Source organism: Melanotaenia boesemani, chromosome 5, assembly GCF_017639745.1.
Source record: "Melanotaenia boesemani isolate fMelBoe1 chromosome 5, fMelBoe1.pri, whole genome shotgun sequence".
In the NCBI taxonomy this organism is placed as follows: domain Eukaryota; kingdom Metazoa; phylum Chordata; class Actinopteri; order Atheriniformes; family Melanotaeniidae; genus Melanotaenia; species Melanotaenia boesemani.
In genome coordinates, this window is record NC_055686.1 from 6,903,285 (window position 1) to 7,047,463 (window position 144,179).

The window sequence follows — 144,179 nt, forward strand, 5'->3', positions numbered from 1 at the left end:
TGGTCATTTGCCCGCCCCTCGCCGGGCTCGGATTTGTACAGCTAGTGCCCTGACGACAGTTATGGATCTGATCATTTGTTGGAGGCTGCGGCTATACCGATTCAGTAAAGTTTGCAAAAATGAATGTTAGTTTTTTAGCCGGTTTCACGGATGTAGATAGGCTATAAGTGTTAGAAATGATTAATGCTCTAGGTTCTGTATGGTTATTCATAGTTGGTGAACCTCCGGGTTAATCATTGTGGTGTCTGTGGCGTAAATGAAATGGTCTTTGACCTGAAAACTGATTAGAAAACAACACCATTTAGAGAACTGGCCCGTTTTGATGGTACTGCTGACTGTTACGGACCCCTTCTGGTCTAGGGGTGGAAGGGGTAGAGTAACACAACAAGCTGGTTTTGATATCAAAATAAACACTAATTTATTGACAAAAGGTTTACTATTTACAAAACTTAAAAGTCCTTGTCGGGTGAAATATAACAATAATAAACAAAAGGTGTCCTATAAAAGGAAAACGCACGCTAACCGGCGGCAAATTATAACTCGCTTACACAAAAATGCAAAGGAAACTTAACCAACAAGAATTCTATAGAGTCACGGTTTCTGGGTTTTGGTGGGTGTTTTGATCATGGTTTAGGATTTTGGTTTTTGTCATGTTTAGTTTGGTCTTGTTCTTGGTTTATAGTTCATGCTTTAGGTTTCAGTTTTGTCATGTTTGGTTTTCCCTCTTGTGTTCCTGTGATTTCTGTTCTGCCTCATTAGATCACCTGGCCTGATTAGTCATCCACTTCACCTGTGTCTTGTTACTCCCTCTGTGTATAAGTACTCCTGGTTTTCAGTCACTCATTGTCAGATCCTCATTTGGTCATGTGTGGTTTTTGTTCACTGGAGTTATCCCTGTCGTGTGCGGTTCCTTGTCTCAAGTTTTGGGAAATAAACCTATCACCTGCACCAATTCTGCCTCCTGTCTGACTGCCTGCAATTGGGTCCTCACCTCCGCCCGCTACACATGATATATAGAGTCAAAGCAAAACCAAAAACACTAAACAAACAACCCTAAACAACAAAAGATGGGAAGTTTCTCCTAATGAGAACTCCATAACAAACAATCAATATTATCACTGAATTTGCAATCCGCCTGTTGAACAGTCCAGTCAGAATACCAAAAGTACTAAGAACAACCAAGTGTCCTCAGACACATAAATTATACACAAAGTCAGCAAAACCGCTCAAAGAACCACACAATTGTTAAGCACTTCACAAACCACTCAGAGAACCAAATATGGGGCGAACTGTGTCCTAGTGACACAGCTGCCATGAATAATGACAGGTCCTCCTATTTAAGGGCAAAGCATCACACAATGATTTCCAGCTGGGATGAGCGGGAGCAGTAGCAACCAATCAGTGAGGCGGAGGGGAGGAACTGCAGCTTAAATACGAGACTGCAAAGTATACATAAAGTTCATATAAACATAAATAATGTTTTTTTTTTATGAATTGCCAATATGTGTTCACCGCAGGTCACTGGCATGAAACTACCGAGCCAGCAGTGGCACTGAGGCATTTACCACTCGGGGCTAGGATGCTACTGTGGAGAAGAGGAGGAGGCAAGAGGGAAATGTTTCAATAAAATTTTTCAGTAAAAAGGTTTTCAGCATCCCTGTGTTTTAGCCTCTTCCTTACTGCATTTCATATTTCAAACCATGATATCTAAGTAGGATGGCTGCCAGAGGCGGGGACCCTGGTGGTCTGATCCTCTGCTGCAAAAGCTAGCTCTAGGGACGTGGAATGTCACCTCTCTGGCGGGGAAGGAGCCTGAGCTGCTGCGCGAGGTTGAGCGGTTCCGGCTAGATATAGTTGGACTCACCTCGACGCATAGCTTGGGCTCTGGAACCACTGTCCTTGAGAGGGGCTGGACCCTCTTCCATTCTGGAGTTGCTCCCGGTGAGAGGCGCCGAGCAGGCGTGGGCATGCTCATTGCCCCCGGACTTGGCGCTTGTATGTTGGGGTTTACCCCGGTGGATGAAAGGGTAGCCTCCCTCCGCCTTCAGGTGGGGGGACGGGTCCTGACTTTTGTTTGTGCTTATGCACCAAATAGCAGTTCAGAGTACCCACCCTTTTTGGAGTCCTTGGAGGGGGTGTTGGAGAGCACTCCTTCCGGGGACTCCCTTGTTCTGCTGGGGGACTTCAATGCTCACGTGGGCAATGACAGCAAGACCTGGAGGGGCGTGATTGGGAGGAACGGCCCCCCTAATCTAAATCCGAGTGGTGTTTTGTTGTTGGACTTCTGTGCTCATCATGGACTGTCCATAACTAACACCTTGTTCAGACATAAGAGTGTCCACATGTGCACTTGGCACCCCGACACTCTAGGCCGCAGTTCGATGATCGACTTTCTAGTCGTGTCGTCGGACTTGCAGCTGCATGTTTTGGACACTTGGATGAAGAGAGGGGCGGAGCTGTCAACTGATCACCCCAGGCGTGTTATTAGTGTCCACCCCCGAACTCGTTGGTGGACACCAGCAGTAAGGGATGCGGTCAAGTTGAAGGAGACCTATTGGGCATTTTTGGCCTGTGGGACTCCAGAGGCAGCTGATGGGTATCGACGGGCTAAGCGGAGCGCAGCTTCGGTGGTCGCTAAGGCAAAAACTCGGGCATGGGAGGAGTTTGGAGAGGCCATGGAGAATGACTTCCGGACGGCTTCGAGGAGATTCTGGTCCACCATCCGGCGGCTCAGGAGGGGAAAGCAGTGCTCCGTCAACACTGTGTACAGTGGGGATGGGGGGCTGCTGACCTCAACTCGGGACGTTGTGAGGCGGTGGAGGGAATACTTCGAAGACCTTCTCAATCTCACTAACACTTCTTCCGATGAGGAAGCAGAGTCTGCTGGTGCTGGCTCTCCTATCTCTGGGGCTGAGGTTGCTGAGGTGGTTAAAAAGCTCGTTGGTGGCAAGGCCCCGGGGGTGGATGAGGTCTGCCCAGAGTTCCTTAAGGCTCTGGATGCTGTAGGGCTGTCTTGGCTGACACGCCTCTGTGACATCGCGTGGACATCGGGGACAGTTCCCCTGGACTGGTGGACTGGGGTGGTGGTCCCCCTCTTCAAAAAGGGGGACCGGAGGGTGTTCTCCAACTACAGGGGGATCAAGCTCCTCAGCCTCCCTAGTAAGGTCTGTTCAGGGGTACTGGAGAGGAGGGTCCGTTGGATAGTCGAACCTCGGATTGAGGTGACAGTGACGTGTGACTTTTGCACCACATAACAAAACAAAACCCGTGAAAAATGAGAATACAAAACAACATCACCAAGCTAATATGGAGAACGAAGCGATCACTGTGTTCATCTTCTGCTTGACAGAGATGTTACCGATGGACGATAAAATCAGGTGTCTATTTTTCAGGCTGGAAATGCACATAGAGAGAGCCCAGAGATGAGGAATCCAGCGGCAGGTAATATTTCTTTGGTTCATGGAGCAAGAAAGGCGAGCAGAGCGCCGCAGACAGAGGAGACGACATGTAAGTTTAACTTATAAAACATGCGGCGATTGTATACGTGTCGTATGAGTAAACATTTCAGACGGTTTTCTACTGTCTGTGTTGAGCATAAGTGAATATATCAGGCGGCAAGTTTCTTGTAACTCGTGTTCTGCGTTTCAGACATTGCTGCAGCTCATTGAGCAACATTCCTCACCGTTCGGCTGGTCCGGAGCAAAGCTGATGATGGTGGGAAAAGGTTGTTCCCAGTTTTACAATGAGTAGTGGATAGAGAATTTCTGTATGTCCAGAGAGACATTTCAGTCCATCTGTGGCCACCTGAAGCTGCTCTGGAGAGGATGAACACAACCACCTGCTGTAGATACTGAAGGAGATGGAGAACAGCCTGGATGTTTTACCTTGTGCCTTCCAACAAATCACTACACACCTTTTCATAATGAGCATCATGCTGTGGAAGTTCAACAGACAGAACATGCATGTATACATGATGTACACATTTAAAGAGAAAATGTTCTATAGAAAATGCATTATTTGTTCATTTTTTGTTATGTGCAAAATAAAGATCTCATCACCTGCTTTTAAGCTTTGTATGCTTTATGGAATCTGTCAGTAGAAAGGTGAAGGAGTAATTCGTCACTGGAGAGTTGGTTGTTACTGACTTATGGTCTAGAATTATGAGGAGATACAGTCACACAGAATTATCAGTATATGAGGGTTAAAATGTGGTAAAGGATGGTGAAATGTTTACAGGTGTGTACTTTTCTACAATTATTTAGCAGACACTTTTTTTTATCAAAAGCGACTTTTATAAGTGTCCACAAGTATTTGATGCTGGATCTTCGTTAAACATGAACTTCATCCTGTGCTGCATTTTAAAAGTTAATAAACTGTAATGTAATGCACACCCCAGGATAAGACTTAAAATGTAGTGAGCAAATATGGATTATTTAATATTTCATAGCTATTAATGGTTAATAATTAATAATAATAGCTAACATTTTCAGAGATGTTGCCAAACCACATCTGAAAACTGAATGCCTCTTTACAAAGTCATTTATTTTTATAGTGAATACAGCAGTGGAAAAAATAACTATTTACATGATGATCATATCACCCAGAGACCCTCCATTACAGATCTCCGCTGGCTTCAGTTCTGCCCGTACAGACGCTCACTCTGTTCCTGGAAGACCTGCAGCATGTTGAAGCTGCATCGCTTTGCCTCTGCTGTTCAACATATAACAGCTGGTCCTGCACAGCAGCCAGAAGAATGTCGGCCCTTTTTGTATTTCATGGAAAAACAGGGAGGGTGGAGACAGATACTTAACACACAGCAACTTTAATAAAACATTTTAAATTGTAATATAAAAACTTAACAAGATGCCTGTACAATTCAATAGAATGTTTTTTTTTTTTTTTTTTTTTTTACCAGGTCTAGGATGGCAGAGGGTGCTGACAGCTGGCTGGTGCTGCTGATGGTGGTTGACACTGGTTCTGGTTTACTTGAATAGAGAAGCATTTTAGAAAAAAAAAAAAAAAAAAAACATCTTAGAAAAAAAAAAAAAAACATGTTATAAACAAGAAGGATGCTACTAAAATTATAATATATGGTGTAAAATTCTTAATTGTCCAGGAGTGCACAAGTTAATAGCAATAATTTCAAATGAAATTAAGAAATAAAGTTTAAGTTCCACTGAATGACTTAGCCTGCTATTAAAATCAGTTCTGTGTGGCTCTTTCAGATTGCCCTTTTTCATTTAAACCAGTATCTGTATATAAGCACATATGCCCTGTTTATATTTGACTTTTGTTATCTCTATTAAATCAAGAACATTTTTATGTGCATTAAAGCTGTTTTATTTCCCTTATGGATGCAGCAAGGGCTGCTGGTGGCAGCAGGAGCAGGATGCTGTTTGACTCCGTCTCTGATGAAGTAAACATGGATCAGAACCATATTATATACAAAAAGATGGAAAACACGTGAAGTACATCAGCGCAGGTATTTGGGTGGTATCTGAGAACAACTCTTAAGCTTTAATGCTTCTTGTTCTTTTTACTAGCCTTAAAACTCCTCTCTGTGCGGTGTTTTCACTGCGGATGATCGCCTCCAGAAACCGCACGCAGGGTCATTTGCTGCAGCGATGCCTGAGTAAACATGTCGGTGGTCCAAGGTGTCGAATCATTTACTCGTTTTTCGGTTCTTCCCGCTCCGCTTGTTGTGGTTCTTAAGTTATTTGTTGTCTTGTGTGAGTTTCCTCTATGCGCCGCTTCGCGTTATGATAAATCTCCACGTTCTCTGACTGAGAAATGATCATCGCAAATATTTTATATCCCGCTGCGAACCTTCAAAACCTCTCTGAAAATCCTCTGTGGTGTAGACGTTTAGAAGAACTTTGACTTCCTTGTCGGTCCATTTATCACAAGCTGTGTTTTTGTTCCTCCCAACCTTTCTGATCTCCTCCATGTCTCCATACCAGTCCGTTCCCTCAGATCCACCTCCTCCATCTATTTAAACTGGCATACTCACTGTAATATTTCACACTGCTTTTATTATTGTTTCATGCATCCTTTAATTTATGAGTGTATTTCTTGATTTGTTCTATTCTTGTAGAACTTCACGTAAGTGCGCTGATTGAGACACAGTCATGGATGAAGGAATGGATGAGGACGTGGACGCATTAGAAAGTTTTCTGACTGACATCTCTGGTCATGATTCAGGGGGAGGACACAACCAACCCAAATAGACACACACATGGATTCATGGATGGATGAATAGTAGAGAGAGAGAAGGATGGATGAATGGATGAGAAAGGGGAGGATTTAATAGCTAATTATGCATGAAATGAACTTATTTCTTAATTTGGTGTTGTGTTGGAAACTAAGTTCTTGATAGGTTGGAGAGAGAACTCCTCCTCCACTTGTCTGCTCATTAAAGGACATTTAGGCTGAGGAAGAGACTGAGTAGGGTAGATGTCTGAGAGACGTCTTGGAGACTCTTAGACCTAAACCTGTTTTAGTTTTACCACGCTCCTCAACAGAATCCGGTTCGTTTGACTGAATCAAAAGAACCTTCTCCTGCTTCCTGCCTGCTTCAGGTAAAAAACATTTATTTTCTAACATGTCAAATTAAATTAAGTTTGTTTCCATTTCTAATGTGGGTTTCAGTTTCAAATGTGACGGGACTTTGGACAAAATGTTTGACATAATTCAAAGTTGGAATCAAGTTACTTGTATTGTAGACACACGTTTAGGAATGAAACATTAGATTTGATCATGTTTTTCTATCTTCATTGTCAGGAACAAGTTCATTAGACGCAGTGTTTGTTATAACTATTTAGGATGTAAGTAACTGTCACGCACCCGGAGGTTGGACGCATGAAATATCAGACACCCAGGGATAGGTGAAGAAGTTTTATTGAACAGAATGAACTAAATGGAAGTGAACTCAGGTAACTGGCAGAGATCAGAGAGTCAAGCAGCAGCAGACGCTTCCGCGTTTCTCCGTCAGAGAAGTAAACCGAGTCCGTGATCTAGAGACAGAATCCTGAGAGCATTCCAGAGGTCAGTAATCCAGGGAATCCGATAATTAATCATGGCAAAGTTACCAGTAAGGCAAAGGCGAATATCCAGGTACCAGAATCAAGGGTAGACGACAGGCAGGCAGACAGGTGTGGCGAGTGGATAGTGCCACGGATTACCTGCCTTTTTAGATAAAGATTTTAACAATATATTGTGCGCATATGTGTGTTTTATTTCTGTGTTTTTATGTTTTTATATGACACTGTAATTTTCTAAACCTTTGCAACATGATTAAACAGCTAAATTACAGTCTCACTTTGTGATCTTCTCATATCATCAGATTTTACTTTAAAAATTACCTTTTAAAGTTCGACTACAAATACAGTTCATTAGATATTAAAATCTTTATTTTGCTCAATCATCCGTTTCTCTTTAATAGTGTTTACCCGTTTTTTTTTTTTTTTTTTTTTTTTGGAAGTCCGTGAACAAAATCAGGAGAGGATCTGTACAAAATCATTAGAAGTTTATTCAAAGTTCAGGCCACAGGTAAAGCAAATGCAGCGCTGGGCTCAGGATGACGCATCATCTCCATCCATCATCTCCGTCGGCCTGAGCCCCGAAAAATGATGTAGATATTTTATCTTCTTAGGCCGGGGGACTGCCTCATACAAGAACCGACTTTATATGCAACTGGCTGTAATTGGCCAGTTATCACCATCGTAGGCAGGTCAGCCTCTGCCCACGCGATAGATTGAAATGTGCTGTTCAGTGTTAGTGTGTTGAACTGAGGCGAAAGTATTGCGTGGAAACGCAAAAGTATCCATTCAGTCATAAAGGATGGAAATATGAATGGATACATCATTAATAAACCATATCAATTAAACCTACTGTTTAAAGACAAGCAGCCACAGCAGTAAAACAGAAACATGCCTGTGTGTGTGTGTTATGTTGACTTGATGCTGAGAGAGAGAGAGAGAAACGCAGACCAGGAACACATAAAGAAACGAAGCAAATGTGTGTTAACGGGCTGTGCGCGCTCTTGTAGCCACGTATCTGTCAAATGATCCCTTATCATGTAACACAAGAGGAAAAAAAATACTCCATGTCTCCGGGGGGTTCCGTACTAAACAAATATCAAAGGAATGTTTCTTTTCAGAGATACTCTGTCAGTAACTTTCTCATACTAAGCCACTTCTTCCAGAATGTGATGCACTGCTGAAAGAAAAATCCAGGCAAACATAAAAGAACTGTAGACTAAAAAGAGGATGATTTTTACTGTTTTATTACTCTTTCACCTGCTTTTACCACTTGATCACATGTTTTATATATATATTATAATCTTGATGTAAAGCACTTTGTTTATAAAATGCCATATAAATAAGTGGGGTTGGAGTTTAAAACAGAAAACATGTGTGATCTGACTGCAACACAATGCATTTCATAATCATCTCTTCCAAGCAAAATTAGTTTGTGGTCATTCTTATAAAAGTTCTGGACTAATCTTTTTCAATCAAGAACAGAAGACATGTCCGACCACAGACTGTGAAACCTGGAATTGTGTGTGTTCCCAAGTTGTCCACAGTTATCTGTCAAATTGCGCTGTGAACTTATAAAATGGCAAGTTAAGGGCGAGGCACTCCGGTATCTTGGTGTCATTTATCTGTGGCTGTAGGACAGGATCTTAAACATGTATTTTAATATCTTATTTACGGACATTTATGTTTAAGCACAGTTCAATTTTAGTGGCAGATTTCTGAGGACAAAAAGAAGACTTAATTTTTGGACACTGCGTTAAGGACACAGTGTTTGTGGTTTCAAGGTCATTTCAGTACAACTGAATCTGTAACCGGGTGGTTGTTTGAGGAACAATTGATGTGGTTTACAGTAACTTCCACCACACAACCTCACTTATAGATTGTTTTTACAAGATGAAGGCATTTCTCCTTGCAGTTTGTCAGAATTGTGCAAAAACTTGTTTTTAATATTGGAGCGTAAACTAAGGCGTCTTAGACTGGAACTTTATCATAAATGCCTGTTTGTTTATTTCTCCTTGTATCATATCAAACATGTAACATCTACACAAGCTTGTATTTCTCTGAAACATTTCAGCCATTTTTTATGTGCAAAAGCTATGCAAAAGAAAGCAACTCATGAGGTAGACGAAAACAAGCATTTGCAATATCTATTATAAATAATAAGACACATACAACAGTAAACAATTTTATTACAACTGTATAAAATAACTAACACAGTTACTATACCCGTTGCACAAACACTCTTTCCCTCATGCCTTCCCACTGAGTAACTACTATCATTACAGATTGGTTTACTTCAGTTACACCACAATTCTGTTACCTAAACAAATGTTACCTAATACCCCTCCTTGTTATTTATATGAACAACAGAAAATAAATATTCACTCGGATGGTAGATTACGTATCGTTTATTGAACACGTATTCCAAGTTGAGATGGGGATGACAGATGTGAGGTGTCAACGCTGTCCTTCTGATACATCAGACTCCCACAGCCAGTAGATGGAGCTCTTTGGTTTGGTCAAATGATTCAGAACAGGAAGCCATTTTCAAGCATTTGGGTCAAAGTTGGCTCGATGGTTCATGAGGCCTCGGTTTCACCATCCCTACAGACAGGTAATACTGGGAAACAGACACGAAACAGAGGCTGGATACGTGCAGGGAGACGATCTGGCGGGGAAGAGTTGTCACACACACGTAAAGGGTGCAGCCCAGCTGGAGCGCATCAGCAATCAAGCCGAACAAACTGGAGATGCGTTCGGGAGCGGCTGGGAAAATGACCCATATCAGCGGAGACATGACAGTAACTTCAATAATTATTAATGTTATTGCCCAAAAAATTATAATAGGTTTCTTAGCAAGAATTAAAAAGAAAACTTTGGTATCATGAATCAATGTGATTACATAAATATGGAACTTTTTGTCTAATAACAAATCATGAACATGTTTAAAGCTCCATGCTGTCATTAACTGTAGACTGTAAATTATTTATTTGTGGGATTTTGAACTTTAATTACACTGCATGGTGTTTAGTTTTATATTAGTAAGTAAATCATGTTCACATTATTAATATAATAATTAATATAATAATTAATATGAAAAGCTTGGCCAACTACAGGATGTGAGTGATATTCACACTAATTCAGTAAAGAACATGTAATATTACAGATAATCAGTCATTACCCTCCAGAACAAGCTTATCTTCCCACTGATTAGTAATGTTTTTGTTTAACATTTCAATTTCCCTCCATGATTAATAAAATATTTTTCATTTAATTTCTTTATTAACTTCTACTTTTTCCATTGAAGGTAGTTTTCTGATGAAAGTATGTGTGTGTGTCCGTTGCAGAAAGTCTTTTCTACATCGTGTCACATGTTTAACGCCTGTTGTTTGTTGTTTGTGGTTTTCAGTTCAACCAGGTAGAAGCTTGATTACTAGCAGAAACAGACTTGTTGTAAATTCATAAATTGCTTTAAACATATTTTTAATTAACATCAAAAGCTGCATCAAAAGCTGCAACCTTATTTATCAATGACCTGGAGCTGTCCATCCACTAGAGAGCTGAATGAGAAGCATCTCTACACAACAGGACAAACGGCTCAGCTGGAAGGTAGAATTTAAGTTATTCTGTTCTTTTTCTCTTTTCTCTTCTACTTTACAGAGCTCTGTTGGCTTTACTGATGATGAAGTGGTTCCTGTTCCTCGCTGCTTTCCTTCCCATCACTCCCACTATGACTGAGGTGGTGGCCTCAGTGTCTGATTGCTCTGAGTTTCTTCTTGGGGGACGTCCTCCAAAGATCCCAGGTATCATAGAGAACGGTGCCATTCAGAACCAGAATCGATACAAACCCATCTGCCAGACTTTCAACAACAAGAGAAGGTTTTTGACTGTCTACGACACCACGAACAAGATTCCAGTGTTTTCTGCATACAAGTTTAAAAAGGTAACAGCTGAGGAAAGACCGAACATACCTTGGATGGTCGAGCCACAGGTATGTCTTACTTTCTCTGATTTATTAAGACACCATCAGCAGTAAACTACAGATGTTTAAAGGAATAACTACATCTAAACCTTTTTATTGTGTCAGTGAATAGTTGTTCATGTCTTCAGGAACTGATAGTAAAAATAAAAATGACTGAAAGGTCTATCAGTAGTTCTCTGATGAGGTTTCTCTTCACACTGTCAGAGTGATGCATTATTCCAGTTAATACTAAAATCTATTGTTTTTTCCTGCAGAAAGGTTTATGTTAGAATTAATTTTTGTCTTGAATAACTCCCACTAACACACTTTGAACTGTTCCATTAAAAATGTCCCAAATTTTCCAGCCTTGAGATTTCTAGTGTTAACCAGCTGATGTGTGTCAGCTTTAGTTTGTGTGTCCAAAAATGTAGACAAAAAGTTCTCAGAATATTTTCAATTTTCTGTTTTTGATCATGTATCTGTGCCACTGACTCAGACTTCTGAATTTCACAGCTTTCAGGGGATACAGACAAAAACATGAAGAACTACACACCAAAGAAATATGACAAGCAAGCCATTGACGGTGTTCCACAAGTAAAAAACTTTAACAGAGGCAGATGGAGAGTCGTGGAGGACCGTGTTAAAAGTCTGATGGAAAAAGTCTGTATCAATAATGGTGTCATTGAAGGATTTGTAGTGGTTGGAGCACATCCCAGTACTAACAAGGTTCTAAATAACAGGGTAAATATTCCTAAAATGCTCTGGTCAGCATTTTACTGTTATAATTCCACCGAGAATAAATGGCTTGCAAGTGCTTACTGGGGCAACAACACTGATGAAAAAGAACCTCTCTCCATAAAGACTGTGGACCAACTGAACACAGAACTGAACAAAGAACTGAAAACGACGTCCGTTAATGTGTTTCCTGGATAAAACGAGTGTCTCGAATCAACTGTTACTGAGTTTTACTAAGAGTTAGATAAAACATTTTGAAAAAGACCAAAAGAAATAAAGAAAAAATAAAATAAAGGAGAAAAGAGAAGATAGATAGATAGATAGATAGATAGATAGATAGATAGATAGATAGATAGATAGATAGATAGATAGATAGATAGATAGATAGATAGATAGATAGAACAGTTCAGTGAGAGGTTGCTGCAGAGCTGGAAATTCATCCTCATGGTGACATCATTTCATTCTGCATCTGCTTAGAAATAAATACATTTGAACTGCTTCCACTTTTGTTCTCTTTTTTTAAACAAACACACACTGAGCAATATTTCTTCTCAAACACATAGTTTTTATGTAACAACATATTAATTCTGTAATGCTTGTTAATTGCAGATATATACAATGATTTACAACTGATACCAATACTTCCAGCTGCAGAAGCTACTGGGGGATAAAACGGTAGATCTCTGATCCTGTTCCAGAAATATGGTGTTCCATGAACAGATTGGTGATACTGGAAAATCCAAGCTGCCTTCAAAAGTTTAATTTAAATTAAAATGAATTAAATAAATTCATCTTTTGGGTTCATTCACTTTTCAGTTTCTTTTCTTGATATCCAAGTTTTATTCTGTTAGTAGCTGCATTTGGATTTATTATATCCTGTAATGTTTTAAAGCATGTTCCCTTAAAACCCACATTTTAACTGCTTACTGTAAAAATGTGTCATGTAAAAAGCTAGCAGTAAATCATCAGGAGTTTAGCTGGAAATCCAGCAGCTGCACAGACTTTCAGGAGATAAAACTGTTGCTGTTGATTATGCAGCGCCCCCCTGTGGCTCAAGGATGCAATTGCAACAATAAAGCAAAAATAAGCTATTCAGGGTGTTCACTGGACAAAAAGTCCTAAGGTCTGGAGAGATCCAAGAGGATACAAGTCGCCGTATCCTCGGCATATCCTAACTGTTTCCCGGGATACACAGGAAGATCTGGTTTGTAACTGATCCTATTATGGGGTACCTATCTACATACAGATCTATAGCAAATCCTTGAATAGGATATTCTCCAGATACACATCTGTAATCGATCCTAGTGTCGGATACCCTCTGTATACACACCTTTAAGAAATCCTAATGTATGATATTCTCCGTATAACCATCTGTTGCAGATCCTACGTCATATCCTCTGCATCCGTATCTGTGACAGATCCTATGGGATATCCTCCATACTTCTGGAACTAATCCCATAACCCAACTCGTACATTGTAATTACAGTTTAAAACATTATTTAATGTCAACATTTCATTTGCAACAAAGGTTGTGAAATTTGACTTTTTTAATTTTTCACCAAATTCAGCTGTTAAACCATTGTAGGCAGATGCAGGAAATCCTGGTGTTTTTGACAGTTATGTTATGGCATCATAGACCCACCAGGGGGTGCTAATAGTGATGTCTTTGGTTGTGTTTGAAATTATTTCTGATTATCAACATGTTGATTTATTTGTAGATTACAAATTTGTTTCAGACATACACAAAATAAAAATCTTGGTGTTCCCATGTGGTCCCAAAGCTCCATAATATAACTCTCCATGACAAGGTCACAAAAAGAAGCATCTATTACAACATAAAAATACTAAATACATCAATTTAGTTTTTTTTTTTTTTCTCCTTTTTTTGCTAATCTTCAGCATACCCCAAACCTTAATCACCACCAAAGCCCCATCCCGTCATATTTATGTTTTGGGAATTATTTAATTGTATAAGTTTTTAAAATACATAACAAATCTTTTAAATAATCAAAGAAACGCCTACCACCTGCGCTGCACCCGGCCATCATGTCATGTCACGGTTTCTGGGTTTTGGTGGGTGTTTTGATCATGCTTTGGGTTTTGGTTTTTGTCATGTCTAGTTCGGTGTTCTTGGTTTATAGTTATGTTCATGCTTTAGCTTTCAGTTTTGTCATGTTTGGTTTTCCCTCTTGTGTTCCTGTGATTTCTGTTCTGCCTCATTAGATCACCTGGCCTGATTGCTCATCCACTTCACCTGTTCCCCGTTACTCCCTCTGTGTATAAGTACTCCTGGTTTTCAGTCACTCATTGTCAGATCCTCATTTGGTCATGTGTAGTTTTTGTTCACTGGAGTTTATCCCTGTTGTGTGTGGTTCCTGGTCTCAAGTCTGGAAAATAAACCTATCACCTGCACCAATTCTGCCTCCTGCCTGACTGCCTGCATTTGGGTCCTCACCTCTGCCCGCTACACGTGACAGAAGGATCTGACCACAACCAGACCCAGCAGGTCTGATGGCTTGGCATCAGTATTACGATCCGGGGGTTGCCGACTGGTTCCCTACGGTGGAGGAGCCAGACCTGTGGTTTCCTGATCCTCCTCCCACAAGGTCCAGGAGGAGGAGGATGTCCACGCACCAGGGGCGGCGGCCCCTCGAGATCATGACATCAAGTGAACTGGTGGGAATGCTCCTGGGACTGGAGACGGAGTGGGAGCCGCAGGATTATCCAGAGCGGTCACCATTCTGGGGAACCAGACTGGCGATTAGCCCCAAACCACTGGGGCGGTCTGCATCTCGGAGGTCAACACCAGCTCCACCGTCCACGTCTCGGGTGACGCCATCAGCTGTACTGTCACGGTTGCCGCCACCAGCTCCCAGGCCTACGTCTCCAGTTTCGCCTCCAGCTCCAGTGCCTCAGAATCCCACGCCTGCTCCAAGGTCCTGCCCTGCTCCGCAGCGTCCCACGCCGGCTCCGAGGTCCTGCCCTGCGCCGCAGCGTCCGCCGCCTGCTCCGAGGTCCTGCCCTGCGCCGCAGCGTCCGCCGCCGGTTCCGAGGTCCTGCCCTGCGCCGCAGGGCCCCACGCCTGCTCCAAGGTCCTGCCCTGCACCGCAGGGCCCCACGCCTGCTCCAAGGTCCTGCCCAGCTCTTCAGCGTCCCACGATGGTGTCCAGGTCTTCTTTCTCTGTGTCGGTACCATGGTTGTCCACAGCTCTAGTTCCTGTTCCCGAGGGGGTCTCAGGTCGAGACGCTCCTCACCCTGCTCTAGTTCCTGTTCCCGAGGGGGTCCCAGGTCGGGACGCTCCTTACCTGCTACTGGTACCCGACCCAGAGATCCAGTCTGCCCGTCCGCCGCCAGAGATCCAGTCTGCCCGTCCGCCGCCAGAGATCCAGTCTGCCCGTCCGCCGCCAGAGATCCAGTCTGCCCGTCCGCCGCCAGAGATCCAGTCTGCCCGTCCTCCAGTACGCCGGTCCAAGCCTGCCCGTCCGCCTGAGAACCTCCTGTCTTTGCTTCCTTCTGGTCGTCCTCCTGAACTGATCCCGCTGTCTGCTCAGCCTCCGGGCCGTCCGACGGAGGTTCTGCCCCGGTCCGTCCGGCCCCCTGCCGGCCTCCTGACCTGATCCTGTCGTCTGTTCAGCCTCCAGGCGCCCTCCCCCCATGAACTTTGTCGGTGGGCCTGTCTTGTTTTGTACTGGTTATCCCTGTTGTGTGTGGTTCCTGGTCTCAAGTCTGGAAAATAAACCTATCACCTGCACCAATTCTGCCTCCTGCCTGACTGCCTGCATTTGGGTCCTCACCTCCGCCCGCTACACGTGACATGTCATGGTCCATGTGATTTCTACATACAGGCAGAAACTCAAAGCATCTTATGAGGCTCCTTAACAGCTGAAAGGAGTCCATAACAATGGCTTGTACCCTGACACCACAGTAACTGCAATATTGTTTTCTTCTTATGTGTCTTATTAATAGATATTGCACATGCATCTTACTGTCTACCTCACAACAGTTTTCTTTTGCACAGCTGATCAGTCATTGTTGAATGTTGCACAAAACCTTATGTAGCACATTCATGTACATAGGATAAAAAAACTGAGTAAATCTATCTTTATGTTTATATTTCACATTCAGACGCAGACACCCCTTCCAAAATGCCTCTAAATACGTGGCTAAAATATTTTTAAAATCTATCTTTCCTGTCATTAGGTTGGAAAACAGGGACTTTTTTTTTCTTTTACTTTACATCATGTTACACAAATATCTACATCCTTTAGAAGAAAGTCTGTCTATCCTCTTTTTATAAAGGTTTTATGTGTTTCCTTTATTTTAAAACCTATAAACGGAAATAAAAATGTGGTTTGTCAGAAATAACAAATATCCTATGGTGGCTCTTTGTTATATATTAGGTTGCCTTTTTGAAAAGTCTTGTAACATTTGTGTCTCTAAAGGACTTTCATTTAGTTGGCTAAGGGAAAAATAGCTGTTTGGATTGGAAAGGTTGCAGATCCCTATAAACATATAAACACATTTCGCAGCAGTTTTCTCTTTAAACAGCAACAGTAGAAATTTTTCTTTATATATATTTATAAAATTAAATATTTATGAGAAAGAAGGATGAAATGTTCAGGATTTACTAACTAAAAGGTAAAAAGTCAGCAGGATGAATTTAAAGCTGTGAAGCTGCTTCCTTCTAAACACAGAAGGAACAATATGTGATGAATATCAGCATCAGGTGAACAGACAGAAAGCAGGATGAGAATCTCACAGCTTCTAGATGGTGAGGAGAGAGAAATATTCACAATATGTACAATAACTTCCATCCATGCACCTTCACTGCTTCATTATCCAGATTTCTGGCCTATAAATTCTCTAAATCTGCATTCTTAGCTTGACTGTATTGGGTTCATCTGCATCATCAAAAGTTTCTTGATGTCTTTTGGGAGCAGTTTCCCATCCAAAAATCACAATGTTTTGCCATCTGCATGGGTTTAGACAGACAAAGAGTAAGTCGGTACTTCTTCTTCTTTCATAGGTTCCAGACAGAAAACGTCTCTTCATTTTAATAAATCTGCTCTCTCCTGATTACATCAGATGCACCGCTGCAGCAGGGAAGAGAGACAGGGACGCCATGTTTCTGTCCTCAAAGCTAGCGGCCAGCAAAAAAAAAAACAAAGAAAACATTAACATTAACATGCCATTAAAAATATTAACGCCGTTAATTAAGAGTTGCATTAACGCATGATTAATGTGTTAACGTGCCCAGCACAAATTTTTTGTTTTTCCCTTATTTCTAATATCATATTGTAGAAAGTGGGTGCCAGCATTGTCCAGAATTCTTTGTAGAATTTTGCTCGGTAACCATCTGGACCTGGAGCTTTATTCTTGGGCATATGCTGGAGAGCTTCTTGGAGTTCGCCAACTGAAAGGGGGAATCCAAGACCATTTTATTTTCATGTTTTAATTTTGGAAGATTGATGTTACTAAGAAATTTATCAATATTGTCATCCGTTGTAGTTAGTTGTGATGTATATAATGTTTTATAGAATTCTTTGAAAGTTTTATTTATCTTGTCAGGGTCGTGGCTGATGTTTCCTTCTGGATGTCTGAGGAGATGGTTGTTTTCTCCATGTTTGTTTTTAATTGATTAGCCAGGAACCTTCCAGATTTGTTGCCATGCTCAAAGTTCTCCAAGTGAAGTCTTTGCACCAAGAATTGTGTCTTTTTATCTATTATTTCTGTTAAAAGTCTGTGGACTAACAGGGACTACGTTACCCAGAATGCCCCTGTCCTATTGCAGTTTGGCTCAATTATAGTGACTTAAGTTTGGTTTTATGGTCTGACAGTCTCTACAGGATAAGCACAACATCTACCGAGCAAAGATCGCCATCTGGGCCCTTCCTAAGCTACTCCTGTGTGTTTTGAGTTCTGTGTGTGTTCCTACTCATGTGAGTACAGGTTTACAGGAGAAAAATGTGTGTTTATTCTTTAGTTGTTACCACAATCTGTGTAGCCACTCGTTTTTGCTGCACTACATGTGCACTTGTAAATGAGTATTTAATGTGATGTCAAGCATTGCCCTATGTTTGTAAAGGTAATCCAACTGTTAACTTTTTTGTTTGGTGTATTCAACCTGTGGTGGTTTTTCACGGCATTTCGTTTGTGGCGTTAGAGCTCTCTCTAGGTTATTCAGTGTTACTGCAGGTCAAATCCTTTGTATTGATGTGGTACTGCTTTTTATTGAGGTACCTACTTGTTTCTCTGTTACAGATAACCACACACACACACACACACACACAAACCTACTGAATCTTCTGCATTAAATGCAAATGAACCATACTGGAGTTTGACTATCCTTCTGAACGAGGAAGAGTCAGCTGACGCACAATCCAGAAATCAGCCAACATATATAATAAATAACAATTTCATTAAGTTCAAGTTTAGCTTTCCTTATAGAATTTAGTGTGTGTTCTTCAGGGGAGACACGGTTATCATCCTCTAAGGATTTAATTCTGAGTTCTAACTCTGAGATTCTCAAAGTTTTCTTCTTTTTCTTATAAGAAGAGAAGGAAATTATTTTCCCTCTCATTACTGCTTTTCCTGCTTCCCAAAGAACACACGCTGAAGTTTCTGGCACGTTGTTGTTTTCTAGATATAAGGACCATTCTCTTTTAAAGTAGCTGATAAACTCAGGATCTTAAAGTAATGATGTATTAAATCTCCAGTTTCTAGTTGCTGGTTTATTGCTCTTACTTCTCAGCGTGAAAGATACTGGTGCACTCTGGACATGATACCATCTGACTTTTTAATAACAGTTTTTACCTCATTAGAAAGTGATCTCCTACTGATAGTTAACAGCTCACTGGCATCAGGCATTTTTCCCAAGTCACTAAAGATAGCTGCTATTAAGCCTCCTAAAGAAAAGGACTCTGGATGCCTCTATAATGAACAACTATAGACCTGTCTCTAACCTCTCTTTTATTTCCAAGATTATTGAAAAAGTTTTATTTCACCACCTTAATGACTTTTTAAATGAAAGTGGAAATCTTGATAAATTTCAGTCCGGCTTCCGACCTCATCACAGCACTGAAACAGCTCTGGTCAAAGTGTTAAATGACATTAGGTTGAATACTGATTCTGGTCAAGTATCAGTCCTGGTTCTGTTTGATCTCAGTGCTGCGTTTGATACTGTAGATTACAGAATCCTGTTGCACAGGCTGGAAAACTGGGTTGGACTTTCTGGAGCGGTCCTTAACTGGTTCAGGTCCTATTTAGAAGGCCAGAGTTATTTTGTTACGATCGGCAGCTATGAATCCGAGCGAGTGGCCATGACTTGTGGAGTCCCCCAGGGGTCAGTCCTTGGACCTCTTCTGTTCAACTTGTATATGCTCCCTTTGGGTCAAATATTACAGAACTATAGCATTAATTATCACAGTTATGCAGATGATACACAACTTTATGTGTCTCTGTCACCAGATGACTGCAGTCCAATAGACTTAATGTGTCAGTGTCTGGAGCAAATAAACACCTGGATGAGGGAGAATTTTCTACAATTAAATGAAGACAAAACTGAGATTATTCTGTTTGGTAGCAAAGAGAAGAGGGTCAGCATTGGCAAACACCTGGATACTCGGGTTTTTAAAATCACCAACCAAGTTCGTAACCTTGGAGTGTTGATAGACTCAGATCTGACTTTAAGCAGCCACATCAAAGCTTCACTAAGAAGCTTTTTACCAGCTCAGAAACATCAACAGAATTAAAAGTTTAGTTTCCCAGAAAGACCAAGAGAAACTCATCCATGCATTCATCTCCAGTAGGCTGGATTACTGTAATGGTCTTTTAACAGGACTTCCTAAAAAGAGCATTAAACATCTGCAGCTCATCCAGAACGCTGCTGCTAGAGTTTTAACCAGGACTAAGAGATCTGAACACATCACACCAGTTTTAAAATCTTTACACTGGCTTCCAGTCAGTCACAGAATAGATTTTAAAACCCTTCTGATCATTTACAAATCCCAGAATGGTTTAGGCCCAGAATACATCTGTGATATGTTCAGAGAATATAAACCTAGCAGAGCTCTTAGGTCCAAAGACTCTGGTCAACTAGGCCAGAGTCCAGACTAAACATGGAGAAGCAGCATTTAGCTGTTATGCTGCAAACAAATGGAACAAACTGCCAGTGGAGATTAAACTTTCACCAAATGTAGACATTTTTAAATCCAGGTTAAAAACATTTCTTTTCTCATGTGCCTATGCATGAAATCTGCACGGTAACTTTTTTTTTTTTTTAACTTATCTTGCTTTTAATCATTTTAATGTAATTTATTATTTTATTGTGATTATGTGTTGATTATGTGTTGATGCCTTTTACTATTTCTAAATATCTGTAATATCATTGTTTTATGTAAAGCACTTTGAATTGTCCTGTACATGAAATGTGCTATACAAATAAACTGCCTTGCCTTGCCTTGGTGCGTGATCACTAATGCTAATGGGATGGATTCTGATTTCTGACATGTTATTCATCAGCGTTGATACTTTTAATAAAAACAGCAGGTTGTGCAGGTTCAGAGAGACTAAATTTTTCAAGACCTATGACTGATCAGAAGCTGTACCCTCATCAATATCTTACAAGATATGAGAAGAAACAACTCACAAGCGTGTTGGAGTTGATGCCAATGGGCCTCTTTCATAGCTGAAAAAAGCAAATATTGCATCATTAACAGTTTTAAAAGCAGCAGTATTTTATCACTGAAAACAAAAAAACAAACAAAAAAAAAAACTTATTTTGATTTGTGGAGTCAGTCTGCCAAAACTTACTGACTTAGAAGGAAATGGTAAAGACCACGCTTTACAATATGAGGCCCAGCAGCTATTGTATGATGGTAGGCCTGAGGACAACAAATGAAGACAAATGTGCAATTACAGATTAATATTACATTGGCAACATTTCCTTCTCTGAGCAACAGCTTTTTTAAGCAACCCCACAGTTTTTTACATAACATTCAGATTTCATAGTTACTTAGCTTAGCAGTTAGCGATGACTTTCACCCACTCTCAGTCTCTGCTCATTAGAGAACCGCTGGTTAGAGAACCGCTGGTTAGAGAACCCCCCCGTTTCAAAGGTACCGCTGACTAAGCTGTAGCTGATTTTACTTCACTTTAGATAAGAGTCTGCAAAGTACCCATAAAGTACATATAAACATAAATAATGTTTGCTTTCATATAAACTGCCAATGTTTGTTCACTGTAGGTCATTTGCCGCCTGAGGGCTAGGACGCTGGAGGAGTTGGCAAGAGAGAAATGTTTTATTAAAATTTTTAGGTAAAAAGTTTTCTGCATCCCCCTTTAAGCCTCTTCATTGCTGCATTTCATATTTTAAATAATGATTTCTAGTATAATCGGTTTCCTGTTGCCAGATGTGAACGGTATCAGTGTAAACACCAATAAAAACAGATGTATAATGTAAAGTACTTTAATTCAGTGAAGATATCTTTGCTTATTTAAAAGCTGTTTTATTAGTGTTTTAAATTGTACTTTATAGTAACAGGTATGGGGGAGACATGCAAAGACACATGAATGTGTGCTGATGGTTTCTATTGTTATCTACTGAGTTAGATAGTGGAGGCCACGGTACTTTGTTTCACAAATGAGGCCTTTTAAAAGGCATTTAATAGCATAAAAGTATGATGACATGCAAACATGCAGGTGAATGTTATTTTGGATTTGGGTTTTGGAAGAACTTGGATGGATTATCCTAAATGAATATGTTAACGGAGCAGCGCTCCCATCAGGCCGTATGTAGGAAGGTCATCTACCTAAAATAAATAAATAAACATACGTTCATGTGCAGTCAGAGGAGGATCCTGCGTTGGATGCAACAAAGTTTACTGGTGAGGTTAAATAAGGAGTAAACAAAAGAAAGTAAAATCAAGAGCTGGAAATTCATTCTGTAAATAAAACCGGGCAGAAGAATCACCATCAAAAGCTGGTACGTCACTACTGGTAAGTGCAAAACGTTAGTGCTCAATTTGGATTAAGATTTACCCACGATAGTGTTCACTACCGAAAGTGGTGTTTAGTGTGCACTACGCACTACCCTCCAGTGCACTCACATAAGTGTACGGTTTGAGACACACTAACATCTGACCCATTGTTGGTCAAGCTCTGACAATTAATCCATGCCATGATTGTGACATTACATTGAATTGAATGGACGTTGCAACATGTGCCTAACTTTACTGAAAACAAACATTTGACTCCATGTTGTTACTTGCCTGTCCAGGAGAAGAAGAGCTAGCTCAGAGTTAAACTGGAGTTCCTTTAGCTCCAGCAGTGCTCTTACCCTTGAAAATGCAAGGCCAGCGTTAATCTGTGTTTTGTCTCTTTCCTTAACGGACAACTTATCTGCCAAAGACTGTTGTTTCTTTGAAAGTACTGTTGGATCCTGGTCATCTTCAGGTGGAGTCCAAGAGCAGAGAGGAGGCGAGGAATTACATGCACGTACATGCACGCATTGCCGGACCGGCTGACAATAACAAGAGGCTGGTTTTCAATACAGAGATGCTGTGTGACATTATGCTTTATGCCAGATGAAATTACACGTCTAGGTCTGTGCATGACATTTCTTAAATTCTTTCTATCTGAAATAAGTAATAATCACTCACTGCTCCTTTAAACTGTTTTAAACTACTTTTAAATACTAAAAGTATAGTTGTTCTGAATCATCATGTCACTTCAAACAGCAACTTTTCAACTTAACTTGTGCTGGTGTTCTTTTATGAGACAGTGATGAGTTTAATCAAGATGTCCTAGTTTGAAAATTGCTCAAAATCAGTGATTTTTATTATTTTCTGTATAGTACTATGACAACAATTGGAAAACTATCCAAATGAAACATACCTTATATGTCCTTCAGTGACAGAACTGTTACAGGAACTATCCTTAGGCTTTTATGCTTGGTGAACTGGTTTGTATAAACACAGTTATTAAACTGGAATAATGTGGATTTCTTTTCATTGTTTCACAGTGAATTGGCTTAAATTAATTATGTCTGTAATGTGACTTTGTTGGTAATTGTTGCTTTACAAATAAAGTTGAATTAAAAAGAATTTTATTCAGATAATTTTCATTATAATTACTTTCTACTTTCAAAAGTGTTGGTGGGAATCATCCATTAACTAACTGCTCATTAACCTGTCCTAAAGTAAGAGCTTTTTTAGTAAACTTTGTGAAAATGTTAGTAGAAATCAAAGTCTTCACAATGTTATCTTGAAGAATTTGAATAATTTCTGCAATTGTTTAAAAGATTTAAAAGAAGAATGCAGAAAAAGTGAAACGTTACATTTTGATGTCAAAAACACAAAATGTCTTCTAACCTCAACACGAAGAGTAAAAGTACTAAATTAATCATGTAGCTAATCTGTAATCACTATTTTGGAAATTTCAGGACCAATATCTTTAAACAGAACCCTTTAGAGGATGAGATGTAGCCATTGCAACAACCAGCCCTGTGCGTCTATGCAGCCATGATCGCTTGTGTCCTGTAATTTCCATCAACAAGTAAAGAAAAAGGTGGTTATTTAATGTCAGCTATATAAGATATTGTATGTAGGCAATCATACCAATTAAATATATATATATATATATATGTATGTATATATATATAATGGATTTAAAGGACCAGCTCAGGCAGGGAGGGTAAAAAGATCTATAACTTGGACAACATTCAGTTCCAGCACATTAACCTTAATTGCGTCTGTCATGGAAAATATAAGCTTTACTTGAGTAAAAACTCAGTTATACTTCTCTTCCATTAATTAACAGACATATAAAGCACACTGACTACAAGCAGAAAGTTAAGACCAGAGTCGGCATCAAGGTCAATGTCTGGATCATAGTCGAGGGGATAGTCTGAGGGGCCATCTCCACGGAGCCGAATTGCAGCAAAACCACAAAAGTATTTTAGCAAAACTGATCGTGTTTGAAACCAGGTACCAAAGTGGATAGGTTTGAGACCTCTACCGTCTGTGGTAATGTGAGGACAGCATAACCACAGCACTTATGGTAACACACAGCAATTATCATCTGACACAACACACATTCACACACACACGCACACACACACACACACATAGAGCCATCATCAAGCACACATAAACAATGACACAACCACTTTGAGACCAGAACTAAAGGGTTAGTTTTTGTACACATACACTACTAATGATAGTCTCTCATCCCACTCATGGATATTCTGGAAAAAAACTGCTGTTCAGTTTTATTACTACATGATCCACACTGAAACATTTTCCTGCAGTACAGCCTGATGACCACTTAGTGTCACAGTAGTCACAGTTCTGATAAACTACTAATCTTTACATGATCCTGACAATCTTACTCTAAACAGAGTTTCTCACTTCACCTGCAAGCATGCAGTTACAGAGACAAACACAAAAACAAAGTTTACATGTTTAAACAAATTTAGACTGGCATTGTCTTATACATTCACCTAAATGTCTCTAATACAGTCAAAAACATGAATGGATAACAAACAAACAAATAAATAAATGAAATAGACAAAATAATATTTTTTGCAGTGGTTTTACTCACAGAGGTATGAAAGGCAGTGTTACATGGATAACAATTATCTCCCTGTCAGGTTCGGCAATTACATATAAAGACTAAAGAAAATAAGATTACAATAAAAATAATTTTATTTTTATAGCACATTTCATGTACAGGACAATTCAAAGTGCTTTACATAAAACAAAGGCATTACAGATATTTAGAATAGTAAAAGGCATCAACACATAATCACAATAAAATAATAAATTACATTAAAATGATTAAAAGCAAGATAAGTTAAAAAAAGTTACCGTGCAGATTTCATGCATAGGTGCATGAGAAAAGAAATGTTTTTAACCTGGATTTAAAAATGTCTACATTTGGGGAAAGTTTAATCTCCACTGGCAGTTTGTTCCACTTGTTTGCAGCATAACAGCTAAATGCTGCTTCTCCATGTTTAGTCTGGACTCTGGTCTGGACTAGTTGGCCAGAGTCTTTGGATCTAAGAGCTCTGCTAGGTTTATATTCTCTGAACATATCACAGATATATTCTGGGCCTAAACCATTCTGGGATTTGTAAACAATCAGAAGGGTTTTAAAATCTATTCTGTGACTGACTGGAAGCAAGTGTAAAGATTTCAAAACTGGTGTGATGTGTTCAGATCTCTTAGTCCTGGTTAAAACTCTAGCAGCAGCGTTCTGGATGAGCTGCAGATGTTTAATGCTCTTTTTAGGAAGTCCTGTTAAAAGACCATTACAGTAATCCAGCCTACTGGAGATGAATGCATGGATGAGTTTCTCTTGGTCTTTCTGGGCGACTAAACTGTTAATTCTGTTGATGTTTCTGAGCTGGTAAAAAGCTTCTTAGTGAAGCTTTGATGTGGCTGCTGAAAGTCAGGTCTGAGTCTATCAACACTCCCAGGTTACGAACTTGGGAGTGTTGAAGGACCAAACTGCAACAATTAGCCAACACTTGGCAGTAATTTGAAGAAGTGGAAACTTTGAAACAGAACTTATTTTGAGGTGTGGTTTTATTATTAACACATTGCTTTTTCTGTGTATGAACAGTGTGAAGTGCTCAATCATCCCCCTATGCTGCCTTTTAGTTTCTAACTAGATCTTTGTTGCAGCAGCAGTGTCTCAATGTGCTGAATCATTTCACTATGCAATCTAGCACTGATAAATAAAGGATCTGCATATTTCTTCTTTTTTTTTTTTTAACTTGTCCTGCATGGATTAGAGGTTCTGATCTGAACAAGGCATATAAGATCGTATTTCTATTAAAAGCCATTTAAAAAAAAAAAAAAAAAAAAAAAAAAAAAATTCAAATATTTTCTTCTCTGATCTGTCCTATAAGGTTTCTGGTCTTGGACTGGTGGTAAACAAAATTTGTTTCAAAAGCTGCTGCCCTGGAGACCCCAGTGACAGTGGGCAGCATTGCTTGCAAATACATTATTCAGGTAAAACACAATTCTAATGATTGACTAGAGATTTACAGGATGTTCATTTCATTTTTACACAGCTGCTATTGTCTGGATATAAAATGAGTTTTCATACAGTCATGAGATCATCCTGAAGTTTTGGTTTATGCAGCATTGAGTGACTGTGTTTTTGGTACTTATAAGCAAAAGGTGCTGGGATGATACATGGTGTCACGTTAAACTTCCATCTGTCTGCACCAAGAAAGTCTGAAAACTCCTGGACTGATTCAGGGACACGATGAAGCTTCCAGCGTTACAACACTGGTGGATCAGTGTTTCTGTTCATCCTGATCAACCACATGTGTAACTTTCACTCATTATCACTCTCCATCTTTAATTTTTCTCTATTGTTGTAACTTTACATGAGGAATGAAGCAACCAGGAACATAATAAACGGGCTTCCCAAACAGCACCAAGGGGTCCACAAAGTTGTAACTACAACAGAGGGGGTGTGACATCCATACAGAGACGAGTTGAGGGGTATCTGCTTACTTTTTTATTATTCGAATGTTTTGTTCACATGGATTCAATGTTTTAGGATCCTGAAAAAACTTTAGGACCCAGTCCAGGTCTTTAAGTGAGTAAACGGAGTCATTAAAGTCTGCTGTACAATATGTTAAAACACATCCTCAGTCAAAAAATTTAAAAAAAGCTATATTGTATTTCACACCTTGTGCATCAGACCTATTTTCATCCATGTATTGTGGTTTATTGAGGTCAGTTAGCTGGTGGAGCTAAAGTAGTGGAATGGTTCATGTCTATTCTGGTAACTGTAATTTTTTTCCTGAACTATTTCATTAATAAAACTTATCTGAGAAATACTACAGAACAGATGATTTGATCCTATTAAAAGAAAAGTAAACCTATGAGAGTTGTCTTTACTTTGTTTTTTTAAGGCAAGGACTCAGCCAGAATGCATCATTTATGGTTAGAAGCTAGCTAGTGAAAACATCCAAGCATTTCAAGTCACGTTTATTTCTAAGTAGATTCAAAACAACAGATGTTGACCAACAGTTATTGACAAATACCAGTCAAATATCCTAAATGTCTAATACTCATGTCAAAAAAGTTTTATATATATATATATATATATATATATATATTTGTTGAGATTTTATGTGATAGACCAATACAAAGTAGTACATAATTGTGCAGTGGAAGGAAAGCGATGCATGGTTTTCAAAATTTTAAATGATTACAAATCTGAAAAGTGTGGTGTGCATTTGTATGTAGCCCCTTGTATTATAATACCCCTGAATACAATGCTGTGCAATCAACTGCCTTCAGAAGTCACCAAATTAGTAAATTGAGTCCACCTGTGTTTAATTTACTCACAGTATAAATACACCTGTTCGGTGAAGGCCTTGGAGGTTTGTTAGAAAACAACGGCATCATGAAGACCAAGGAACTCACCAGATAGGACAGGGATAAAGTTGTTTAAAGCAGTGTTAGGTTATAAAAAATATCCTAGCTTTGAACATCTCAAGGAGCACCGTTCAGTCCATCATCCAAAAATGGAAAATGTATGGCACAACTGCAAACCTATGAAGACATGGCCGTCACTTAAACTAACAGAGCGAGCAAGTAGAGCACTGTTCAGAGAAGCAGTTAAAAGGCCCATGGTCACTCTGGAGAAACTGCAGAAACTTATGGCTCAGACGGGCGAATCTGTCCATGGGACAACTATAAGTCATGCACTCCATAAATCTAGCCTTTATGGAAGAGTGGCAAGAAGAAAGTCATTGTTGAAAGAAAGGCATAAGAAGTCCCGTTTGCAGTTTGCCACAAGCCATGTAGGGGATCCCACAAACATGTGGAAGAAGGTGAAAATTGAACTCACCCTAAGCACACCATCCCCACTGTGAAACATGGTGGTGGCAGCATCATGCTGTGGGATGCTGTGGGGACAGGAAATCTGGTCAGAGTTGATGGGAAGATGGATGGAGCTAAATACAGGGCAATCCTGGCAGAAAATCTGTTCGAGGCTGCAAAAGACTTGAGACTTGGAAGTAGATTCATCTTCCAGCAAGACAATGACCATAAACACAAAGCCTGAGTTACAATGGAATGATTTAGATTAAAGAATAACCATGTGTTAGTATGTTAGTATGTTGTGTTAGTAGCCAAGTCAATGTCCAGACCGAAATCCCATTGACTTGAAAACTGCTGCTCACAGATGCTCTCATTCCAATCTGGCTGAGCTTGACCTATTTTGCAAAGAAAAATGGGCAAAAATATCACTTTCTAGCAGTGTTGTGCTAGTTACTGAAAAAAAGTATCTAGTTACAGTTACTAGTTACCTAATTCAAAAAGTAACTCAGTTATTTTGCTGATTACTTACACCAAACAGTAATGAGTTACTGATAAAAGTAAGTTTTTAGTTCCTATTTTAAAGAACTTTGTTAAATGCTCCTCTCAAAGAGAGACACAGTCTTGCACAAAACAAAAGAAAAAGAGATCTGCAATAACCCCCAATAGGTAAACATAGAGAAAATGTAAATCAATTTCTCTCAGAAATTCACAATTTTCTTAAAATCTGAAATGAAATTAGCACGGCAACTTAACTTAGGAAGGATACACCTTCCTACTAAATAAATTAGACTGTGAAAAACCATACTGAAATTAAATAAAGTTGCATGCCAGCAACTTATTTAAAGTAATTATCCTGTATCCTGTCAAGTGTAAAAATAAAACTGACTTAAACACCATACACATTAAGCAGGTGCTTTCCATTAAAAGTTTTAAATAAATCAGACTTATGTGCAGCAAAACAAATCAATGTATTCTATATAAGTCTTCTAAAATGTAACAGAAATGTGTCACTGTGACTTGTAAGATAACTAGTGTTTTTGTTACACAGAAAAGTATGTTATAAAACAACAAAAAATGCTTACAAGCAAGGACCTGAATGAGTGTGAGTTGAGGTTTACCCTTTGAACCAGTGGTTGTACAGCACAAGAAGAAACCTCTCAAACCTTTGGTCAGTTAGTCTGTTTCCCTTTGGAGAAAACACCACACTTCCCAATTGAAAAGTCTCTCGACTCATGCACTGGATGGATTAGCAACATTTTCCTTAAGAGAAATTTCCTTTATTGTGGGAAATTGTTAGAGAATCTCTATCCCTGTTTCAGGTGTTCTCAAGTATGTCAGTACCTCAGTTTCAACGGCGCTCAAGGCATCACTGTCCTACTCAAAGCAGAAGAAGTCCTGTACATTGGAGAAGCTTGAATCTGGTGTTGACAGAGTCGCAGGCATCTTGGCTGCTTGCTGCACAGGAACATGTTGAGGGATGAGCTTGTGGCACTCAGCTGCCAGCATTTCTTTGATTCTCTCTTTCTTCTTGACCAGAATCAGTATTCAACCTAAAGTCATTTAACACTTTGACCAGAGCTGTTTTCAGTGCTGTGATGAGGTCGGAAGCCGGACTGAAATTTATCAAAATTTCCACTTTCATTTAAAAAGTCATTAAGCTGGTGAAATACAACTTTCTCAATAATCTTGGAAATAAAAGAGAGGTTAGAGACAGGTCTGTAGTTGTTCATTATAGAGGCGTCTAGAGTCCTTTTCTTTAGGAGTGGCTTAATAGCAGCTATCTTTAGTGACTTGGGAAAAATGCCTGATGCCAGTGAGCTGTTAACTATCAGTAGGACATCACTTTCTACTGAGGTAAAAACTGTTTTTAAAAAGTCGGATGGTATCATGTCCAGAGTGCATGTTGTTGATTTCAGATGCCAAACTGTTTCTTGTAGGATTTTTAAATCAACCATTTTAAATTGAGACAGAATTATTTCCGGGCTTTAGACACAGACTGGTTTTCTTGTTTGACTGTGTGGAATTAATATTTTGCCTAATTGTTTTAACTTTTTGTCAAAATTTTTTGTTGGCAAATTGGTTGCATTTCTCAGTGGAAAGGAGCTCTGGGCTTATCTGTATAGGAGGATTTGTAAGTTTTTCAATTATAGCAAACAGAGAGAATTGTTGACATTCCTGTTAATCATTCCAGATAAATGCAGCTCTCTGGCCTTGCACAACTCATTGTTATAGTTACGCAGGCTTTGTTTGTACAGCTCATAGTGAATTTGAAGTTTATTTTTCCGCCATTTCCGCTCAGTTTGTCTGCATTCTCTTTTTAGGCTGGTAACCACAGTGGTGTTTCTCCATGGTGTTTTCTGTTTGATCAAAGTGCTCTTGATTCTTATCGGTGCAACAGCATCCATTACATTCAAGACTTTCAGATTGAAATGATCCAGGAGTCCATCAACTGACTCTGCACTTATTAAGAAGCAGATACTTTATTCATCAATGCTAGATAAAATGATTCAGCACGTTGAGACACTGGTGCTGCTACAAAAGTCTGGTTATAAAAGAAAAAGGCAGCATAGAGGGATGACTGAGCACTTCACACTGTTCATACACAAAAAAGCAAGGTGTTAATGATAAAACCACACCTCAAAATAAGTTCTGTTTTAAAGTTTCCACTTCTTCAAAATACTGCCAAACGTTGGCTAATTGTTACAGTTGGGTCCTTCTCTGTCTTCAGGGCGTCAACTGGTGTCAAATTTTGAGGTTGTAGACCTAATGCTGCATGAAAATTGAACTGGTATTTGTTGTGTTCCCTCAGTTTTCATGGCCTGTTGCTGCTATCACCCTATATGAGCAGTAAGCCATAGTGTCTCTTGTTTGTCATGTGATTGTTATACTTAGCAGGCTGCAAATATAGTGCTAACAAAAAGGGATTATAAGCATTGCTTGTTTGTTCTCTGTTTAACCTTTGTAACTGTGTTGCGACAATATGAGGTTCACAGCTTAATGAGGTCTTACAGCCTTGCAGACAAGCCCTCATTGTGGTACATCCCTAAAATTTTAGTAGTTTTACATTAGTTTTGGTAAGAACACTTCTGGAGTCAGATTGCTGTTTGTATACTATTAGATGCAGATTTATTCCAGCATTCACTCACATCAAACTCCCAGAAATGGGACATGAAGGTAGGTGGACATGTAGAAGGGTGAGGAGAAGGCTGTCTGTGTGAGTGGTCTAAAAAAGGGGGAAAGAAATAATATCCTACTTAATAAATTAAGTATAAATAATACAAATAAAGCAAACCCCTTGCACATGCTTACATGCATCAAACATAAAGTAAACTAGCATTTAGCCTAAAACGGTTCTCCTAAAGGCATTAGTAGAACTCTTGCTGGCTTCTACTGGCCAACTAAAGTCAAATGGCTAGGTTAGCAAAGCCTTAATCTAATTTTTAAAATGATCAACAACCTTTGTTTGAATGTACATTGGTGTAGGCATTAATACATACAACAATCAGGCATAACACTTCAGCTTTCAGTCATTTTATTAGCAACATGCTTCAACTATAAACAGATATTGTGGGTTCACTGCAACACAAGCTACATGATAATCAAAATGGCTAACACAGAAAGTTACATGAAAAAGACTTGCCACCAACAAGAGATGATAAACTTGCATTTAATCCTCAGTTAAAGTCGTAACTTAATGGCATCCGCATGTGCACAGAGAGAGGAAACGTTTCAGTCCTGGTACTACTAGATCTCAGTGCTGCAATTGACATGGTCAGTCATAACATCTTACTACACTGGCTGAAAAGCTGGGTAGGACCTTCTGGCACTGCAATTACTTGGTCCAAGTTAAAAGACAGGGAATACTTTGTGTCTTTTGGTAACTATAACTCTGAGCGAACTAAAATAACATGTGGAGTTCCCCAAGACTACATCCTGGGGCCACTGCTGTTCAACATCTACATGCTGCCCCTCACTCAGATTATGAAAACAACAAAATATGTTAACACAGTTATGCTGATGACATTCAAATCTATATAACCATCTCACGAGGTGACTGCAATCCAATCCAAAGTGATGAACTGCAGCGATCAAACTAGATGTGCCAGAACTTTCTTCAGTTAAATGAAAACAACACTGAAATAATAGTTTTTGAAGCCAAGGAAGAAAGATTAAAAGTCAGTAATCAGTCTCACACAGGTAAGTTCAAAACTAACAACCAAGCCAGAAATCTAGGAATAGTCATGGACTTAGACCTGAATTTGAGCAGTTATATTAAGACAGTTGTAAAGTCAGCCTATTATCACTTCAAGAACATATCAAGGATTAAAGGCTCAGCAGGATTTAGGAAAAACTTGTCCATGCATTTATCTTTAGTACTGTAGAATGAACTACTGTAATGCTGTCCTCACAGATCTCCCTAACAAGTCCACCAGACAGCTGCAGTTAGTCCAGAATGCTGCAGATTGATCCCTCACTAAAACCAAGGAAGTAGATCATATACCTCCAATCCTCAGATCTTTACCATAGACTGTATATAAAAGATGGACAGAGCCTCTGTCATGTCACCCAGAGGTTTCTGAATTGAAGCTCATTGGGTGGTTCTCACCTTCGATATCTTGGCAGCGATACACGTGTCGTTATTCCCGGAAAATCCAAAAATGGGCAAAGAGGTGGAGCTGAGAGGGGGACTGTGAAGGTGGGGGTGGATAATTGACACCCATTAAACTCCGAGCTGCCGTTAGATAAGAGCTAACTGAGCTAACCCGGAGTTAACAATAGCTAACCAGCTAACAGAGGTAGGCGGGCTAAAGCTAGGTGCACTGTTAGCTGGCTAAAATCTGCAGTTGTGCTGCTCTCTTCCTTTTTGCCGCGGACATTGGATACATGTCAATCAAAAGGACACACCCCTAATGAGCCTGAATTTCAAGATTTAATAACATCCAAATGGATAAGTTAGAATAAAATTTACACCTCCTTTCAGTTGTCATGAAGGTAAACTTGACCTATTAATCCTAAAACGGATTTTTGTACCAGGTTTTAAACATGTTTATTTCTACTGTGAAGTTGGTCTTTTTAACATGGGAGTCTATGAGGATTGACTGTTTTGGAGCCAGCCCCTAGCAGATGAGGGGTGAACTGCAATTTTTCGCACTTTCACATAGGCTTGACATTTTACTGGCGGAGGTTTGCAGCTTGATCTTTACACTGGCTTCCTGTCTGTCAAAGAATTGACTTCAAAATCCTGCTGTGAGTTTACAAACCACTAAAAGGTTTAGGACCAAAATACATTCAGGATCTTCTGGTTTTTTATGAACCAACCAGATCCCTCAGGTCATCAGGGTCGAATCTACTTTAGTTAGAATTAAATTCAGCTTTAGGCTCCTCAAATGTGGAACAAACTCCACAAAAACTGCAGGTCTGCTAAAACTCTCAGGAGTTTTAATTCAGAGTTAAAAACTTTTCTATTTGCTGCCTTTTATCAAAACAACTGTTAATTCCTCACACTGGAACTTTATTTCTTGTATTTTTTTTTCTATTTTGTTTTAGCTTTCTTCTTTCTCTTTTAATTTAATCTAATTTTTTTATTTCAAAGTTTGGTTTTAATGCACCGGTTATTGCTTCCTGTACCCAGCTGCAATGCTTTTAACTGTTTTTTGTAAAGCACTTTGAATTTTCTTGTACATGAAATGTGCAACGCAAATAAAGTTGCCTTGCCTTCATCAGTGACACATTTTTAAACAGTGTGTAAGGCTGTTTAGTGCCCCAGAGTTAACCAACAAACTTTTAATAAGCAGACTGTTGCTGCAGCTTCTCATGCTGCCTCTGGACCAACGCTCTCTTCTCTCCTAGGAGCATGCAGCAGATCGGGTGTGCGGTTGCAGATTCCTCCGCCCAGATAAATAGAGCCATTCGTTTGGATTATTGGTCTTTCTAACAGCGGCTTTCGGGCTCTTGGGGCCCTGCATTCTGCCTGACCTGGATGGATGGGCCCACTGGGGTTTGTGCCCGTGGCTACGGGAGGCTCTTGTTTGGGCCTTCCTCCACCGTACTCATCTCTGATCACACCTCATTCCTCATACCCTCCATGCTGAAACAGTCGCTGAGTTGTGCAGTGGATTTATACACTAAGAGCTACTTTTGTTTAGGTTTTTTGTGTGTTTCTGATGCTTAGGTTTTCTGAAAAAGTCGCTGACTGATTCTGATTCTTGGTTTTTGTGATACACAATTGTTTTTTTTTTTTGTTTTTTTTGCATGTTGTTTTTCCTTTATTTATGTTTTTTGTTTGTTTTTCTTCTGCAGCTTTTTGTGTCTAATAAGTGCTCGTGATGATTGTCAGCTTTGTTTTGCTGCAAAAGCCGCAGGAAATTCTCTGTTGTTTTGTGTTTATAGATGTAACAGCTGGTTGTCTGGTGTTTGTTTTGACTGAAGGGTCCTTGCCTTTTGTTTTGGTATATTTGTCTCCGTTTTCTCTTCTCTACCCTCCTTTTTAGTGCCGGACAAAACAAGTTCAAATAAAAAATTAAAAAAAACAACATTCCTCTGCCTCCGAAATGAAATGTGCTGCTACAAAAGTCTTGTAAAACAAGAAGGCAGCATAGGGTGATTGTGACTGAGCACTTGTGGACGATAAAACCACACCTTAAAATAACTTCTCATTTTCAAAGTTTTTATCTCTTCAAAATACACCCAACTGTTGGCTAATTTTTATAATCCTTAACAAGCGTTCCTTAATAAGCGTTAACGGGTGTCAAATTTTGAGCTTGTAGACTTAATGATGCATATGTTGCAATTGAACTGTTTTTTGTTTTTTTGTGTGTGTGTGTGTGTGTGTGTTCTCTGAATTTTCATTACCTGTTGCTGATGGCAGCTTTGACCTGATGTGAGCAGTAAGCCACAGTGCCTCTTGTTTGTCATGTGATTATTATAGGCAACCATACTGCCTACATGAGAGAATATAAACTGAACCTGGGGCAGGTTTTGCTTGTGTGTTCTCTATCTAATGTTTGTAACCATGCTGAGGCTATGAGGCTCACAGCTTAATGGGGTCTTACAGCCTTCAATTAAATTCTTTTTTTAAAAATGCTTTTCAGCAGAAGTACTGTCTTTTAAAGACTTCAATTACAGATGTAGACAAAATTGTTGGTACCCTTCAGTTAATGAAAGAAAAACTTATAATGGTCACAGAAATAACTTGAAGCTGACAAAAGTAATAAAAAAGATTCTTTGAAATTTAATCAATGAAAGTCAGACATTGCTTTTCAACCATGCTTCAACAGAATAATTAAAAAAAATAAACTCATGAAACAGGCCTGGACAAAAATGATTTACCCTAGAAAAGACTGAAAATAATGTGACCAAAAAGACATGTTAATCCAAGGTGTGTCCACTAATTAGCATCACAGGTGTCTACAATCTTGTAACCAGTCAGTGGGCCTATATATGGGGCTACAGGTAGTCACCTTGCTGTTTGGTGACATGGACCAGAGGAAGCAAAGGAAAGAGTTGTTTCAGGAGATTAGAAAATTATAGACAAGTGTGCCACATGCTCGACACGTTATCGTTTCAAGCATGTGACACGGAAGTGTTACAAGCATTGTTTCTGAGCATTGATTCAGCATGCCAAAAGTCACGTGATAGACCAACCGAGGCCTCGTTATGTCATCAGCGTGTATCAAGCAGCACACAGGATCTTCGAAGGAACCGGGCTTGTCAATCTCTCAATGAGAGATTCCAAACGCTGAGGAGATTGCGGGTTTTTGAAAGGAGATTCTGTAGAGATTGTGCGACATTACATTTTCACAACAAAATATAGGAGAAGCATCACATCAGCATTAACTTATATTGGATCACATTTAGCTTTTAGAGATTTTGGGCAAGACGCCGTTGCCATGGTAACTGCTGAAGGAGCTCCAATAATGGAGCGGACAGTGCCTTCAACATCACAGGTAGGCTTTATATCCCTTTCTTACTTTATATAGATGTTTTTTAATAGCCTTGCAAAAAGCAGACTTTAAAGTTAATCATGAGCTTCATCCAGAAGCATCAGAGGATAAGTCTCAGTCTGCAGCTGCAGAGGAAAACTACAACCTGCAGGACCTTAGACAGTCGAGCTGGTTTCTGACCACCATCAGCAGAGAATTTTAATGATTTTAAACTTGGTTAATTACAATTTTATTCTTTTGTTTCTTTCAGGTGCAAAGCTGGATAGGTAGTGTGCCAGAAGAGGAGCAGACTAAAGCCTAACATTATTGGGAAAATACATTTTTAAATAAAAATCTATGACACGTCACAAAGTTGCCAAAGCAATTTTGTCATAATACATTTCAAGATTCAAAGTGTTTATTGTCATTTGCCCAGTGAGGTAAGGAAACAAGTTTCCCTGAACTATGAAAATCTGACTTTGCCATCCACCCTGAATGCCATAAAACATAAAATAAAAAAATAAACAATTAAAAGAAATAAGATAAGTAAATGAGTAAATAATCTATGTACATAAATGTGCAGTGTGCTATAAACTGTTGTGCCATATTCAACCACGAGCAGTTATGCAAAAGTAAACAACTCATGAGGTAGACATTTGCAATATCTATTATAAATAATAAGACACATAAAACAGTAAACAATTTTACTACAACGGTATAAAATCACTAACAATCACTATCCACGTTGCACAAGCACCCTTCCCTCATGCCTTCCCACTGTAAGTAGACTACTATCATTACAGATTGGTTTACTTGAGTTACACCACAATTCTGTTGCCTTAACTAATCTTACCTAATAACCCCGCTTTATCATTTTTATGAACAACAGGAAATAAAAATTCACTCAAGGTAGAAAATGTATCCTTTAATGAACAGATGAGGCAAAAGTTGAAGTTTTTGCCAAGACACATCAGCTCTATGTTTACAGATGGAAAAATGAAGCATACGAAGAAAAGAACACCGTCCCTACTTTGAAACATGGAGGAGACTCTGTTATGTTCTGGGGCTGCTTTGCTGCATCTGGCACAGAGTGTCATGAATCTGTGCAGGTACAATGAAATCTCAAGACTATCAAGGGATTCTAGAGAGAAATGTGCTGGCCAGTGTCAGAAAGCTTGGTCTCAGTCACAGGTCATGGGTTTGGCAACAGGACAATGACCCAAAACACAGCTAAAAACACCCAAGAATGGCTAAGAGGAAAACATTGGACTATTCTGAAGTGGCCTTTTATGAGCCCTGACCTAAATCCTATTGAGCATCTTTGGAAGGAACTGAAACATGCTGTCTGGAAATGTCTCAAACGTGAGACAACGGGAGCAGTTTGCTTATGAGGAGTGGCCCAAGTACCTGCTGAGAGATGCAGAAGTCTCATTGACAGTCACTGGAATTGTTTGATTGCAGCGATTTCCTCAAAAGGTTGTGCAGCAAAATATTAAATTAAGGGTACCATCATTTTTGTCCAGGCCTGTTTCATGAGTTTATTGAGTCTGTATATACCTGCTTCAGATCAGAGTCTCCAATCCATGTTTCCTCCTTGTTACGAGTGAAGGACCATATCAGGCAGCTCGGAGCTTGTTATCATTAAAGCAAGGCAAAAGACAAATCACTGAGTATATAATTTATTTCCACACTCTCTCTGCAGAAAGCCATGGAGATGATGAGGCATTATGTGACATGTATTTACCAAGGACTCAATGAGGGGATTAAAGACAAGTTTACTACCCAAGCATCTGGCCCAGTTGGAGACTCTCCCCTCTAGGATCGATCAGAGACTTCATGAACAGAAAAGAGGAAAGGAGAGGTGTCATACCTTTCAAGGTCCTAGCTCTGAAACCAGACCGTATGGCACCACAGGAATAATATATCCCTCGCCATGCCCTGTCAGAGTAGGGTTCTTCATAGACAAGAAGGACGGAAACCTAAGACCTTACAGAGGATTAAATGATGTAACATTTAAAACCGCTTCTCTTCCCCTCGCAAACACTGCGTTTGATCAAGTCAAGTCAAGTCAAAGAGGTTTATTTGTCACATGCACAGTTATACATAGTACAATTGTACAGTGAAATGTGTATTCTGTACGTGCATCCTTTAAGAATAGAAAGAATGAGCTAAATATTTATAAAATAAAAATAGAATAGAATAAAAAAGATAAATCTTGAGTTTTAAATAAGATAAAAGAATAGCAGCATACTTATGTATATTTACATACAATTCCCCATCCACGTGGTGATGCTCCCACACAGGATGCTCTCAATGGTGCAGGTGAAAAAGTTCTTGAGCACCCTGAGAGGGAGCTTAAAGTCTCTCAGTCGTCTGAGGAGGTACAGACGCTGTCTGGCCTTCTTCACAGTTGTTGTGATGTGTTGAGTCCAGGTCAGGTCTTGTGATATGGTCACTCCCAGGTACCCGAAAGTGTCCACACGTTCCACCTCAGAGCCACTGATGAGGAGTGGATGGAGGCTCCTCTGCTGTTTCCTGAAGTCCACTATCAGCTCTTTTGTTTTGCTGACATTTAACAGGAGATGGTTCTCCTGGCACCAGACCTCCAGGTGGGAGACCTCCCTCCTGTAGGCAGTCTTGTCGTTGTGGGAGATCAGCCCTACAACGGCTGTGTCGTCAGCAAACTTTATGATGACATTTGAGTCTGAAGTGGCCTCACAGTCATGAGTGTATAGTGAGTACAGCAGGGGGCTGAGCACACAGCCCTGGGGGGATCCTGTGTTGAGGGTGAGGGGAGATGAGGAGTGGTGTCCCAGCCTAACCACCTGTGGTCGTCCAGTCAGGAAGCTGTGGACCCACCTGCATAGTGAAGGATTCACTCTTAGGTCATACAGCTTTGACACTAGTCTGGAGGGGACTATGGTATTAAATGCTGAGCTGTAATCAATTAACAGCACTCTCACATACTTCCCCTTACCAGTGTCCACATGGGAGAGGGTCTTGTGGAGGAGGAGGGCTATGGCGTCGTCCGTGGATCTGTTTGGCCTGTAAGCGAACTGTAGTGGGTCCAGGGTGGAGGGCAGTGTGGAGGTGATGAAAGTCTTTATCAGTCTCTCAAAACATTTCATCACCACAGGTGTGAGGGCTATGGGCCTGTAGTCAGTGGGACTGCTGGGACTTTGGTTTCTTAGGGACCGGGACTATCACAGACTTTTTAAAGCAGGTGGGGATCACACACAGTTTCAGGGAGAGGTTGAATATCTGTGTAAACAGAGGCGCCAGCTGATCAGCACAGGCTTTGAGGACACGTCCGCTGATGCCGTCTGGTCCGGCCGCTTTCCTGGTGTTTACACTTTTAAACACCTTCCTCACGTCACGTTCCGTCACGGTGAATGTCTCCTCCTCTCCAGCTGGGAGCACAACGGGTGGTCGGTCTCCCAACTCGAAGCGTGCGAAGAAGACATTCAGTTCGTTAGCCAGAGAAGCGTCGGCACTCACCGGATGTGTGTGTGTTGCTTTATAGTCTGTGATGGCACGAAGTCCCTGCCAGAGTCCCCTGGAGTCAGACTGTTCCATCTGATGCTCCAGTCTACGTCCGTAGCGTTGTTTGGCCTCCTTCACCGCCCTCCGGACGTTGTATGAAGCAGCCTTGTGTTCCTCCATGTTCCCAGTGGCAAGGCCGGAGCTATAGGCAGCTGTGCGGGAGCGCAGAACGTCGCGGATAGATTTGTCCACCCACGGCTTCTGGTTTGGAAAGGAGGCGTTGTATCTTCCACAAGCTTTCCAATAAATCCCACAACAGCTTCCGTAAACTCCTCGATGTCTCCACCCGTGCTGCTGCGGAACATGTCCCAGTCGGCTGATTCCAACGCACCCTGTAGAGCGGTCTCTGATTGATCAGTCCACCGCGTTACTTGTCTCACCACAGGTAGCTCCTGCTTGAGCTTCTGTTTATATTTTGGCATGAGGAGAACAGTGGTGTGGTCTGACTTCCCAAAGGGGGGAAGGGGCTTGGCTTTGTAGCCCTCCTTGAAGGGAGAGTAGCAGTGGCCTAAAGTCCTCTCTCCTCTGGTGGGGCAGTTGATGTGTTGGGTAAACTCCGGCATCACCTTTGTCATGTTGGCACTATTAAAGTCTCTGGCTACAATGAGAGCCGCTTCACGCTGACTAGCCTGAAGGGTGGAGATAGCCTCATGTAGCTCAGATAGTGCAGCATTCGTGTCCGCCTGGGGTGGAATATAGACAGCACTGATGATAACCGAAGTAAACTCATGGGGCAGGTAATGGGGACGACACTTAAGCGTCAGGAGCTCCAGGTTAGGCGAATAGGGCTGCTTCAGTGTGACGATGTTCTTACTATCACACCATTTATTATTGATCATCAAGCACACCCCTCCGCCTCTCTTTTTCCCCGACTCACTCGTTCTGTCCATGCGATGAACTGATAGGAACTCCGCTGGTTGTACGGCGTGATCAGGTATGAGAGGAGACAGCCATGTCTCGGTGAGACAAATAATGTTGCAGTCCCGTATGTCCCTCTGGTACTTTAGCCGGGCTCTGAGCTCGTCCAGCTTGTTCTCCAGTGACTGGACATTTGCCAGTAAGATGCTAGGCAGTGGCGTGTGGTGTGCTCTACGCCTCAACCTCTCTCTTATGCCGGCTCTTTTCCCCCGAGGCCTACTCCGTGACCTGGGCCACCCACATCCTCCTTTGTTTGTGTTGGCCCTCTGGCACAAGATGTCTTGAGGCCAAGCCGGGTCAACATAAAAGGGTCTTAGAATACAGTTTGAGTACTGTAATGCAAGGTTAAGCAGTGTCTGCCTGTCATAAGTGGTATGACAGAGTGCAGGAGAGCTTAGAAAGTTAAAAATAAGGGAAAAGAGTACTATGTACAAAAAAAGTGTAGGAGCAGGTATGACAGCTGCTAACAATAGCTGCGCCATCTTGATCTTGACCAGGATGATGTCTTCCAGGTTGCCACCGTTTACACAAAGCTTGATCTCAGGAATGCCTACCACCTTGTCCGTGTCAAATAGAGAGATGAATGGAAGACTGCTTTCAACACCCCCACAGAGCATTACGAGTACCTTGTGATGCCTTTTGGCCTGACTAATGCTCCTGCTGTCTTTAAGGAGCTTGTAAACGATGTTCTCAGGGATATGGTCAGACTGTTTGTTTATGTTTATCTGGAAGACATCCTGATCTTTTCTAAGGACCTCCCCACATGCCGGAGAGGGAGACATATTTGTTTGCAAAATAATCTGTTTGTTAAAGCTGAGAGGTCAGAATTTCACAGAAATACCATATCATTTCTAGATTATGTCCTATCACTAAACAATATATCCATTGAGTCCAGCAAGGTTTCAGCGGTGAAGGAATGGGCCAGTTCCTCAGTCTTGCGAACAGCTTCAGAGATTCCTACGTTTTGCCAGTTTCTATCACAAATTCATTAGAAATGAGTACCCTGAGGTACTATTGTCGCGCCGGGCAGATTCCCAGCAGCTCGATCCGAAGCTGGGGCCCAACCCGATGCAGTTCAAAGATCCCCTCAGGCAATGGTCAACGCAGAGATGGCGTAAAGGTATAACACTTTTAATTAACACCATCTCATAGGGCCAGCAGGAATTAAGGCAGATCTTGTGCGCCCCCAGAGGGTGCTAGCTCCCTCCTAACTACCCCTGCCCTGTAAAACAAAACCCTTTTAAAAGCACACTCCACCCTGGATGAAACATGCAATGAAATAAAGTCCACTCCACTGCAAAACGAAAACCTATATAACATAACAACTGAAACCAAAACCCTGTTAAAATACCCCTCGCTACAGGTGGGCAGATTTTATTGCCGGCTGAGGCAGTCAAGAGTGGCTTCCCCTCCAGCGGGTGCCAAACTCCAGGTGGCGGGTTAAAACAAATAAACAAAACAAACAAAAAGAAAACAATAAACTTGTGATGGTCGGACTGCCCCCGACCAGTACAGTGGATGATTATCATTCATTTCTCTAGCTAGAAGTACACCTCAGCACTGGTAGCTTACTGGTTTAATCAAAGACATGTCTCAATCTGCGCACGTCTATACTTTGAACACTATATTTAAGTGCACAGTGTGCTGACACTGAAATTTCAGCAAAAACTCAGTGCAATGAAGTACCCAGATGCCGCCTTAACCCATAAGAGCCCAACGTGACATATTTGTTACATACAGCTTCTGAGACATTTTGCTTCAATTGATGGTATAAACTTCACTCAAAATCCTGTTGAACACAATCTGATACTTGTCTTCTGTCCGCTAATAGATACTGAGAAACAGAAAACCACATTATAATAAAATTTAAAATATCACATGATAATAAATGGTAGATATCCCCCCAAAAAATGTAAATTTTTGTTATATTTTGTTAAAGGGCCAAATGAAGACCTCACGTTAAAAAAAAAAAAAAAAAAAAAAAGACTTTTCTTACCATTTCTTCATGAGTGGGTCCTTAGAGGGTTAAACTCAGCCAAAAATCTAGTGTGAAACGATGGACGCTACGTGCACTGAACAGACGCCATCTTGCTGACGTAGCAGAAGGGGAGGGATTTTCGACCAGTTTTCCAGACCTAAATAATGGCGACCAACGACTCAGTGGTACCTGTGCAGATGGGGCTATTTTGTACAGGTGTATGTATGAAGTTATTCTATCATAGTTCTAATGTATACGGCAGCATGCTACCTATCTCATCTATCCCTGACGACAGTCATGGATCTGATCATTTGTTGGAGGCTGCGGCTATACTGGTTCAGTAAAGTTAGCAAAATTAAATGTTAGCAGTTTTTCTAGCCAGTTTCACGGACTTAGATAGGCTATAAGTGTTAGAAATAATTGGTAAATGGTCCGTATTTATATAGCGCTTTACTGTACCTGGGATGATACCCAAAGCGCTTTACATCATACATTACATTCACCCATTCACACACAGATGGTGGAAGCTGTCATGCAAGGCGCTCAACCATGACCCAACATTAGCAATTAGGGGTTCGGTGTCTTGCCCAAGGACACTTCGACATGAACTCGACCTGTCTGAGGATCGAACCGGCAACCCTTGGGTTACAAGACGACTGCTCTACCTTGCTGAGCCACGCCGCCCCTAATTAATTAATTCATGCCCTAGGTTCTGTATGGTTATTCATAGTTGATGAACCTCCGGATTAAGCACTGTGGTGTCTGTGGCGAAAATGAAATGGTCCTTGACCTGAAAATTGATTAAAAAAACAAGACCATTTAGAGAACGGACCCGTTTTGATGGTACTGCTGACTAAGCCGTTGCTGATTGTACATCAGTTTAGATACAATACTGCAAAGTATACATAAAGTTCATATAAACATAAATAATGTTTGTTTTTTATCCCTTTGTTTTTGTCTCTTCCTTACTGCATTTCATATTTCAAACCATGTTATCTAAGTATAATCGGTTTCCTATTGCCGAATGTGAGCTGCATCACTTCTAAACACCAATTAAAACAGACAATGCAAAGTACATTAATTCCATGAAGATATCTGCATATTTAAAAGCTGTTTTAAATTGCATTTTATACTTATAGGTATGGGGCAGACATGCAAAGACACATGAACATGTGTGCTGATGGTTTCTATTGTTATCAACTGAGGTAGACTAATACAGTGTAGGCCACGGTACTTTTTTGTTTCACAAATGAGGCATTTTAAAGGCATTTATTAGCATAAAAATATGATGACATGCAAAAACGTAGGTGAACGTTATTTTGGAAGAACTTAGTCGAAAGGACTGTCCCTGAAAAAGTATTAACGGAGCAGCGCCGCCATTAGGCAGCATGTAGCGGGGTTATATAACTTAAAATAAATAAATAAGCTGCGTTCCAATTCATGTCCAGCCAAAGATCCTGCGTCAGCTTTGGATGCAACATAGTTTACATGTGGATAAAAGTAAGGAATAAACAAAAGAAAGTTATATAGAAATTCATTCTGTGAATTAAAGCGGGCTGAAGAATCTCCGTCAAATGCTGATACGTCACTTCCGGTAAGTACAAAACGTCAGTGTTCCATCTGGGTCAACACTTACACACGATACTGTGTATTACAGAAGGTAGTGCTTAGTGCGGACTACACACTACCTTCCGCACTTCACGTAAGTGCGCTGATTGAAACACGGTCATGGATGAAGGAATGGATGAGGTCATGGACACATTAGAAAGTTTTCTGACTGACATCTCTGGTCATGGTTCAGAGGGAGGAATGCCCTATCCCCATCCCCTTCTCCTAAATGCCAATCTGACTGTAGACCATCTCTTACACGCACAAATACATCACATAGACACAACCACCTCATCCATATTGCTCCACCCCACCAACCCAAATAGACACACACATGGATTCATGGATGGATGAACAGTAGAGAGAGAGAAGGATGGATGAATGGATGAGAAAGGGGAGGATTTAGAAGATAATTATGCATGAAATGAACTTATTTCTTAATTTGGTGTTGTGTTGGAAACTAAGTTCTTGATAGGTTGGAGAGAGAACTCCTCCTCCACTTGTCTGCTCATTAAAGGACATTTAAGCTGAGGAAGAGACTGAGTAGGGTAGATGTCCGAGAGACGTTTTGGAGACTCTTAGACCTAAACCTGTTTTAGTTTTACCACGCTCCTCAACAGAATCCGGTTCGTTTGACTGAATCAAAAGAACCTTCTCCTGCTTCCTGCCTGCTTCAGGTAAAAAACATTTATTTTCTAACATGTCAAATTAAATTAAGTTTGTTTCTTTCAATGCTTATTATTGTTAGTGCCCAAAAAATTATAATAGGTTTCTTAGAAAGAAATAAAAATCAAACTTTGGTATCATGAATCAATGTGATTACATAAATATGGAACTTTTTGTCTAATAACAAATCATGAACATGTTTAAAGCTCCATGCTGTCATTAACTGTAGACTGTAAATTATTTATTTGTGGGATTTTGAACTTTAATTACACTGCATGGTGTTTAGTTTTATATTAGTAAGTAAATCATGTTCACATTATTAATATAATAATTAATATAATATTTAATATGAAAAGCTTGGCCAACTACAGGATGTGAGTGATATTCACATTAATTCAGTAAATAACATGTAATATTACAGATAATCAGTCATTACCCTCCAGAACAAGCTTATCTTCCCACTGATTAGTAATGTTTTTGTTTAACATTTCAATTTCCCTCCACGATTAATAAAATATTTTTCATTTAATTTCTTTAATAACTTCTACTTTTTCCATTGAAGGTAGTTTTCTGATGAAAGTATGTGTGTGTGTTCGTTGCAGAAAGTCTTTTCTACATCGTGTCACATGTTTAACGCCTGTTGTTTGTTGTTTGTGTTTTCAGTTCAACCAGGTAGAAGCTTGATTACTAGCAGAAACAGACTTGTTGTAAATTCATAAACTGTTTTAAACATATTTTTAATTAACATCAAAAGCTGCAAAAGCTGCAAACTTATTTATAAATGACCTGGAGCTGTCCATCCACTAGAGAGCTGAATGAGAAGCATCTCTACACAATAGGACAAACGGCTCAGCTGGAAGGTGGAATTTAAGTTATTCTGTTCTTTTTCTCTTTTCTCTTCTACTTTACAGAGCTCTGCTGGCTTTGCTGATGATGAAGTGGTTCCTGTTCCTCGCTGCTTTCCTTCCCATCACTCCCACTATGGCTGAGGTGGTGAACTCGGTGTCTAATTGCTCTGAGTTTCTTCTTGAGGGAAGTCCTCCTCAGATCCCAGGTATCATAGAGAACGGTGTCATTAAGGACCAGAACCGATACAAACTCATCTGCCAGACTTTCAACAACAAGAGAAGGTTTTTGACTGTCTACGACACCACAAACAAGATTCCAGTGTTTTCTGCATACAAGTTTAAAAAGATAACAGCTGAGGAAAGACCGAACATACCTTGGATGATCAAGTCACAGGTATGTCTTACTTTCTCTGATTTATTAAGACACCATCAGCAGTAAACTACAGATGTTAAAAGGAATAACTACAGTTAAACTATTTATTGTGTCATAGTGAATAGTTGTTCATGTCTTCAGGAACTGCTAGTAAAAATAAAAAGACTGAAAGGTCTATCAGTAGTTCTCTGATGAGGTTTCTCTTCACACTGTCAGAGTGATGCATTATTCCAGTTAATACTAAAATCTATTGTTTTTTCCTGCAGAAAGGTTTATGTTAGAATTAATTAAACACGTCTAATCTAACAACTAAGGTCTCCCTGTTATATTGAATTCTGCACATGTAATGTCTATTGTAGATGTTTTAACCATATCCAGGTCCTTAGAAGATGCATTCACATACTGAGGTGGTGGACTTGGTGTCTGATTGCTCTGAGTATCTTCTTAAGGAAAGTCCTCCACAGATCCCAGGCATCATAGAGAAAGGTGCCATTAAGAACCAGAATCGATACAAACCCACCTGCCAGACTTTCAACAACAAGAGAAAGTAATTTACTGTCGACAACATCAAGGAGAAGATTCCACGGTTTTCTGCACACAAGTTTGGTAAAATAACAGCTAAAGGAAGCCCAAAGATACCTTGGATGATCGAGCCACAGGTATGTCTTACTTTCTCTGATTTATTAAGACACCATCAACAGTAAACTACAGAAATTTAAAGGAATAACTACAGTTAAACTATTTATTGTGTCAGAGTGAATAGTTGTTCATGTCTTCAGGAACTGCTTGTAAAAATAAAAAGACTGAAAGGTCTATCAGTAGTTCTCTGATGAGGTTTCTCTCCACACTGTCAGAGTGATGCATTATTCCAGTTAATATTAAAATCTGTTGTTTTTCCTGCTGAAAGTTTTATGTTAGAATTAGTTTTTATCTTGAATAACTACCACTAACACACTTTGAACTGTTCCATTAAAAAATGTCCCAAATTTTCCAGCTGTGGGATTTCTAGTGTTAACCAGCTGGTGTGTGTCAGCTTTAGTTTGTGTGTCCAAAAATGTAGACAAAAAGTTTTCAGAATATTTTCTTTTTTTTTATTCTTTTTGTCTTGATCATGTATCTGTGCCACCGACTCAGACTTCTGAATTTCACAGCTTTCAGGGGACGCAGAGATAAACATGAAGAACTACAAACCAACGAAAGATGACAAGCAAGCCACTGACGGTTGTTATAAACAAAACAACCAAGGCTATGATAGGGGTCATTTATATCCAGTTTTTCATGGACCTGAGGTTGATGACAAAAAATCAACATACACCCTGACTAATGTTGTTCCACAAGCAAAGAACTTTAACAGAGGCAGATGGAGAGTCATGGAGGCCCGTGTTAAAAATCTGATGGAAAAATACTGTATCAATAACAGTGTCATTGAAGGATTTGTAGTGGTTGGAGCACTGCCCAGTGCTGACAAGTTTCTTCTCAGAGGAAAGGTAAATATTCCTGACAAGCTCTGGTCAGCATTTTGCTGTTATAGTTCCACCAAGAATAAGTGGCTTGCAGGTGCTCACTGGGACAAGAACACTAATGAATCTGAAGGATGTCTCCCCATAAAGAGGGGGGAACTGAGTTCAGTGAGGGAACTGAACCAAGAACTGAACAAAGAACTGAAAACGACGTCCGTTAATGTGTTTCCTGGACAAAACGAATGTCTCAACAACGATGAGTTAGTTAAAACATTTGGGAAAAGACCAAAAGAAATAAAGAAAGAAGAAAATAAAGGAGGCAAGAGAAGAAAGATAGGTAGATAGATAGATAGATAGATAGGTAGGTAGGTAGGTAGGTAGGTAGGTAGGTAGGTAGATAGATAGATAGATAGATAGATAGATAGATAGATAGATAGATAGATAGATAGATAGATAGATAGATAGATGCTGAGTGGTTGGAAAGCAGCACAGCTTCATGGTTTCTGAGATGTTCAGCTCTAACGAGCTTTCAGCAAAGGTTTGGACAAGATGTGGACATCCTGCTGAGACTGTCTCACTGGTTGGGGATCAGTTAGATGAGCTACTAGGTCCATGTTATCAACATATTTATAAAGATTCACTCCTTCACTGCTGCAAGGGATGCCGTTAGTAGGAGACAGAGCAAAGCCCTGGGTAGCCAGTCTCTAAATTACTGGATATCAGTTCCTGGATATCAATATCCTTACAGGAAGTAAACATTAGCAACTCAAGATCTGCTATCATGCAACTTTTAGATGCATCCCTTCTTACACACCTGAATAAAATAAATGTTGTTACCAGGCCTCTGCAGAGCGAATGACATGTGGATGAGGGAATTCCTACATTTGATTCAGGTGTATAGAAGAAAGGATGCATGTAAAAGTAGCAGGTTAGTACTGTAGCTCTTCAGGACTGGACTTGGGCATCGCTGCTATAAAAGATTTTATTCCTTTTGTTTCATCATACACACCACCTCAAAAACATCACTGAGCTGTAATACTCAAGATTACAACCTCCTTAAAAAAAGTTTGATGATATTTTGATATGAAATAATTAAAGCTAAAGAATCACATCATCCTTCTAATGTCAGAAACCATGTCTAATCTAACAACTAAGGTCTCCTTGTTATAGTGAATTCTGCACATTTAATGTCTATTGTAGAGGCTTTTAACCATATCCAGGTCCTTACAAGATGCATTCACGTACAGCCATGCTTATTGAAGACATATCCATAAAGGTTCAGCTTCTTTCCAAAGGACACCTCAGAAGCTGGAGATCTGATTGTTAGATGGAGATGACGGCTCCACCACCTCTAACACATGTACACCCATCATGAAACATGATGCATGAAATGAAAACATTTCCTGTAACTAGAGAGATGAATTAGCTTGTATCCTCTGAACATTATTCTGATGTAGCGCCATGATGCCGTTCCTTGATGTAATGAACAAATTAGCTGTGCGGTAATTAATATGAACATGTTATCTGCTTTGGTTCTTTTAGTTTTATACAACCTTTACTGTAACAGAGACTTTGCATCTATTATATGTATGATCACTGCTTTGAGATGCTTGATTGTAAAACATATTTTCTTCATTCTGAAACTTGTGAGTGAACTTTAGAGAACAGATGATGAAATCATAGAGCTGGAAATTCATCCTCATGGTGACATCTTGTCATTCTGCATCTGTTTAGAAATAAATACTTTTTGAACTGCAGACTCCCACTTTTCTTGGTACCAAACACACACTGAGAAAGATTTCTTCTTAAACACAGTGTTGAGTTTAAGATCTTTTACATAACAACACGTATTAATTACGTAATGCTTGTTAATTGCAGAAATATACAATATTATATAACAGATAGCAGTACTACCAGCTGCAGAAGCTACTGGGGATAAAACTGTAGATGTCTGATTATCTGGGTCCTGTTCCAGAAAGATTGTGTTGCATGAACAAATTGGTGATACTGGAAAATCCAAGCTGCCTTCAAATGTTTTATTTAAATTAAAATAAATAAATAAATAAATGTATTCATCTTTTGGGTGCATTCACTTTTAAAGCTTTTTCACCTGAAAACGTCATTTTCAACTGTTTGAAAAACACGTCATGTAAAATGCTAGCAGTATTTTATCAGGAGTTTAGCAGGAAATCCAGCAGCTGTACAGACTTTCAGGAGATAAAACTGTTTCTGTTGATCATGCAGCGCCTCCTGGTGGCAGATGGATCCAAGTGCAACTATAAAGCAAAAATAAACCATTCAGGGTGTTTCTACTGCCTGGGCAGGTGTACTACACAGCATGGTTTTATAAATGTTAAAATGTCTTTTTGATGGTTTTTTTTTATTTTTATTTTTATCTTAAACATGAAAATCATTAATATAATTATTACATTACCGACATTTTTCCAATTTAACATTGTTTGTAAAGTTACGACATGGAGGCATTTAGGGAAAGCAGCGATTAATAAGTGTGTTAAATGAACTGATTTCAGTCTTTGAAAATAAAATGAATGAAACCAGCATAAATAGAAAGACACATAAAGTGAATAATATTGATTATTATGTTTAAATCTAATATTCTTCTAAGAAATTTTGGGCCCTCCTCTAAGTATGGATGGCATCTAGACACAGGCCACTCGCCTAAACATTGATAGAGAATAAATACACTACAACACATCTCCTTGACAAACACCAATGTGCCCCCAAAATTCTGCAAATAACTACTTAGGAATATCTTGGGGAAGGGCCAAGTCGTTCTTCATTACAACTGTGGGTTAAATATTGGTGGAAACAAGTAATCTTAGCTTTATATGTAAATTTCTACTAGTGAAAAACACATGTAGGCAACTGATGATGAAGTTTAAGACATATTTTAGTAATATACTAGAACATGATTGTACTTTGTTGTTAATGTCTGTTTCACAAATTTGTTAAAGGGGTAGTGCACCCAAAAAGGTTTTTTGAGCTGTAAACAACAGTTTCACTTAATTGTGTTGAAAACCACATACTGTTGTTAAAATTAGCATTTTATTTATTTATTTAAAAAAATGTATCTTGTGTGTAAAAAAAATGTCCATAACGTCCTCTACAGCATATAACCAAGTTATGTTTATCATGTTGTAGAGTCATACTTGATGCTTCTTTACATCAAGAGAAAATATTAAAAACCCCAGAGCCCCTCCCTCCATATGCAGAAAGACGGGTCCTCCCCTTGCAGGCATAGAAAACCACGCCCACCAACACATATGATGGGATGTGAACTTATCTGGTGCAGAGTTGCTAGTTTCAGACTTTTATTCTTTCACGGTTTCTGAGGAAATATTCCTGCAATGGGACGGCTTTGTGCTTTTGAGGGGTGTAAAAGTAACACCAGACTTTATTCTTTACCTTCTGATCTTCATCTGGAGACAGACAGCAGCTCAAATCGTAGAGGCAGCAATTTACAGCAGTACTTCCTGCAGCTGTCACAACCTGCCGCAAGGCTCCACAGCTTTCCAGAGCTGCTGACAGGCCAGCTAACAGCGCTAACGCTAAGAGATTTAGATAAAAAGAACAAGTGAACGTGTTGTAGTAGGATCTGATACCACGAATATGAAGGAAAATGAATCAGCAGCAACTATAAAAGAGGATAATGGATCAAACAGGATAGATGAGTAAGTATTTGATGCGGCTGATTCCAGACTTGTGGCTTTAGAGCCGGTCTCTGGCTTCACCTTTAGCTGACTGCTGGTATCCCTGGTTGGTAATATTCTTGGCCGCCCTGATCGCAGACTTCATAGCGGTCTCAATCCAAGCGTGAGGAAAGGCTGTGTGCTCCCCAGCAAAGTGTACCCTTCCTTCATTCCTGAAGAGCTCCGCAGCATACTGCTGGTGCTGATATGGTGAGAAGAGAGCGAAGGCACCCATGCTGTATGGGTCCAGACTCCACTTCTTCACCTTTACCCCGGTGGAGAGATTCCTGACCTGGTCGCCGTGGATCAGGGCCAAATCCTTCAGAACCACCTGTGCCAGGTCTTCATCATTCAAGGCTAAGAAGAGGTCAGAGTCTTCAGCGGTTGTCTGGGAAACTGTGGCTGGGGTAGTAAATGAAACGAGATGGACGGTCTGTGATGCCCATTCCTCCTTCCCAGAACTTTTCACTGAAGGTAAGAATGATTTTAGTGGAGCTTCCATAGTGGACTGACCTCAGAGCCTCCATCTTTTTAGTGGAGAGAGGTGGATGATTGTCAATCAACAGAGCTGCTTTAGCAGAGGCCGTTACCAGGACATAGTCAGCTTCAAGCATCTGATAACGTTGGTCTTTCTGATACCCCAACATTATGGATTTATCTGATTGGATAATATGTAGAACCTTTCCGTTTAATTGGATTTGATTCTCAAGGAGTTTATGAAAAGCATCAGTGATAGGGAGAATCACTCTAGGGAGAATTTAGAATAATTAATTAACCTAACATGCATGTCTCTGGATGGTGGGAGGAAGCCAGAGAACCCGGAGAGAACCCGGAGAGAACCCACACATACACGGGGAGAACATGCATCATGTCTTTTTCAAGATACTTAAATCTCCGCACTTGTTCCACCATCTCACACTGGATGCTGAGCAGTTGGACCACAGCACAGTTTCTTGGTTTCTGAGATATTCCGCTGTAATGAGCTTTCAGCAAAGGTTCAAATCAGTCAGATAAGGTACCAGGTCCATGTCATCAACATATTAAAAAATTATGCTGATAGTGAGAGACAGAGTTAAGCCCTGGGTAGCCAGTATCCAAATTATTATCAGTTCTTGGTTATCTGTGACCATACATGACGTTAGCATTAGCAAATCAAGATCTACCATCCTGCAAGTTTTAGATGCATCTCTTTTCCTACACACCTGAATCAAATGAATGTCTCGTTACCAGGTCTCTGCAGCGCAGAATAGAAAGGATGCATCTAAAAGTAGCAGGATAGTACTGTAGCTCTCCAGGACCGGACTCTCCAGGATCCCTGCAAAACAGATTGCATATTCCACAAGAGACTTGTCGAAAATATGTAACATTTTGGTTTAGACACAATTCACCCCATTCACACACACCTTCTCCCTAGTCTCCTGACCTCATCCGTAAATTGTGAGAATTGAGGTGTTAGCTGAAATATTTTCATTTTGTGTTCTTATCTCATTTTTTTTTTCATAAACATGTAAATATTCTCTGCAAAGTGTGTCCCACCATATCACACTCTGCAGGTACTGATCATATACTCTGTCAGAGCTTTAGACAATGAGCAGCAGGCTGGCTCTGGAACTCATCTTTGATTAAGGCAGTGACATAGAGCAGGATGTGGCAGAAGAAGACCATCACTGTCCAATAACCAAGGGTTTGGTGATTCAAATCCCGCTTTGTCCACTCTGTCGTGGTCTTGCCTCCAACACAGGCAGTACTGATGTTTGAATGTTGGGCGGTGGTCAGAGAGGCTGTTGCGATGGAGCTGCCACATTTCTATCAGTCTGCTCCACCTGTGGTCACATATGTACTTTACCACCAGTGCTATAAAAATCAACAATTCTCATTATCTCAAAGCCAAGTCTGAGTTTAAGGATATTGATTATAAACCAAACGTGGAAACTGGCATATGTAATCCTCCCAACAAGACATTCACAGCCACAAAAGGTGAAATACACTGTTCTTCATCCACAAATATATGCCAGGCAATAAAGTCTGCAGAAAACATTATAAAGACAGTGAAAGGATCTGTTAGAATGGATGAGAAAGGGGAGGATTTAGGAGCTAATTATGCATGAAATGAACTTATTTCTTAATTTGGTGTTGTGTTGGAAACTAAGTTCTTGATAGGTTGTAGAGAGAACTCCTCCTCCACTTGTCTGCTCATTAAAGGACATTTAAGCTGAGGAAGAGACTGAGAAGGGTAGATGTCCGAGAGACGTTTTGGTGACACTTTTACCACGCTCCTCAACAGAATCAGGCTCCTTTGACTGGATCAAAACAACCTTTTCGTCTCTTGCTTCCTGCCTGCGTCAGGTAAAAGACACTGGACAAAATGTTTGACATAACTCAAAGTTATTATGAAGTTACTTGTACTCCAACTAGTTTTACTGTTAGCAAAGACATGCTATTTAAGATTGAAACATTAGATTTGATCATGTTTTAAGTTTTTCTGTATTCATTGTCAGGAACAAATTCATTACATGCAGTGTTTGTAATAACCATATAGAATGTAAGTAACTTTTATAATTATTAATGTTATTGCAAAAAATTAGAATAGGTTGCTTAGCAACAGTTAAAATAGAACTTTAGTATCATGGATCTATGTATTACATACATTTGAAACATTTTCTCTAACATCATAGGCGGCTGTAGCTCAGGAGGAAGAGCAGTCGTCTTTCGACCGGAAGGTATGTGGATCGATTCCAGGCTTCCGCTGACTACATGCCGAAGTGTCCTTGGGCAAGATACTTAACCACATGTTGCCTCCCGATGTGCCTATCGGGGTGTGAATGTATGGGTGAATGTGATAAGTAGTGTAAAGTGCTTTGAGTGGTCAATCTGACTGGAAAAGCGCTATATAAGTACAAGTCCATTTACCATAACAACATACTATGAATCAGCTTATAGCTCCATTGTCATTCACTATGGGAGAATTAGAATATTGACTGTAAATAATTTCTTTTTGATTTTGAACTTTAATTACACTGCATGGTGTTTAGTTTTAAATTAGTAAGAAAATCATGTTCAAATTGTTAATATAATTATTAGTATAATAACTAATATGAAAAAAAAGCTTGGCCAGCAGAAAGATGTGAGTGATTTTCACACACTAATTCAGTAAATAACATAATATTACAGATAATGAATGATACAACTTTCAGATGACTTTCGTATCCCAGTTGCAGTAATCTTTTTCTTGCACTTATTACCCTTCAGAACAAGCTTATCTTATTTTTGTTTATTATTTCAATTTCCCTCCATGATTAATAAAATATTTTTCAATTTCTTTAACAACTTCTAGTTTTTTCCATTTAAGGGTGGTTTTTCTGATTAAAGTGTCTGTAGTGCTAGACGCAGTGCAATTTTTTTTTTTTTTTTTTTTTAGAGATTTTTTTTGTAAGTAATTTAGTTTAAATACAATCTCATCTTGGGCATAAGTGCACACAACTTATTCAGTACTTCGTTGAGCCAAAGAGCTGGACAAACCTTTCTAACTCATTCTGTTGAGTAGAAGAGTTAAGCTAAGTGCGGAAATACTCCTTAAACAACTGAGTCTTTAGCTTGCTATTAAAAGTGGATAAGGACTCTGTGGATCAGACTGAGTTTGGTAGATCGTTCCATCGCCGGGGAACAACAGAGGAGAAGAGTCTAGCTACTGATTTTGCGCTACGTTGTGGTGGGAGCACTAGGCGTCTTTCACTGGTAGAGCGTAACTTTCGAGAGGGAGTGTAGCTCTGGATTAAGGAGTGAAGGTAGACCGGAGCCGTTTGGGTTATTGTTTCGTAAGCGAGAAGCAGAGCTTTGAATATGATGCGTCCTGCAACTGGAAGCCAGCGAAGAGCGATTAGCAGCGGAGTGACATGAGCTCTTTTGGGCTGGTTGAAGACCAGACGTGCTGCTGCGTTCTGGATCATCTGCAGAGGTTTAACTGAGCATGCAGGCAGGCCAGCCAGTAAGGAGTTGCAGTAGTCAATGCGTGAAATGACCAGAGCCTGGACCAGGAGCTGGGTCGTCTGTTCAGTCAGGTAGGGTCTGATCCTCCTGATTTTGTAGAGAGCAAATTGGCAAGATTGAGCAACCGAGGCAACATGGTCCTTAAAGGTCAGCTGGTTGCTACCATGACACCAAGATTCCTGGTAGAAGACACAGGAAGGCACAAGCATAAGCTGCGTGCTTATCTGTGGCGGTAAAGAAGGACTGGCTGGAAAGACAATAAGCTCAGTCTTGGACAGATTTAGCTGAAGGTGGCAATCCTTCATCCATGTGGAGATATCAGCAAGGCATGCTGATATTCGCATTGAGACGGTTGTGTCATCAGGTGGAAAAGAAAGGAAAAGCTGAGAGTCATCTGCATAGCAGTGGTAGGAGAAACCATGAGAGCTAATGACTGCACCGAGTGAGGAGGTGTATAGTGAAAAGAGAAAAGGGCCAAGCACTGAGCCCCGATGCACCCCTGTTGTCAGCCCATGTGATCTGGACATTCCCCCTTGCCAAGATACTTTGAAGGATCTTCCTGTGAGGTAGGACATAAACCACGAGAGGACAGATCCTGAGATGCCAAGCTCCTAGAGTGTGGAGAACAGTATATGATGGTTGATTGTGTCGAAGGCAGCAGATGGGTCCAGCAGTATAAGGACTGAGGATTGACCAGCGGATCTGCCAACCCATAGGGAATCAGTAACTGATAGGAAAGCAGTTTCAGTAGAGCGGCCTTGCCTATAGCCAGACTGATATGGATCAAACAGGTTGTTGTTTTGGAGGAACTGTGAGACCAGACTGAAGACGGCACACTCAAGTAGTTTACACATCAATGCAAACAGTGAGACCGGCCGGTAGTTTTCAACCTGGGCTGGTTGAGTGTGGGTTTCTTCAGTAGCGGGGTAACCCGAGCTTGCTTGAAGGCAGAGAGAAAGACACCGGATTTAAGAGAGGAGTTGATAATATGGGTTACTGCAGTTATGATTGTAGGTAAAATGCTCTGCAGGATGTCAGAGGGAACAGGATGAAGAGGACAGGTCATGGTTTTTAAGTTGACTAGAAGTTTAGAGACTTCGTCCTCAGTTAGAGAGCAGAAAGAGCAGAGTGAGGCACCAGTAGCTGGTTTGGTAAGACTGAGCTGGTCAAGCTCAGTGAATTGGTTACTGATGGTAGCAACCTTTTCAGTGAAGTAGGAAGCAGGTGGTGAGCAGGCTGAGCAGATGGTGTTGATAGAAGTGAGTTAAACGCCATGAACAGTTGTCATGTGTTGGGAGCATTGAGGATCTTGTTCTGATAAAAGGCTATCTTGGCGGCCTTTAGGCTGGATGTGAAAATTTCATCATGTTACATGTTTAACGCCTGTTGTCCTGTGGTTTGTGGTTTTCAGTTCAGCCAAGCAGAAGCTTGATTACTACCAGAAACAGACTTTTTGTCACTGATAAATTTGATAAAAGTAAAAGGTGCTGAAAAAATTAACTAAATTGTTTTAAAAATATCTTTAATTAACGTCAAAAATTGGCGAGAGACTGGAGCTGTCCATCCACTAGAGAGCTGAATGAGAAGCATCTCTACACAATGAGCCAAACGGCTCAGCTGGAAGGTGGAATTTAAGTTATTCTGTTCTTTTTCTCTTTTCTCTTCTACTTTACAGAGCTCTGCTGGCTTTGCTGATGATGAAGTGGTTCCTGTTCCTCGCTGCTTTCCTTCCCATCACTCCCACTATGGATGAGGTGGTGAACTCGGTGTCTGTTTGCTCTGAGTTTCTTCTTAGGGGACGTCCTCCACAGATCCCAGGCATCATAGAGAATGGTGCCATTAAGAAACAGAACCAATACAAACCCATTTGCCAGACTTTTAACAACAAGAGAAGGTTTTTGACTGTCTACGACACCAAGAACAAGATTCCAGTGTTTTCTGCATACAAGTTTAAAAAGATAACAGCTGAGAAAAGACTGGAAATACCTTGGATGATCGAGCCACAGGTATATCTTACTTTCTCTGATTTATTAAGACACTATCAGCAGTAAACTACAGATATTTAAAGGAATAACTACATCTAAACATATTTATTGTGTCAGAGTGAATAGTTGTTCATGTCTTTAGGAACTGCTTGTAAAAGTAAAAATGACTGAAAGGTCTATCAGTAGTTCTCTGATGAGGTTTCTCTTCACACTGTCAGAGTGATGCATTATTCCAGTTAATATTAAAATCTATTGTTTTTCCTGCAGAAAGGTTTATGTTAGAATTCATTTTTGTCTTGAATAACTACCACTAACACACTTTGAACTGTTCCATTAAAAAAATGTCCCAAATTTCCAACTGTGGGACTTCAAGTTCATTCAGCTGATATGTGTCAGCTTTAGTTTGTGTGTCCAAAAATGTGGACAAAAGTTCTTTTACTTTTGTCTTGATCATGTATATGTGCCACTGACTCAAACTTCTGAATTTCACAGCTTTCAGGGGATACAGACAAAGACATGAAGAACTACAAACCAACAAATGATGACAAGCAAGCCATTGTCGATGACTATGAAAAAATCAGCCAGTGCTGTGATAGGGGTCATTTATATCCAGCTTCTCGTGGACCTATAGGTTGATGACAAAAAAATCAACATTCACCCTGACTAACGCTGTTCCACAAGTATTGAACTTTAACAGAGGGAGATGGAAAAGCGTGGAGGACCGTGTTAAAAATCTGATGGAAAAAGACTGTATCAATAACGGTGTCCTTGAAGGATTTGTAGTGGTTGGAGCACATCCCAGTACTAACAAGGTTCTAAATAACAGGGTAAATATTCCTGACAAGCTCTGGTCAGCATTTTGCTGTTATAGTTCTGACAAGAAGAAGTGGCTTGCAGGTGCTCACTGGGGCAAGAACACTAATGAACCAGAAAAAGAACCTCTCCCCACAAAGACTGTGGAGGAACTGAACCAAGAACTGAATAAAGAAGTGAAAACGACGTCCGTTAATGTGTTTCCTGGACAAATAGATAGATAGATAGATAGATAGAGAGATAGATAGATAGATAGATAGATAGATAGATAGATAGACAGACAGACAGACAGACAGACAGACAGACAGAAAGATAGATAGATAGATAGATAGATAGATAGATAGATAGATAGATAGATAGATAGATAGATAGATAGATAGATAGATAGATAGAAGTTCAGTGAGAGGTTGCTGCAGAGCTGGAAATTCATCCTCATGGTGACATCTTTTCATCTGCTTAGAAATAAATACATTTGAACTGCTTCCACTTTTGTTCTCTTTTTTTAAACAAACACACACTGAGCAATATTTCTTCTTAAACACATAGTTTTTATGTAACAACATATTAATTCTGTAATGCTTGTTAAGTGCAGATATATACAATGATTTACAACTGATACCAATACTTCCAGCAGCAGAAGCTACTGGGGGATAAAACGGTAGATCTCTGATTATCTGGGTCCTGTTCAAAAAATATGGTGTTCCATGAACAAATTGGTACTTGGAAATCCAAGCTGCCTTCAAAAGTTTCATTTAAATTAATTTAAAATGAGTTAAATAAATTCATCGTTTGGGTGCATTCACCTTTCAATTTCCTTTTTTGATATCCAAGTTTTATTCTGTTGGTAGCTGCATTTGAATTTATTATATCCTGTAATGTTTTAAAGCATGTTCCCTTAAAACCAACATTTTAACTGTTTACTGTAAAAATGTGTCATGTAAAAAACTAGCAGTAAACCATCAGGAGTTTAGCTGGAAATCCAGCAGCTGTACAGACTTTCAGGAGATAAAACTGTTGCTTTTGATTATGCAGCGCCTCCCTGTGGCTCAAGGATGCAATTCCAACAATAAAGTTATGTTATGGCATCATAGACCCACCAGGGGGCGCTAATAGTGATGTCTTTGGTTGTGTTTGAAATTATTTCTGATTATCAACATGTTGATTTATTTGTAGATTACAAATTTGTTTCAGACATACACAAAATAAAAATCTTGGTGTTCCCATGTGGTCCCAAAGCTCCATAATATAACTCTCCATGACAAGGTCACAAACAAGAAGAAGCATCTGTTACAACATAAAAATACTAAGTACATCAATTTAGTTTTTTTTGTTAGGTTTTTTTTTCTCTCCTTTTTTCGCTAATCTTCGGCATACCCCAAACCTTAATCACCACCAAAGCCCCATCCCCATCATATTTATGTTTTGGGAATTATAAGTTTTTAAAATACATAACAAATCTTTTAAATAATCAAAGAAACGCCTACCACCCGCGCTTCACCCGGCCACTCAGATCATGTCATGGTCCATGTGATTTCTACATACAGTCAGAAACTCAAAGCATCTTATGAGGCTCCTTAACAGCTGATAGGAGTCCATAACAATGGCTTGTACCCTGACTTTATATTGTCAACCACAGTAACTGCAATATTGTTTTCTTCTTATGTGTCTTATTAATAGATATTGCACATGCATCTTACTGTCTACCTCACAACAGTTTTCTTTTGCACAGCCGATCATTTATTGTTGAATGTTGCACCTTATGTAGCACACTGCACATTTATGTACATAGATTATTTACTCAGTTTTTTATCCTATCTTTATGTTTATCTTTCTCATTCAGACACAGCCTTGGTGTAGGCACAACGGCCAATGATTCTTTTCAGTGGAAGGTATGTTGCACAGGAAAATTGTTTAAAACCTACTTCCCAACAGAGCACGACTGACTTTGACTGTAATAATATCTATCTCTATGTTGTTTGAACCATTTTACCTCAGCCACAGTATGCTCAGTTTTAACTGTCCCACCATCTTTTTTCAGAAAGACTATGAACCTAAACATTCTGGAAATCAACGGTGGTCGAGCTTCAGCTTTCAGATCAATAACAGGTTCTCCAGTCTTCTCATCATTTTTAAGCCACCTTGCAAATATACATGACTTTGCATCAGCTCTGTAGTCTCCTGTGTGCATCTGTCGAACCAGATGGCATTAAAAGATACCCTGTGTACACAGTCATTTTTGTACAAAGTCTTAAACATTAAAAGGAGTACTTCACTTCGGTGGAAAGGTGGAAGCAGAGTCTCTAAAGTATCATCAAATGTGAAGTCACTGCTAACGGTGTAAGCTGACAGTTTGGTTTGTAACTTATACAGCGGCAGTAACTAGCTTTCCTGCAACTACAGTCTAAGTTAGCCACTAATACCTGGTAATCTGGAGTGGATATGGTATCATTACCTGAAATAGTCTAAATCAAAATAAGGTTTTGCCTGTACACTTTAATATAGAATATTAGAAAGTGAATAATTGTATATTATGCCTTTTATAATGTACAATTATTCACTCTCTAATATTTGCTAAAATCACTGAAAATCTGACCACACCAAGACATACATCTATCTGTGATCTGTGTTCTGTTAGTATAATGTAATCCTCAGCTAAGTACTGCAAAGTTTTTTTTCTATTTATAAATGTATATAATCAAATCCAGCTACATTTGACATTAAACAGATTTAGCAGCAGTTTTTTTCTTTAAACAGCAACAGTTGAAATGTTTCTTCATATATATTTAAAAAATCCAATATTAATAATAAAGAAGGACGAAATGTTCAGGATTTACTAATTAAAAGGTAAAAAGTCAGCAGGATGAATTTAAAGCTGTGAAGCTGCTTCCTTCTAAACACAGAAGGAACAATATGTGATGAATATCAGCATCAGGTGAACAGACAGAAAGCAGGATGAGAATCTCACAGCTTCTAGAAGGTGAGGAGAGAGAAATATTCACAATATGTACAATAACTTCCATCCATGCAGCTTCACTGCTTCATTATCCAGGTTTCTGACCTATAAATTCTCTAAATCTGCATTCTTAGCTTGACTGTATTGGCTTCATCTGCATCATAAAAAGTTTCTTGATGTCTTTTGGGAGCAGTTTCCCGTCCAAAAATTACAATGTTTTGCCATCTGCATGGGCTTAGACAGACAAAGAGAAAGTCGGGACTTCTTCTTCCTTCTTAAGTTCCAGACAGAAAACGTCTCTTCATTTTAATAAACCCAATCTCTCGTGATTACATCAGATGCACCGCTGCAGCAGGGAAGAGAGACAGGGACGCCATGTTTCTGTCATCAAAACCAGCGGCCAGCAAAGTGAAAAAAAAAAAAAAACATTAACATGCCATTAAAAATATTAACAGCATTAATTAAGAGTTGCATTAACGCACAATTAACGCGTTAACGTGCCCAGCACTAATTTTTAGTTTTTCCTTTATTTCTAATATCATATTGTAGAAAGTGGGTGCCAGCATTGTCCAGAATTCTTTGTAGAATTCTGCTGGGTAACCATCTGGACCTGGAGCTTTATTCTTGGGCATATGCTGGAGAGCTTCATGGAGTTCGCAGACTGAAAGGGGGGAATCCAAGACCATTTTATTTTCATGTTTTAATTGTGGAAGATTGATGTTACTAAGAAATTTATCAATATTATCATCTGTTGTAGTTAGTTGTGATGTATATAATGTTTATAGAATTCTTTGAAAGTGTTATTTATCTTGTCAGGGTCGTGGCTGATGTTTCCTTCTGGATCTCTGAGGAGATGGTTGTTTTGTCCTTATTTGTTTTTAACTGATTAACCTTCCAGATTTGTTGCCATGCTCAAAGTTCTCCAAGCGAAGTCTTTACACCAAGAACTGCGTCTTTTTATCTATTATTTCATTAATTTCAAGTTTAGCTTTCCTTATAGCATTTAGTGTGTGTTCTTCTGGGGAAACATGGTTATCGTCCTCTAAGGATTTAATTCTGAGTTCTAACTCTGAAATTCTCTAAGTTTCCTTCTTTTTCTTATAAGAAGAGAAGGAAATTATTTTCCCTCTCTTTACTGCTTTTCCTGCTTCCCAAAGAACACAAGTTTCTGGCAAGTTGTTGTTTTCTAGATATAAGGACCATTCTCTTTTAAAGTAGCTGATAAACTCAGGATCTTTAAGTAATGACGTATTAAATCTCCAGTTTCTAGTTGCTGGTTTATTGCTCTTACTTCTCAGAGTGAGTGATACTGGTGCGTGATCACTGATGCTAATGGGATGGATTCTGATTTCTGACATGTCATCCATCAGCGTTGATACTTTTAATAAAAACAGCAGGTTGTGCAGGTTCAGAGAGACTAGATTTTTCAAGACCTCTGACTGATCAGAAGCTGTACCCTCATCAATATCTTACAACATATGAGAAGAAACAACTCACAAGCGTGTTGTTTTTAGTGGAGTTGATGCCAATGGGCCTCTTTCATAGCTGAAAAAAGCAAATATTGCATCATTAACAGTTTTAAAAGCAGCAGTATTTTTTTACTGGAAAAAAAAAACAAACAAAAAAAAAACTTATTTTGATTTGTGGAGTCAGTCTGCCAAAACCTACTGACTTAGAAGGAAATGGTAAAAACCACGCTTTACAATATGAGGCCCAGCAGCTATTGTATGATGGTAGGCCTGAGGACAACAAATGAAGACGAATGTGCAATTACAGATTAATATTACATTGGCAACATTTCCTTCTCTGAGCAACAGCTTTTTTAAGCAACCCCACAGTTTTTTACATAATATTCAGATTTCATAGTTACTTAGCTTAGCAGTTAGCGATGACTTTCACCCACTCTCAGTCTCTGCTCATTAGAGAACCGCTGGTTAGAGAACCGCTGGTTAGAGAACCGCTGGTTAGAGAACCGCCCCGGTTCGATGGTACCGCTGACTAAGCTATAGTTGATTGTACTTCACTTTAGATAAGAGTCTGCAAAGTACCCATAAAGTACATATAAACATAAATAATGTTTGCTTTCATATAAACTGCCAATGTTTGTTCACTGTAGGTCATTTGCCACCTGGGGCTGGGACGCTGCTGTGGAGAAGAGGAGGTAGCAAGAGAGAAATGTAAATGTAAAAAGTTTTCTGCATCCCTCATTTAAGCCTCTTCATTGCTGCATTCCATATTTTAAATAATGATTTCTTGTATAATCGGTTTCCTGTTGCCAGATGTGAACGGTATCAGTGTAAACACCAATGAAAACACATGTATAATGTAACGTACTTTAATTCAGTGAAGATATCTTTGCTTATTTAAAAGCTGTTTTACTAGTGTTTTAAATTGCACTTTATAGTAACAGGTATGGGGGAGACATGCAAAGACACATGAATGTGTGCTGATGGTTTCTATTGTTATCAACTGAGTTAGATAGTGGAGGCCACGGTACTTTGTTTCACAAATGAGGCCTTTTAAAAGGCATTTAATAGCATAAAAGTATGATGACATGCAAACATGCAGGTGAATGTTATTTTGGATTTGGGTTTTGGAAGAACTTGGATGGATTATCCTAAATGAATATGTTAACGGAGCAGCGCTCCCATCAGGCCGTATGTAGGAAGGTCATCTACCTAAAATAAATAAATAAACATACGTTCATGTGCAGTCCGAGGAGGATCCTGCGTTGGATGCAACAAAGTTTACTGGTGGGGTTAAGTAAGGAGTAAACAAAAGAAAGTAAAATCAAGAGCTGGAAATTCATTCTGTAAAGTAAACCGGGCAGAAGAATCACCGTCAAAAGCTGGTACGTCACTACTGGTAAATGCAAAACGTTAGTGCTCAATTTGGATTAAGATTTACCCACGATAGTGTTCACTACCGAAAGTGGTGTTTAGTGTGCACTACGCACTACCCTCCAGTGCACTCACATAAGTGTACGGTTTGAGACACACTAACATCTGACCCATTGTTGGTCAAGCTCTGACAATTAATCCATGCCATGATTGTGACATTGCATTGAATTGAATGGACGTTGCAACATGTGCCTAACTTTACTGAAAACAAACATTTGACTCCATGTTGTTACTTGCCTGTCCAGGAGAAGAAGAGCTAGCTCAGAGTTAAACTGGAGTTCCTTTAGCTCCAGCAGTGCTCTTACCCTTGAAAATGCAAGGCCAACGCTAATCTGTGTTTTGTCTCTTTCCTTAACGGACAACTTATCTGCCAAAGACTGTTGTTTCTTTGAAGGTACTGTTGGATCCTGGTCATCTTCAGGTGGAGTCCAAGAGCAGAGAGGAGGCGAGGACTTACATGCACGTACATGCACGCATTGCCGGACTGGCTGACAATAACAAGAGGCTGGTTATCAATACAGAGATGCTGTGTGACATTATGCTTTATGCCAGATGAAATTACACGTCTAGGTCTGTGCATGACATTTCTTAAATTCTTTCTATCTGAAATAAGTAATAATCACTCACTGCTCCTTTAAACTGTTTTAAACTACTTTTAAATACTAAAAGTATAGTTGTTCTGAATCATCATGTCACTTCAAACAGCAACTTTTCAACTTAACTTGTGCTGGTGTTCTTTTATGAGACAGTGATGAGTTTAATCAAGATGTCCTAGTTTAGAAATTGCTCAAAATTAGTGATTTTTATTATTTTCTGTATAGTACTATGACAACAATTGGAAACTATCCAAATGAAACATACCTTATATGTCCTTCAGTGACAGAACTGTTACAGGAACTTTTATGCTTGGTGAACTGGCTTGTATAAACACAGTTATTTTCATTGTTTCACAGTGAATTGGCTGAAATTAATTGTGTCTGTAATGTGACTTTGTTGTGAATTGGTGCTATACAAATAAAGCTGAGTTAAAAAGAATTTAATCATTCAGATCATTTTCACTATAATCACTTTCTACTTTCAAAAGTGTTGGTGGGAATCATCCATTAACTAACTGCTCATTAACCTGTCCTAAAGTAAGAGCTTTTTTAGTAAACTTTGTGAAAATGTTAGTAGAAATCAAAGTCTTCACAATGTTATCTTGAAGAATTTGAATAATTTCTGCAATTGTTTAAAAGATTTAAAAGAAGAATGCAGAAAAGGTGAAAAGTTACATTTTGATGTCAAAAACACAAAATGTCTTCTAACCTCAACGCGAAGAGTAAAAGTACTAAATTAATCATGTAGCTAATCTGTAACCACTATTTTGGAACTTTCAGGACGAATATCTTTAAACAGAACCCTTTAGAGGATGAGATGTAGCCATTGCAACAACCAGCCCTGTTCGCCTATGCAGCCATGATGGCTTGTGTCCTGTAATTTCCATCAACAAGTAAAGAAAAATGTGGTTATTTAATTTCAGCTATATAAGATATTATGTGTAGGCAATCACACCAATTAAATATATATATTTCATGGATTTAAAAGACCAGCTCAGGCAGTGAGGGTAAAAAGATCTGTAACTTAGACAACAATATTCAGTTCGAGCACATTAACCTTAATTGTGCCTGTCATGGAAAATATAAGCTTTACTTTAGTAAAAACTCAGTTATACATCTCTTCCATTAATTAACAGACATAAAAAGCACACTGACTACAAGCAGAAAGTCAGGACCAGAGTCGGCATCAAGGTCAATGTCTGGATCATAGTCGAGTACTACATGATCCACACTGAAACATCTTCCTGCAGTACAGCCTGATCACCACTTGGTGTCACTGTAGTCACACTTATGATAAACTATTAATCTTTACATGATCCTGACAATCTTGCTCTAAACAGAGTTTCTCACTTCGCCTGCAAGCATCCAGTTACAGAGACAAACACAAAGACAAAATTTACATGTTTAAACAAATTTAGACTGGCATTGTCTTATAAATTCAGCTAAATGTCAACACTGTTAAAAACATGAATAGATCACAAACAAATAAATAAATAATGTTTTTTTTGCAGTGGTTTCACTCACAGAGGTATGAAAGGCAGTGTTACGTGAATAACAATTCCTTGAATAACGATTATCTCCCTGTCAGGTTCGGCAATTATAAAGACTAAAGAAAATAAGATTACAATAAAAATAATAAAAATATTAAGGGCAGCCATGTATATATCATGTCCCCATTGGTAGAGCAAATCTGTCAAGCAAAATATGGCACAGAGGCCACCGTTCTGTATGTTAGGATGCTGGACAGGACAGGGTTAAAAAAAACAAAAAAAAGAGAAGAAAAGAAAAGAAAAATAACAACTCCTGTCAAAAATAGCATATTTCTTTATTTTAGAGACCCATATTGCACATATTTGCAAATTGTCTAGTTATTTATTTAGCAAATTTCATTCATTATGATATCAAAAGATACTGACTGTGATGTGATATTTCCATGTAAATATACTGGACCAAACACATCTGCAGGTAAGGAAAACACTTTAAAACAAGCAGGTTCGGTAATGGGTGATTGAGGTTTATTTATGCCATTTAGGAAAAATAGAGGGACATATAACCATCAATATTTTGCAGGTTCAGAGACATCCTGGAATAAAACACATTCAGCTGAGTCAGTGATTTATCCATCATTTAATAACTTATTTGGCATCTAAAGAAACTGTACTGTTAGTATCAACCGTATGATGAAGAAGTGTATAGAGTAGTAATATATGGTGAGTTCTGTCTACTTTGGGACCATAAATCAAGCCTCCTGATGTGTTTATATAAGCTTTAACAGGAGAATGGCTTACCTGTTGCTCATGATGGCAGCTGCCAGTCATGATTAGGAGCCAATCGTTTGTTAATTCTTAGCTGTGCATTTTCCATTATTCATTTTCATTGAGAAGTTGGAGGTAATTACCTGAGAAAGGAGCCAAATTTGTTGCATGTCAACCAACAGATTGCATCCTTTCCCTGCTGGGATTCTGCACTGTCTAACATTGGTTGTCTCTTAACAACATCATTACTTATTTGTGGTCAGTACTGATGCATTGGTTCTTAGATCCCATATAACAGTTAGTTCTTTGTTTTTGGTTGCTGAGTTTTGCAGCTTAGTCTGTTTCCAGAAACACTTTTGTACAGTATTATATACAGTTTACAACATCTGTGCACAAACCTGCCTCTCGTTCTCTCCACACATGAACTTTTTAAGTAAAACTCTACAAACCAAAGTCGTCCTTTCAGCCACACTGACTGTGAGACTTTAAATTTCCCTTTTACCATCAAAACTTTCAACTTTTTCTGCCCTCTAGCATGCATCCCGTCATCGTGCATGTCTTAAAATGCCTTTATCTGAAGGTAATCGTCATCTTTAACCTGCATTCGGTCCATCATGAAGATCCAGACTCTCCCTTTACTTCTGTGTGCTGTGATGACTCTGACTGGAGCTACTACTGAGTATTAGCTGTCCATCCAGCTTTTTCTCAGACAAAATATACTTTATGTTTTCTAAAGAACCTACAATTACATCACATTCATTTAGCAGATACATGTGCAAATGAACTTAGAAGACAGGAGCACATTGGGAAAAACGTGTCCTTCAGTATTTTGTCCAAACACATTTTCACATGGAAACTGAAAACTGCTGCTCTCGATTCTTTTGGTGATTCTTGATTCAGGAAAATGGGCCCCAACTTGTCCTGATAACTGGACTAAAATCAACGGTCGCTGTTTCGGCTACGTTCTGACACCTATGAGCTGGAGTGAAGCTGAGGTGAGACAGATGAAGAATGATGAATCCTGCTAGAAACATGAAGTTGTTTTGTATTTGTTCTCAGTGACTCCACTCCTTTATGTTTCTATCATACTGTAAACCATTTGATAAAATATTCAAACATTTCTCTTCTCTGATCTGTCCTTTAGGAAGGTGTCTGTACTGATGGTACACAATTTTCCTTCAAAAGCTGACTAAAATTAAATTTTTTAAATTAATATAATATTGGCCCTGATCCAGAGGAAATAATGTAAGACATATAAAATATTAAGGTTGTACCAAAATGAGGGCTTGCCTGTAAGGCTGTAAGACCTCATTAAGCTGTAAACCTCATAGTCGCTGGTTACAAACATTAAATAAAGAACACACAAGCAAAGGCTGCACCAGGCTCAGCTTATAATCTGTCATGTAGGCAGTGTGGTTGTAGCCTGTTAATTATAACATTAACATGACAAACAAGAGGCACTGTGGTTTACTGCTCACATCAGGTCAAAGGTGCCACCAGCAATAGGTGATGCAAACTGAGGGAACACAACAAATACCAGTTCAATTTCAATGCAGCATTAAGTGTACAAGTTTAAAATTTGACACCTGTTAACACCCTGAAAACAGAGAAGGACCCAACTGCAACAATTAGCCAACACCTGGCAGTATTTTGAAGAAGTGGAAACTTTGAAACTGAGAACTTATTTTGAGGTGTGGTTTTATCATCAACACCTTGCTTTTCTGTGTATGAACAGCGTGAAGTGCTCAGTCATCAGTCATCCTTCTATGCTGCCTTTTAGTTTCTAACTAGACTTTTGTTGCTGCAGCAGTGTCTCAATGTGCTGAATCATTTCACTATGTAATCTAGCACTGACAAATAAAGGATCTGCATATTTCTTCTTTTTTTTTTTTTTACTTGTCCTGCATGGATTAACGGTTCTGATCTGAAGCAGGCATATAATTCAAATCAAAGATCTTATTTCTACTGAAAGCCATTAAAAAAATATATACTGTATATATTCAAATATTTTCTTCTCTGATCTGTCCTATAAGGTTTCTGGTCTTGGACTGGTGGTAAACAAAATTTGGTTCAAAAGCTGCTGCCCTGGAGAGCCCAGTGACAGTGGGCAGCATTGCTTGCAAATAAATTATTCAGGTAAAACACAGTTTTAATGATTGACTAGAGATTTACAGGATGTTCATTTCATTTTTACACAGCTGCTATTGTCTGGATATAAAATGAGTTTTCATACAGTCATAAGATCATCCTGAAGTTTTGGTTTATACAGCATTGAGTGACTCTGTGTTTTTGGTACTTACAGTAAATAGCTGCTGGGATGACTTTTATTGTGAAAATAAATATCCATCCGTCTGCACCAAGAACGTTTGATGACTCCTGGACTGATTCAGGGACACAATGAAGCTTCCAGCGTTACAACACTGGTGGATCTGTGTTTCTGTTCATCATGTTCAACCACATGTATAACCGTCATTCATTATCACTCTCCATTTTTAATTTTTCTCTATTATTGTAACTTTACATGAGGAATGAAGCAACCAGGAACATAATAAACGGGCTTCCCAAACAGCACCAAGGGGTCCACAAAGTTGTAACTACAACAGAGTGGGTGTGACATCCATACAGAGACGAGTTGAGGGGTATCTGCTTACTTTTTTATTATTCGAATGTTTTGTTCACATGGATTCAATGTTTTAGGTTCCTGAAAAAACTTTAGAACAAAGTCCAGGTCTTTAAGTGAATAAATGGAGTCATTAAAATCTGCTGTACAATATGTTAAAACACATCCTCAGTCAAAAATTTAAAAAAAGCTATATTGTATTTCACACCTTGTGCATCAGACCTATTTTCATCCATGTACTGTGGTTTATTGAGGTCAGTTAGCTGGTGGAGCTAAAGTAGTGGAATGGTTCATGTCTATTCTGGTAACTGTAATTTTTTTCCTGAACTATTTCATTAATAAAACTTATCTGAGAAATACTAGAACAGATGATTTGATTCTATTAAAAGAAAAGTAAACGTATGAGCTGAGAGTTATCTTTACTTTGTTTTTTTAAGGCAAGGACTCAGCCAGAATGCATTATTTATGGTGAGAAGCAAGCTAGTGAAAACATCCAAGCATTTCAAGTCAAGTTTATTTCTAAGTAGATTCAAAACAACAGATGTTGACCAACAGTTATTGACAAATACCAGTCAAATATCCTAAATGTCTAATACTCAAGTCAAAAAAGTTAAAAGTGGATATTTAAATGTGATCTATACAGGGCCTTGAAAAAGTATTCATACCCATTCAACTTTTTCCACATTTTGTGAACTTACAATCACAAACTTGAATATATTTGTTGAGATTTTATGTGATAGACCAACCCAAAGTAGCACATAATTGTGAAGTGGAAGGAAAGCGATGCATGGTTTTCAAAATGTTAAATGATTATAAATCTGAAAAGTGTGGTGTGCATTTGTATGTAGCCCCTTTTTTAGTCTCCCAGAAAGACCAAGAGAAACTCATCCATGCGTTCATCTCCAGTAGGCTGGATTACTGTAATGGTCTTTTAACAGGACTTCCTAAAAAGAGCATTAAACATCTGCAGCTCATCCAAAATGCTGCTGCTAGAGTTTTAACCAGGACTAAGAGATCTGAACACATCACACCAGTTTTGAAATCTTTACACTGGCTTCCAGTCAGTCACAGAATAGATTTTAAAACCCCTCTGATTGTTTACAAATCCCAGAATGGTTTAGGTCCAGAATACATCTGTGATATGTTCAGAGAATATAAACCTAGCAGAGCTCTTAGATCCAAAGCCTCTGGTCAACTAGTCCAGGCCAGAGTCCAGACTAAACATGGAGAAGCAGCATTTAGCTGTTATGCTGCAAACAAGTGGAACAAACTGTCAGTGGAGATTAAACTTTCACCGAATGTAGACATTTTTAAATCCAGGTTAAAAACATTTCTTTTCTCATGCGCCTATGCATGAAATCTGCACGGTGACTTTTTTTTTTTTTAACTTATCTTGCTTTTAATCATTTTAATGTAATTTATTATTTTATTGTGATTATGTGTTGATTATGTGTTGATGCCTTTTACTATTCTAAATATCTGTAATGTCTTTGTTTTATGTAAAGCACTGTGAATTGTCCTGTACATGAAATGTGCTATACAAATAAACTGCCTTGCCCTTGCCTTGCCCTTGTATTTTAATATCCCTGAATACAATGCTGTGCAATCAACTGCCTTCAGAAGTCACTAAATTAGTAAATTGAGTTCACCTGTGTGTAATTTACTCACAGTATAAATACACCTGTTCTGTGAAGGTCTTGGAGGTTTGTTAGAAAACAACAGCATCATGAAGACCAAGGAACTCACCAGATAGGACAGGGATAAAGTTGTTTAAAGCAGTGTTAGGTTATAAAAAATATCCTAGCTTTGAACATCTCAAGGAGCACCGTTCAGTCCATCATCCAAAAATGGAAAATGTATGGCACAACTGCAAACCTATGAAGACATGGCCGTCACTTAAACTAACAGAGCGAGCAAGTAGAGCACTGTTCAGAGAAGCAGTTAAAAGGCCCATGGTCACTCTGGAGAAACTGCAGAAACTTATGGCACAGATGGGCGAATCTGTCCATGGGACAACTATAAGTCATGCATTCCATAAATCTAGCCTTTATGGAAGAGTGGCAAGAAGAAAGTCATTGTTGAAAGAAAGGCATAAGAAGTCCCGTTTGCAGTTTGCCACAAGCCATGTAGGGGATCCCGCAAACATGTGGAAGAAGGTGAAAATTGAACTCACCCTAAGCACACCATCCCCACTGTGAAACATGGTGGTGGCAGCATCATGCTGTGGGGATGCTGTGGGGACAGGAAATCTGGTCAGAGTTGATGGGAAGATGGATGGAGCTAAATAAAGGGCAATCCTGGCAGAAAACCTGTTCGAGGCTGCAAAAGACTTGAGACTTGGAAGTAGATTCATCTTCCAGCAAGACAATGACCATAAACACAAAGCCTGAGTTACAATGGAATGATTTAGATTTAAGAATAACCATGTATTAGTATGGCCAAGTCAATGTCCAGACGAAATCCCATGGACTTGAAAACTGCTGCTTACAGATGCTCTCATTCCAATCTGGCTGAGCTTGACCTATTTTGCAAAGAAAAATGGGCAAAAATGTCACTTTCTAGCAGTGTTGTGCTAGTTACTGAAAAATAGTAACTAGTTACAGTTACTAGTTACCTCATTCAAAAAGTAACTCAGTTACTTTGCTGATTACTTACACCAAAAAGTAATTAATTACTATTTTAAAGAACTTTGTTAAAAATGCTCCAATGAATGTTCATATAAATCAATTTCACTGTTGTATAAAATACAACACAAACACAAAATAATTTAGTTTATTTAAGGCAGGCTAGCGAATTATTTGAAATTAATAAATATAAATAAAGTGCAAGATCATACTCATTAAGCAACTGCTGATTTATATGTCCACAACATTTTCTTAAAAAATAATATTAAACAGCCTATTCTGAGAAACACATTGCATTTTAAATAAAATAAATGTTGTGAAATGAAATGTAACAGAAAATTGTCATTATGACTACTAAAGCCTAGTTCACACATAACGATATTTGGGCTGTTTTTGCCCTGATTTTGCCTCTTCCTGAACACGCAAACGCCCAATCATTGTGAGATATCCCTGTTCAATCCTCATTTGGTCTGTGGTGTGTTACGAGCCGATTTGTCCCGATAATCCGCTCCGAAACGGGTCATAGCCAACAATTGGGAACATTAAACATGTTTAATATTTTAGTACAGATTCGATGAAGAACGCCGACGACTCGTGCATTGTGACTGTGTGGGTGGTGATGTGGCACGGAATGTAGCCAATCAGAGAGCGAGCTGGCTGGGGAGCAAGGAACAAGTAAATAATGTCCGTGTTCACGCCGTCTCCAGTCTGTTATTGTTTTCAGTTCTGGCTTTTTTTTTTTACAATAGTCCCAAGACCACCATCATTCCCTCATCCTATATATCCTCTTCCATCCTGTGTGTTGTGTTCTTCGATTGTTTGTTTTTTGCCGGTTGTTACTATGTTTCTTCTTCTTTGTTGTTTGCCGGTTGTTACTATGTTTCTTCTTCTTTGTTTTTTGCTGGTTGTTGATATGGTTCTTCTTCTACGTTTCAATGTTTGTCCGGCTCGGAGGACTAGATTGTATTTGAGTTACTAGACAGCATCGTCATGTGTGTGTTGTTCTGTGATTACATTTTCAGAGCACACCACACACAGTACGATCATAACTGATTTTTTTTATCTTCACGTGTGGGGTCTTGACCAGATAAAAAATCTCACAAGATTAAAACAATTGTTATGTGTGTACCAGGCTTAAGCGAAAAAAAAAAAAAATGTTTTTTTTTTTATATTTATATATTTATTTGAGTGGGACAGTGCATGCCAATGAACAGACAGGCTTATATAGCATGAATGTAAACATACCAGATTACAGCAAAATGCTATTTTCCATCCATTGTCCGGGGATTTGGGGGAAATGGGAGAACAATATATACAATATATATATATATATATATATATATATATATATATATATATATATATATATATATAAAGACAAGAAAAAAAAAACACTTAATATTTACACATCACTTATAAAAATATACAAAAATATACACATTCTTTTATCTAAAACAATAGACTCACATATACAATTACCAACCTCCTACTTATCAAGGCTCAATGAACACTACATACTTATAAAACCATCTAGAGTTTTATTTATCGTAAATTAAAGTTCATTTTACTTGTGGGTGCACTCCTGATTCGACCAAAGCCAGCTTTTTAATTGGGTTTTAAATGAGTTATATGTTGGACACTGTCTTATGGTTTGTGGCAGACTATTCCATAGCTTTCCACCTTTGACAGATAACACACCCTGGCCAAATGAGGTACGTCTGTGTGGGATTATCACATCTCCTCTAGTAGTGGCTCTCGTTGTCCTCTGTTCACTAATGCCACAGTTAATGAAATCTCCCAGTGGTGGGGGTGCTAGAGAGTGTAGCACCTTATAAATCAGACAAGCATTTTTTAAGTGTATCATATTTTGAAAATTTTAAAACTTGAGTTTTCTTAAAATGTTGCAATAATGATGTGATTTTGGTTTTTCATCAAGTATTTTCAGTGATCTTTTATATAGAGTTTCCAGAGTTTTAATAGTTGTAGGACAGGCAAGTGACCAACTGGTTATACAATAGTCCATGTGAGAAATGATCATAGAATAAAAAAACATCTTGGCTGCATTTAAGTTCAAGATGTTTCTGATGTGTCGGAAATTTTGGATATTAAATTTGATTACTTGTGCTACTTTTTTTTACATGACTTTTAAATGTTAATGTGGGATCCAAAGTTACTCCAAGGTATTTAAATTCCTTTACCAAATCAAGTTCTGTACCATTTAAAAATACATGAGACTGAGGTATCTGCAAGTTACGTTTTGAGAAGTACATACAAACAGCCTTCTTGGTATTTAGGGAGGGGCAAGAGTCGGTAATCCATTTGTTTACAGAGGACAATGCAGCTGTATTAGCGGCTTGTTGAACATTTGGAGCCTGAGTAATAATAATAGCATTGTCCGCATACATCTGGGAAAATACATTTGGACATGCTTTCGGTAAGTTATTGATAAAAAATGAGAATAAAACAGGTCCAAGGATCGACCCCCGCGGGATTCTGAAATATTACAGTCCAGGCAGGGGGATTTGACACCATTCACTACTACATACTGTTTTCTATGTGTTAAATATGAGGTAATCCATGCCAATGCTTGATCAGATATACTGTATTGAATTGCGTCTTTCTTCATATCTAGAAAGCTGGCTTCGACACAGAAATTCTTATCAAGTAAGTTTTTTATGTTCTCAATTAACATGCACATTGCAGTGTCCGTGGAGTAGTGACGTCGGAAACCACATTGTAATGGGTGAAGTGAGGGGTGTATATTCTCTAGATGTTCTGTTAAGAGTTTAACCACCCACTTCTTAGCTATTTTGGATATGATGGGTAAAATACCTATTGGTCGATAGTTAGTTATGTCTTTTTTGGACCCTGCTTTGAAAACTGGTGTTATGGCCGCTATCTTCCATACCACTGGTACAACTGATCCCCTGAAAGACATATTTAATAGATGAGTAATTGGACATACTAAAGAATCTTTGTGCTCTTTCAATATACAGGTATTAAATCCAAAAACATCAAGTGCTTTTGATTTTTTTATGCCAGTAATGATTTTAGCTACTTCATATTCAGATATATCAGTGATTCTAAAGACTTGCTGGTCAGAATCAATGATGTTGTCAATACAAACCGATGGTCTAAAGTGCTTCGTGAGTTCCTGCACAGAATTTATAAAGAAGTTGTTCAAATTTATTGCTATGGTAAAAGGGTCCCTAATTATGGAGTTATTTATTTGAATTTCCATTGCCTTACTGGTGTTATTTTTTGGCTTATTACCAATTAGTTTATGTAGAGTTTGCCATATTAGTTTACCATTCCCTTTAGCATTCTCTATAACCGTCATGAAAAAGGTAGCTTTAGCCTGTCTTAGAGTCTGCGTTACTTTATTTCTCATATGTGTAAATCTTTGCCGATCTATGGTTAGACCTGTTTTCAGGTACTGTTTCAGTAACTGATCACTACATTTCATAAGATCTTTCCATTTTTTGTTAACCCATGGCAAGTGGCATCTTTTGTTATGTTTGTGCCTCCCTCTGGTGGTATAGGATGATATGACATCTTTAACAGCACTGAGGAACTCTCTAGAACTGACTTCTAGATCATCATTTGATAATATTGGGTCCCAATTTAATGATGGGCTGTAGTTACATTTTGTCTTTGATTTTTGTGTATGAATTTGTATGAGGAACTGTTATTTATAGAATTAAATAATCGTGATTTGGTGAGTTTCCTAGAGAAGAGTATTATATTATGGTCAGAAAGGCCAGTTAAGAGGTTGTACAATTTCAGTATCCATTCAGGTCTATTGGTGAATATTAAATCTATAATTGTTTTAGAATGTTTAGTGATTTTAGTGTTTAGTGTTTTTCTGTCCTTCTTGGAGTCTCAGTTGACATTGAAATCACCGATCACGATTATTTCATTCGTTTTATTGTGTATTGTATGGTGTTTAAGCATTGTCTTTAGTTGTTCATAGAAGTTGGCTTTGGCCGAAGGGGGGCGATATAGACAGGCAAATAGAATAGACATATCAGGAGAAAGAGAGATTTTTACTGAGACGTTTTCAATTTATACCTCACTTGGTACACTAAGTTGTGTACATTTCAAATGGTCTTTTACATATAACAAGACCCCCCCCCCCCCCTCCCATTCCTTTAACTCTGTCCTTTCTAAATACCTTATACTTTGAAAAGTGAAAACTAGCTTCTGGCGAAGAACTGGACAACCATGTTTCACTTAGACCTAATATGTCAATATTTGAATTACTAAGTATATGATCCAGTTGCTCATGTTTTGATAATAGACTCCTAATGTTTATATGACCGCAAAGTAATCCTTTCAGTTTATTCCGGGTATCCCAGATTAACTTAGCCTGGTCTAGTGTCTTAAAAATCTTTGTGTCCCGGTGTCTCCTCATTACTGGATTTCTCAAGGTTTTTACATTTTGGTGTTGATGAGAGGGATTTACTGTAGATAGAGGAACAGTTTGTGGGGCAGACCCACCATCCAGTAGACGTAGTCTTACCGCTCTCGGGCCCACCGATGTAGTTAGCATCCCGGTTACTGCCGCTGTGGGCTCACCGGAGTCCACAGATGGAGTTAGCATCCTGGCCGCTGCTGCCGTCGACCCGCCGGGGCCCGCCGAAGGAGTTAGTATCCCGGCCCCCACCGTTATAGGCCTGCCTGAGCCCGCTGGTAGAGTTGGTATCCCGTCTGCCATCTCTGACGACCTGTCGGTGCCCGCCGATGAAGTCGGCATCCCGGTCGTTGCCACTGCCGACCCGTTGGACCGCGCCAGTGGGGTCAGCATCCTGGCCGCCGCCGTTGTCGACTTTCCGGGGCCTACTGATGGAGCAAGTCTCCCGGTAGCCGCCGCTGTAGGTCCACCGGAGCCCGCCGATGAAGCCTTATCAAAGCTCACTAATTACTCTGTCCATATGCGTCAATATGTAATTTCTCAGGTTCACGATCGTTGACACAGTTGTTTTTTGTCACAGCAAGATAGATATTGCTACCCTTGAACATGTCCAGCAATAGCACATAGGTTAGGAGTGCTACGGTAAACCCTGTTCCACCTGCCGTTGTCGCCATCTTGCGTCGCTTCTTAGTTTCTTTATGTTATTACACTGATTTTCTTTGCTATAACTGCAGACAGTACAAAAGAAAGACCCCCGTAACTGCTTGAAAAGTCAACATATATATATTTTGAAGGTGACATACAGAAGTCAAAGAGAGGCACAGTCTTGCACAAAACAAAAGAGATCTGCAATAACCCCCAATAGGTAAACATAAAGAAAATATAAGTCAATTTCTCACAGAATTTTGCAATTTTCTTGAAATCTGCAATGAAATTAGATAGAACACAGACGGAACTGCAGCTTAACTTAGGAAGGATACACCCTCCTACTACATAAATTAGACTGAGAAAAATCATGCTGAAATTAAATAAAGTTGCATGCCAGCAACTTATTTAAAGTAATACGTATGTATCCTGTCAAGTGTAAAAATAAAACTGACTTAAACACCATACACATTAAGCAGGTGCTTTCCATTAAAAGTTTTAAATAAATCAGACTTATGTGCAGCAAAACAAATCAATGTATTCTATATAAGTCTTCTAAAATGTAACAGAAATGTGTCACTGTGACTTGTAAGATAACTAGTGTTTTGTTACACAGAAAAGTATGTTATAAAACAACAAAAAATGCTTACAAGCAAGGACCTGAATGAGTGTGAGTTGAGGTTTAACCTTTGAACCAGTGGTTGTACCGCATGAGAAGAAACCTCTCAAACCTTTGATCAGTTAGTCTGTTTCCCTTTGGAGAAAACACCACACTTCCCAATTGAAAAGTCTCTCGACTCATGCACTGGATGGAGTAGCAACATTTTCCTTAAGAGAAATTTCCTTTATTGTGGGAAATTGTTAGAGAATCTCCATCCCTGTTTCAGGTGTTCTCAGGTATGTCAGTACCTCAGTTTCAACGGCGCTTAAGGCATCACTGTCCTACTCAAAGCAGAAGAAGTCCTGTACATTGGAGAAGCTTGAATCCGGTGTTGACAGAGTTGCAGGCATCTTGGCTGCTTGCTGCACAGGAACATGTTGAGGGATGAGCTTGTGGCACAAAGCTGCCATCATTGCTTTGATTCTCTCCTTCTTCTTGACCAGAATCAGTATTCAACCTAATGTCATTTAACACTTTGACCAGAGCTGTTTCAGTGCTGTGATGAGGTCGGAAGCCGGACTGAAATTTATCAAGATTTCCACTTTCATTTAAAAAGTCATTAAGCTGGTGAAATAGAACTTTCTCAATAATCTTGGAAATAAAAGAGAGCTTAGAGACAGGTCTATAGTTGTTCATTATAGAGGCGTCTAGAGTCCTTTTCTTTAGGAGTGGCTTAATAGCAGCTATCTTTAGTGACTTGGGAAAATGCCTGATGCCAGTGAGCTGTTAACTATCAGTAGGACATCACTTTCTACTGAGGTTAAAAACTGTTTTTATAAAGTTGGATGGTATCATGTCCAGAGTGCATGTTGTTGATTTCAGATGCCAAACTGTTTCTTGTAGGTTTTTTAAATTCACCATTTTAAATTGCGACAGAATTATTTCTGGGTTTTAGACACAGACTAGTGTTCTTGTTTGACTGTGTGAAATTAATATTTTGCCTAATTGTTTTAATTTTTTGGCTAAAAAGTTGGCAAATTGGTTGAATTTCTCAGTGGAAAGGAGCTCTGGTCTTATCTGTATAGAAGGATTAGTAAGTTTTTCAATCATAGCAAACAGAGTGCGAGAATTGTTAACATTCCTGTTAATCATTTCAGATAAATGCAGCTCTCTGGCCTTGCACAGCTTATTGTTATAGTTACGCAGGCTTTGTTTGTACAGCTTATAGTGAATTTGAAGTTTATTTTTCCACCATTTGCGCTCAGTTATTCTGCATTCTCTTTTTAGGCTGGTAACCACAGTGGTGTTTCGCCATGGTGTTTTCTGTTTGATCAAAGTGCTCTTGATTCTTATCGGTGCAACAGCATCCAGCCGAGAACTTCTGAAACAAAATGTCGTTGTGCCTTGCACAATGACAATAAAGATTCTTGATTCTTGATTCTTGATTCTTGATACATTCAAGACTTTCAGATGGAAATGACCCAGGAGTCCATTGATGTATCTTGATAAGGAGATGTGGAAAAATGGATTTAAAATCCCCAGTCAAGATGAAATGGTTAAAATTAGTAGAGGTAACCGACGATAATTCAGAAAATTCATCAATGAAATTTACACAGTGTCCTGGACGTCTGTAGATGTTTAGTCCGGAATTACACTTAGGAATGTCTTAGAGTTTGTTCTATATAAGGAGAGCTGATGCAGTTGGTCAGGAGGATCTTTCACAATTCAGCAAATTGGTGTCTCACAGACCTTTTTACCTCCCAACCATCCATTCTACATCACTTGCCTCAAGTAATATACATCAAAACGTATACGTTTAATTTGCCCACATTAGCTTGTGCATGAAATAGGTGTAGGGCAGCTCTTTAAAAGTAAGAACATATTTGTACTCTAATGTGTGAAAAACATTTTGGAGAAGTATTGTGAAATCTTTTGAGGACGATAATTTATGGTTAAATGACTTATTAAGAAGCAGATACTTTATTCATCAATGCTAGATAAAATGATTCAGCACGTTGAGACACTGGTGCTGCTACAAAAGTCTGGTTATAAAAGAAAAAGGCAGCATAGAGGGATGACTGAGCACTTCACACTGTTCATACACAGAAAAGCAAGGTGTTAATGATAAAACCACACCTCAAAATAAGTTCTGTTTTAAAGTTTCCACTTTTTCAAAATACTGCTAAATGTTGGCTAATTGTTACAGTTGGGCCCTTCTCTGTCTTCAGGGCGTCAACTGGTGTCAAATGTTGAGGTTGTAGACTTAATGCTGCATGAAAATTGAATTGGTTTTTGTTGTGTTCCCTCATTTTTCATGACCTGTTGCTGCTATCACCCTATATGAGCAGTAAGCCATAGTGTGTCTTGTTTGTCATGTGATTGTTATACTCAGCAGGCTGCAAATATAGTGCTAACAAAAAGGGATTATAAGCTGAACCTGGTGCAGGCATTGCTTGTTTGTTCTCTGTTTCTTGTTGTAACTGTGTTGTGACAATATGAGGGTCACAGCTTAAAGACTTGTTATACTGCCCACATGAGGCTTGACCATGTTAAAGCACATTTGATGGGACACTACATATTCAGTCCATTGATTATGCCTTCAAGCCAATTACACAAATTCCTCCTTGCTGTTTTAGAGCAATAATTAATGTTTAAACTCGTATTCCTCTACTAGGAAAGGATGCATAGAAAGTGCTGGTTGTGTGAGTTACTGCAGCCTCTGCTGCATGCATGCTCCTGTAAAAGTAGTACAATTAAAATAATCTGGTGTTTGTATACATAAGAATTTTGGTTTTAGTTAAATGAGTATATAATATTTCCCATGATGGATTTATTTAAAATTATGCTATGCTGCTATATCTTGACCTGACGTGCTGGCTCTCGTGTGCTGAACCATGTGCTTGTGGAACAGTTGGCTGGTCAACCTTATATAGGTCTGTGCCCTCCTCACCCCTCTGGAGTCCATCTGCAACATTGTTCAGATCGTGCTTGGGTCTTTTGTCCTCAGGTTGAACCCATTTTCAACACATTTACATGGCATTCAAAGTCAGTGAACATGTAAATTATTAGATATGTTAATATGCACATGTTAGCACTTCTAAGCACATCTAAATAAAGCACTGTTTTAACATGTTTGCCAAAACAAAGAAAGATAACTATGAGGCGCCATTAATCTCAGCTCCAGTGATCAACGATATACCCCGGCTAATATCAGTTGTCCCTAGGTTGGAAAATGTATTGCTAGTACTTTAGAACATAATAAGCCTTTGTACTTTTCCATGTTATTTTATCTCTGTTCATTAACCATGTTTGTAAACTTCTTTGCCTAAAAAGTAGCCTTTTGAGGCATGTGTGAAATGGCTGGAAATGAAGAAAGAAGAATGCTGGTCATAATAAAAACAACACGGATGAGGGGAAGATTCTGTAGGGAAAACACATTTGAGGAATAAGTGTGGAATATTAGTTTAGAAAATACCAGTTTAAGTGAAAAGGCCAGCAAGTGAAAGATGGAAAGAGGAGGTGGCATTAGTAGAGGGGAGAAAGAGGTGGAAGGGAGGGCTAGAGTGGCGTTAATATTCTGGTATGTAGCTTCTTCTCTGACCAGATTTTCACTGCATCATTTTGATTGAATTGGTCATTTTTAATTTGATTTAATATTACATGCTTGTTAGTGTTACATGCATTCAGCAGGGCACTGCAGGGAATTGAACCCTATCTCATTTCCGAGAGTACCATTACCAGTGCCTTTTGCTTTTATTTATTTATTTTTTGGGGGTGGGGTGGGGGTTGTGTTTTATATATATATTGAAGTTTTTTAATGGTTGGTTTTAAAAGATTTGTTCACCACCTGTAAATAAATCATCAGAAGGAAGAGTGTTCAAAAATCCACATTTTTAAAAGAAGGCACAAACACCAGAGATTGAGTAGAATTGACAATTCTTTGTTGAGCCAGTAATAAGAAGCAATACATATCTCTGTCAGAGGAGGCCTGTTAGCTTAGCTTCTGGTCCACTAATACATGAAGTTTCGGGACCCTTCGGTTCAGCCAAAAGACCCGCCTACCTAAGTTATCCTCCTCATTTATACTGATACAATGCATTGTGGCTGTGCGTGCATGTGGTGCGCATTCATGTGAATGTGTATTTTGCAAGGTGGTCCCTTTTTCTTCCGGGAACTTGATTCCTCCAGGTTCTCCATCTGAGGTGTGTCATAGGTGAAAGGAAAGAAGATACTATGCTCTGCTTTGCTATCTTTTTCTGCCTTTCTACTGACTCCCTTCCTCCATACCCACAATATTCACACAAAGGCTATTCTTTAATAATTCTGCTCTGCTTGGAGGGAATAGATAAGAATATTCAACACAACTCCCTTGCTTGGACACCCAGACCTGTTTCAAGGTCCCTTGCTATTTTCTCAGTATGGAACTCAGTAACCCTGTATGAGTTTGTGTCCTGTTTGCGAACGCATTATCTGTGAGCTGTGAAGGAATAATAATAATTAAGCTGTTTTCACCTCAGCACCACTATATAATAATGTAGCTCTATTAATTAAAAGCAGAGCCTAATGCATGTTACTAAAATGTAAAGAAAAAATGTAAATGAGTAAATGAATAATAATGTTTTAAAAATATTTGCAACAATATATATATGTATATATATATATATATATATATATGTATATATATATATATATATATATATATATATATATATATATATATATATATATATATATATATATATATGGGGGGGTGGCATTGGGTGTCTTTTTCTTCTTTTATTTTGTATTTTTGTTTTTTGCTTGTGAGTACACTGGAAAATTTGGTTCAGTCGTTTTTTTCAGAGAATGTGTAAACGCAATAAACAGTTTTTTGTTTTAAGTTTATTGATAATAACCTGTACAATGAGCTTTATTTATTTATTGTTTACCATCACTATAGGGTTTTATGCTGTTCATGCATGGTACTCTATTTTTTACAGTGACCAACTGCAGCAGCTGAAGATAATACCATATATCTCTTACAAGTGGTTCTGTGTGTTACTAAGAGACTTCTGCTTTTAAATGTCAATAGTTGGCAACAGATTTATAACTATTACGACATAATACCATAAACAACTGAAAATTGAACACTCGCTAATGTTTTTTACATTGTCACTTACATTTTTACTTTGAAAAAACTGGCAAGCACAGCTGCCAGTTTTTCACCGTAAATTAAACTTCCAAATATTAATAACAGTTGTTCACTGCAAAATTTACGTTTGTCAAAATAGCATACCATAATATCCTCTATGTTGACTACGTAATTTTTATGGTGGAAAACTGGCAACCACAGCTGTCAGTTTTTTACCATAAATTATACAGATTTTTAACAATTTTTTAAACACTGTTTAACTGTTAATATTAAAGAAAACTACCATAAAAATAACAATTTTGTACTGCTAAATTTAAGGTTGCTGAAATGGCATATGCAAGGCAAGGCAGTTTATTTGTATAGCACATTTCATGTACAGGACAATTACCATACATACCATAATATCCTCTATGTTGTCACTGTAATTTTTACGGTGAAAAACTGGCAACCACAGCTGTCAGTTTTTTGCAAGACATTAATAATTTATTCATACTAATCCAATCTTGTTTCCAAATGTGCCACAGTGCACAGCACAGCTGTTTCCAAAAATCCGTCACTATGCTGCATGAACTCTCAATGAATACAAAACAGGAAGAAAAAGAGTGGAGAAAGTTTAAAAATGAACGGAATATTTGTACTTTCTTGGAGGTCACAATTAGAGAAGGACTGGAATAGGCAAATGATATGTGAGGGGAAATGAGCCACTCTTGCTATCTCCCCTGACAGCTGTTTCCATCTAACAAGCATGCAAGTTTGCTCAATTCAAAGCACTATTAGCAAGGGCAAGGCAAGGCATGGCAGTTTATTTGTATAGCACATTTCATGTACAGGACAATTCAAAGTGCTTTACATAAAACAAAGACATTACAGATATTTAGAATAGTAAAAGGCATCAACACATAATCAACACATAATCACAATAAAATAATAAATTACATTAAAATGATTAAAAGCAAGATAAGTTAAAAAAAAAAAAAAAAAAAAGTTACCGTGCAGATTTCATGCATAGGCGCATGAGAAAAGAAAAGTTTTTAACCTGGATTTAAAAATGTCTACATTTGGGGAAAGTTTAATCTCCACTGGCAGTTTGTTCCATTTGTTTGCAGCATAACAGCTAAATGCTGCTTCTCCATGTTTAGTCTGGACTCTGGCCTGGACTAGTTGACCAGAGTCTTTGGATCTAAGAGCTCTGCTAGGTTTATATTCTCTGAACATATCACAGATGTATTCTGGGCCTAAACCATTCTGGGATTTGTAAATGATCAGAAGGGTTTTAAAATCTATTCTTTGACTGACTGGAAGCCAGTGTAAAGATTTTAAAACTGGTGTGATGTGTTCAGATCTCTTAGTCCTGGTTAAAACTCTAGCAGCAGCGTTCTGGATGAGCTGCAGATGTTTAATGCTCTTTTTAGGAAGTCCTGTTAAAAGACCATTACAGTAATCCAGTCTACTGGAGATGAATGCATGGATGAGTTTCTCTTGGTCTTTCTGGGAGACTAAACTTTTAATTCTGTTGATGTTTCTGAGCTGGTAAAAAGCTGTCTTAGTGACAGCTTTGATATGGCTGCTGAAAGTCAGATCTGAGTCTATCAACACTCCCAGGTTACGAACTTGGTTGGTAATTTTAAGAGCCCGAGTCTCCAGGTGTTTGCCAATGCTGACCCTCTTCTCTTTGCTACCAAACAGAATAATCTCAGTTTTGTCTTCATTTAATTGTAGGAAATTCTCCCTCATCCAGGTGTTTATTTGCTCCAGACACTGACACAATAAGTCTATTGGACTGCAGTCATCTGGTGACAGAGACACATAAAGTTGTGTATCATCTGCATAACTTTGATAACTAATGCTATAGTTTTGTAATATTTTACCCAAAGGCAGCATATACAAGTTGAACAGAAGAGGTCCAAGGACTGACCCCTGGGGGACTCCACAAGTCATGGCCACTCGCTCGGATTCATAGCTGCCGATCGTAACAAAATAACTCCGGCCTTCTAAATAGGACCTGAACCAGTTAAGGACCGCTCCAGAAAGTCCAACCCAGTTTTCCAGCCTGTGCAACAGGATTCTGTGATCTACAGTATCAAACGCAGCACTGAGATCCAACAGAACCAGGACTGATACTTGACCAGAATCGGTATTCAACCTAATGTCATTTAACACTTTGACCAGAGCTGTTTCAGTGCTGTGATGAGGTCGGAAGCCGGACTGAAATTTATCAAGATTTCCACTTTCATTTAAAAAGTCATGAAGCTGGTGAAATACAACTTTTTCAATAATCTTGGAAATAAAAGAGAGGTTAGAGACAGGTCTATAGTTGTTCATTATAGAGGCGTCTAGAGTCCTTTTCTTTAGGAGTGGCTTAATAGCAGCTATCTTTAGTGACTTGGGAAAAATGCCTGATGCCAGTGAGCTGTTAACTATCAGTAGGAGATCACTTTCTACTGAGGTAAAAACTGTTTTTAAAAAGTCGGATGGGATCATGTCCAGAGTGCATGTTGTTGATTTCAAATGCCAAACTGTTTCTTGTAGGACTTTTAAATTCACCATTTTAAATTGTGACATGACATCAGAATTATTTCTGGGTTTTAGACACAGACTAATTTTCTTGTTTGACTGTGTGGAATTAATATTTTGCCTAATTGTTTTAATTTTTTGGCTAAAAAAGTTTGCAAATTGGTTGCATTTCTCAGTGGAAAGGAGCTCTGGGCTTATCTGTTTAGGAGGATTTGTGAGTTTTTCAATCATAGCAAACAGAGTGCGAGAATTGTTGACATTCCTGTTAATCATTTCAGATAAATGCAGCTCTCTGGCCTTGCACAACTCATTGTTATAGTTACGCAGGCTTTGTTTGTACAGCTCATAGTAAATTTGAAGTTTATTTTTCCGCCATTTCCGCTCAGTTTTTCTGCATTCTCTTTTTAGGCTGGTAACCACAGTGGTGTTTCTCCATGGTGTTTTCTGTTTGCTCAAGTTGCTCTTGATTCTTATCGGTGCAACAGCATCCATTACATTCAAGATTTTCAGATTGAAATGATCGAGGAGTCTATCAACTGACTCTGCACTGGTTGTTGGTAACATGGCCTCCACAAACTTAGCACTTGTTCTTTCATTAATGTACCTCTTCCTAACGGAGAAGCAGGTTGGTTGAACATTCTGAGTGATCAGTAAATCAAACAAAATACAAAAATGGTCAGACAAGGCCAAGTCAGTGACCGCAACAGAAGAAATATCAACACCCTTTGAAATAACCAGGTCCAGAATGTGACCTCGAATGTGGGTCGGTTGTTTAACATGTTGCCACAAACCAAACATGTCCAATATGGAACAAAATTCCTTGACATTACCATCCGTCATGTTATCTATGTGAATGTTAAAATCCCCAGTTAAGATGAAATGGTTAAAATCAGTAGAGATAACCGACAATAATTCAGAAAATTCATCAATAAAATTTACACAGTGTCCTGGACGTCTGTAGATGATTAGAAATAGGATTTTAGGAATGCCCCTTAAAATAAAACTAAGATATTCAAAAGAAGTAAAATCACCAAATGACATTTCTTTACACTGGAATGAATCTTTAAATAAGGCAGCTTCTCCTCCCCCTTTCCTCCCGTTTCGACATTTATTCATGAAACTAAAATGAGGGGGTGCTGTTTCATTAAGAACTGTAGCACTTGTGTCTTCTGTTAACCATGTTTCTGTCAGAAAAAGAAAATCTAAACTGTGAGAAATGATGAAGTCATTAACTAACAGTGACTTGTTGGACAGAGATCTAACATTTAGTACAGCTAGTTTTATGAAGTTTACACTGGTCTCTGTTGTATTCTGAGTTATACAAGGTACAGTTAACAGATTAGATCGATTCACCCCACAAGCTGACCGTGTTCGATTCCTTATTTTACTAACTAACACAGGAATCCTACTGGGTCCAGGCTTGATCTCAGAACAGCTGTCAGTAGTAGCAAAACTACAGCAAGGACCCTGAACGCATCATGGCATGTTATCTTTGTTGTGAATTCTGCTGCTCTGGGAACCTCCTCCCATGCCCTGCTTGGTCAGGACAGATGATCTAATAGGAGGATGAGGAGGGGGAGGGGGGGGAGCCCTGTATTTCTTGGTAGATGGTGGTCGCTGGGGTTCAGACCTGGATAGAGACATCCTTTTAAGACCTTGGGTGATGTGGAGAAGAGGGTCTGGTGAGGGGGGAGAGCTGGCAGTTGATCGCTTCTCTGCTGTGTCCTTCGCTCTTATCTGTACACTCATGTTTGGGTTTGCCGTCCCAACAGCATGACGCAAGTGTGCACCAAGTAATCTGCATCCAGTTAGATTTGGATGCACACCATCAGGTCTGAATCGCTCCTTACAGTTCCAAAAGATATTGAAGTTATCAATGAACTTTATCCCATGGGTGATACATGCGTTTGATAACCATGTGTTCAGGCCAAGAAGCCTACTGAAAAGTTCAATTCCTTTACCTGCTGTAGGAATGGGTCCTGAAATGTAAACATGGTGTGCTCCCAACTGACACAGTCTCTCCAACAGCAGAGAAAAGTCTTTTTTCAGGATCTCAGAGCCAATTTTCCTCCTCAGAATATCAAAAGACCCTGTGTGGACAATAATCTTCATACCATCTGGATGTGAAGACAGAATGGTCGGCAACATCTCTGTAGCAGAGTGCATGGTGTTAATTGAAATGATACCTAACACATACAGGTAGCATGAACAAATTTTGTGGCTTTCATCGTGGGTGGGCGGACAGGCGCCACCGAGGTGGCCCTTCCTCCATCCTTTCCCTTTGTGACCTCTCCCCCCAATTTTATTTACACGTTAGAGACCACCACATTTAACAGTATTGCACTACACACATAACACACACACTCACACACACTGAGGGAGCCCTGAGGGGGTCCTGCTGCCTGGCATCAGTAGGTTGGAGTTGGGGGGCCTGTGGACATGTTCTTCTCCCTGGGGTGCCTAGCCTTGGTGTTGGGTTGGCGTGGCCAGCGGTGGTTTTGCCCGGGGCAGTTGGGCCCTGTCAGGTGCCTGGGCGGGGCTCTGCTGGGGGGAATGGGTGACCCTTGGGCCTGTAGGGTGCCTGCCTTCCGTACATCCCACGCTGTGGCGCCTGCTGGGCCTGCTCATCGTCCTGAGATTACAATATATATACAATATACATTATTGCATATTGTTACGTTACAATATATTACAATATATATATATATATATATATATATATATATAGAGGCAAATTTTTTTAATGTATTTTATTTAAACATTTTTTTAATTTAATATTCATATATATTATGAGTTGTTTTACATGACTAAAATGTTCTAGTGTCTAAAATTTTGAAGTAAAATTGTTTTACATGGAAGTTAATTGTGGCCTGCTTGGATTTTGTTGAGAGAAAATCCAGACTAAAAAACTTTCTAACATGAGGATAACAATTCTGGGTTGTTGTATCCAGAGCCAACAATGACAAACACGTCCAGAATAATCAAATTTAGGTGATTTACTTTCTGAATCTGGGTTCACCCAGTAATCCTGCAATGTTTTTAAGAAACATTCACATTTATTCCCATTTTGTTCTGCAGCAGGAAGAAGAAAGCAAGGATAAAGAGAGAGGTTGGACACAAAACAGCAGCAGAGATAACCTGATCTACAGCTGCAAACTAAGTTTTTTTTTTTCACTATGTATACATTTGATAACCTGAGGTTTCCTTCTAGATCCACTTCCTTCTGGCTTTGTGCAGCATCATGTACTTCCCCTAAGTTTGAACTATACTGAATCAACTTTGTTTCATAATCCATCAATCACAAGTCCCAGAACCTTAGGAAGTCTGGGAGACAGATTAGTTTATAGATGCTGAAAACTCAATACTTTTAAAGAAACTGGTACCAGCAGAGCAGAGGGAAACACACCACATCATTATTTTCCTCACCTGCAGATCAGTCTGATGTCAGATGGTTACGCCATCATGTGGTCAGTCTGGAACATGATGCTGGCCCATCAAAAATCCTGTTTTTATACTTCTGTTAGTTTAGTTGGTTTTCCCATGATACACTGGGCTCTTCTCTGCTCTCTTTACTCTGCATGTAAAATATCTGACATTGTCATTCATTTGTGTTTCTCTTCATCTTTCTAGCAGGAATCCCTGGATTAGAGTTCTGCTGCTGGTTCACCCCTCTTTCCTGTCCTCCTCACACACAGCCAGTCCAAGAAGCAGGTCATTCTTCCTGGTTCTGGTTCTGATGGAGATTTTTCCTTCCTGGTTTTGGTTCTACTGGAGGTTTTCCTTTCTGATCCTTTTTCTGCTGGAGGTTTTTTCTTTCTAGTTCTGGTTCTGTTGGAGGTTTTCTGTCCTGGTTCTGATGGATTTTTTCCTCTCCACTTTCTCCTAGTGCAGGTCAGCACTGTAAATGCAAACTTTTGCCTGACTAAAGATTAAATAGTACATTAAACTTAATTCATGTTAGTTTTTTAAATTTACTTGTTTACATCAAGTTTTTACCCGCATACGTGTTCAATCAAGTACAATGTACTTAGTTTTTTGGGGGGCATGTACAACACCTGTATGCCCTGTGCGCGTCCATTTCCGGTAAATGAATGTTGTATCTTGAGCACATGCAGATATGCACCTTTTTTTCTGCTTTTTTTTCTTCTGCTTATTGTTTTTTGTTATCTCTTCCATGAGGCCAATGGCATCACAACAAGATGCACTGCTATCCTGCAATGTCTGCCTCTGTATGTTGGAGATAATTCCGCTGAATCCTTCCTCGGCTGCTCAGTAAGTACATTCATAATGACGTTCGGACCTCAGGTGCAGTTCTCAGACTTCGGAAAAAGTTGTTCAGATCTGTTTAAAAAAAAACAAAAAAAACTCCCAGGCACCATGGCTGAAGTCTTTTGATATAAACCAACCGCTGAGGGGTAGCCTAGGAAGATATGCTCTGAAATTTAGCACATAATAAATCTTGATGGATTTGTTCTTATGCTTTTTATTATTAAATGTGGCCATTTCTTCCTCTGCATAGCCTTTCCAACACTAAATAACAGTAATACAGAGAGAATAAAAACAAATGAAACTAAGTAAAAGCAAGTTTAAAAAGATGTGTTTTTAGCTGCTTTTTAAAAGGGATCATGGAGTCCACAGATCTCAGGCTTAGAGGAAGAGAGTTCCAGAGGACAGGAGCCACTGCTGCAAAGGCTCTGTCACCCTTAGTTTTCGGCCGTGTTGGTTTAACAGCCAGTTGATGACTCGATCTCAGGGACCTGCTGGGCACGTAGAGCTGTAGGAGATCCCTGATGTATTCAGGTGCCTGGTCATGTAGGCCTTGATAGGTAAAAACCAGAATTTTAAAATGCACCCTGTAATAAATGGGCAGCCAGTGCAGCTGGATTAGTAGAGGAGGGACATGGGTGAATTTGGGGGATTTAGTTATCAACCTTGCAGCAGCATTCTGAACCAACTGGAGACGGTCAAGTGATTTTTTGTTTAAACATGTAAAGAGGGAATTACAGTAATTTTGTTTAAATTAAGTACTGTTTACTTATTTTGTTACAGTATACTAAGTTAATGTGAATTATCTAAATTGAGTTCCTGTCAACTTTATTGAAGTGCATGACACTAAGATGGCTTAAGTGTAGTGTAATACAAATTTAAAGTAATGCACACTTATTTTGGCAGAATATATTAAGTTCTTGTGACTCAAAGTATTTAAGCTGTAACAGCTTGATTTGAATTTACCTACACTGAGATATATTAAATGATGACTTAAAAAAAAATACAGCTCACTCAAATATAATAATTTCTCAATACTTTCCACAATTTAGTTAGTCCTAAAGCAATAGGTTTCATAAATATTTTCAAGTAAACTTAACTTGTTAGAATGTACAGTGGGGATGGAGGATTGAGTCAAAGACTTGATCCAGTCAGTTAGGTCATTATTTTTATGAACTGTTTTATATAAAAACAATTATTATAATTTGGACTAATGTGGGTCATGTGGACAAAATTGTTGGTACCCTTCGGTTAATGAAAGAAAATCTCACAATGGTCACAGAAATAACTTGAATCTGACAAAAGTAATAATAAATAAAAAAATCTATGAAATTTACCCAATGAAAGACAGATATTGCTTTTCAACCATGCTTCAACAGATTTATTTTAAAAATAAACTCATAAAACAGGCCTGGACAAAAGAGTCCACTACAATCTTGTAATCAGTCAGTGGGCCTACTGTAGCCTATATATAGGCCCAAGAAGATTCTGTAGAGAAAACACATTTTGAGGAATAAGTGTGGAATATTAGTTTAGAAAATAGCAGTTTAAGTGAAAAGGCCAGGAAATGAAAGATGGAAAGAGAAGGTGGCATTAGTAGAGGGGAGAAGGGGGTGGAAGGGGGGCGTTATTATTCTGGTATGTAGCTTTTTCTCTGACAAGATTTTCACTGAATCATTTAGACATCAAGATCGTAAAATGCTGTTTGTTTCCTCGAATGCACAATTTTATTATCTTATATTTATCACAGCCTTCATTATGTCCTAATAAAGCACTTTGTGTTACCTTTGGAAGGAAAAGTGCTTCATAATTAAAAATAATTTGATTGAAATAGTCATTTTAATTTGATTTAATATTACATGCTTGTTAGTGTTACATGCATTCAGCAGGGCACTGCAGGGAATTGAACCCTATCTCATTTCTGAGAGTACCATTACCAGTGCCTTTTGCTTTCATTTATTTATTTTTGGGGGTTTGGATTGGGGTTGTATTTTGTTTTGTTTTGTTTTGTTTTGTTTATTTATTTATATTTTGGGAGGTTGGGTTGGGTGTTTTTATCTTCTTTTGTTTTGTTATTTATTTATTTTATTTTTGGGGGGTTGGATTGGGGTTGTATTTTGTTTTGTTTTGTTTTGTTTTGTTTTGTTTTGTTTTGTTTTGTTTTGTTTATTTATTTATTTATATTTTGGGAGGTTGGGTTGGGTGTTTTTATCTTCTTTTGTTTTGGTTTTATTTTTTTGTTTTGTTATTTATTTATTTATTTTATTTTTGGGGGGTTGGATAGGGGTTGTATTTTGTTTTGTTTTATTTATTTATTTATATTTATTTTAGGGTGCTTGGTTGAGCACTTTTTTCTTCTTTATTTTGTTTTTCCTTGTTTTGTTTTTTGTTTTAAAAGACGCTCCTATCTTAAGTACCCTGTAACAGGCATGTTAACCTCAGGAAAGAAGGTACAGTCAGTTCTAGAACACTGACATCAAAGAAAATTCTAGAATCGTCTAATTTTGGACACCTTGTTTTGTGATAGGCTCGTATCTTCCAAATGACTTCTATACTTGTAAAATACTGAAAATATTTCAATATTTCATTAGATTTTCCAACCTTTGACTCAGTTTTCTTCAGATGACAGGTGTAAATAAATGTCTTCTTATTTATTAATTTATTAACCAATTATTATAGAGGTTTTTTCTAGTTAATACTTAGTTGTTTTCACTGGCCAAATTAACGAGCATGCGGAGAAGAAAACTTGGACGGATTACTGGAGGTAATTAAGTTAGACTTAAGGAATTGTACCTACCTGAGGGTGTGTGGAAATAGAATATAATGTTACAAGGTTTTTTCTTCTTCACAAGTTGTGCGTGTTTCTCTTTGTTATTTGCGATTTATGTTGTTTGATGTTAGAATGGTGGTTGTCCAGGGACTTTATTGTAAAATACTGAAAATATTTCAATATTTTATTAGATTAACCAACCTTTGACTCAGATGACAGGTGTAAATAAATGTCTTCTCATTTATTGATTTAATAAACAATTACTATAGAGGTCTTTTCTAGTTAATACTTAGTTGTCTTCACTGGCCAAATCAATGAGCTTGTGGAGAGAAAACCTTTGAAGGATAAAGGAGGTAAATAAGTTAAACTTAAGGACTTCTACCTGCCTGAATGTGTGTGAAAAGTACTTGTCATAACATAATGTTACAAGGTTTTTTCTCCTTAACAAGTTGTGCATGTTTCTCTTTGATGTTTGCAATTTATGCTGTTTGATATTAGAATTGATCCTGAAGGAATGCAAAAGTTGTCCCAAGTCTATATTCCTCGATAACAACAAATGCCAATTAGAGCGGATGCAGACAGTGCTAAGATCCATTTTGCACTGGACCACCTTGTCTGAGATTTATCATCCTTTAAAGGCTCCACGTGCATTTCTGCATCAGTCATCTGCAGTTTAGATTTACAAGTGTTTTTCTGCAGAGTCTTGTATTTTTCTATTTCACACAGATCCTTGTATAATGCCATCTCTTCGTTCTTTGCTTCAATCTCTTTCTTTAAATCTTCAAGTAACTGTTGTAAGCTGTCACAGATTGAGTTCAGCTCATTTATCTTTTCCCTACAAGAAATTCTTTCCTTGTCTCGTTTTTTAACAAGCTCATTTATTTCTAAATTTTTTTCTCTCATGTCTTTCAGTTCACGCTGTTGCTGTTCTAAAAACCTTTTCATCTGGCTTATAACGCAGTTGTTTTGATTAAGCTCAGTAGCACGATTCAAGTTAATATTTATTTTTTCAAGATTTTGATTCTTTTTTAACAAATTATTTTTTTCTTCCGTTGTTTTATCTAGTCCATATCTACATAAGAGCAGTTCTGCTCTGATCATCCAGTTACTGTTTTGCAGAAGAGACTTTTCTTCCAATAAATCAGCTAGCCGAGACATTAGTTGGCTTTTTTGAAACTCTAAGTTTGAAATCTTTTCCTCAAGAAAAGGTATATTTACTTTGTCTTCATGCTTTTTTATATTGTGATTCTGAAGATCCTGTAGCTCCCTCTTCATTTCATGAACTCTTCTCCTCAACTGGTCATTTTCCTCTTGTCGTTGATGGTCTAATTGTTTAAGTTGAGCTATCTCAGTAGATAACTTCTTGTTTTCCTGTGTCAGTGTTTCCTCTTTTTCCTGAAGTTTCTGCACTCTTTCTCTATAACATTCATTTTCTTCTTCAAGGGTCCTCATTGTGTCTGAAGGATGAAGCTTTCTGTTCTCTGCCATTTCTACTTTTTTTTCTATCACTTTAACCAAGAAATAAATACTTTGGAAATCAGTATCCTTATATAAATTGCAATTACAAATAAGACTTTATGGTGACAAGATTCTATTTATACTCTCTTGGTAACCTTATGATGCAAAAATGGGCGTGTCTTGCATTAATACATCACAAATGGGCGTGTCTTCAATGCATCACAAATGGGCGGGGCTTACGCTTTAATAGTTGGGGCATGTTCAATTCTCATGGGGGCGTGGCTTCATCACCTTCTCAGAAACTCTGATACTGGAGTTTGTAAAATTCCATGTATAAAGTACTTATAGTCATTCATATCACTATGAGTAAGACTTTTAACCGTGTTAAAATGAGCTGATGGGGTGGTTGGGTTCGGTTGGGTTCAATGGTTTACCTGTTACCATGTGCTGACGTTAACATGAGTGACACACCTCACATTACTTGAATATATAATAACATAGAATGACTCCAGACAACAGTTAATAAAAATAGAACAGTTAGAAACAAAATGGGCCCCAGACAGCTCACTCACTTATCAAACTGGGATTTTATGAACATTTTTCAATATGTTTTAAATGATAAGCTGAGTACATCTAAACAACCATCTTTAATATATAAATAAAACATTTTAAGTTTAAATATTTCATTGCTTCTTCCAGTCAGTGTTTCCTCTTCAGTGTCTCAGCTTGGTAGATACTGATCTCATTGACACACCTGCCCGTTGACTTAATGATGAGTAAGAATACACAGAAATGCAGGGGTTTCATCTTATTAACTGAAAATGAAGAAATATCCACATTAATGGACAACATGGGCTTTGGTTTTAAAGATAGTTTCAGTCACAGAGAAAAATATTAGAATCAAAGTGAGCTCTGCAATATTATTACAATGACAATAAAGTGTTGAATCTGAAAACATAACTGATCCTCACTGAGAGGACAGAAACACACTGACCTGCAGACCAGAGAAACTTTACTTCACTGTAATCAGTGTGATACTCTGGGTCTCCTCTTCCAGCTCTACACACATGTCCTGCTGTGTGTGTTTGTCCATGAATGAAGTAGGAATCATGGTCAGTCCCAGCAGTGCTACCAGGCAGCAGATCGTAACTGTACCAGTTGGATAACAGATCAGGAACAGCTTTATACCAGTAGAACCTCCATCCTCCAGACGGAGGTTTAATCTCACATCTCAGAGTTACTGAGGATCCAGGAATCAGCCATGATGGAGACACAGAGAGGACAGGCCGGGGTTTATCTGCTGGAGAGAGATTTTATCTGAATGAAAACATGTTGAACCTTGTTGATTCTATTAATTCTGAAAATATTTCTCTACAAATGTTATCAGTTTTATATTAAATTTTGTATTTAAAACATCTACATTTGTTAAGATAAACTGTTCAATTAAAATACAAATAAAGGGGTTAATTCATTTCAATATCCAATTCAGTGGAATTAGAGAATGTCACGTTTCAGCAGACTGGACCCAGTGAAGATCAGAGACCCAAGGATTGGTGTAAAGAAGATTTTATTGGAACAGGGGAATGTAGTCAGGATAGTAGCGTCTGGTTCCTTTCTGGCAGCTCGTCAGTGGAGGTGAAGGAGTCCACATGGCAGAGTTCTCCGGGAGAGAGGACAAGAGCAGCCAGAGGAATCCCCACTGAGAGCCTGTCAAAAACTGCTGAACCAGAGAAAAAGTTAGAACAGGGCAAGATAGTCGACTGTTTGGTATTCAGCTTCAGGCTGAGCCTTCCAATAGGTCCTCCAGAGTAATCCTTCCGGTGATACTGGTTAGGTCCGTAAGCCAACATCCAAATCCTGAAGACAATCCAAAGGTCAGAGTTCCAGAAAATCCAAACAACAGAAAAACAGAGTTCCCAGACTGGGGCAGGCGGAATCAGGAAATCCAGGTCAAACGGGTCGGAGGTCAAAACAGGTGGACAGGCAGAAGATCAGGGCTGGAAGCCTGCAGGGAAAAACCAAGATAATCTGGCAAAGACAACCTGCCACACACTGGTATGGAACACAGTGCAGGTGGAGCGCATCAGCAGTCAGAGCAGGCAATAAGAAGTGGAGGGAGAATGCCTTCAGGGACGGCTGGGAAATCTCAACCCCAGCCAAAGTACAGAGAAACTGAGCAGCATTCAGATGGATGTCTCTTCCATAAAGAGAATCACTTTTAAGAGCAAACTCATCTGTCTGTTGTCAAGTTTTCTATAACTAACTAAAGATACATTTCATTGTGCTCATGAGATCCAACTCTGTCCTAAAGAAACACTATTAGGTATCAGGTCAGATCTTGCCAGCATGGACGTGCTGATGCATGCTTTTATTTCTAGTAGATTAGATTACTGTAATGCCCTCTCTCTCTGGTCTTCCCAAAAAGTCTATTTCGACCCTACAGCTACTTCAGAACTCGGCAGCACGAGTTCTGACGAGGACCAGAGGGCGGGAACACATTACACCAGTTTGAAAATCGCTGCATTGGCTCCCCGTGTGTTTCAGGATTGATTTTAAGGTTCTTTTAGTAGTTTATAAATGTCTTAATGGTTTTGGGCCCTCTTATTTATCCGACTTGCTTTTAAATTATGAACCCTCGTGGACCCTGAGGTCCTCTGGAAGCAGTCTATTAGTTGTTCCAAGGGTGAGGACCAAGACGTATCGCGAGGCCTCTTTCCGTTGTTACGGCCCTCGTCTATGGAATAGCCTGCCAGAGAGCCTCAGGGCTGCAGAGACTGTTTTTAAAAAGAGGCTTAAGACCTACCTTTTTAGCTTAGCTTTCAACTAAATTTTTATTTGATCTTAAGCTATTTTTAATTTTATATCTTGTTATTTTATTTTCATTTCATTTTACTCAACTGTATTTATTGTATTTATTTATTCATTTATTTACTTACTTACTTACTCTTAGCTTATTGTTTCTTAAGTTGATTTAATCTTTGTTTTTAACTCCAGTGTTTTCCTCATGGGGATCCTCCACACCGGGGGCTCTGCCTGCTCAGTCTGGGGGTTTTTGCTGGAGGTGATGCCCTTGTGTGGGTGGCTGGGGTCCTACACTGCAGCCTTATTGCTGTGGTGTGGGGGGCCCCGGTCTGTCCTGATCGGGGTGGTTGCCATTATGGCAGCCACTGTAGGACATGGGTGGACTGGCTCCTGGTGTGGATGGATCCCCATGATATTGTATTGTTTCCTCACAGCAGCATTGAGCCAGATTTTTATCACTTTTAGTGTTTTATACTAGACAGAAATCAAGGACTCATGTGCAGAATGGGGGGGTTCTACTTTGTGTGTATATATGCATGTTTGTGCGTGCAACTGTATAAAAAGACTGACTTTTTTAAGTAGTCTCTTTTGATGTGTGCAAAGACTTGTTTTGTTTTTATTTTGCATAAATTGATTTTTCATGTAAAGCACTTTGTGTTGCCCCAGCATGAAAAGTGCTTTATAAATAAAGTTTGATTGATTGATTGATTGGTAGCAGTTTATTTAGTTTCAACCTCAGATGTATCTGTACATATTTATTTTATAAATGAAAACAAAAGACTGCATTACCGGCATCAGTACTGTCATGTAGCAGACGTGTTTCTCCAAAACAATTTACTGTGGGTTGTAGCGTCTTGCCTAAGACCCCAACCGAAAGGTGTTGCTCTTCACCCCTGTAGGATTTTAACTTTGGTCTCAGTTTTGTGAGTTTGACACCTTAAGGGTCAATTGTTGGTGTGATAGATTCAACAAGGTATTGGAAACATTCTCAGAGGTTTTGCTCCATATTGACATGACAGCATCACATAGTTGCTGCACATCCACGATGAGATCCACCACATCCCAAAGCTGCTTTACTGGACTGAGATCTGGTGGCTGTGGAAGTCCTTATAGTCCAGTGAACTCATTGTCATTTTCTACAAAGCAGGTGGAGATGATCTGAGCTTTGTGACATGATGCATTATCCTGCTGGAAGTAGCATCAGAAGATGCTCCACTGTGGTCATAAAAGGATGGACATGGTCAGCAACAATACTCAGGTAGTGTTACACAGGGACTCCAGGGGAACGTTACAGACACTTTGTTAGTGAACAGAACTCAGAATAAGAATCATACTGATACCGATCAGAGATGAGGTAACGGGGTTGAAATGGCCAGGAACGGAGAGGGAGTGAGTCCAATAGGAGTGTGAGGTTTAAGGTCCGACAGGGAGTGATTGTGGTGCTGGAGTATATGAGGACTGGTGAAACAATGGAAGACAGGTGTGGCAGGTAGGGATGTTATGCTCGAGCGGTCTGCTCGATCACGTGTCGAGCATGTGACACGGAAGTGTTGTGAGCATTGTCTCTGAGCATTGATTCAGCATGCCAAAAGTCACGTGATAGACCAAACGAGGCCTCGTTACGTCATCAGCGCGTATCGAGCAGCAAGCGGGATCTTTGAAGGGACCGGGCTTGTCAATCTCTCAGATTCCAAACGCTGAGGAGATCGCGGGTTTTTGAGGAGATTCTGTAGCGACTGTGCGACATTGCATTTTGAAAACAAATTTAGGAAAAGCATCACATCAGAATGAGCTTATATTGAATCACATTTAGCTTTTAGAGATTTGGGGAAACAAACATCTGCGCAAGACGCCGTTGCCATGGTAACTGCTGAAGGAGCTTGGAGTATGAGAGAAGGACGGAGCAGATGGTGCCTTCAACATCACAGGTAAGTTTAATTCCCCTTTCTTTATATAGATGTTTTTTTTAAATAGCCTTGCAAAGAGCAGACTTTAAAGTTAATCATAAACTTCAACCAGAAGCATCAGAGGAAACGTCTCAGTCTACAGCTGCAGAGGAAAAACCACCTGCAGGACCTTAGACACCAAGCTGGTTTCTGATCACCATAAGCAGAGAATTTAATGATTTTAAACTTGGTTAATTACAATTTTGTTCTTGTGTTTCTTTCAGGTGCAACCTCTCCAAAGCTGGAAAGGTAGTGTACCAGAAGAGGAGCAGACTGAAGCCTGACAGAAAATACGTTTTTAAATAAAAATCTATGACATCACAATGTTGCCAAAGTTTTTTTTTTCTCATAATACATTTCAAGATTCAAAGTGTCTTTGTCATTTGCACAGTAAGGAAACAAGTTTCCCTGAACAATGAAAATCTTACTTTGCCGTCCAACCTGAATGCCATAAATTATAAAATAAAAATAAACAATTTGAAAACAAAACTAAATAGAAGATAAACAAAAAAAACTGAGTAAATAATCTATGTACATAAATGTGCAGGGAGCTATAAACTGTTGTTCCACATTTAACAACGATCAGCTATACAAAAGAAAACGACTCATGAGGTAGACAAAACACGCATTTGCAATATCTATTATAAATAATAAGACACATAAAACAGTAAACAATTTTACTACAACTGTATAAAATCACTAACACAGTCACTATACCCGTTACACAAACACTCCTTCCCTCATGCCTTCCCACTGAGTAACTACTATCATTACAGATTGTTTACTTAAGTTACACCACAATTCTACCTAATTACCTAAACAAATGTTACCTAATACCCCTCCTTGTTATTTATATGAACAACAGAAAATAAATATTCACTCGGATGGTAGATTACGTATCTTTTATTGAACACGTATTCAAAGTTGAGATAGGAATGACAGATGTGAGATGTCAACACCGTCCTTCTGATGCATCAGACTCCCACAGCCAGCAGATGGAGCTCTTTGGTTTGGTCAAATGATTCAGAACACTAAGCCATTTTCAAGCATTTGGTTCAAAGTTGGCTCGATGATTCATGAGGCCTCGCTTTCACCATCCCTAGTGGCAGGTTGACTTGATTATGATGAGCGGATCTGGAACTGATGTGGAGGATCAGGGAAGTGAGGAGTGACTGGAGGAGCGGCAGGACAGACTGTAACAGGTAGGCTGTGCTGGTTTAAGCAGGCCATGTTGGTACTAAGGGGCCCAAAGTGGTCCAAGAAGATGGATGGATCCATGTTTTCATAATTCTGAGCAGATTCTGAGCCTAGCATCTGAATATGGAGCTGAAATGGAGACTCATCAGACCAGCAACGTTTCTCCATCTTCTATTGTCCAGTGTTGGTGAGTCTGTGTGAATTGTAGCCTCAGTTTCCTGTTCTTAGCTGACAGGAGGCACCTGATGTGGTCTTCTGCTGCATTCTGGTCCAGACAACTACAGCTCACTGGATATTTTCTCTTCTTCAGACCATTCTCTGGAAACCCTTCAAATGGCTGTGTGTGAAAATCCCAGTAAACACTCAGACCAACAACCATGCCACATTCAAAGTCACTTAAATCTGCTTTCTTCCTCATTCTGATGCTCAATTTGATCTTCAGCAGGTCGTCTTCACCAAGTCTACATGACTAGATGCTGTCATATTTGTGTTAGTGAAACTTTGTGGTGGGAACTTCTGCATTTGTCGGTTTTCTCTGAAGATAACTGACTCAGAATGGATAAAAAATACCAACATTATGTCTGTGAAAAAGAATATTTATTCACTCTATCATGTCTCAGACGCTGTGTGGTTGTTGGCAGTGGATTGTTGTAAGAAATCACCTTGTAAATCTATCATGTCTGATAATGTTCATACAACATGTGTTTAATCCCAAATGACACATTCAGTTAAAAAATCCAAATCTTAGATAGACAAACCTCCCCCTGATGGAGTTTAGGCAAAACACAGACTAAAGAAAGTTGTTCCCACATGCGATGACAACCTGTTTGTCTTCAGTCTTTCTGACTTTATTTTCTCCCACCCAAATCCAGCTGTTTCTGGGATAAATGGTGGAGAACCGGACTAGGAAGTTTATCCGGATCAGACTGAAGAACTTTGTGGAAGAGCAGCTGAGATTTTATTATTCAGTCAAATGAAAAATGCTCAATTATTTATAGAAATTATAATGTAATATTTATTTTTTTCTTTAGATATAAATGTGAGTCACAGTGTTCTGGAGGAAAGAAGAGATGAAACAGGTTTATTCACCAGTTAAAAGTTTGACTGTGAAAATGAGCTTGAACATAAAGCAGATTGGATGATGAAGGCTGGATTTAGTGAACAGGAACCCGTATCCGAGGATGTTTACACTCTGTAAATGAACTTTCCGTTATCTGTCCCTACCTCCTTGTTACCTGTTTAGTTTCGGTTCAGTTTAGTTTGGTCAGAATATTTCTATTTGGTAAAGAATCCTAAAGGTAGAGATAGGAAGACATAAACGGACTTCAGTGCAATTTGACTGTGTGGATGCACTTTGCAAATTTAACCCTACTTCATGCATGATGATGCCAAGTAGGGGACTTTTGTTGTTGTAGTGTTTATGTTGTTGTTTTTGTTGTTTTTTGTCTTATAATAGAAGCCTGTACTACGAAGCTTTTCTCTTATCGAGGTAACTTCGGGGTTAACTCTGGGTTTTCTTGGTTAACTAAGAAGTGTGGGTGGGTGATGGATGGATGGATGGGGCAGCTTAACTCATGCTTGGGTAGCCAGATGGATAGCTGTTTCCCTGCTCTAACACACCTCATGCAAATAAAATTACAATCTAACAGCTTATCACATTCTGCTCTGTGAATCATTCATTTAAATCAGGTGTGTTGAAACAGGTAAACCTCCAAACCCTGGATGGATGGATGGATGGATGGATGGATGGATGGATGGATGGATGGATGGATGGATGGATAACCTGAAATTAATATAAGGAAGGAACTGAAGAAGTTTTGCCTGACACATCTATGCTGTAACACTGTTCATTTATGTTGTACAATAAATTAATATTATATAACTTCCTGCATTTAAGCATCAACATAGTCAGATATGTTCTGTCAGCATTCTTTCCTGGCTGTTGTTATGGCAACAGTGTTGCTTTTAGCCTGGATGATGTATTAAATTCTTCATTTTTTATGAAGAATAGTTATCTGCTGCTCTATGGTGAAGTTATCTGCTCTTCAAGGCTTCTACATGTTTGGGATTTGTCAGACGTGTGCACTGATCAAGCTGAGAAAACCCTAGGTTGGATTATTGAATTAATAACCAGCTTTGTAGTACCGCTTATTCAGAACCCAAATGTCTGAATAATTCAACCAGGTAACAGAGAGATATCCGGTATATGTTAATAATGCTTTGTAGTACAGGCCTCTGATCAAATAAACATGATCTTGATAAATTGAATGTATGTGTAGCTGTGTGCTAATTTTGAACTCATAATGGGTGTTGTGAATCGTTGTTATCATATTTTTTGTTTGTTTGTTTTGACAGCTTTTGTTTAGAATTTAGTCATAATAATTAATCAGTAACAATACTAGTTATTTTCTTCTATTTTGTTTTCTCCCATTTCTATTTTATATGTAGAAATTGATTGTGCAGCCCCAAACTTCAGAGCCAGAACTGAAGATGCTTTTCCTCAGTTAAAAGAGACAGGAGGCTTTGTCATCAGCGTGTATCAAGCAGCACACAGGATCTTCGAAGGAACCGGGCTTGTCAATCTCTCAATGAGAGATTCCAAACGCTGAGGAGATTGCGGGTTTTTGAAAGGAGATTCTGTAGAGATTGTGCGACATTACATTTTCACAACAAAATATAGGAGAAGCATCACATCAGCATTAACTTATATTGGATCACATTTAGCTTTTAGAGATTTTGGGAAACAGACGTCTGCGCAAGACGCCGTTGCCATGGTAACTGCTGAAGGAGCTCCAATAATGGAGCGGACAGTGCCTTCAACATCACAGGTAGGCTTTATATCCCTTTCTTACTTTATATAGATGTTTTTTAATAGCCTTGCAAAAAGCAGACTTTAAAGTTAATCATAAGCTTCATCCAGAAGCATCAGAGGATAAGTCTCAGTCTGCAGCTGCAGAGGAAAACTACAACCTGCAGGACCTTAGACAGTCGAGCTGGTTTCTGACCACCATCAGCAGAGAATTTTAATGATTTTAAACTTGGTTAATTACAATTTTATTCTTTTGTTTCTTTCAGGTGCAAAGCTGGATAGGTAGTGTGCCAGAAGAGGAGCAGACTAAAGCCTAACATTATTGGGAAAATACATTTTTAAATAAAAATCTATGACACGTCACAAAGTTGCCAAAGCAATTTTGTCATAATACATTTCAAGATTCAAAGTGTTTATTGTCATTTGCCCAGTGAGGTAAGGAAACAAGTTTCCCTGAACTATGAAAATCTGACTTTGCCGTCCACCCTGAATGCCATAAAACATAAAATAAAAAAATAAACAATTAAAAGACATAAGATAAGTAAATGAGTAAATAATCTATGTACATAAATGTGCAGTGTGCTATAAACTGTTGTGCCAAATTCAACCACGAGCAGTTATGCAAAAGTAAACAACTCATGAGGTAGACATTTGCAATATCTATTATAAATAATAAGACACATAAAACAGTAAACAATTTTACTACAACGGTATAAAATCACTAACAATCACTATCCACGTTGCACAAGCACCCTTCCCTCATGCCTTCCCACTGTAAGTAGACTACTATCATTACAGATTGGTTTACTTAAGTTACACCACAATTCTGTTACCTTAACTAATCTTACCTAATAACCCCTCTTTATCATTTTTATTAACAACAGGAAATAAAAATTCACTCAAGGTAGAAAATGTATCCTTTAATGAACAGATGAGGCAAAAGTTGAAGTTTTTGCCAAGACACATCAGCTCTATGTTTACAGATGGAAAAATGAAGCATACGAAGAAAAGAACACCGTCCCTACTGTGAAACATGGAGGAGACTCTGTTATGTTCTGGGGCTGCTTTGCTGCATCTGGCACAGAGTGTCATGAATCTGTGCAGGTACAATGAAATCTCAAGACTATCAAGGGATTCTAGAGAGAAATGTGCTGGCCAGTGTCAGAAAGCTTGGTCTCAGTCGCAGGTCATGGGTTTGGCAACAGGACAATGACCCAAAACACAGCTAAAAACACCCAAGAATGGCTAAGAGGAAAACATTGGACTATTCTGAAGTGGCCTTTTATGAGCCCTGACCTAAATCCTATTGAGCATCTTTGGAAGGAACTGAAACATGCTGTCTGGAAACGTCTCAAACGTGAGACAACGGGAGCAGTTTGCTTATGAGGAGTGGCCCAAGTACCTGCTGACAGATGCAGAAGTCTCATTGACAGTCACTGGAATTGTTTGATTGCAGCGATTTCCTCAAAAGGTTGTGCAACAAAATATTAAATTAAGGGTACCATCATTTTTGTCCAGGCCTGTTTCATGAGTTTATTGAGTCTGTATATACCTGCTTCAGATCAGAGTCTCCAATCCATGTTTCCTCCTTGTTACGAGTGAAGGACCATATCAGGCAGCCCGGAGCTTGTTATCATTAAAGCAAGGCAAAAGACAAATCACTGAGTATATAATTGATTTCCACACTCTCTCTGCAGAAAGCCATTGAGATGATGAGGCATTATGTGACATGTATTTACCAAGGACTCAACGAGGGGATTAAAGACAAGTTTACTACCCAAGCATCTGGCCCAGTTGGAGACTCTCCCCTCTAGGATCGATCAGAGACTTCATGAACAGAAAAGAGGAAAGGAGAGGTGTCATACCTTTCAAGGTCCTAGCTCTGAAACCAGACCGTATGGCACCACGGGAATAATATATCCCTCGCCATGCCCTGTCAGAGTAGGGTTCTTCATAGACAAGAAGGACGGAAACCTAAGACCTTACAGAGGATTAAATGATGTAACATTTAAAACCGCTTCTCTTCCCCTCGCAAACACTGCGTTTGATCAAGTCAAGTCAAGTCAAGTCAAAGAGGTTTATTTGTCACATGCACAGTTATACATAGTACAATTGTACAGTGAAATGTGTATTCTGTACCTGCATCCTTTAAGAATAGAAAGAATGAGCTAAATATTTATAAAATAAAAATAGAATAGAATAAAAAAGATAAATCTTGAGTTTTAAATAAGATAAAAGAATAGCAGCATACTTATGTATATTTACATACATATTTACATGTGCAAATAGGAGTGAGAAGTGGCTTTTGTTTTGTTCAGTGCTCAGAGTTGAGCAAGCGGACAGCCAGGGGGAAGAAACTCTTCTTCTGCCTCTCAGTCTTAGTCCTCAGGCAGCGGAAGCGCCGGCCTGATGGCAGTGGAGAGAAGAGAGAGTGTGTGGGGTGGCTGGGCTGACTGAGGATTAGCCCTTGACCTGCAACGTTCCACATAAATGTCCTGCAGGTTGGGGAGAGTTGTTCTGGTGGTCCGCTCAGCTGCTCAGACCACCCTTTTTAGGGCCAAGAGGTCCTGCTTTGTGCAGTTCCCCATCCACGTAGTGATGCTCCCACACAGGATGCTCTCAATGGTGCAGGTGAAAAAGTTCTTGAGCACCCTGAGAGGGAGCTTAAAGTCTCTCAGTCGTCTGAGGAGGTACAGACTCTGTCTGGCCTTCTTCACAGTTGTTGTGATGTGTTGAGTCCAGGTCAGGTCTTGTGATATGGTCACTCCCAGGTACCCGAAAGTGTCCACACGTTCCACCTCAGAGCCACTGATGAGGAGTGGATGGAGGCTCCTCTGCTGTTTCCTGAAGTCCACTATCAGCTCTTTCGTTTTGCTGACATTTAACAGGAGATGGTTCTCCTGGCACCAGACGTCCAGGTGGGAGACCTCCCTCCTGTAGGCAGTCTTGTCGTTTTGGGAGATCAGTCCTACAACGGCTGTGTCGTCAGCAAACTTTATGATGACTTTTGAGTCTGAAGTGGCCTCACAGTCATGAGTGTATAGTGAGTACAGCAGGGGGCTGAGCACACAGCCCTGGGGGGATCCTGTGTTGAGGGTGAGGGGAGATGAGGAGTGGTGTCCCAGCCTAACCACCTGTGGTCGTCCAGTCAGGAAGCTGTGGACCCACCTGCATAGTGAAGGATTCACTCGTAGGTCATACAGCTTTGACACTAGTCTGGAGGGGACTATGGTATTAAATGCTGAGCTGTAATCAACAAACAACACTCTCACATACTTCCCCTTACCAGTGTCCACATGGGAGAGGGTCTTGTGGAGGAGGAGGGCTATGGCGTCGTCCGTGGATCTGTTTGGCCTGTAAGCGAACTGTAGTGGGTCCAGGGTGGAGGGCAGTGTGGAGGTGATGAAAGTCTTTATCAGTCTCTCAAAACATTTCATCACCACAGGTGTGAGGGCTATGGGCCTGTAGTCAGTGGGACTGCTGGGACTTTGGTTTCTTAGGGACCGGGACTATCACAGACTTTTTAAAGCAGGTGGGGATCACACACAGTTTCAGGGAGAGGTTGAATATCTGTGTAAACAGAGGCGCCAGCTGATCAGCACAGGCTTTGAGGACACGTCCGCTGATGCCGTCTGGTCCGGCCGCTTTCCTGGTGTTTACACTTTTAAACACCTTCCTCACCTCACGTTCCGTCACGGTGAATGTCTCCTCCTCTCCAGCTGGGAGCACAACGGGTGGTCGGTCTCCCAACTCGAAGCGTGCGAAGAAGACATTCAGTTCGTTAGCCAGAGAAGCGTCGGCACTCACCGGATGTGTGTGTGTTGCTTTATAGTCTGTGATGGCACGAAGTCCCTGCCAGAGTCCCCTGGAGTCAGACTGTTTCATCTGATGCTCCAGTCTACGTCCGTAGCGTTGTTTGGCCTCCTTCACCGCCCTCCGGACGTTGTATGAAGCAGCCTTGTGTTCCTCCATGTTCCCAGTGGCAAGGCCGGAGCTATAGGCAGCTGTGCGGGAGCGCAGAACGTCGCGGATAGATTTGTCCACCCACGGCTTCTGGTTTGGAAAGGAGGCGTTGTATCTTCCACAAGCTTTCCAATAAATCCCACAACAGCTTCCGTAAACTCCTCGATGTCTCCACCCGTGCTGCTGCGGAACATGTCCCAGTCGGCTGATTCCAACGCACCCTGTAGAGCGGTCTCTGATTGATCAGTCCACCGCGTTACTTGTCTCACCACAGGTAGCTCCTGCTTGAGCTTCTGTTTATATTTTGGCATGAGGAGAACAGTGGTGTGGTCTGACTTCCCAAAGGGGGGAAGGGGCTTGGCTTTGTAGCCCTCCTTGAAGGGAGAGTAGCAGTGGCCTAAAGTCCTCTCTCCTCTGGTGGGGCAGTTGATGTGTTGGGTAAACTCCGGCATCACCTTTGTCATGTTGGCACTATTAAAGTCTCTGGCTACAATGAGAGCCGCTTCACGCTGACTAGCCTGAAGGGTGGAGATAGCCTCATGTAGCTCAGATAGTGCAGCATTCGTGTCCGCCTGGGGTGGAATATAGACAGCACTGATGATAACCGAAGTAAACTCATGGGGCAGGTAATGGGGACGACACTTAAGCGTCAGGAGCTCCAGGTTAGGCGAACAGGGCTGCTTCAGTGTGACGATGTTCTTACTATCACACCATTTATTATTGATCATCAAGCACACCCCTCCGCCTCTCTTTTTCCCCGACTCACTCGTTCTGTCCATGCGATGAACGGATAGGAACTCCGCTGGTTGTACGGCGTGATCAGGTATGAGAGGAGACAGCCATGTCTCGGTGAGACAAATAATGTTGCAGTCCCGTATGTCCCTCTGGTACTTTAGCCGGGCTCTGAGCTCGTCCAGCTTGTTCTCCAGTGACTGGACATTTGCCAGTAAGATGCTAGGCAGTGGCGTGTGGTGTGCTCTACGCCTCAACCTCTCTCTTATGCCGGCTCTTTTCCCCCGAGGCCTACTCCGTGACCTGGGCCACCCACATCCTCCTTTGTTTGTGTTGGCCCTCTGGCACAAGATGTCTTGAGGCCAAGCCGGGTCAACATAAAAGGGTCTTAGAATACAGTTTGAGTACTGTAATCCAAGGTTAAGCAGTGTCTGCCTGTCATAAGTGGTATGACAGAGTGCAGGAGAGCTTAGAAAGTTAAAAATAAGGGAAAAGAGTACTATGTACAAAAAAAGTGTAGGAGCAGGTATGACAGCTGCTAACAATAGCTGCGCCATCTTGATCTTGACCAGGATGATGTCATCCAGGTTGCCACCGTTTACACAAAGCTTTATCTCAGGAATGCCTACCACCTTGTCCGTGTCAAATAGAGAGATGAATGGAAGACTGCTTTCAACACCCCCACAGAGCATTACGAGTACCTTGTGATGCCTTTTGGCCTGACTAATGCTCCTGCTGTCTTTAAGGAGCTTGTAAACGATGTTCTCGGGGATATGGTCAGACTGTTTGTTTTTGTTTATCTGGAAGACATCCTGATCTTTTCTAAGGACCTCCCCACATGCCGGAGACGGAGACATATTTGTTTGCAAAATAATCTGTTTGTTAAAGCTGAGAGGTCAGAATTTAACAGAAATACCATATCATTTCTAGATTATGTCATATCACTAAACAATATATCCATTGAGTCCAGCAAGGTTTCAGCGGTGAAGGAATGGGCCAGTTCCTCAGTCTTGCGAACAGCTTCAGAGATTCCTACGTTTTGCCAGTTTCTATCACAAATTCATTAGAAATGAGTACCCGAGGTACTATTGTCGCGCCGGGCAGATTCCCAGCAGCTCGATCCGAAGCTGGGGCCCAACCCGATGCAGTTCAAAGATCCCCTCAGGCAATGGTCAACGCAGAGATGGCGTAAAGGTATAACACTTTTAATTAACACCATCTCATAGGGCCAGCAGGAATTAAGGCAGATCTTGTGCGCCCCCAGAGGGTGCTAGCTCCCTCCTAACTACCCCTGCCCTGTAAAACAAACCCCTTTTAAAAGCACACTCCACCCTGGATGAAACATGCAATGAAATAAAGTCCACTCCACTGCAAAACGAAAACCTATATAACATAACAACTGAAACCAAAACCCTGTTAAAATACCCCTCGCTACAGGTGGGCAGATTTTATTGCCGGCTGAGGCAGTCAAGAGTGGCTTCCCCTCCAGCGGGTGCCAAACTCCAGGTGGCGGGTTAAAACAAATAAACAAAACAAACAAAAAGAAAACAATAAACTTGTGATGGTCGGACTGCCCCCGACCAGTACAGTGGATGATTATCATTCATTTCTCTAGCTAGAAGTACACCTCAGCACTGGTAGCTTACTGGTTTAATCAAAGACATGTCTCAATCTGCGCACTTCTATACTTTGAACACTATATTTAAGTGCACAGTGTGCTGACACTGAAATTTCAGCAAAAACTCAGTGCAATGAAGTACCCAGATGCCGCCTTAACCCATAAGAGCCCAACGTGACATATTTGTTACATACAGCTTCTGAGACATTTTGCTTCAATTGATGGTATAAACTTCACTCAAAATCCTGTTGAACACAATCTGATACTTGTCTTCTGTCCGCTAATAGATACTGAGAAACAGAAAACCACATTATAATAAAATTTAAAATATCACATGATAATAAATGGTAGATATCCCCCCAAAAAATGTAAATTTTTGTTATATTTTGTTAAAGGGCCAAATGAAGACCTCACGTTAAAAAAAAAAAAAAAAAAAAAAAAAAAGACTTTTCTTACCATTTCTTCATGAGTGGGTCCTTAGAGGGTTAAACTCAGCCAAAAATCTAGTGTGAAACGATGGACGCTACGTGCACTAAACAGACGCCATCTTGCTGACGTAGCAGAAGGGGATGGATTTTCAACCAGTTTTCCAGACCTAAATAATGGCGACCAACAACTCAGTGGTACCTGTGCAGATGGGGCTATTTTGTACAGGTGTATGTATGAAGTTATTCTATCATAGTTCTAATGTATACGGCAGCATGCTACCTATCTCATCTATCCCTGACGACAGTCATGGATCTGATCATTTGTTGGAGGCTGCGGCTATACCGGTTCAGTAAAGTTAGCAAAATTAAATGTTAGCAGTTTTTCTAGCCGGTTTCACGGACGTAGATAGGCTATAAGTGTTAGAAATAATTGGTAAATGGTCCGTATTTATATAGCGCTTTACTGTACCTGGGATGATACCCAAAGCGCTTTATATCATACATTACATTCACCCATTCACACACAGATGGTGGAAGCTGTCATGCAAGGCGCTCAACCATGACCCAACAGGAGCTGCTTTCCTTCCCATCACTCCCACTATGGCTGAGGTGGTGGCCTCAGTGTCTGATTGTTCTGAGTTTCTTCTTGGGGGACGTCCTCCACAGATCCCAGGCATCATAGAGGGCGGTGTCATTAAGGACCAGAACCGATACAAACCCATCTGCCAGACTTTCAACAACACGAGAAGGTTTTTGACTGTCTACGACACCACGAACAAGATTCCAGTGTTTTCTGCATACAAGTTTAAAAAGATAGAATCTAAGAAAAATCCAGAAAATGATTGGAAGATCAAGCCACAAGTATGTCTTACTTTCTCAGATTTATTAAGACACCATCAGCAGTAAACTACAGATGTTTAAAGGAATAACTACAGTTAAACCTATTTATTGTGTCATAGTGAATAGTTCATGTCTTCAGGAACTGCTAGTAAAAATAAAAAGACTGAAAGATCTTTCAGTAGTTCTCTGATGAGGTTTCTCTCCACACTGTCAGAGTGATGCATTATTCCAGTTAATATTAAAATCTATTGTTTTTCCTGCAGAAAGGTTTATGTTAGAATTAATTAAATAGTCTAATCTAACAACTAAGGTCTCCCTGTTATAGTGAATTCTGCACATTTAATGTCTATTGTAGATGTTTTAACCATATCCAGGTCCTTCCAAGATGCATTCACATACTGAGGTGGTGGACTTGGTGTCTGATTGCTCTGAGTTTCTTCTTAAGGAAAGTCCTCCACAGATCCCAGGCATCATAGAGAACGGTGCCATTAAGAACCAGAATCGATACAAATCCACCTGCCAGACTTTCAACAACAAGAGAAAGTAATTTACTGTCGACAACATCAAGAAGAAGATTGCACGGTTTTCTGCACACAAGTTTGGTAAAATAACAGCTAAAGGACGACCAAAGATACCTTGGATGATCGAGCCACAGGTATGTCTTACTTTCTCTGATTTATTAAGACACCATCAGCAGGAAACTACAGATGTTTAAAGGAATAACATATCTAAACCTTTTTATTGTGTCAGTGAATAGTTTCATGTCTTCAGGAACTGCTTGTAAAAGTAAAAATGACTGAAAGGTCTATCAGTAGTTCTCTGATGAGGTTTCTCTTCACACTGTCAGAGTGATGCATTATTACAGTTAATATTAAAATCCATTGTTTTTCCTGCTGAAAGGTTTATGTTAGAATTAGTTTTTATCTTGAATAACTACCACTAACACACTTTGAACTGTTCCATTTAAAATGTCCCAAATTTTCCAGCCTTGGGATTTCTAGTGTTAACCAGCTGGTGTGTGTCAGCTTTGGTTTGTGTGTCCAAAAATGTGAACAAAAGTTCTCAGAATATTTTCTTTCTTTTTTTTTTTTTTTTTTTTTTTTTTTTTTTACTTTTGTCTTGATCATGTATCTGTGCCACTGACTCAGACTTCTGAATTTCACAGCTTTCAGGGGATACAGACAAAAACATGAAGAACTACAAACCAACAAAAGATGACAAGCAAGCCATTGACGATGATTATAAAAACAACAGCCAGTGCTGTGATAGGGGTCATTTATATCCAGTTTCTTATGGACCTGAGGTTGATGACAAAAAATCAACATTCACCCTGACTAACGCTGTTCCACAAGCAAAGAAATTTAACAGCGGCAGATGGAGGGCCGTGTTAAAAAGCTGATGGAAAAAGTCTGTATCAATAATAGTGTCCATGAAGGATTTGTAGTGGTTGGAGCACATCCCAGTGCTGACAAGTTTCTCAAAGGAAAGGTCAATATTCCTAAAATGCTCTGGTCAGCATTTTGCTGTTATAATTCCACCGGGAATAAATGGTTTGCAGGTGCTTACTGGGGCAACAACACTGATGAAGCTGGAAAGACAAGTATCCCCATAAAGACTGTGTAGGAACTGAACCAAGAACTGAACAAAGAACTGAAAACGACGTCCGTTAATGTGTTTCCTGGACAAAACGAGTGTCTCAACAACGATGAGTTAGATAAAACATTTGGGAAAAGACCAATAGAAATAAAGAAAAAAGAAAATAAAGGAGAAAAGAGAAGAAAGATAGATAGATAGATAGATAGATAGATAGATAGATAGATAGATAGATAGATAGATAGATAGATAGATAGATAGATAGATAGATGCTGAGTGGTTGGAAAGCAGCACAGCTTCATGGTTTCTGAGATGTTCAGCTCTAACGAGCTTTCAGCAAAGGTTTGGACAAGATGTGGACATCCTGCTGATACTGTCTCACTGGTTGGTGATCAGTTAGATGAGCTACAAGGTCCATGTCATCAGCATATTTATAAAGATTCACTCCTTCACTGCTGCAAGGGATGCTGTTAGTAGGAGACAGAGCAAAGCCCTGGGTAGGCAGTCTCTAAATTATTATCAATTCCTGGTTATCAGTAACCATACAGGAAGTTAACATTAGCAGCTCAAGATCTACTATCATGCAACTTTTAGATGCATCCCTTCTTACACACCTGAATCAAATAAATGTTGTTACCAGGCCTCTGCAGAGCGAATGACAGGTGGATGAGAGAATTCCTACGTTTGATTCAGGTGTATAGAAGAAAGGATGCATGTAAAAGTAGCAGGTTAGTACTGTAGCTCTGCAGGACTGGACTTGGGCATCGCTGCTCTAAAGGATTTCATTCCTTTTGTTTCATCATGCACACAGCCTCAAAAACATCACTGAGCTGTAATACTCAAGATTACAACCTTAAAAAAAAAGTTTGATGATATTTTGATATGAAATAATAAAAGCTAAAGAATCACATCATCCCTCTAATGTCAGAAAACATGTCTAATCTAACAACTAAGGTCTCCCTGTTATAGTGAATTTTGCACATTTAATGTCTATTGCAGAGGCTTTTATCCATATCCAGGTCTTTACAAGATGCATTCACATACAGCCATGCTTATTGAAGACATATCCGTAAAGGTTCAGCTTCTTTCCAAAGGACACCTCAGAAGCTGGAGATCTGATTGTTAGATGGAGATGACGGCTCCACCACCTCTAACACATGTGCACCCATCATGATGAAACATGATGCATGAAGTGAAAATATTTCCTGTAACTAGAGAGATGAATTAGCTTGTAGCCTCTGAACATTATTGTGATGTAGCGTCATGAGGCCGTTCGTTGATGTAATGAACAAATTAGCTGTGCAGTAATTAATATGAACATGTTATCTGCTTTGGTTCTTTTAGTTTTATACAACCTTTATTGTAACAGAGACGTTGCATCTATTATATGTATGATCACTGCTTTGAAATGCTTGATTGTAAAACATATTTTCTTCATTCTGAAACTTGTGAGTGAACTGTAGAGAACAGATGATGCAATCATAGAGCTGGAAATTCATCCTCATGGTGACATTTCCCTGAGGGCTCTCTGAAGGGATTAATAAAGTATTTCTATTCTATTCTATTCTACATCTTGTCATTCTGCATCTGCTTAGAAATAAATACATTTAGAACTGCAGGCTCCCACTTTTCTTGGTACCAAACACACACTGAGAAATATTTCTTTTTAAACACAGTGTTGAGTTTAAGATTTTTTACATAACAACACATATTAATTACGTAATGCTTGTTAATTGCAGAAATGTACAATATTTATATAACTGATAGCAGTACTACCAGCTGCAGAAGCTACTGGGGGATAAAACTGTAGATGTCTGATTATCTGGGTCCTGTTCCAGAAAGATTGTGTTGCATGAACAAATTGGTGATACTGGAAAATCCAAGCTGCCTTCAAAAGTTTTATTTAAATTAAAATAAATAAATAAATGAATGTATTCATCTTTTGAGTGCATTCACTTTTAAAGCATTTTAACCTGAAAACGTCATTTTCAACTGTTTGAAAAACGTGTCATGTCATCAATGTCTGACTACTCTATTAACTGGTCTAAGACTATTATTATGCCCATTAACTGTGACCTACAAAACATACCCAATACTGCAATACAGTCTGGAAACATTAGATATCTAGGCATAAACATTTCCCCCAGGTTATCAGAACTAACAAAGCTAAATTATGTCCAGCTACTTAAAGCAATAGAGGATGATCTCTCACGGTGGAGGCACTTACCCATATCACTCATGGGGAGAATTGCCACAGTTAAAATGATGGTTCTATCTAAAGCAAACTACCTGTTTTCAAAGATACTCACTAAACCATCCTCCAGCTGATTTAAGTTACTGGACTCACATGTTTCTAAATTTTTATGAAAAAATAAGCCATCGCGTATCAGTCTAAAAACTTTACAACAGACTAAAGGTAGAGGTGGATTGGAGCTACCCAACTTTAATCATGCTTTCTTAGCTAACAAGATGCAGTGTATCTCCAAATGGCTTAAACCTAGCAGTCTGGATGAATCATGGTTAGATGTACAGCAAGCATTGTGTGAGGATCTGTTTATCTCTGACCTGCCATTCATCAGCTCAACCATCAAAACACATAAGTGTTTTAAAAGCATCAATATCAGTTCCTCCTTAGTGGCTTGGTGGGATTTTCTAAAAATAACCAAATTCTCACTTTTTCCATGTAAGTTTACACCCCTCTGGAACAACCCTGACATCCTGCAAAAGAAAAAGCTTATCAATTTTACTCAATGGAAAAATAAAGGAATAAAACAGTTAGAACTTCAAAATGGGAGGGTGACTTATCCAGTAACTTTAATAAAGATAAATGGTCACAAATATGTTTAAACACCTTTAAAATGACTAAGAATTCAAATATGCAACTAATACAATTCAAAATTCTGCATAGAACTCATTATACAGGACAAAGGATGTTCAGAATGGGTCTGTCACAATCAAACATCTGCACACACTGCAATGAAAACACACCTGACAACTATCTCCATGCCTTGTGGTCCTGCACACCTGTCCGCAGGTTCTGGCTTCAGGTATGTGTGGACATGTCAACATGGTTTAAATGTAATATTCCTACAATCCCCGCACTATGTCTACTAGGTGACTTGGGTGACATTAATATGGCAATTAACTCTGCACACATGATACGCACAGCATTATGCATCGCAAAGAAAACTGTCCTTGTGAACTGGAAAACCAAAAATAATCTGTGTATTCAGCAGTTTAGGAATCTCTTAGTTGACCACATCAGTAGTGAGACCATTTCTGCCTCCTCAAAGAACCATTTAGATGAATCTCATTCCCTCTAGTCCCCTGTGCTTAGTTCCATCACTTAGTGTAGGTGGAGGCAGGGCCGGTTCTAGGAATGCATACATGAGGGGGCAGGCATAAATTTGAAGGGGGCATTATGAGTACATACTTCAGCATTTTCTTGTTGTTGTTTTTTAAGTGTTTCTTTAACGGAACTGTGCTGTTAGTGGAGTCCAACTTCAAAGAAATGGATTGCACTTTGTCAGGCCTCTACTCTAAGACCTGTCCAGCTTGGGTGTCCCACCTGAAACCAAAGCTCCTGCTGGTATAGCTCTTAGAGTCACTGAGGCACGCAAACCCCCTGACCACAATAAGGTGGCAATCCCTCAGGGGGGGAACAGAAAATATCAATAACAAAATGAAGTAAGAAAAAAGAAAAGAATGATCCATTATCAAAGCTTTAACAACCAACAAAATAACAATTGCCCTATTGGACAGCCATTAGATGTCTAAGCATTTTGAATAAATTTGAAACTAATAACAATAAACTCAACTATCTGTGTGTTTGTTTCTGTCTGTATATAGACCATAATGATTAAAGAATCATAACTATCAAGCACAACAATAACAGAGCAAAAAATTAAACCCCCTACCAAAATAAGGCAGTGAACCTTCAGGGGGAAATAATGATAATAATAAATGAAAATGAGTAAAAACTAAATGATCCTTCATCAAAATTTTAAGAACCAACAAGGCATACATGAAGCTCTGAGCTGAACTGCTGAAAGCAGCGGGAATGTAGAGTGAAACTTTCTGTTATTTTTTTCTTCAAACTAGCATGCTGAACTAAAGGCTGGGCGGAGCTTGAGGGGTCTCATATGCGCAGCTCGTTTTCCCTCAGTCTGTATTGTACCGAGGAGGCAGTCACATCTATGGCCCGTGCGCGATTGATCACTGCTCCTACTAACAGGCGTAGACACGTTTAAATAGAACAGAAACAAACCCCAGTTGACAGAATAGATGCAATAAATACGTCTGTTATTATAAGTATTTATTCAGTATCGCTACAACACATTTAACAGAGCTTTACTCTATAAGTTTTACCGCTGGAGCTCAGCAGCCGCTCTCTCTACGAGGGGGAGAAATATGACACCGCAAGATCAGGCTGTATGTCAACTCATTTGCATACTAAACACTGATTGGTTGTTTTCTGTGGTGGTGGGAAGGACTTGTTGAAGACAGTACAATGGATCCTGTGAAGCTCCGACACACAGAGTTCAGTACAGAGGGGAGAGAGCGTTTGGAGAGATTTGCCCATTTCGGCGCATTTGATTGAGGGGGCAGAATGTTTGTTTGAGGGGGCACTGCCCCCTCTTGCCCCTGCGTAAAGCCGGCCTTGGGTGGAGGACTGTAACATAGTTGCTTTGGGGGTTTAGGAAAGGGCCGGGAGTGACTGGTGGTTGCGGGTTCGTTGTGGTTGCCCATGGTGCGGGACCGGGCTGCTCTGCAATGGGGGTGGCTCTGGGTCTGGCCTCGTCGTGGGCTGTGAGGGGCCAGAGGTTGGAGTCGCCTCGTGGCGGGGGGTAAGGCCACTGGTGGCGCTTGGGTTGGTGGGTGTCGGTCCTGGGCCGGGCGGCCAGGCTATTCCGGGGCGGGCTGGGTGGGGGTTCTGGGCTCTGGTGCCCGGGGATGGTCCTCCTCCCTCCGGGGTGGTGGGGTCCATATGTGCCGGGGGTCTGGGCCTGCCCGGATGTGCTGCCGTGGTGTCTGGTTGACTCCCTGGGATCCAGGGTATGGCCCGGGGGCAGAGGGGGTGTAAGGGTTTGAAGGAGGGCTGAGTGGAATTCGGGGGATTATAGGGGGAGGTGCTGGGGTGTGAGACAGGGATGCTTGTATGTTGTGTGTGGGTGTCTGTACTTTGGATGATGTTTGTGTGGATGTGAGGGTATGTTTGTGTGCGTGTGTATGCATGTGTTAGGATGAGCGGGGGTGTGTCCGGGGAGTGAGAGTGGGAGGGTTGGATGCTGTGTGAGTGTTTATATTGTGTGGGTGAGGCTGAGAGGGCATATATGAGTTAGAGTGAGCGGGAGTGTGCAAGGAAACAGGTATGTGCATGTGTTTCTGTGTGTGGTTGGGGCGGGTTAAGTGCACTTGTGGGGGGGGGGGGCTGGCTGGGCCTGGGGGTGGTGGGCCGTGGGTCTGTCCCCATCCTCTCATTCCCCGTTAGGGGTGTGGGTGGGTGGGTACTTTCTAGGGTTGGTGACGGCTCACTGGCTGGGGTCCCTGAATGGCCCGGTCGTGGGGGGCGGCCTCTCCTGGCCTGTCTTGCCCTAAGGGGCCTCCTGGGGAGCGGGGCTGCCTAATGCCACTAGAGGCTCATCACCCAGAGGGAAGTTTGCGTCCCTCTGGACGTACATCCCCGGACCCCTCTTACTTCCCGCTCTCTCTGTCTCACACACACACACACACACACGTAGGGAGTTGGGAGGCATGGAGCCATGCGGGGTGGGACGGAGGAGACCATTCAGTGGTCTCCTTGGATGCACCCCGTGGCAACTCGCCTCTCAGTTTTAATTGCACCAAGACACCAAAACACAAGAAACACAACACACAAACAACACCTGGGGGGCATGGCATGCGGTGCATGTTGGACGGGGCTACTTAGGTGGCCAGGCTCCCGGCTCATTGCCCCTCAATTTTAATTGCACACACTACATAAACAGTCAGGAGCAGGGAGGGAGAGGGTGTTGGGGACCTCTCACACCCCTGCTCCCCCTGTGTGTGGCTGGGGGGGGGGGGGGGGGGGGGGGGGGGTTGGGGCTCGCTGTCCTCTGGTCCGCCTGGGGTGTCCCCCACGGGGCATGGTGGGTGGGTCGTGTGTGGCGTGACTGTGTGGTGGTGAGTGATTGTGGGTGAGGCGCAGGGGAGGGTATGAGTGTGGGGTTAGATAGAGTGAAGACTGGAGTAGGTGGGGACTGGGGGGAGGGGGTCGATGGCACCCTGGTTCCCAGGGTGTGCGGCTGGAACATCGGGGTGTGTGGCTGTCTGGGGGGGCCTGGTCCTCCTAGGCATGTTGCGGGCCCTCTGCCTTTGGGGGGTGGGGCGGCCGCCTCTGGGCTCCTGGGGCCCTGGGCCCTTCGCTTGGGCTGCCTTGGGTGGCCGGTCCCTGGCGGGGCCGGCGGCTGCTGATCTTGGCCCACTGGGAACTGTGCCTCGGGACCGTAGGGGGCTCTTGCTGGGGCTCTCCTCTGCCGCCCTTTGGGTGGGGCTGGAGTCGTCTTCGTGGTGGGGTGGCTTGGGTTGGTCGCCACTCTTCATTACTGATCGCTCCTTGTTTCTCGTGCTCTACATGCTGACACAGTCACTGAGTTGTCCAGTGGGTTTTAATACTAAGCGATTATTTTTTTAAAAAATATTTTTCCTGTGAGCTAGTATCTGGTCGCTGTTATGTCTTTTTGATTTGGTTATTATTTAAAAACTCTTAATGACAAATTTTTTTCTGTGTGTGTGTTTCTGCTTTTGTAAAAGTTGTGAGAAATTTTCTGGTGTGTTCATGTACAGGTGTAACAGTTTGTTGTCTGGTGATGGTGTGGATTGAAGGATCGTTTCCTTCTGTCTGTGATCTTTTTGTCTCCTTTCTTCTTTCCCTTTTGCTCTTTTTGCTATTTTCCATCTTTTTCTGTCCCCTCCGGTCAGGTCCAGCAAGACTACATAGATTCCGTGATTCAAAGTAAATAAATAAATAAATAAATCACATTATCAAGAGGAGCCTTACCCATAGGCCTCCCCTTGGCAGAGCAAATTTGTTCAGCACGATACAGCAGCCAGATTATCACTTTGCTTGCTATGATGCTAGACAGGACAAGTTAAAAAAATAAATAAAAAATAGAAAAACGTGTCATGTAAAAAGCTAGCAGTTACTCATCAGGAGTTTAGCTGGAAATTCAGCAGCTGTACAGACTTTCAGGAGATAAAACTGTTTCTGTTGATTATGCAGCGCCTCCTGGTGGCAGATGGATGCAAGTGCAACTGTAAAGCAAAAATAAGGCACTCAGGGTGTTTCTACTGCCTGGGAAGGTATACTACACAGCATGGTTTTATAAATGTTAAAATGTCTTTTTGATGTTTTTTTCTTTATCTTAAGCATGAAAATAATTAATAAAATTCTTACATTACCAACATTTTTCCAAATAAACAGTGTTTTTAAAGTTACCACATGGAGGCATTTAGGGAAAGCAGCAATCAATAAGTGTGTTAATGAACTGATTTTAGTCTTTGAAAGTAAAATGAATGAAACCAGCATAAACATGAAAGACATATGAAGTGAATAATATTGATTATTATGTTTAAATCTAATCATCTTTTAAGAAACTTTGGGCTTTCCTGTAAGTATGGATGGTGTCTAGACACAGACTAAACATTGAGAATAATTACAATACGACACATCTCCTGAACAACCACCAATGTGCTCCGAAAATTCTGCAAATAACTACTTAGGAATATCTTGAGGAACCCTATGAAGGACCTAGTGGTCCTTCATTACAACTGAGGGTTAAATATTGGTGGATACAACTAATCTTATCTTTATATGTAAATTTTTACTGGTGAAAAACACATATGGGCAACTAAAGATGAAGTTTATACATATTTTAGTGATGTACTAGAACATGATTGTACTTTTTGTTAATGTCCATTTCACGCTCGTTAAAGGGGTAATGGACCCAAGAATGTTTTTTGAGCTGTAAACAACACAGTTTTACTTAATTGTGATGAAAATGACATATACTCTTGATAAAATTTGTATTTTTTAAATTTATTTTTTTTAAAAACTGTATTTTGTGTGTAAAAAATTGCCCATAATGTCCACCAACGCATGTGAAATGATGTGAACTTATCTGACTTAGATTTGCTAGTTTCAGACTTCTATTCTTTCACAGAGTTTCTGATGAAATGTTCCTGCAATGGGACGGATTTGTGCTTTTGAGGGGTGTAAAAGTAACACCGAACTTTATTCTTTACCTGCTGAGCCTCATCTGGCGACAGACAGCAGCTGAAATCGTAGCAGCAATTTACAGCAGTACTTTCTGCAGCTGCCACAACCTGCCACGAGTCTCCACAGCTTTCCAGAGCTGCTGGAGCTGCTGACAGGCAGCTAACAGTGCTAACGACTCAGACTGATACGTTCAGGACCACCTGGTTTATGTGCAGCTGAGGAGATTCAAAAGGGGAAAGTCTTCCACCTCAAAGATGCTCTGTAGCCTAGCTGCTTTGTGAAACTTGTTTTCCATCTTGCCAGTGAGCCGAGCTGCTGTCAGTCATTTCTGCCTGTGTATCCCAACCTGCCCACTCCCCTCTCCCTGATCACCCCACACCTCCCACCCCAAAGCTTACAGTTTCAGGCATTTTTCAAAGTCGGCAGTGGGTGGAGTTACGCAAAATGTAGTGTGTGTAGTTACACGTTATATAATATGAACATTTAGTGTCTGTTTCTACATCTGGCGATTTAAACCCCAAACAGTCTTTTTTACTCATACAGTAAATGTTCTCTCATGTATCTCTGGAATCATGTTGCTATGACAACCCATGTCCCATGTCTGGTAGCTTCTTCAGGTGGAGGAGACAGGTAGAAATACAGTTTTTTCATGGTGAATCTGCCAGTGAGGAGGTTCACTTCACGGAATCAGTTACCATGGTAACAGATTCCAATTTAGACTTACCTTGCTTTCTGGAAAGGAAAAGCCCAGAATTTCCCCCAACTCAGGATTAATATACTCATAATTTCTACATATTCTGCTTTCTAGACCAGGTCCCAGGTGTCTGGCCACCATTCATACACAATAACTGTAAATGGCATTTAAAGTCACTGCTATGTCCATATGTACCACTAGATGTCACTAATTCTTGCACAGTTACTTTAATATTGTAAATATATGTCCATGCATGCTTATTAAAGTGTTTACTTTGTTTTTTCCTTTCAAAAGAAAAATCCCTTGAAAACGCATCCTGTAGAAGTGTCAATATACTGAACTACAGTATAACAACAAAGTCTACTGCTTCATTTTGTGTTTTCACCAGTGTTCATTTTAAAGAGTGAAAAATAAAGAATGAAGATCAGTAACTAGCTGTAAATATAAAGTAAAATTTAAGATGAGAAATTTAAGTTAAATGTTTTGAAAAGTTATTAAAAGTTGGTACCCCAGGTTTTTTTTTCTTTGAGGAAAAATGATCAATTTATCTTTGTTAACTGGATTTCTGACTTATTATCTATTCAGAAAATAACCTTTAGCAGGATAGTAAAATTAAGTATTAAGTGGTCAACAACAAGAAATTACAAAGAAGGCACAAAACAATAAAATCAATGCAAAGAAGGAATTTAATAATTTTTCTCACAAAGGAAAAAAGATAAATGAAATCAGTGTTTTAAAACAAAAAAGAGAATATTAATGATCTTATTTGAGGGTATAAAATAATCAGTTTTCTCCCAAGCGAACACAAAAACAGATTAGAACTGTTATCCAGTTTCAATTATTCGCAGAGGAAGCTAAAATTAGAAGTTAAAAGACTTGTAGACAAACAGGTTTTAAGCTATTTGTCAATTTAAATCAATCAATCTCAACTAAAAGAGAACAAACAAGCAAACAATGCACCAACACTAAGAGATTTAGATAAGAAAAGAACAAGTGAACGTGTCGTGGTAGGATCTGATGCCACGAATATGAAGGAAAATGAATCAGCAGCAACAATAAAAGAGGATAATAGATTCCAGACTTGTGGCTTTAGAGCTCATCCCTGGCTTCACAATTGCCTGACTGCTGGTATCCCAGGTTGTTAATATTCTTGGCCGCCCTGATCGCAGACTTCATAGCGGTCTCAATCCAAGCGTGAGGAAAGGCTGTGTGCTCCCCAGCAAAGTGTACCCTTCCTTCATTCCTGAAGAGCTCCGCAGCATACTGCTGGTGCTGATATGGTGAGAAGAGAGCGAAGGCACCCATGCTGTATGGGTCCAGACTCCACTTCTTCACCTTTACCCCGGTGAGGAGATTCCTGACCTGGTCGCCGTGGATCAGGGCCAAATCCTTCAGAACCACCTGTTTCAGGTCTTCATCACTCAAGGCTAAGAAGAGGTCAGAGTCTTCAGCCCAGGTGTACGAAGCTAGGAGGACGCCGATGTTGTGTTTGTCTGGGAAACTGTGGCTGGGGTAGTAGATGAAACGAGATGGACGGTCTGTGATGCTCTTTCCTCCTCTGATGCCGTCTTTTTCCCAGAACTTTTCACTGAAGGTAAGAATGATTTTAGTGGAGCTTCCATAGTGGACTGACCTCAGAGCCTCCATCTTTTTAGTGGAGAGAGGTGGATCATAGTCAATCAACAGAGCTGCTTTAGCAGACGCCGTTACCAGGACATAGTCAGCTTCAAGCTTCTGATATTTCTGGTCTTTCTGATACCCCAACATTATGGATTCATCTGAATAGTTAATATGCAGAACCTTTGCTTTTAAATGGATTTGATTAATGAGGAGTTTATGAAAAGCATCGGTGATAAGATAAGTCCCACCTGTCACCTCATCGTACCTGGAGAAGAGAAAATTCCAGTAAGTATGTGGACAGTTTAAACTGGTGAGCTATTATCACAGAAGATAATAATAATAATAATAATAATAATAATAAGAAGAAGAAGAAGAAGAAGAAGAAGAAGAAGAAATTATTATTATTATTATTATTACTATTATTATCAGTGTTGTTACCATTACATGCTATGGTTTGTTTTATCTTTTTCAGTTCTTGTTTCTATTTTGTTAATGTTGTTTCTAGTTGTCATTATTATCAACATTATTTAGTCATGAAATTAAGTTTTTGTTGTTGTAATTCATAATTACCCAATAGGAATATATTATCATTATTTATATTGGTAGTAGTCTTATTATAGTCTTATATAGTATATATAGTAATACTTTGAATGTGTATTAATGTATTTAGCCGCCTACTGGGTGAGTTGTACTGCATCGTAAGACAGAATCAGTACATTCTGGTACTTTCTGTCTCCTAACACGGTGCTGTCATGATTCTCTTTTATAGTTTAAAATAAAAAAATGGGGAATATGAAAAAAACTTAAATAAGTGAATATGAACATAATTATATAAAGTAAAAAAAAAAGCAGCAGTTTTTCCTCCTCAGCCTTCATTCAGATTCAGACAATGACCATCTGCTGCTGCTTGCAAATAAAAACTTTTTCTTTTTGCTTGGATCTGGATTTTCTGCTGGATTAAACTAAGCTTAGCTAAACCTTTCTCCCTTGCAAACACTGGTGTGTGTATTAGTGTATATTGTTGTTCTCAATACAGACCAAGTGTAATGTCTTACGAAGTTTGGTCGTTGATGTCATTCTCCAGGTAAATCATCTCAGTCAGAGCCAGAGGCATGAGGCTGTCTTCATTCAGCATGTCGCCCATCAACCTGATCGCCTCTTGACTCAAATTAGATTCTTCTTCCAGATATTCCTGCTCAGTAAAACACAATAATATTTTCCATGGTAGGGCAAACAAGCAGAGGAGAAGTCAGTAAAAAAAAGTACATTGAGTCTTACCTTGACAGAGAAGCGGTCAAACTTTTGTAACATAGCTTCACACCCATGTTTCCTCACTTCTTCTCTCACCTACAGAAAACAGGATTTATTTATAATCAGATTTGCGTTTTCCAAGGGGAGCTTTATGGGTAGAAAGCTCCTCTTGATAATGTGATTTATTTATTTAATCTTGTTTATTTATTTTCACTTATGGAATTTATTTAATCTTGGATTCTTGATCATGTGACTGTGCAAATGTGACCACGCCTCTACAAAGATTAGAGGTAGACTAGGCCCATAGACCCGGGCGAACAGAATAAATCCCAGAGAGCGAACCCAAGCCACCCCATCACAAAGACTAACCCAGAGCCATCCAGAAGGTATCAGGCTATTATTGGATGACAGACTGCTTCATAAACTGTTGCTCTGACGACGATAGTAGAACAAGTAAGAGGTACAGTTGTTATGGACATATTTATGTTAATTTTCTACAAACAACTGGTCCAGCTTTCCATTTACTGTACCGGTTCTAAAGCTTCGTATAGCAGTTCACTGGCTGGTCTTCCTTTTTCATTTGGTGGCAAGTTGTAGTTCAGGATGTTTGGGTTCTTTTTCACTTCAGAGGTTCGGTGTGTCTTCCCATTCACTCGGACAAAGGTGTTGTTGTCATCCATGATGAAGGGATTCAGCTGGATCCCCAGATGGTCGATAAACGTGTGGAGGATACTGTTGAGATGTTCAGATTGTAAGTGCAGAGTAGAAGCTCCATAAAATTAGAATAAATGAAGTAAGTTTTTTTCTCTACTTACTGATGAGTACTTGGGATCCTCATGGCACCCAGTTCGACGTACCACCCATCTTTATCCCTGTAGGTCTCCACCCGGCCTCCAACTCGTCCACTTGCCTCCAGTATGGTCACCTTGTTGAAATATTTCAAAATACAGCCCATAATTACCCTTTAATGCATCATACTTCATTTTTATTGCTGCCAAGTGGAAGCACTGAGTTTGGGACAATGATGAGAGAAGGATCAATCTGCTGAAATTGGACCTTTTTTTGTCTTGTTACTAAATAATTCCAAGAGCTGTTCTTCTGACTGACCTGAGACGAAATTAATCTTCACTTGTTGAAGCGGATGGATTTAAAAACAAATCTAATGTGTTGCTATGATCTACGATTAGTGATGTTATTATTTATATAAATTGTCTCCCTCATATCAAATTTATTTGTGATTTGATGGTGTTATACTGCTGTTAAAAATGACTATTTTCACCCTATCTTTTCTTTAAAGGGTGAAGGTATTTAACAAAAACCTGGTTGGTTATCTAGAAATGCCATGTTCAAGAAGTGATGTGTTCAAATGCAGCTATGACAAAAATTAATAATGATAATAATAATAAGTAGAAAACACAGATCACTGAGTTGCATGTACCGTATGTCCTGCATCTTTAAGAAGTTTAGCTGCTGTCAGTCCAGCTATCCCAGCTCCAACAATGGCAACATGCAGACGGCAAGAATTTATAGGTGTGAGGCCTTTCTGCGCTATCTGCAGTAGTTCTCCATAGTCGGTGTCATTCAAACAATCAGCCAGCTGTTCCTTCAGGGTTATTTCAGCAGAGAGGATGTGGTGCAGACTGAGCAGCAGCAGAAAAGTAACTGGAGACAGAAACAGAGGAAAGAAAAACACATTTTAATATTTTAACCTTTATTAAAGCTTCAACTAAATTCAAGACACTCGTCTGTACTGTTTTAGTCTGCAGACAACATGGAAACAAAGTGAGTGATGGCTGAAATGAGCATCATTTAACATCATAGCCGACAGGATAAGATTAAAAAATTTAAGTTTGGTTTAAAAAGGAAAAGACAAGATCTATCTTATCTTATCTTATCTTATCTTATCTTTTTTTAATTGCTACATCCTGACACCAAAAAAAAAAAAAAAAAAAAAACAAAACAGAAAATGACAAAATACTTACATGAACTCCGTTTCACTGCAGGGAGATCCATCTGGTTGAGTTTCTCCTACTGAACAAAGATAAAATAAAAGAAAAATGTTTGTGTTTATAACTGAGTTATTTCCATCTTCATGACTTCATTACAGAAGTGGAAACCAGTTAATCTGTTTGAGATCCAGTGATTATTTTCATATGTTGTTTTTATTACCAGTTAAAAAAAAAAAAACATTCGTATGTGCCTATTTGTTTTAATGTTTTTTCTTTTTCCTTCTATTACTGCCCAGAATTAATTTGCATTCTAGCTATCAATGATGTTTTAACCTGTACTATTATATGTGAATATAATAGTATCTCTGGCTGTAATTTGTACTCAGATTTATTTAATTAATTCTATGGTAACAACATGCTTTACATTTACTTATTATACAACATTTATATTAAGTTATCCAGCAGTTAAATTTTTTAATGACGGCATCTGTGGTCAGATATATTGCATGAAATGTGAGTTAAGGAGCAGTTCTTACCTTCAGAGGATCTTTGAAAGCAGGAAACCAGAATCAGACTGACTTCTCATGAATTTACAGGCTTTTATACAAGGAGGCCAGAGGAGGCGAGACTCACCGTTACACAGGTTACTTAATAAGTATTACTGGAAAGGGTGTGTTGTGTGGGAACAACTAGTTTACACCACCAGTTTCATTAGAATTTAACCAATGTTCTGTTGGCTGTTTAATTCAGTTGTGACATTCATGGAGACGGTTAGTGAGATAATGGTATATGAATTCTGATCTACACACACACACACACACACACACACACACATATATATATATACATATATATAAATACCCCGCAGCATGACCCATTTTACGTATCACATATTTAACCACTCATTTTTCACATCTGACATTCTGTTTCACTCCTTACCAGTAAACTGGTGAGATTATTAGTAAACATATCAGAACTTTTTATCAGAAAGTACTGAAATATGAGGACTTTTACTTGTAAAAATGTCCTATCGTTTTATAAAAAAATATATAAACCATTCATTGATGTCTACACACAAAGATGGTTAATCTTTGTGTGGAGAACTTTGTGTGAAACAATAAGAGCTGCAATCATGCAGCTCTTATTGTTTCGCCGTTCTTGTAATATAGATAAATATGAATAGCTGCATGTCTATGTTGATCCAAGCATCAACACGGTCTTGGTGTTTTGGTTTTAAAAAAAAATTGTCCATGCATTTATTTTTAGTAGACTGGACTACTGTAATGCTGTCCTCATAGGTCTCCCTAAAAACTCCATCAGACAGCTGCAGTTAGTCCAGAACGCTGCTGCTCGAGTCCACACGAAGACCAAGAAAGTAGATCAAATAACTCCAGTCCTCAGATCTTTACACTGGCTTCCTGTCTCTCAAAGAACTGATTTAAATATCTTGTTGGATCTTCTGGTTCGTTATGAACCAACCAGATCCCTCAGGTCATCAGGGTCAGGTCTACTTTCTGTTCCCAGAGTCAGAACTTAACGTGGAGAGGCAGCGTTTAGCATTTATGCAAACTCCCTGAAAACTGCAGGTCTGCTGAAACTGTCAGCAGTTTTAAATCAGGGTAAAAAAAAAACTTCTATTTGCTGCCTTTTATCAAAACTATTAAATTCCCCACACTGGAACTTTATTTCTTGCATTTTATCTATTTTATTTTAGCTTGTTTTTCATTGTTTATTTAATTTCTTTTAAAGTTTGTTTTCATTGCTTCACGCTTTTATTGTTTTACGTCAAAAATAAAAATATAGATAGATAGATAGATAGATAGATAGATAGATAGATAGATAGATAGATAGATAATATTTAATATTAAAATTGTTTTCCGTGCAGAAAGGTTTATGTTAGAATTAGTTTTTATCTTGAATAGGTACCACTAACACACTTCGTTCCATTAAAAAATGTCCCAAATTTTCCAGCTGTGGGACTTCTAGTGTTAACCAGCTGGTGTGTGTCAGCTTTGGTTTGTGTCCAAAAATGTAGACAAAGAATTTTCAGAATATTTTCTTTTTTTTTTTTTGTCTTGATCATGTATCTGTGCCACTGACTCTGACTTCTGAATTTCACAGCTTTCATTGTGTGAAGACGAAAACATGAAGAACTATAAGCCTAATAATTATGAAAAGCAGGCCATTGACAATGACTATAAAAAACAACAAAGGCTAGGGGTCATTCATATTCAAGTTCTCATGGACCTGAGGTTAATGACAGAAAATCAACATTCACCCTAACACAGTTCCACAAGCAGAGAAATTGTATGATGGAAAAGTTCTGTATCACCAGTAACAATGTCACTGAAGGATTTGTAGTGGTTGGAGCACAGCCCAGTGCTGACAATATTCTAAAAAACAGGGTTAATATTCCTAAAATGCTCTGGTCAGCATTTTGCTGTTATAGTTCCATCAAGAAGAAGTGGCTTGCAGGTGCTCACTGGAGCAAGAACACTAATCAACCTAAAAAAGAACGTATCCCCACAAAGACCGGGAAGGAACTGAACCAAGAACTGAACCAAGAACTGAACCAAGAACTGAACAAAGACCTGAACACAAAGCTTGTTGATGTGTTTCTAGGAAAAGAAGAGTGTCTCAACTCAACTGTTACGGAGTTTTACAAAGAGTTAGATAAATAATGTCTGTGCCCTCCAGGTAAAAAGAAAGAAAGAGAGAAAAAAAAAGAAAGAAGGAAATAAAAGAAAAAAGAATGGTAGAGATATGGATATATGTATAAATAAAAAAAGAAAGATAGGTTGATATGTGGATAAATCGATAGATAGATAGATAGACCAGTTTTGTTTGCTGCTGTCTACAGTCCTGTGTGTGTGTATGTGTGTGTGTGTGAGAGAGAGAGAGAGAGAGAGAGAGAGAGAGAGAGAGACAGTTATTGTATGTTGTAATAGCCCTTCATTGTGGGTGGTTTGAACCCACAATGAACCACCTCCAGCTTCTGGAGACTGGTTACAGCAGTTCTAATGTGTTGTTTCAACCATGCAGCTGAGAGGCTGAATGGTGGCCGCGGCCTCCCGGCTGTCCTACAGAATTCTGTTGCCTGGAGTGTTTACTGGATTTACTGATTTCCCCTTGATAACGTGTTTTACTTCCTGATCGATGCCACCGTCACAGTAAAAAGTGATACTGTCATACACAAAGAACTGCAACCTGTTTGGAGAGCTACGAAGAGAAGCTGTATCTGGTCCTCACACTATGGAGGAGTAAAAGTGCCACATCGAATATATAATTTAAAAAATTATATATTATGTGTCATTAAATAATTAAAATGACAATTAAATGTATAATTTATTAATTAAAATACAAAATACAAATGCATATACGTAAAAACATATATAATTATTTCACTATTCAATTAATTATTTCATGGTTCTGTGTTGCAGAGCATCATGAATTTATTTTATCTGTCAGTCTAGCCCATCAAAGTCAGTGGGCGGGGCTAATGCTAGTCCAGTATGATCCATTGCTTTGGTCTGTAACTGATTTTTACAAAAGGTAGACTTAAAAACATTTTGAAAGCGGAAAGGTCATGATCGAGGAGTTAGGCAGAGAATATAATTTAGATTACATGTAGGCATGTCCATCATGGCTGCCTCACATGTTTTGACTTTTTAAAGCTTGTTTGTGCACGTCTTCGGAAATCTGTGCTGTTTTCACAACTTCCATTATGAAAGCAACTAGTAGGGGGATTGTATGGACAAAATTATTTGGACATATGGTCACAGAGTTAACAGCGGTAAAAATTATTATTACAGGCATTTAGCAGACACTTTTATCCAAAGTGACTTACAGTGGCTAGGCAGTAGCGTTAAGGGTCTTACCTAAGGATCCAACTGGAAGGTGTTAATGTTCTGGGGGATTTGAACTCTTCCCACATGGGAGAAGAATGCTCTGCCAACTGAGCTATCCAGCCACATAGAAACTCTCCAAATTCAGCAACTCCATTCAATAAGAGTTTGCAAATGTTCCCCCTGGTGAAATACTCTAATAAACATAGTACACAAACAAGTAGAGGAATAAGTATGCTCAGAATAGAGGCAGTTGGCTACATGGATGCAATGTCAAAAAACAAGAATATTGTTTGCCCACAACTCATTCCTTCAGACAGAGAGCAAGTCGTAGGACAAGTCGTACAAAGGTGGCACCTTCAAAGGCACTGCTGTTGACTGGTATTTTACCTGTGTGGGCCATCTTGAACCCTAATTTAGCTATACTGGTGTTTATAGGGTACAAACTGCAAAGGTAAAAATAATTGTACATCATTAATCATCATTGAGAGTAAAGCGGCAGCATCTCATAGGGAACCACTCCAGCAACAATTGTTAGCGGCTACTGAGATTGACTGAACAATAATTTTAAGAAGATTGTTTGCTGAAATTGTGAGTGTTAAAATCTGGCTAATGAAGTGAAATGTAAGCTCAGTGATGGGGAAGGAGCCTGAGCTGGTGTGTGAGGTGAAGTGGTACCAAACAGATATTGTTGGCCTCACGTCTACGCAGAATGTGTGCTCCGAAGTTACTCAGGGGAAAGGCATCAGGCGGGTGTGGGGATACTTATAAGCCCCAACATGAGCTCCTTTGTGGTGGAGTTCACCCCAGTGAGCAAAGTGTTGTTCCTCTGCAGCTGAAGGTTCTGACTGCTTTTAAAAGCTCTGAGTACCTGTTGGACACAGGTGCTGTTGTGCTAGAGAGTGTTTTATTTATTTTATTCCCTTCCCCGCTTACAATACTCCTTGGTTTAATTACAATGATTTCATCACACAGTATCATCTTAGGCGTAAGATTTTTTTTTTATTATTCAGTGCTGAGTTGTGCCAAAGAGCTGGATAAATCTTTTTAACTTGTGTGTGTGTGTGACAGAGAGAGAGAGAGAGAGAGTCAGTTATTGTGTGTTGTAATAACCCTTTGATGTGGGCGGTTTGCATGAACCCCCTCCAGCTTCTGGAGACTGGTTACAACTGTCTTAATGTGCTGCTTTAACTGCATAGCTGTTGGTAAATGCTTCTTTATAAATATCCTGCAGAAATTCTTTATGAAGGAGCATTTAAACAGTTCAAAGAAACAGGTTGTTCTTTTTTCCACTAAGTTTTCTTACAAATTAGATTTTTGTTCTTCGTGTAATCTTGCTACCAAACCAACCAACAAACACAACACTACTCACATACCCTATTAGTATGAATTGCATTTATTTCGGTTCAACTCTTTTTTTTAAGTGAATTAAAGAATGGAGAAGACATGATGAGGAGGTGTTGGAAAAGTAAAGAAGAGGATCAGACTGACATATAGAAAACAGATTTTCGGAGACACAGGACAGAGAATTTGCTTCTATTGTGCATCTACATAATTTGACAAAAGTGGTAGGAACGAACAAACAAGCACACAACTTAGTCATCATGTACCTTTTATCTTTTGTGGAGGTTTTACATCCACTGCTGAAAATAAAATGAACTGAAAAAGAGCTGAGGCTGCATAAATTTTCTTTACTTAAATTCCATGTTTAAAAAAGCAGCTGATTCAAAGTTTTATTCAAAATAATTAACTTTAAACATTGTGTACAACCACTAGTTTAACCTGTGTTAAATGGAACAATAATCAAAACTTCTGTTTTATTACTATTTAACTGAAGGAAATTGTCACTCAGCCATTTTAATTTTATCAATCAATCATTTAGACTGGATAATTTGTGAAACTTAGACACCCTAAACGAAAAGTGTAGTTGGACATCGTCAGCATAGAGACAGTTAGAAATTTTAGTGGGATGTCTTAGAAAATGACCCTCTAAGAATATTATTTTTCAATAATTTATTTCCTGCACTGGTTAGCAGTGGTGTAGTCCAGGGTATACGACATATACCCACTTCTAAAGGCCAGTGATGTGAAACTTTCAGTTACATGTGCAAACCTAATTGTGATTTCTCCAACAGAGATAGCTGGACCATGACCCACCTTACTCTGCTTGCAATTGGCTAGTACTTACTGCTTCACTGATTTAATTGGTTAACTTTAGCTGAGGAAAAGTCTGCGAACGTTTACAACTTTAGATTAAAATTTCACCATTGGAATACATGATGAACTGAGCAATTCAAACTAAAATTAGTTTTCACAGTTATAAACATCTGTGTGAATGTACATCAACCAGTAGCTCAGCTGATGATAGCGATACTAAGGCAAATAGTCAAAAACACCATAACGGATGTCTAAAGGACTTGAAGTCAACACAGTATGACAAAAGACATTTCAGGCTGGACTAAAGTCCCTGTTGTCTAAAAGATAGCACAATTTCATACCAACTGTTCTGGTCTACAGTTAAAAACAGAACTTCACAATAAAGCCCAGAGAATAGAGAAATTTTTACACTTCCTGCCTACATCTGCATTTTAAAATTTTACTTGACTGTCTTATGTAAAGTCAAGTATGCCTTCAACTGTAACATGACTACACTTAGTGAATCTTAATCTTATATGGTCCCAGAGATGATGTAACTGGGTTTCAAACATGTGATTTTTGCAGGCTCACATCCAGTACTTCTGGCATAATATTAAGACTTTCTGATACAGAGAAAGTAGTTAAAATGTTCTCATAATTTAGCCTTTGTGTAACTCACTTGTTTTGGAAATGTGGACAAACTTTTGAGAGACTGAGCTGCTCAACATCAACAGCTGAGGTGAAAATACTAATATATATTGAGACTGGGTCAGAACCTGAACCTGAACTCCTGACATCCAAGTCTCACACTGATGGAGTTCAGCTCAGTCTACGTCGTTATTAAAAGCAGCTCTTACAAAGATGAATGTTGATGAATGACCTGTTGGAGTCTGAAACTAACTGGTAACTTTAAATCTTAGTCTAAAAATATGAGCTTACATTTACGTGTTTTAAAATAGACTCTTTACTTAGTAAAATAACATGACGCATACTCACACTGCATCAGTGTGGCTTACAGCATAAACCATCATTTAATCTGAATATAGTCAAGTTACTCTCTATGTCTGAAAGTAAACAAGGGTTAGCATTTATTTTAATATATTTATTAACATAGAAACACTAGCAATCTAATAATACAATAAGGACATATGAGAGTGAATGTGTACATAGCTCCTCTGTAATAATACAGGTTTTGTATTCATGGTTGCAAAACAGACGTTTTGCAACTGCCCAGAGCACCCACGAGTCTGAACAAGATTTTAATGCTCCTCCATCTGTCAGCTCTTTCTCAGGAACCTGTGAAACACATGAGCTATACATTAGAAATGTAAACATAAAAACAAAACAAACAAAACATTGAAGGTAATATTTTATCCATAAATAGGGACTGTAAATAGCATTTCTCTTATTGTAAAACAAGTCTTTTAGGAATCAACTGTTTTCAGACTGGCTTTAGCATTATTCTGTTCTTTTCTTTTTTTTTTTTTTTTTTTTGTTTAAACTATACTAGAGTTATCTTACATCCAATTGTTACGCCCGCCGGCTTATAAGCCAGGAGGAGTGAGAGATTCAAGAGATGCTGGTAACTACGGAGACTGCCCTGCACCCGCCTCTCCTGCTTCCTGATTGGCCGCCTTACTCTTCACTCCCCAACTAGCTAACCAATCCGGAGAAGAGGCCTCCTTTAAGACGGCATCGTTACCATCATTCGGGGCAGCTGTGGACTGTGGGACACATGCCTGCCAGTTTGAGAAGGATTTTGGATTGTGTGGTTAAGAGACTTCCCTGTGTAGTTGGTTAAATGTTAAATACCTTTTTGTGTTCTGAGCTTTAGTACCGTCCCTGCCTGAAAGAAGGAGGTTTTGTGTTTAGTTTATTAGGAGTTTGGTTTTGTTTTGATAGAAGTCCGCCTGAGAGAGTGTGTTTATTTTGTTCGTTAAATAGTCCGCCTGTGAGCATGTAGCCCGTTTTGGGGACATTTTTGGTTTCTTTTGGTAATTAGTAGTGTTAAAGGTAATTGTTAAAAACCCGAAAGGGACACTTTTAGTTTGATTTGTTTATTTTATTGTTTAACATTTGCCGGAGAAGGATTGTTTGTGTTGTGTTTATTTATCCTTGGTCCGGCCGTTTCTGTGTTACTATCCTATTGACCCCTGGACAAAAGGGGGGACGTAACACAATACAGCATACAAAGTTTGGGAACCTTTCCTAAAAATATCTATAACATTAAAAATTCTTTATATAAACTGAGCTAGATACCAAAGTTTAATAAGAAATATTTTAAATAAACCTCAAGAAATATATGTTCTAAAATAATGGAATTTATTCTTATAACTTTTATCAGGGTCCAACTGAATCAGTTCTTTAGCGATATGACTTCTTCCTTTAAAACAATTCGTACACTGACTCAACAATAAACATCAATGTACATCAGCAGCTTCCTTTAAAATTTACACTTGTAGTTCTTGCACATATTCTTCTAATTAGAAAAGGAAACTACTGTATGATAAGTAGCACACTTTATATAAGGCATGAAGACTTTGTGAACAGGTTTTATGTACAACAGTATGCTCCTGTGTACTGTACGTGATTTTTATTGTTTACAGAAATATGAAGTCGCCACATATTTTCCTGATGTAGCTGAAATAATGCCATTTTATCTTTGTGTCATTTGTTGCAAGTTTGCAGTCAAGATATTAAAATGATGTAGTCAAATATCAAAGCAAAACTTAAAACTAAAATTAAACTAACTGCACTCAGAGAAGCAGAACAACAGAAACTTTTATCCTGTATGTGGACAAGGAGCAAATAAGGAATAAAGGATGTTGTTTGTATTGGATCACTTCCAGGAATAAGCTTGAATTTGGTTGAGGTCATTTTAGGATTGAAAGAGTAGCCAGATAACAATAAATTTTTGACCCAAATTTGGCCTTGACTCTCAGCTTTGACTAAATGTGAGTGTAACTACCAAAACTCAGCCGCACGACCTCCACAACCTTGTGACCCACAAGGGAATTCCCATAAGGAAGGTCTTGAGCCATATTTGCCAAAAGTAGTCCAGATTCAGCACAAGCATGTCTGCTGACTGGGAATGGATATAAAAATAAATAAATCTAGGTGATCCCCTGTGAAATATGAATAAATCTAAGCAGGAGCTGTAACCTGGTTGTGTTTGATCTCTAATACTCTCAACATTGTGAGAATGCGACATAAAATCCAGCTTAGCCTTTCTTCTTACCTAGCGGATCACTGAATAGAAGATTTCCTCTGTTAAAGGTTGGCTTGCTTGTGCTGATGTGGCTGGAAAGATGGAGAGTCCTGGTTCTGCTGAAACAGAATTACATCAGTTTCCAAATTACAAGTCGTGCTTTCTCATCAGTTATCACTCACACAAGTCAACCACAAAAAACTACCAAACGTGCTGTTTGTTCGTACCCTGATATACTGTACAACCCTTAGCAGCCGTAGTCCTGACCCTAAGCATTGATATGATGTGAGCACTTCAACACCAAAGCACATGTCAGTCTTTTAATAAACTACAATTTCTTCTTTAAAAAAGTAAACAAGGTGGATGGAGTCTTTACATGCTGTGCTTTCAACTGTGGGACCAGAACCAACCCCCAGATAAAATCTTATCATTCCAGTCATCAGACTGTGGTCACTTCCTGGTTGGGCTTGTCTTCAAATGACCAAAGTTGGGGCTAAAACACATACTTTGCACCAATCTGTCTGCATCTGACAGAGAGTGGAGGCAGTTTATAGATGGATGGAAGAACATCAGCAGATTGAATCCAGATTAAGTTGATCTGGTAATCATGGTCTCATACAAGGCAAGAGAAGAGATTACAGACTGCTCTGCTGACAGGAGAGCTAATGTGTTCATGGCTTTAAGGTTTGAGGTGAGACAAAAGCCACTAAATGTTAAGTAGTCTTAGTTTATTGGCTTTTTTAAAAAAAAATAATGGAACTGTTTTCCGTCTTGATTGGCTATGATAAGTGGAGGGAGGAGCCAAAAAAACAGGCAGCGTTTATACAGAGTTTAACGACAAACACAAAACAGCTGAGTAGCATCATCACCAGAAACCCTGCTGTGATGCAAACGTAGGAAAGTAAAACTAAAGAAAATACCATAGGAAGTAAAACTGATGGCGCTATGAAGGATATCAACATTAACACAAGCCTGACAAGAAAACAGAACAGAAAAAATCAAAGAATAAGAACATAGACAACAACAGGAAAGTAAGATAAACCCCTAAACAAAACCTAATTTCCCTGCCAAATACCTTGCTTTCTTCTGTCTATTGTCACTACAGCATATCTTAGTATTTCTTCATCAGCTCCACCGGCCTCTTCAGACACTGAAAAACACACATTTTACAGTTTCCATTGATATATAGGTGCAGCTTCAGACATGATGGACAATATATAAGCAATGATTAAAATATATACAGTAATGAGACACTACATCAGGGATCCTCAATCCTGGTCCTCAAAAGCTGGGGTACTGCAGGTTTTAGGACTCCAGCCATCGAGGACCAGGAATGAGGATCCCTGCTGTACATTAAATCCCCTGTCAATGTCACTGGGCTGATTTTATTAAAATGTAAAAATCCACACTGGACGATCATAATGCTTTGGCTGATTAACATGATCATTGTTACACACTATATCTGTCGGATACACGGGGCTGAAAATGCTGTATTTAGGGTCAGTGGGGCTTGTACAGGCCTGGTACGAAATGCAGCTTAAAGAAATATTGCAGAACTTTTGCAGATTTTCTTACATGGTTTGTGTCCTCACCTGTTCTATCCTCTCCTGAGCCTAAACACACCACAGTTGATAGGAGGGGCAACACTGCAGGACAGAAATGTTAAAGATGGTGCAATCAGTAGAAAAATGTATTGATATTTAAAACATGCAGACATTAAAGGTCCCATATTATGCAAAATTCACTTTTTAATGGTTTTGGAACAGTCATACTGGTCCCCCCGCATGTGTAGGAGACCCGTAAGTGTGAAACTCTTTCAGGCGCTCTCTCTCCCCCCTGCTCCACCTCTAGGGAAGTAAGCGCTGAAATGAGCTTGTTTGAAAGCGTGTACGTTATGACGTCATAAGGGACAATAACCACTCCCCACAGAGCGATGGACCCTCCTCAGATATCTCTCCTTCTGGGTCTGACTCTGGCTCAAACTGGTAAGGGAGAACGACAGCGTCTCTACCAGTTGCCATAACGCTGCTGTTCACGAGAGCGGCATGAACGGGCATCATCCATGAACATAGTTACAAAAGAGGGGGAAAAAATTCAAGACAGGGACTAATGGAATGGCTGAAATTTTACTGGCTGGACGAGTAAAAGTCACACTAACCTTTCACTAACGTCCTGTTAGTCTTCTTGCTCGAACTTCTTCAGGAATGGGTTCCGGTGTTCCGGCGTTTGTTTATCCTTCACTACGCTGTAATCAGCGTCTAGTAACCGCTAAGGCCTAACCTGTCAATCACCTCATGATGGGCGATGCGATGGGCGGAGCCAACAGCTGAGCTGCTCCACCAGGGTTCCGCCCACCATAAACGGCACATTTCTGAAGCTGCTAAAAAGAGGGAGGTGAAGAGAAGCCGCTGCACTCAAACTGAGGGTCGATTTGTCCATACCATGGCGGAAATATTTCATTTAGATATTAATGAATGGTCTCAGATTGGGAATAAAGTGTATAATATGGGACCTTTAATTCAAATTGGGAAATAATTTTCCTCTGTCAAAAAATTCAGGCCAAGAGGTCAGCTATTGGCAGCACATCAAACAGATGAGTGCAACAAACAGTGTCATGGTTTTTCTGGTTTACCTCTGTTCCAGTAGGCTTTCCCAAAGTGATAAAGTCCCACTGCCACCAACACAAATGTTAATGAAACGGTCACAACAATCCATGATGTGTTTTTAGAGGAGGGAAGACTAGGAACCTCTGGCTCTAAAGTATCATAAATTAGAATGTGTTTTAATACCAGAAGACATCAAATGGCTGAAAAAGACTAAATATGGTACCACTAAAATATAATTAAGAATGGGATTTCCAAAAAGGCGCAATACTTTTGGCATTCTCACCTCTGACAGCCAGCCGGCTCTCTGCTGACTCTCCAACTCCTGAGATTCCACATTTGTAAAGACCTTCATCAGACTTGGAAACACTGTGGATGGTCACAGTTCCTGAGGAGCTGCTGTTAATGTGGCGGCCATTTTTATAGAAATCAGCTGTGAAGTTGGAGGAAGCCATCTTGTTTCTGCAGCTCAGGGTCACAGATTCTCTCTCCATCACAGGTAGAGCAGGACTCTCCAGGATCACAGAATCATCTGTACCACAAGAGTTTAATGTTCAGCTCAGGTTATGATTCAGTCACGGATGTTTTCTTTCAACAAACTTACCAGTTACAGTGATACTGATGATGCTTGTCTTCACGCCTTCGGCTCCACACCAGTACTCTCCACTGTCCTCTGAATACAGATGTTTAATAGTGCAGATGGATCCTGTTGGTGTTGTCTTTCTATTTAAGCTACATGACGGTGATTTCCCCTCGATAACATGTTTAACTTCCTGATCGATGCCCACGTCACAGTTAAAAGTGATCATTTCATACACAAAGAACTGCAACCTGTTTGGAGAGACACGAAGAGAAGCTGCATCTGGAAACAAAAAGTACATCATATAGACTTTTACTGGACCTCTGAACTAGCATGTTTTCTCCTTTCATTCATTTTACTGGCTATATAACGCTTCTAAACACAAAATAATAAGAATGCACCAACAACACATTCACACAAGTGAGTACAAGTACTTACATTTGTGTACTTGCCGATACAAGTACCAGTATGAATATTAATGAATTTCATTACAGTTCACCAGTAAGGAGCGTGGACCAGGTTCACAGCTTTATCTCTGCATTCATACGTTAATTTTGACAGCCCTAGTTTTCTCACATTAGTATTGGGTTCTGTAGACTGGGAAGACTTTTATGAATACTGAGTATGAATATGAGTACAGGTACATATTACCGGCCCAATACCTGATACGGTTATCAGTGGATCCCTACAAAATAACACTGGCATACCAGTTAAAAACCATCTGGTACTCACCAACTTTCTGATCTTGTGCCCACAGCAGAATCATCGCAGTCACTAAAAACAACAACAAAATGAAACAATGAGACTCTTTGTTAGCATCTCCAACAGGTGCTCTCAAAGCTCATTTGTTAAAGAAAAATGCAATAATTCAACTTCAAATGTAAACACCTTATCTTTTTTTTTTTTTTTTTTTTTTTCTAACCAGGAAGTGAAGACAAGCTGTGTACTCACTCAGTCTGAAGCAGAGAGCTGTGACCTCCATGTCCTCTTGTTTCTGACTGAGCGTCAGGCAGATGTGAAACTTTAGCAAACGCAGGTCTCTTCCTGTGTGGCTTCTTTCTGCGGCCAGTGTGTTGAAAAAAATTGCTTCCATAGCATCAGAAGCAGAAATAATAGAAATTATTAGTCTTACATATAAATGGACAAAAAAAAAAAAGCTTTGTCAGCTGTCTGTTGAAGTGTTGTTTGTTATGCTAATAATCTCTGAGTTAAAAGAAAGGAAAATTAAACATTTGTTCAAGAACAACCACAACTGTACACAGTTTGGAGACATTTCCTTTGAATATAAGTTTATATATTTCACTAAATGAAGAGATCTGCTTCCAGAGTTTAATCCATAACTTTATTGCAAACTTTGTTAGCTGCTACTGAGGTGGACTGTACAATAATATTAAGAACAGAACCCAGATTGTTTGCTGAAATTGCCAGTGTCTGAATCTGGCTAATGTGATGTGAAATGTAACCTCAGTGATGGGGAAGGAGCCTGGGCTGCTGTATGAGGTGAAGTGATACCAAATAGATATTGTTGGGCTCACATCTACACAGAATGTGTGGTCTGAAGTTACTCAAGGGAAAGGCATCAGGTGGGTGTGGGGAAGTTTTGGAGGGGGTGATATCTGTAGATTCTATTATTATTACCATCTAAGCCTCATTTCCACCAAAGGGATGTGTTGTTTTTTATCTATGGACAGCCAGTGAAAGGCTTGTAGGATGAAAGACCCACTGTTTAGTTAAGAAAGTGGAAGATGTTATATTCTATAGTTCAAACTTTGTATGGGTGGGCAGCACTTCTCGATGCTTTACCAGTTGAATGGACTGGACTCCTCCCCAGTGTTTTCTCCCACTTTTTTTTTTAATTCTTTCATTGTGTCTAAAAGCAAGAGAAAATGCAGTATCACTGTTGCTAGAGTGTGTTGCACAGAGTCACCACTGGAGCGCGCAAAGCATCCAGAGTAACTCTAAACCAGCATCTGCCTAACAGGCAGGTTTGACTCCTCAAAGATAAGCTTGTTTACACAGAGCAACTGACAAAATTGGGGAAAATATACAGAGATGATGATGTCATATGAATGAATAATGTGATAAAAATAAGTGAGAACACATCTTTGTATAATGGAATCTTATTCTAAGCTAGTGAACTTTATGCTAATAGCTGAGGTCACTAACAGTGTAGCATGTAAGTCAAAGAGACACACATGGTTTTTGTTTAAAGTAATGCATTAAATACACACTTAAAAAGCCATTGCATCTTATTATTTGCCCATCTGGTTACATTCATGTTGTTATGCTTGCTTTTGAGCATTGGGGAAAAGTTTAGCAATGTAACTAATGGCAATTATACATAATACACTTTAATTTTATATCATATCCTTTTTGTTTAATCATTTTTATTTTGTTTTATTCAGCACCTTACTCCATGTCTCACTTCTACTTTTATTTATTTAATATATCTTTCTTGATAATGCTAAAGAGTACAAGACAGGTTCATCCAGTGCAAAAGTGGTTTAATTGTCCTCCCACATACTTCACCTCAGTGTAAATAAAATAGACCAAGCCGGGCTGCTGTAGAATCTCAAGGTCTTGATTCTGACTGAAAAGGCCTCTGCTGCACAGCAGATGTCCAAAACAAGTTTTCATCCCTGGAAATTCATGATTTTGTGGCATCTGAACCACATTATTTCCTGCATATTCTGTGTTTGCTGTGCTTTTTGCACAAGTTTATATGTTATTAAAATGATAGACAAACCCACACAAATGACAGTGTCATCGCTTAAATTACTGAATATGACAAGCAAACATGTGCAAACACAAAAGAATACAATGACATCCAATGTGATATGACACATTATTAATGTTAAATTTAATGGCACCAGGCTGAAAATACAGATTTAAAATGAGCAGAAAAACCATATTTTACATCTTGCCATCAGCAGGTGAGAGCAGGTACAGCCTGGACAGGTCGCCGGTCCATCACAGGACCAGCACAGGAAGACAAACCACTTCTATTTTTCTTGGTATTAAAGGGGAAATAATTAATAAAAGTTATCATTGTTAGCCAAATTATAATTTTTTATGTCAGTACTGGCAATGAAATTTACAATCAGTGAATCCCCAGTTTAATTTCATGCCATCACATGATTCACAAAGCACAACATACTGGGGTACATTAGTAAAAAAAAGTCTGTTAACATGAAGAGCTCAGAGTTTGGGTGAAGTTCAGGTCAGGAGGTGCATCAGGACACAATGTTAGAGAAGTCACAAGGGTGTTTGACCACAGCGAGTGTGCTTAACAGCCACCTCAGCTTCAGACGTGCTAACAGACACCACAGATAGAATCAGTGGTTTTAAATGTCGAGCATGTCTAAACCACATACTGAGGAGAAAAGACGCCGACGCTGCGAGATGACTCGGGCCTCAGAATATCACTGCAGCTGATGATGACCGCGATGATGAAGAGGAGCGTGTCAGGCTATTTTTAAAGTCTCATACTCATACAGGGTAATAAACAGCACAAAAGAAACATACAAACAAATGAAATGGAAAAGATGGTAATCAAAATGTTCCTTCAGCATGTAAAGCAACTTCAACTGTAACTCACACAGCAAAATAAAGCAGAACCTTCAAGAAAATTCTTTCTGTCACCTAGAAGACAAAAGATTTCCATTAAGTAAATTTTTATACTTGGGATCTGAATTTTTATACATGTTACTGTAATTTGTATACAAAGTAATGCTACTCTCAATCCATGTCCAAAGAACTCTAGCTCATGTCCAGTTTTTTAAAAGATTATTTTTCAGAATAAAAGCTGTCTTGTGAAAAGCTGCATGATTCTTTAAAATGAATGAAATATAAAAGATGAGTGAAATCAAACACCTGGTGCTGACGTTCAGTTGTTTCATACATCCTGTATTGTGTAATAGAGCGGACCTGCAGCTGTATCTGGTACAGACCGGCTGATGCCTGCTGAGAAAGCGTGCTGATTAGTGTGTTACTCTGAAGCTGGACACTCCAAGTTACAACTTAGAGAGAAGACATCTCATTAAGATAACATGTTTCATCTTTCATCTGTACTTTTAACAATAATCCCAAAGATGCATGCTTTTTTTTTTTTTTTCTTGGATCAGATATTCAGATAATCTCCAGTCGGTACCAAATCTAGGATTTTTCTAACTGAGGGTAATGTAGGGTGCACGTATTAAAAAGGTATAACACCAAACACCATATGCATTTTGTATGTTTCAGTAACATTTCATCATTGTTTGCTGTAGGCTAGTTTGAGTTTAAGCACAAACTTACCTCACCGACCACTTTTGTAGCAACGTCTATTAAACTACCTGTTAACACAAATGTCTAATCAACCAATCACACGGCAGCAACTCAACACATTTGCTCATTTAGACATGGTGAGGACGACTTGTTGTTGTTCAAACTGAGCATCAGAATGAGGAAGAAAAGAAATTTAAGTGACTTTGAGTGTGGCATGGTTGTTGGTCTGAGTATTTACTGGGATTGTCACACACAACCATCTCTAGGGTTTACAGAGAATGGTCTGAAGAAAAGAAAATATCCAGTGAGCAGCAGTTGTCTGTACCAGACTGTCTTGTTGGTGTCAGAGGTCAGAGGAGAATGGACAGACTGGTTGGAGATGATTGAAAGACAACAGGAAGTCCAATAAGAACTGGTTCCTACCAAAGTCTGCACAACAGCATCTCTGAACACACAACACGTCCAACCTTGAAGCAGATGGACTACAGCAGCAGAAGACCACACCGGGACCAGGAAACTGAGGCTACAATTCACACAGACTCACCAACACTGGACAACAGAAGATGAAGAAACATTGCTGGTCTGATGAGTCTCCATTTCAGCTCCACATTAATCCTAGGCTCAGAATTTGGTGGAAGCAACATTGCTGGTGATGTGGGTATTGTGGATATTTTCTTGGCCCATTTTAGTCCCCTTAGTACCAATGTGGCCTGGTTTAACAACCACAGCCTACCTGAGTATTGTTGCTGACCATGTCCATCCCTTTATAACCACAGTGTAGCATCTTCTGATGCTACTTCCAGCAGGATAATGCACCATGTCAGAAAGCTCAAATCATCTCCACCTGCTTTCTAGAACATGACAATGAGTTCACTGGACTCCAACAGCCTCCACAGCCACCAGATCTCAGTCCAACAGAGCAGCTTTGGGATGTGGTGGAACGGGAGATTTTCATCATGGATGTGCAACAACTGTGTGATGCTGTCACTGAAACCCAGTTCATCAGAGTTTCGGTAGTGTTGATTTGGAGAACTTTGTTAGCATTTCTGGAGCTGGTGTCAAAAACCTCGATGTTTCAAACATTTTTAAATAAATAAAAATTGAAATAAGATAACAATGTTCTAAAAAGGCAAATTTGTGTAGTTCACCTGTTTGATTGTTGGATAACTGAGGTCTTGGTGTCTTCGAAAAAGAGCAGAACATTACTGTAGTAGAAAAAAGAAGATTCTGTGATGATGGCATGAGTAGAGAATAAAACATTCTTTTTTAAATACATTATTCTGATTAGTTAGTCTGATAAATTTTACCCTCTAGGTCTACAGACGGGCCGACACATCCAGATCACTAAACAATTTAAGATGACGTGGCACCAAGAGTATCTATTCAAGCTTCAGTCAACCGTACGGACCACACACCAGTTTTTAAATTGTGTTGATGAACCAAATAAAACCAGAGTTTTGATCAACATTATACAACTAACTTTGTCCACCATCATTGGTGTAGGATAAAATAAGGTTAAAACAGGCAAGAAAGAAGAAAAAGCCTCAGAAAAGAATAACAACACCTTTTCTATTGGTGGAAAAAAAAACACCATATCAACCAATCAAGAAATTATGACGCAACAAGACACACTGGGTTGCTGAGGAGGAGGAAAAGGTGACGGAGTGACCAAAATCCACCAAAGGCAGATTGAAGTGCTGCCTCCTGGTGGACAGGAGGACTAACACAGCCTAAAAATGTCCAACCTGTGATGTCCTCTCTGTCTTGTGGTAGACAGAATTTTTTTTGTTTTAACACATCATTTCTGTACCATCTTATGGTGATAACTTATTGTTTTGTAATTAGATGTATACCTGACTTGCACTTAGATGTAAATAGTTGTTTATAACTTTGTTGTTTCTTTGCATTCTAAGTTATAAAGATGGCTTGTTTAACATGTTTGTGGTTTTCACACTAAAAAAAGTAAAACTTTTTTCTCCTTGAATTTATGTTTTTTGCGTGATTTTAGGTTTAATGTGTTAATAACTGCAAAATCACACCATAGAGGTTGTGTGGATACAATTAAACCAAACAAGGCAGTTAAACTGTTTCAAAGCTGAAATATAAAGGTAAAAACAAAAGGAGAAAAAACGGCCAATTATACACTAGACTTAAGAGGGTTAAGATTTGATTTACCAAAATTTGAGCAATTTTCTTGTTTAATTCTACACTACCTCTGTGTTTTTGACACATCACCAGCACAAGGAATAGCAGACTCACGACAAACATCATCACAGGGATTAAGAAGAAGGCCAGAGGTGCGCAGAGATGTTCAAGAAGATGTGTCTCTGCTTTAGGTGATTGAATAGCTGTTAAAACAGGAAATAGAAAAAATGATTTAATGATGCAGCACAGGGTGATATTTCACTGAGTCTCAAATTTACTTGCATCTCACCTCTGACAGCCATCCAACTCTCTGCTGATTCTCCAGCACCGACCATGCTGCACTTGTAAAGTCCTTCATCAGACTTCGAAATGCCATGGATGGTCATTGTTCCTCCATAACTAGTCCCAGTTAGATTACCGTCTTTATAAAAATTAGTTAGAAAGTCCAAAGACTTTATCTTGTTCCTGCATTGCAAGGTTACAGTTTCTCCTGTCGTCACGGGACGCGCTGGACTTTCCAATATCACTGAACCATCTGAAAGACAAGTTTTAAAAGG

General features: G+C 39.3%; 7 protein-coding genes, 1 long non-coding RNA gene and 1 pseudogene across 8 annotated transcripts in view; 4 read left to right on the forward strand and 5 right to left on the reverse strand.

Annotated features, from left to right (window-relative positions):
- The first annotated feature begins 6,449 nt into the window (after positions 1-6,449).
- On the forward strand, positions 6,450-12,451 carry LOC121640177. The gene is made up of 3 exons (XM_041985884.1): positions 6,450-6,578; positions 10,698-11,028; positions 11,512-12,451. Exons 2-3 carry the CDS (start codon positions 10,717-10,719, stop codon positions 11,929-11,931), a joined length of 732 nt encoding a protein of 243 aa, XP_041841818.1. The 5' UTR covers positions 6,450-6,578; positions 10,698-10,716; the 3' UTR covers positions 11,932-12,451.
- Positions 12,452-43,856: 31,405 nt separating this feature from the next.
- Positions 43,857-47,243, forward strand: LOC121640301 (endonuclease domain-containing 1 protein-like). Its single transcript, XM_041986015.1, has 3 exons — positions 43,857-44,228; positions 45,129-45,459; positions 46,590-47,243. Exons 2-3 carry the CDS (start codon positions 45,148-45,150, stop codon positions 47,241-47,243), a joined length of 966 nt encoding a protein of 321 aa, XP_041841949.1. The 5' UTR covers positions 43,857-44,228; positions 45,129-45,147.
- Positions 47,244-50,541: 3,298 nt separating this feature from the next.
- LOC121640302 lies at positions 50,542-52,036 on the reverse strand (annotated as a pseudogene).
- A 4,196-nt stretch (positions 52,037-56,232) lies between these two features.
- LOC121640206 (endonuclease domain-containing 1 protein-like) lies at positions 56,233-57,578 on the forward strand. The gene is made up of 2 exons (XM_041985932.1): positions 56,233-56,601; positions 57,073-57,578. Exons 1-2 carry the CDS (start codon positions 56,290-56,292, stop codon positions 57,214-57,216), a joined length of 456 nt encoding a protein of 151 aa, XP_041841866.1. The 5' UTR covers positions 56,233-56,289; the 3' UTR covers positions 57,217-57,578.
- Positions 57,579-66,668: 9,090 nt separating this feature from the next.
- On the reverse strand, positions 66,669-93,671 carry LOC121640230. Its single transcript, XR_006010415.1, has 3 exons — positions 93,655-93,671; positions 77,223-77,228; positions 66,669-66,772 (listed from the first exon to the last, which is right to left on the reverse strand). It is a non-coding gene; the product is annotated as an uncharacterized LOC121640230 (long non-coding RNA).
- Positions 93,672-109,235: 15,564 nt separating this feature from the next.
- LOC121640304 (endonuclease domain-containing 1 protein-like) lies at positions 109,236-110,895 on the forward strand. Its single transcript, XM_041986016.1, has 3 exons — positions 109,236-109,464; positions 110,099-110,130; positions 110,641-110,895. Exons 1-3 carry the CDS (start codon positions 109,236-109,238, stop codon positions 110,872-110,874), a joined length of 495 nt encoding a protein of 164 aa, XP_041841950.1. The 3' UTR covers positions 110,875-110,895.
- A 9,895-nt stretch (positions 110,896-120,790) lies between these two features.
- On the reverse strand, positions 120,791-124,915 carry LOC121640152 (L-amino-acid oxidase-like). The gene is made up of 7 exons (XM_041985837.1): positions 124,873-124,915; positions 124,329-124,552; positions 123,706-123,815; positions 123,421-123,622; positions 122,918-122,986; positions 122,695-122,831; positions 120,791-121,904 (listed from the first exon to the last, which is right to left on the reverse strand). The coding sequence occupies exons 1-7, from the start codon at positions 124,901-124,903 to the stop codon at positions 121,109-121,111; spliced, it is 1,569 nt and encodes a 522-aa protein (XP_041841771.1). The 5' UTR covers positions 124,904-124,915; the 3' UTR covers positions 120,791-121,108.
- Positions 124,916-134,989: 10,074 nt separating this feature from the next.
- On the reverse strand, positions 134,990-137,977 carry LOC121640305 (Fc receptor-like protein 5). The gene is made up of 6 exons (XM_041986017.1): positions 137,944-137,977; positions 137,236-137,493; positions 136,918-137,163; positions 136,661-136,783; positions 135,104-135,178; positions 134,990-135,000 (listed from the first exon to the last, which is right to left on the reverse strand). The coding sequence occupies exons 1-6, from the start codon at positions 137,975-137,977 to the stop codon at positions 134,990-134,992; spliced, it is 747 nt and encodes a 248-aa protein (XP_041841951.1).
- Positions 137,978-140,572: 2,595 nt separating this feature from the next.
- LOC121640306 (low affinity immunoglobulin gamma Fc region receptor III-like) overlaps positions 140,573-144,179 on the reverse strand; it is a 5,451-nt gene continuing 1,844 nt past the window's right edge. Inside the window, exons 4-6 of the mRNA XM_041986018.1 lie at positions 143,912-144,157; positions 143,737-143,825; positions 140,573-140,680 (exon numbers count right to left, since the gene is read on the reverse strand). Of these exons, the coding sequence (XP_041841952.1) occupies positions 140,573-140,680; positions 143,737-143,825; positions 143,912-144,157 (443 nt within the window). The remainder of the gene's footprint in view (positions 140,681-143,736; positions 143,826-143,911; positions 144,158-144,179) is intronic.

Excerpts from the sequence above, each read along its gene's own strand:
- LOC121640177 (XM_041985884.1), top strand. The coding sequence starts at position 10,717 with ATGATGAAGTGGTTCCTGTTCCTCGCTGCTTTCCTTCCCATCACTCCC. Across the intron at positions 11,029-11,511 it reads CTTGGATGGTCGAGCCACAG|CTTTCAGGGGATACAGACAA; the intron begins GTATGTCTTACT and ends TGAATTTCACAG.
- LOC121640301 (XM_041986015.1), top strand. The coding sequence starts at position 45,148 with ATGATGAAGTGGTTCCTGTTCCTCGCTGCTTTCCTTCCCATCACTCCC. Across the intron at positions 45,460-46,589 it reads CTTGGATGATCAAGTCACAG|CTTTCAGGGGACGCAGAGAT; the intron begins GTATGTCTTACT and ends TGAATTTCACAG.
- LOC121640206 (XM_041985932.1), top strand. The coding sequence starts at position 56,290 with ATGATGAAGTGGTTCCTGTTCCTCGCTGCTTTCCTTCCCATCACTCCC. Across the intron at positions 56,602-57,072 it reads CTTGGATGATCGAGCCACAG|CTTTCAGGGGATACAGACAA; the intron begins GTATATCTTACT and ends TGAATTTCACAG.
- LOC121640304 (XM_041986016.1), top strand. The coding sequence starts at position 109,236 with ATGGCTGAGGTGGTGGCCTCAGTGTCTGATTGTTCTGAGTTTCTTCTT. Across the intron at positions 109,465-110,098 it reads AAAGATAGAATCTAAGAAAA|GACCAAAGATACCTTGGATG; the intron begins ATCCAGAAAATG and ends CAGCTAAAGGAC. Across the intron at positions 110,131-110,640 it reads CTTGGATGATCGAGCCACAG|CTTTCAGGGGATACAGACAA; the intron begins GTATGTCTTACT and ends TGAATTTCACAG.
- LOC121640152 (XM_041985837.1), bottom strand. The coding sequence starts at position 124,903 with ATGGATCTCCCTGCAGTGAAACGGAGTTCAT. Across the intron at positions 122,987-123,420 it reads TATACGAAGCTTTAGAACCG|GTGAGAGAAGAAGTGAGGAA; the intron begins GTACAGTAAATG and ends TGTTTTCTGTAG. Across the intron at positions 121,905-122,694 it reads GACATCAACGACCAAACTTC|GTACGATGAGGTGACAGGTG; the intron begins GTAAGACATTAC and ends TCTCTTCTCCAG.
- LOC121640305 (XM_041986017.1), bottom strand. The coding sequence starts at position 137,977 with ATGATTCTGCTGTGGGCACAAGATCAGAAAGTTG. Across the intron at positions 137,494-137,943 it reads GGCACAAGATCAGAAAGTTG|ATGCAGCTTCTCTTCGTGTC; the intron begins GTGAGTACCAGA and ends TTTTGTTTCCAG. Across the intron at positions 137,164-137,235 it reads CATCAGTATCACTGTAACTG|ATGATTCTGTGATCCTGGAG; the intron begins GTAAGTTTGTTG and ends CTTGTGGTACAG.